This window comes from Notechis scutatus, chromosome 1 (assembly GCF_049901735.1).
Source record: "Notechis scutatus isolate UNSWTSFEM ecotype Mainland chromosome 1, rNotScu1.2, whole genome shotgun sequence".
Classification (NCBI taxonomy): domain Eukaryota; kingdom Metazoa; phylum Chordata; class Lepidosauria; order Squamata; family Elapidae; genus Notechis; species Notechis scutatus.
This window is the reverse complement of record NC_142009.1, coordinates 231,931,754-232,053,649: the sequence shown is the minus strand read 5'-3', so window position 1 is coordinate 232,053,649 and position 121,896 is coordinate 231,931,754. Positions and strand designations below refer to the sequence as shown.

General features: G+C 37.5%; 1 protein-coding gene across 8 annotated transcripts; it reads right to left on the bottom strand.

Moving 5' to 3' along the window:
• Positions 1-2,932: 2,932 nt before the first annotated feature.
• Positions 2,933-96,890, bottom strand: DAGLA (diacylglycerol lipase alpha). Of its 8 annotated transcripts, XM_087950632.1 has the most exons (23): positions 96,344-96,556; positions 85,886-86,163; positions 51,361-51,490; positions 42,856-42,906; positions 42,296-42,434; positions 40,827-41,038; positions 39,500-39,601; positions 36,189-36,327; positions 34,038-34,125; positions 32,424-32,558; positions 31,279-31,356; positions 24,932-25,056; positions 23,133-23,289; positions 20,092-20,175; positions 19,878-19,955; positions 16,221-16,301; positions 14,967-15,109; positions 11,335-11,403; positions 9,834-9,906; positions 7,609-7,805; positions 6,551-6,680; positions 5,676-5,857; positions 2,933-5,479 (listed from the first exon to the last, which is right to left on the bottom strand). In XM_087950632.1, the coding sequence occupies exons 5-23, from the start codon at positions 42,388-42,390 to the stop codon at positions 4,555-4,557; spliced, it is 3,093 nt and encodes a 1,030-aa protein (XP_087806758.1). In that variant the 5' UTR covers positions 42,391-42,434; positions 42,856-42,906; positions 51,361-51,490; positions 85,886-86,163; positions 96,344-96,556; the 3' UTR covers positions 2,933-4,554. The 8 variants fall into 8 exon arrangements, with proteins under 8 accessions (XP_087806758.1, XP_026538387.1, XP_087806757.1 ...); XM_026682602.2 differs by lacking the exons at positions 85,886-86,163; positions 96,344-96,556 and adding an exon at positions 96,759-96,875; XM_087950631.1 differs by lacking the exon at positions 85,886-86,163 and having other exon boundaries at positions 96,344-96,602.
• Positions 96,891-121,896: the final 25,006 nt, after the last annotated feature.

The window sequence follows — 121,896 nt, the reverse complement described above, 5'->3', positions numbered from 1 at the left end:
TTGATCTGGGTAAATTTTAAGAACACCCTCTTTCAGTTATTTATAATGGAAACAACCTTCCACTAATTCATCTGAACAGCAATAAATTATTTTAAACTGTGCAAATAATTAAACAAAATGCAAGTTTATGTACTTGTTTCCAATTATATTTGATGATGGTTAACCAGTCATTGAAATTTTATTGTAAATATGTTTTGTTATACACTTATATTTAAGCACAATAAAAGACCTATTGATAAAAATGTGTCACATATATTCTTTAGCCACATTCAGAGACTGACAGTTTGGAGCCCCCACTTACTTTATTTTTTGTTTTTGTTTTGAATCTCTGTCCATTAGGTATAATCCTAACCCACATTGCTGTGCAAAAGATCCAGATTGCCTAGCTGTGCTAATTTATAACATGTCAGCTGAAAGATTTTGAGGGCATCTTTGGCAAAGTAGCATCAGCATATTTAAGAACTTTTGCATTTAACATTTGTTAAAGTGCACAAATCCAACTTGCTAGTGTAAATCAGATGGCCAACTCTGCTTCAAACATTCATTCGAGTGGTATAATTTCCATTCAAGATCTATTAACTACTAATGTAGAACAATAATAGATTATAACTAAATGGAGTGGCATTTTTCAGACCTGGGGGCGGGGGGGCAGGGAGATGATGAAAACCAATTCAGCAAGGTAGAGGGAGCATACATGTGAACAGTAGCATTTTCTAGGAATGAAAGAGGTAGTACCACATTTAGGCATGAAACTCAACAGGCCACTGAATTTATGTCAGTTGTAGATCATTTCCAGTTGAAATGAATATTAATATTGCTGGATATGTTCATATACTACTTAGATTTATATTAAAATAGTCAACTAGCGCTAAAATAATATGATAAATAAGAATATAATAGGCAAATGGAATGTTGTAAACTGACACAACTAAATGTTCCCAGTCAACTCCCATTTTACTATAGCCACTCAAGCTTAGTTGAAGAATATGAGTCACTGCAATGTGTTTTTTCTTTTTGAACAAAACCCCCCCAAATTATACAAATAATCTGGGACACAGATAAATTCTTCCCGCCCCAAGCAAGAAAGTGAGCAAGAAAAATCTTAAGGATACTATCAAACAACTTTAAAATAAAAATAATAACAACCTCTAAGAAATAACAATAAAGTTGCCTTCAGGTCAGACGTGACATTGTAGTGCAATAGCTTGATCTACCATCAGGAAAATAAATTAAATTCTTCTTCAAGCAAAGCTGCATCAGCTACCTCATCGTTTTCAATATTCTCTAACTCTAAAATAATTCTTTTAAGCAAGAAAGCCTATATGATATAACATCTGTATTTTTTTTAACAACGCTATCTCAAATAATAGATCAGATAGGCTTCTTTCAATTACAAACATAAACCCTTTTTCCCATCTGATGTTCTCATGACCTAGCTTGGGAAGATTATTTAATTTGTAAAGTGCTTTGATGTTTAAAGAATTCTCTAGGTGCTAATTATTAGCTAGGGCTATCATTAGATAACCATTCGATATTAGCAAAAACAGAAACATCAACTCTGGATTTTGCAAATCAGACATTATAGCCCTAACATAATAACTGAATATACCGTATTTTTCGCTCCATAAGACACACTCTCCCCGCTCCTCAAAGTGGGTGGAAATGTCTGTGCATTGGTGTCAGTCCTTTGGTGAATAGCAGTTGGGCCGTCACAGCAGGGTCCTTTTATAGTGCTGAACCTCATCTCTTCTGTCTCTTCCGCAATGCAGGAGTCAATAGGCAGAGCTGGCACATGAGAGCACACCTATTGTGATCCTCTTAGGCTTCACCTGATTTTTTTTCTTGTTTTCCTCCTCTAAAGCTAGGTGCGTCTTATGGTCAGGTGCATCTTATAGTGCAAAAAATATGGTAGTTCAATTTACAAAACATTGCTTTTATGTGATTGATTGAAACCATCCAATTTAGATTGTTTACCTCAGATCCTTAAGCCACTCAATCTGGAATGTCTAACTCATTATAAGGACCTGCACCTTAAACTTACCAATATCTCTTCTTTTCCAAATTTCATTAAAGTATTTGTTATGTGCTTTCATCACAAAAAATATCCAAATGTTTGAAAATCTGAATTTACCTTAAATAGCTCAATGTTATTTCTATTTATGATTTATTTTATTTTATTATTTATTTATTATTCTTATTATTTCTTTAGTGAAGAACAACATTTTGTTAGCCTAGGGTAGCACATATTTATGATAATCTAAATGAGTGACAACAACTACTATTGTGTTGTACTATGTACAAAAGACAGATTTTTTTTCTTGAAGATGGGCAGAATTGTTCTTGACTGATACAAGAACTCTTGGAAAAAGAGGAACATTTGAAAACAAAGCTATAAAACGAACTGGAATAACCCTAAATCATTAAATTAATACTATGTTAAGTGTAGAAATTTATAATTCCAAAGCATAATCACTTTAGAGTTAACCTGTCTCACTTAAGAGCACATAAATACCAAAGGCCGCAGTTTCAACAGTATCCTTCATGTTGTAAAATAAGTTACACTAATGCAATGTAAGTATACTATTTTATAACCAAATTTTGCAGCCCAATTCAATGCATTTTCTCAAATGGGAGTCACATGAGTTTACTGCAGACCTATTTCAAGTAAATTGCACTTATTTCAAATAAATGCAGTGTTAAAAGTATAGAAGGCAGCAATTTGAATATAGACAGTCTCCTAGAACTAAAGACTGCAATTCTAAGCACACTTACCTGTGAAAAAGTCTCACTGAGCCTACTGAGACTGTTTACAAGTAGATATGCAGGGTTACATTATCTGTTACCACAAAGTGTAGTTCTTCTCAATCTTCTTCACAATGTACAACTTCTAAGCATAACATAGCATACTAATCATTCATGGGAGCTTAAAAAATTCCTCAAAACCACTTTATTTTAACAGCCTACTTGGAGGCTTACAGCTGCAAACTTAAGGGATTTACTAAGGACATACTTCATGACCTGTAAGATGAGTCTAGCGTACTTTGTAGAACCCAGACACAGTATATTGAACTAGTCTGAAGGTAAAAATTTGCTGTGGCATTAAAGTCATATTCAGTTATATTTTAGCACAATACAAGATTATTGTATGCATGTAGATCAAGTGTTTAACTTCTACATAAATGTTATTTCATCCCCAATTTCTCCATTGGAAAATCCCTGCAATTTTACACAGTGTCACCCTGTTGTCATAAGCATAATTGTGAGCACCAAACTGCAGATTAATAGCTGAGATGCGATTTCAGGAGCTGCTGTTGTGCAGTTACCTCATATTCATAAGCCCGTAATATTCAGTTGGGTGTTAGGATGCACTACACAGAGGGTTAATGCCAACATTCCAGTCTTTCTTTCTAGTAAGGATATGTAATAGCAATTATTCTTACTTTTTCCATGGCTGAGTTAGGGCCCCTTGTCAATAGAGAAATGGGAAGGGCAGAGAGCACATTTTCCCCACAAAAGTAGACATTTCCTGATTACCTCCCAAATGTTTAGTAGATCTGTAAACATACATGAGATTTCAATATGCAGTAAAAGCCCCTTTTTTCCTGAATTCAGAGACAGACAATATTATACTGCAATTATAAATGGGAACAAAATAGTTCCATACTCAAGGACTTGGGGAATAATGCAGGGCATAGGCAAGCTTCTTGAAGAACAAAAGCTAGTTTAGACCAATTAATCCATGCAAATAAAGATGACAATTATACTAGAGAGCAAGATTGTCTCTATTTCATAGTGGTTTGGGGAGCTGTGTAACAATGTGAGACCCAAGAGACTGTTCACCCCTCCAGTGGGTGATGAAAGATGGAAATGGCCTTCAACTCTCCAGCACACGTATTTTCTTTCTTCTTAGAAGAAGAGCAGATATCACTGAACACAGAGCTAATCGGAGGAGCACAGGTTGCCCCATCCCAATTCTCACTGCACCCAGTTAGGGTTTAAAGCGGGAGGCTGCATTCCTCTGGAACGCAGTCAATGGCTATAAAACGGGAGAGCATGTCATTAAAAAAAATCATGGTGACAACAATAAACAGGTACTTGGATCAAACATCACACACTAGTGCAATAAAGCCCAATGTCAGAATTTCCTTGATTTTGACATGACAATTGGGCATTATCAGACCTCAGTTACTCTAATTATGTAGCCCATGGACAGTACGTTCATAATTTCAGCAGGAAAGGCAATGAGTCTGCCTTCTTGTTAAAGAAATATGCTGAGGTAGGGAAACCAATCATCTAACTTCAGTGAACAAGACCCTGAAAAGCAGCAAGCTGCATTAGGCAGTGATTTTCTCCCTAACTAAAGAACATGACCCATGATGTGGCATCTTTCATGCTGAAATCCTTTGCAGTGCCATTAGTGTAGCACCCAGAAAGGGAAACTATACTTCCCCATGCATTTTCACCCATTCTCACTTGCCAAGAGACCAGCTCCTCCAAGTGCTGTCCCAAGATTCACTATTATAGGATTAGGTATTCTGCACCTTCTCTCCTATATTAGAGGGCTGAGATCACAAGGTCTTCTTGTTTGGCAGGACTGGTCATATTTCCAGTGGGAGTGGAAGTCCGGATTTTGTTAGTGGTGAGGCATTCCTGGCTACTCATGCCTGTAGGAGTGAGGTCCATAAGCTCTCCAGAAGAACTCAGAGGGAAAGAAGGGGAAACAGATATGCCTGAGGAAGGATCTGTTGAGCCTGCAAATAACCTGGGGGGCTTTGGGACTAAATTAGGTTCATACTGTGCTCTTAGCAAGATCTCCTGGTCACTGACTGACTTGGGAATCTCAGCAAAATCACTGGTGCTGTCCGATACCATCATGCAGTAAATGTCCTGAAAGGAACTGCTTTTGCTGTCCAGGTTAAAGAGACTATCTATAAACTCTGCAAACTCCAACACTTGTGGGCTGGGGGCATCACTTAGCCTCCCATTTTGGAGGGTCAATTCTTCTGGAGTAAAAGAAATATGATCTGTATCACTACCCGCGCCTTCATCGCTGCATCGCCGCTGAGGAGTGGTGTCTCCACTGTTCTGCAGGCCCTCAGGAGGTTGAGTTTCCTGGGAGTGTTTGGAGAGGCTGTCAGCAGCAAGCAGTTCTGTCCGTGAGCTCAGAGAGGGGTTCTCCTCAGGAATTGCTGGATCAATATAAAAACAATGAGTTTCATCTTTTTCCATGACTGCATGGAGACTGGGTGAGCCACGGATGCTACGGAAACCAGAGGAACGCCTTGAATCAAAGCTATAGATGGATTCATTATCAGATAGGCTCTCCATTGTAGCAAGAGGAGCACGCCGGTCCTGCAGTTCTACAGACAGGCGTTCCTTGGTATCTAGTAGCAGGACCTCCACAGGATCCTTCTGCACTGGTGACAGAAGCTTGGTTTCATAAAACCCTTCCAAACTGATTTCAGTGTGAGCCTTAGTCCTGCAAAAAGAGAGTACAAATTATATGAGACTAAGGTAAGACTAGTACTATAATTTTCTGGAACAAGCTACAGAAGTGCATACAGAAGGCATGATTCTTTATGAAATTATGATATTCACCAACAGGATATCAGGGAGGAATAAGATCACCAGCAGCCCTCGTAAGCCCTTCTAGAAAATCAGAGCCATATCCTTACTTAGTACTGCTGTTCCTTCTGTCCACTGTTATGTCTCCAATTCCAATCTGTACAGAAGGTCTACTAGGCAGGGGTTGATTCAGGAAGATTAATTCCGGGTTGAGGTCCACTTCTGTAGGACTCACCATCACTTTGGCTGCAGAAAGCAAAGCTGTTTTGCCCTTGTTGTAATTTTCCAGGACCTATGTAAAATAAATTAGTAAATAATAACTTTCCTGTATTTTCATTTCTGTTGAGTACTGTTAAATAAATGCTAAGACAAATGTAGATCATGTTAAAGTAGCCTATAACAGATCATGTGATTTGTAGTATAATTAAGATCTTACCAATGGTAAGATGGATAAGAAACTATTATACTCAGGGAAAGTACCAGCTCAATATAATCAACAGACATCCAACTTGTTGCTCAAATGACATTTGCTCTCCCTTTCAAAAATCTCCTTGCCAATTACAGTAAACAATGGCATTCCAAGGTAATTTTCAGCAAGATATTATAGCAGATGTAAGTAAGTAAATGTAAGCACAGACCACTTTATCTTAGTCTGGTTTTACAAAAGTAATGCATTTGCATTTCTCAGAACATGAGTTAAACTGAATGATTGTGTATATGGTGGGTCCTTGATGCTCTCTGAGCTTGTTTTCTTGCAGACATTTTATTACCCAAACTAGGTAACATCATCAGTGCATTGTGTACATGTGTCTGTTTTGCAGTATATAAATGTAGAAGCATTCATTAAAACTTTGTTACATTATGTTCTACTCATTCCATATCTGTGAATCATAGAATCTACATTAGTTCTCCTCATCAAGACACTCAGCATGGTGTCTAATTGTTCACTCATCATTCAATCCCAAAACCATTGAATGATTATTACCTTGTTAAGACCCTCCATTACTACGTATGGCAGATGTTCATGTAGCATTGCTGGAGAAATTATCACTTCATTAAATGCCTTGTTGTCTCCCCAAATGGCAAAGTACGTAGGTTCATCCTGATCACAGCAGCTGTAAAAGATATCAGATGAGGCAGTCATTAACCATCACTTCTAATTTATCTTTTTATGAGGCTACTGTGTGATTTAAGCAGAGTAAACACAAAGAATTTATTCAAATCTTCTGCCTTGCAACTGCAGCATTTTCCTTACATAACTTTTTAATTCAAGAATCAGGATAATTAATAAACCATTTCATTGCATAACACTGCATTTTATTGTATAAGTATATACCAATATTATACAATGTATTTCCTTAGACACATGATTGTCAGTAGACATTAAGCATAACTGTACTGCAAACCTAAAAAAACCAATGAAAAAACATCAGGAACATGTCCATATTGTACTTCTTAGCTGAACTATAATTACTTCTAATTCAGAAATTCAACTTTGTAGCTTATCTTTCAACTAATAAAGCAGATACTCAGCTGGCTTTGTATTGTGAATAGATAGTGAATTGCCTTTGTTTCAGGACCTTTAAGTTCCGGTTAATTGAAATGACTAGTACCATTACCTGCAAACAATTTGGGTGGGTGTTATCTTTATTCAGCTTTACATTTTTTGGTTACATTTGGGGTAGGAGAAGAGGAGAGATAATTATTTAATTTTGTGGTATGTGTAGAACAGGGGTGTCAAACTCACATTGTCACAGCAGCGTCACGTGACATATCAGGACTTTTTCCCCCTTCCCTAAACTGGGCGTGGGCATGGCCAGTATGTGACGCATCCAGCCCACAGGCTGCGAGTTTGATAGCCCTGGTGTAGAACATGTAAAACAAAACCACAATTCCCTGGGAAGTAATAATGAAAATATATACAGCATCATCAATAAGCATCACTAATATTAAAAGTTCTAAGAGATATTTTGAAAAAACAGACCTAGATTTTTCATCCTAAAAACCTCCGATAACTTTGCTAGTCATTATTCCTCCACTTACCAGCACTGTTCAACAGGATGATTATGAACCACATGGATAATGTGCCCAGGAGGATAGAGAGGTGTGCTGGCTGACAGGGCAATAGTTAAGTCACTAGGATGAGTCCAGAGGCGGTTACTGGTTATTGAGTTCCCTTCAGGCTCTTCAGGGAGCTCAGACTTGGGTATGCATTTGGTTGCACCAACTATGATTCTCCACTATCCAAGGGGAAAAAAAGTAATGAAGGAATATGAATTGTCCATTATTAAAAGCTAGCATATGAAAGAAAACAGCAATCATTTTTTCTCATGGTTTTAATCTTTAAAGTTAGTGGGTGTGGGTGTGTTTGTGTGTATCAGAAGCCACAGTATCTCAGCTTGACAGACTGAACATTTTTGTCCATTTAGACTTAACACTGTGCCTTCATTCAACTATAATATGTTAATCAATACAATAGCAGAAATCCATCAATACAGTATACTACAGCTGAAACCACCTTTTGTGTAATTCATATGTTCTGTTACTCTTTCATCTATATTTATTGATTTATTCCAGAGAAACTGTGCTATGGTAGTTAAAATAATGAATAAGGATTATAGAGACCTAGGTTCAAGTCTACCATTAATCACAGAATTCATTAGATAATTTTGGGCCAGTCACTTTCTCTCTGTCCAATGTAACCTCAGAGTTGTTGTGAAAAATACTGGAAGAGAGGGTGCTATATAGAGTCTTGTGAACTCCTGGAGAAAAAAACAGGATATACATCTAATAAATACATATGTACATATACTGTATACTGTATACATATAATGTATACTGTGCTAAGATGTGCATACATATTCTTTATTTCCTTAATCTTTAAAAAACATCCTGACCCTTGTTGTTGTTGTTAGTTGTAAAGTCGCGTCTGACCCATTGCGACCCCATGGCCAATGTTCCTCCAGGCGTTCCTGTCCTCTACCATCTTCTGGAGTCCATTTAAGCTCACGCCTACTGCTTCAGTGACTCCATCCAGCCACCTCATTCTCCATCGTGCCCTTCTTCTATTCCCCTCAATCTTTCCCAGCATTAGGCTCTTCTCCAGTGAGTCCTTCCTTCTCATTAGGTGGCCAAAGTATTTGAGTTTCATCTTCAGGATCTGGCCTTCTAAAGAGCAGTCAGGGTTGATCTCCTCTAGGACTGACCGGTTTGATCGCCTTGCAGGAAATGACCCTTAAGTAGGTTTAATGGTAAACTATCTTTCTTCAATGATGTATTAATACAACTGAAGTATTATGCAAGAAACACATCTTTAAATAATGTGTCAGTTTGAGAATAGGTCCAGTTAACAATTCCAATACTTTTAAAACTAGAAAAGCAACAATAGGAATTCAATGGAAAATAAATGTGAAATGTACTGTACATGTTTAGAGAAAATTGACACAATGTTTGTTGATTGTCAAAATAAATAATTCATACCTGCTAGAAATACAATAATTCATAGAATGAAAAGATTTTAAATATCATTTTTTCTTTTCCAGCTGCTTCCTGTTAACTAAGTTAAGTACTTCTGTTAAGTAATTAGGTATTACTAAGCCTCATATTCCTGTAAAGTATATAAAGTTGGCTTTACACATGGTTACGGCTACTAGGACACTTTATATTTCTCACTTGGAATTATACATAAATCTCTTTAGAAGAAACACAGACTAAGCTATTGGAGTATGCATTGTACAGTTTCAAAAAGGCCTTACATCTTACACTGACCAAAGTTATGAAGGTCTTGGGCAGCCTATACATTTAATAAATAAATGAATAAACAAAAATGAAAGCAGTATCAACTCTGTATTTTTTAAAAATAGTCCAATAATTTAACATGAAAACAATTTATGGATTAGAATTCTACAGCTGGATATGTACCATATCCAAAGTGTGGGGTTCTCTTAACAGGAAACTGCCAGCTAGGTTGGAAGGGGGGAGATCAAGCTGAGGCTTAGCTTTTGCATAGTCACAAAAGGCAAAAATGTGTCTGCCCCCAAGATCCATGAAACCTTATCAGGTTGTTTCCAGGGAAAGGCAAGCGAGTCTGGGGAGATTCTTGTAATTTAGGTAGAAAGCAATAAAGTTCCTTGCTTCAGCCATTTATGAGCAGCTCTGGTTGCTTGCACCTGACAATTACAACCTACATAAATCCTAAACAAAAAAAAAATTAAAGAACAGTTTTATAACAATTACTTTCATTTCAGATAGATTTGAAATTTGTTTACCTTTGGTTTATTACTTCTCTGCAAAACATCAAGAAGTTGCCGGCGAAATCCTTCCAATTGTGAGAGGCCAATCCTGAATGATAAAGAGTATCAGATGCAATGATGCAGGTTTAACTATTATGAGAATCATAAATAGAAAAGCAAAGAGATATTTAATCAGATATAACTTACCCATGATAAGGACAAAGTATATAAACACCCTGGATTTCATCCATTATCATAAGATTTAGATAATACATACAGTATATTTAGATACTGTACGCTACTAATAACCAAACAAGAGTTCAAGCACTTAGCAAATAACACTTGCTTACTATTCAAAACGTACAGTTGACCAAACATACAGTTGACCAAACATATGCAGGAAGAGTTACTATGCTCTCTAGGACATGAGTGACATTTTAGAGCTCACATTATAGGTGAACTAAGTAATAGTGATCTGAAACAGATCACTATTGATACTAGAAGATATAGACAGATTTTCCTTTATGAGATTATGAACATATGCATCAGTATTTTTAATTCACAGATTTCAGATGTTACACAAATCAAATATAGGTATTAATATTTTTGCCTCTATTGGGAAAATGAAGTATGTTAAATGTGATTATTACTGATAGTCAGTTGAATCTTCTTTTCTGTAGCCATTCCTTCCTTCCTATATCCTGCATTTTTTGTAAGAGTCAAAAATAGCAATGTGGTGTTTGCCAATTTTTTGCTGGGAAGATTTGCTATACAATTTTCCCTTTGCATGGAGACTATCTTGTCTTCACTACAACTTCCATTACAGTGCTTGCTCATTGTCTTTAGCTGTCAACATTCCTAAAATAACTATGTGAGAATGATTGCTTCTGTGACTTAAAAAAAGTACTGTGCAAAGATTCATAACTGCATTCTAGCTACAATGACAAGGAAACTGAAAAAATAGAAAGTAACAATGCACACATCTGAAATGAAACAACATTCAGGTAAGCAAGGAATGATAATATACATAAAACAATAAATTGTACACAACTATAAGATGACACAGCTCACATAATACAGAGATGCTAGACAGAAGGAAGATGACAACACTCAGAGATCAAGATAAAGTGCATAGATGGGAGATGGCACGGAAGATATAGCCAGGAGATAATTCACAGATGTAAGATGGCTCAGGAGAAGTGACCTGGGAGAAAGTACAAATGTATAAATGACAGCATAAATAACTAAGGCGGTGCTACATATTTGTGCATATTTCACCTTTTTCAGTAATAGAGACAGCTGAGAGATTAAGAAGTGTTATGTCAATATCCAGTATGTGGTAAAGTACAATATATGTTTATGGAAAAGATACAGTAAAATGGGTAGATAGCTGGAAAAAAAATGTCAAGGAAGAAGTATAAGAATGGTTGTTAAGTGGTAAAATGAAACTGATTTTAAGTGGAATTGAGACAAGGCATTATAGCTTAGTATAAATACAAGAAAAATGAAATAAGGAATTCCAAATGAACTGACTTGCCTGGGAACAAGGTCTTTGCCTAGCACAACTGCAGTCACAAATTCTTTGGAGTACTCCATAGCATCTTCGCTGTAAGAAAAGGATACAAGAAAATGATACTAATATTTAACTATGTAAAAAAAAGTAAGTATAACAAGTAAGAAATCAATGCTCCAGATCAAGAGGCATGGTGGCTCAGTGGCTTAATGAAGCTGGAGATGGTCTCTGCTCCAATGGTTTCAGTCCTAGCACTGTGTAGCGGGGTAAGCTCTTGTCACTTGCCTCAGCTTCTGTACACCTAACATTTATGAGGCGATTCTAGGGAGAGGAGGGAGCTTAGGATACTGCTGCAGGAAAAGTAGCTCCCTTTCTTACTGATGCTAAACCAGCTCGCCCTTCTGAGGTGCACCTTGGGAAGCACATGAGTGTAGCCTACAACAGAGCTGGTAAACTGGCAGCCAAACTACTACTCTGCAATAGCATTGTGGTCTCCTGGCTACTGTTACTATGCCATATAACAACAACAACACAACAACAACAACACATTGGAATCTTTGCCAGAAGTTTAGATTCAAATGCAGAAAAAATTCCTGGAAACACCAAGTTGACAAAGTTCTTAAAAATGAACAGGTTAAGATCTTATGGAACTTTTGGATCCAAACAATCAGATATTTGGCACACAACATGTGTGATGTCACTATTATGGGAGAGGGGAATTAATATTGCACTACCAGGTGATGCATGACTTGAAGAGAAACAGCTAGAAAAAAAATCAAAATATTGTGAATTGTGAATTGAACAATTGTGGAGGAAGAAATCAGTGGTTGTACTAATAGTAATAGGAGTCCTTGGAGTAATACCCAAAGGGCTACCTAGATACATGGAAATTTTGAATTTATTAGACCTGAATATTCCGACTTTGCAAAAACACCACCTTACTCAAAACTGTCCATCTGCTCAGATGTTATTCTAACAGCATTTAGGTCCTTGGTTAGAATTTGAACTGTTTAGTTTTTACCAATCCCAGACTGTGAATCAAATTGAAGATTAAGTCAATAACGATGATGATGATTCAGGTCTGCATAATGTACTTCGATATCAGGAGAAAAGCAATTTGCAGAGAATTAATGTTATAGATAAAATTTACTCCTGGGAATCCCAGTAGATCACCCATTTGCCAGTACACAGAAATGTATACTAAGATAGATACCTAGTAGAAATCACAAAAGAGAACTAATGAAACATACGAGGTTACAGGAAAATGGAAAGTCAATGTTGAAATACTTTACACATAAGATTTTAGTTTGACAGAAGATTTGTAGAGGGAGAATATATATTCAGGAACCAAATCCATTAAAAAATTTAACTATCAAAGACATTAGACTGCCTGATAAATAGGAAAGTACCAAGACCTAGTTGAAACACCAGCTGAACTGTTTAATATTGCAGAGGAGGCAATTCAAGTGCTAACATCTCTATGATAATAAATGTGAAACAAATAGAGATTGGAGAAGATCAATGTACACCAAAAAGAAAAAGAAAAGAAAAGAAAAAGGGAAATGGAAGAAGATCCACATATTACCAAACCCTCGAAACTAATTCTTCACACAAGCAAAGTTTTGCTTAAGAACTTACAGAAAAGAATAGTGCCAAATATAAAAAGAAAAATACCAGATGAAGAGGAAGATTTTAAGAAAGATAGGGATATAAGCTCAACAGCTAACATAAAAAAATAAGGGACAGAGAAAGGAAATAAATGAAAGATGTTTATTTTGCTTCATTGATCACATTATGCCAAATTGTGAGTTGCACTAAGAATATCATGTATGCCAGAACACCTGATTATTCTTCTGAGGAATATTTCTAAAGAATAAAAAATTATTGCAACCATACAGCGTGGAGAAACAGTGTTTCAGAATAAAGGAAAATAAGGTTTTGTTGTGTTCCCATACTATTTAATTTGTACAACAAATATACAAATGGCAGGTCTGGAAGAGATGACGAATTCAAAATTGGAGGATGAAACACTAATAAGTTGGGGTGAAAGTGAAAGGCTGAAAGACGAAAAAAGATGAAAAAAGAAAAATAAGGGATAATGTCAAATATTAAGAACACATATAGAATTTTAATTTTCTTGGGCTCAAAAATAAAGTTGGATTGTAAGGAAAATAAAGAAGAGATTACTCCTAGGGAAGAAGATATGGATGGATACACTTAAAACAAAATCAAGAGTAATTCTATTTTGGTTATCTTCTCCCCGCCCCTCCCCCAATCTAAATAGAACACTTAACACACTGAAAGAGTAACAACATATTTGAATGATGGCTCTGGAGATCATTAGTATGGATACTCTAGACAGCAAAAAGAATCCATCAATGGTCATGAAAAAAGAATGACTGACTGTTCTGTTAAAGTGATAATCATACTCTGGCTTATATTCAAGTCATAAATTACTGCTACACATGCAGAATCAAAAGAGAATATCTGAAATGTAAGCAAGGTCAGTAGTTGGAAAATTAGCACATCACAGCAAAGACTGATCACAAGTAACTGAAGCCTAATCTACAGTTGCTGGAATCACTGAACAGATGGCCAGGCATAGATTTAAATTACATAGTATGGCCATCTCCTTTGAGTGCAGTTTTGCTAACTGTTTAAGAATGTTTGTTTGTTTATATGCCTGTGCATCTCTCAAATTCAATTCTGGGTGGTTAATAACTTGTTAAACTATAGAACCAAACAATCAGCAAAGACAAGGACAAATTGGCAGCCAAGGAAACCAGCAACAAACCCATCTGGGCTCCTCTAACTGGAAAAAGAATCAGGTCTTTTAAGGCTTTCAAAAAGGTCAATAGGGTCAGGATTCACGTAATGTTATGCAATATGGTATTCCAGAAGGCATCTGCTATGATACAGTCTCACAATTTGTGAACTATGTGTGTGTCATACACACACACACACACATATTTCCTTTATTCTTGGGGGCTGGAATTTCTTAGGAATGAGGGGAAAGGGCAGAATAACAGAGTTGGGAATAAGCTTGGAGGTCTTCTAGTCCCGTTAATTCCATTTCCAGGAGGACTGATGGTCCAATCTCAATTTCATCTGTTGGCTGTGCCTTGTCCATTTGTTCTGAGCCATGTTATCTTTCTTTTCATTTTAGGATTTAACCAGAAGTAGGTATGACACATTAGTTAGCGTATGATACAACTTCATGATGGATGAGAAAAATCAACTGTGCTTGGCAAGGCTGTGGCAAATAGAAATGGAAGGTAATGGATAAGGTGAATGAACAGAATCAAAGAGAATTCTGCTACAATGACTTTGCAAGAGCAGGGGATTATCAGCAGAGACAGGTTGCTGGGTTAGGATAATTGAGGGTATGATAATACCTAATGAAGAAATTGACATGGAATGTAAAAATCCTCCTACTAACAGGGGAGTTTAAAAAGTTGGTATCTATTCTTAAAATGGTAAATAAAACCCTGAAACTATTTGCCAAAGTTTGGTGAGATCTCAGAGGTATTATCACTTCTTGTGATCTTGATGTATCCTAGGAATGCACTGCCTTTTTCGGCAGCTGCAGCTCATTGCTGACTCATAAATTAGAGCTCCTTATTCTCTTATTGTCTAAATATACTGTAGATACCTACCTTAAAAGCCCACCTGGTGGAGAATAAGCAAAGCACTTTAGAGTTGGATACTGTGGACGTAGTAGAAAGGACAAAATGGCTGCTGTGCCTGCTCCTAAGGAATGGCCCACTACAATTAGGCCATAATGTTTTGTTCCTCTGCCCTACAAAACAAAAGCCTTTTAGATATTTGAAGGATTAAGGTATTTCCATCTATTTATGCAGTTATCTACCATATCTTTTTAAACTAATTGTCTCAAACCACAGTGTAAAATGTATGTTTTAATTAGTATTGAAACAAGCATTTTTCTTAAAACACTATTTAAACATGCCATTTTGATAGTAACAAATTGCAATGTAACATTTAAAGAATGAAAAAGTGGGGAACAAAAGAAAAAAAGTGGCACTCAGGCTGATATTTTTAAAAAATAAATAGAATACCAAATAAAACAATACATAATTTCTTGCAATAACCAATGAGAAACTTCCAAAACATTCACAAATAATACCTTTTTAATCTTAGCAAACATAATCTGTAATCTTCTAAAAAAATTGCTACAATTTGCTCATGGTTTTTTTTTTTTAAAAAAAAAAATACATAAATCAATTCCAAATGTTTTAACTTTAATTTAATTAAATTTAAATTAACTTAAATTAAGTTAAATTAATTAAATTAAATTACTCTGAATTAAAATGATCTTTTCAATAACTATCACTCAGCTTTATAAAGGAAAAAACTCTTGTTTTCAGATGATGTTTTTGAATTTTAGTGGCAAATGTTTTCTAATAGCAAATGAAAAAGGAGTGTTCAGGGTTGCACAAAAGCCACCTGCAGGCAATTGATCATTTTCTCATATTCTAAACAGCATAGTTAGCATGAATGAGAAATCACATTATTTGTGTGATGGATACTTGTGAAGGCTTCTTAATCAGTAACATTTTAATAAGTGATGAATACATTTTACTTTATTTTTAGCATTTGTAATAAGGGACCTTTTCATCACATTGTAGTGGTTTCAATTAATTCATTTGAAAAGGTGTGTATAGTTAATGAATGTCAGTAATATTTTAAAATTATAAATTGTTTTTAAATGAATTTTTAAATTTTTTAAAAAATTATTTCAAGTAATTGTTCTTAGAGTAGTGGAAAGTGCTGGACATTTTTAAATTGTAGCAGTATTTCAAATACTTTGGACATAGTGTTCAATAGTTAGTAGCAAAACATGGAGGTATAACTCTAGTTTATGAACATATTGCAATAAAACAAAAACTTACTAAATCACGGCCAAAAGCCTGAGACAACACCATCTCTTGCTCCAGTTTCTTTTTTATATACTCAGCAGATAGCACCATCCCCTAAAAAGAAACAACAAAGAAAACAGAAAATGTGAGTTTTAACATTAATTCAAGTGACTGAGGCAATGTGACTCTTTCCTTCTTCGGTAAAATGGGAAATCCAATGTTAATAAAGGATCAAAGGGACAGATTACATTGAGCACCACTTCTAAAGCTTAGTAGCTCATATTAGTTTGAGTAAGGGAAATCAAGATTTCTTGGACTTCCCTAGAGTTTGAATCAATGGGAAAAGAACCTGGGAGATCTCTAAAGGAAACAGAGAGACTTTGATGAAATAGTTTCAGTTCCAACCCAAACCCTAGCCTGTTATAATTTTGTCACTCATCGCCACTGTGTTCATGTTTTCTACATTTTAATTTATATTCTTTTTTAATTATTCTACATTTATGGTATAAAATTTGTTCAGTACTATACGCTGCCAGGTGAAGCATAGTATGACAGGTAATATATATATGCTTAAATAAATGATAAGATATCCCTGGCAGAACTATAGCTAAAGCGTTTTTTGTCGGTAAGCAGAGCAACTTAGAGACAAACTCCTATACCCAGATAGAGAAGCACTCTGCCTCATCCTAACCCTCTCTGACACCTTTCTATATGGCACAATGTTGCACTGCAACATTACAGTTTATTACAGTATGCTTGTATAGTATGCTACTGAGTCTGTCAGGCACTCCAGATAACTTGCAACAATCTAGAACAATTAAAAATCTACAGTTGTGTATCAACAAAATATTCACAGTAAGAATTGCAGTAATTTAAGATACTCAAACACAATTCTGGTAATGTTACAAGCTAAATTAAAATATAACCATTTTCAGTAAACCATCTGAATGATCAGAAAAAAAATCCTAATCCCAATAATTGTTCTATTTATAACTGAGTTCCACCATTATCTGGGGCCAGTTCAATTAATGAGAAGCAGTTCCATAGGTCTAGGGTGGTGGTAAAAGAAACAGCAACACAAGCATTGGCCTAGGATGAAAGTGAACCCAGCAAATGTAAATGGACAATCAGTGAGATGCAGAACTGTGATGGGATATGATTTTGTTGTAAGGTTTGTGGGTTACATTTATTTTGTTTATACGGAATATTACTGTAAGCTGGTTAGGAATATTGTGCATAATACGGGTATCTACATTTGCTAGATAAAAAGCCTCAGTGCTTTCACTTCTTGAAAGTGGGAGACAATATATCTCTTATATGGCATGAATATATTAGTTCAATAGATTATGGCTGGTAAGGCAGTCCTCCATAATGTTAAGCCATAGAAGGCTTTTTCAATTTAAATCAGTGCTACTGATGATACCCAGAAATCTGTTAACAACTAAAACAGATCTTGAAGATATGTACAGCATGTCAAGACCTATACCTGGACCGTTGCATTCAAGACCGTTTGAAGTTTTTGAGTGCTAATCGAAATTGTCTCAGCTCTATGCCGATAGATGAGACATGCTGCAGATCTCTGATCTCATCAGTCAAGAAATTCTTATTAGCAGGGTCCAGGAGAAGAGCCTTCTCTGTTGTGGCCCCAGTCCTTTGGAACACCTTGTCCCCTGAGATTGGCTCCTGCCCTCTTGACCTTCCGTAAGTCCCTGAAGACCTGGTTCTGTAGTTGGCTGGGGGGGGGGGGCTAATGGGGGAGTATCACACTGCAGGTGGTTGGTCGACTAATAGCAGCTCCCATGTGCCTTTCCTTCCCATCTTTTAGTTTTAGTTGTATAGTATCTGTCTTTCATTGTGATTTTATACACTGGTATATATATTTATGGTTTAGATGTTGTATTGCTGCCCAGATCTGCCTTGCAGAGAGATGGGCAGCAAACACATTTAGTAAATAAATAAACAAAATGCATTGAGTCATTTATTTTCAGTGTGTTTTAGGAATATTAGGAATGGTATTTAAAACTGGGAAGTTAGGTACTTAACTGGGAAACCATCTGCTAATAATGGGAAGAATCAGAAAGAATGGGTATACTCTGATATATGAATTGACTATTATAATTCAGATCATAAATGTTACTTTTTACATCTATAAAATGGCAACTCATTTAAAAAAAATATAAATCCATTCTGTATCTTTCAAAAGGATTTATGAAGTGATAACAAGGCCTTCTACAGGATAAGGATAAGGATTGGAGAAAGCTATAATAGAATATGCTTACCAGATGGGATCAATTATCAAGACACAAGAATGCACTGGCTGGCATAAGAATGTCAAATTCCAAAGATGGAAAATGTAATTTAAGATTTGTGTGAGTGCATTCAGCAGATGTCACTTGAAATGGTGATTTGTAATTGCTTATACATAATCTTTTCAGATTTACTGACTATAGAGCAGAGGTCAGCAGATCTGCAAAATCTTTATTATTTTTTAAAAGAACCTGGTTATCGGTACTGGTAACCTATTGGCATCTGAAGATTCCTAGCTTTTTAAAAAAAATCTGCATGATGTTAAAATATTTCAACTTAATGAAACTCAAAGCTCTTCCACTCATAATCTATTTTTAGAATCTCTCCCCTTGCTTCCAGCACTGTCATTCAAGATGGGGGGAAACTTCTTCGGTAGTAAAAAGTTCTTGCTGAGCCACCACAAATCATCCAGAGAAAGAAAGCAGTTCCTGACTTACACTTGCACCGTAATACTGTCAAATGTTTTATCATTTGTAAACTATTGTACATATGTTTGCTTTTCTTACCTCAGGCTTTTATAATTTTTGGCTTAGTTTTTCCTACTTTTTTAACGCAACAAAGCTTTCTCCAAAAGCAAACAGAGTAATGGATAGGTAGGTTTGCATGCAGATGCATCTTCAGATGATGTACAGTGACATCTTTGGCATCCTGGTGTCATAAATGCTTTTATAGCAATAGCACTTAGACTTATATACCGCTTTACAATGCTTTATAGCCTTCTCTAGGCAGTTTATAGTATATTGTCCCCAACAATCTGGGTTCTCATTTTACCCACCTCGGAAAGATGGAAAGCTGAGTCAACCTTGAGCCTGGTGAGATTTGAACTGCCAAATTGCAGTCAGCTGGCAGTCAGCAGAAGTAGCCTGCAGTACTGCATTCTAACCATTGCACCAACATGGCTCTAAATTCTGTTCTTACCATATTTGTTAGATATACAGACTCATTACATTCAACTTTTATTACATATTTCAAAACACAGTATATTCAAACAAAATAAATGAAACATTGATCAGCAGTATATCCACACATTCATTTTCCATAATCCAATGTAATAAAGGTATTTCTAATTATTAAGCATATCAATATATAATAAAATATTCTGCACTCCTTGGAACTTTAAAATTGTCTTCATTACAGAATTACATTTCATGTTCCATCAGTCTTTAACTGCCAGTTGTTTTGGGGGAAGACACCAATTTGAATGAAAGTAACTTTCAACAGCTTTTTATACCTTTTTCAGTACTAACAGATTGCATGCTGTGGCTTTCATACAAGGGTTAAAAATAATCTTAAATTATATATTCCAAGAGAAATTTTAAAGGAATGATTTGAAATTATAGTGCATATATTAACCAATTAAAATCAAAAGCATTCTATAAATACCTTGTGTCCAAGCCATGTTCCGTGATGACCCTCCACAGGGAGGCGCTCAGCATCTCCAGTCAAATCAGTCAAAGCATCCTTCGGGGTGAAGAAAAAAAGACTTGCCCATTATGAGGCTTAGACATTGTTACAAATCTTATTAATGCACTTGCACATTAGCAGATTTCTAGGATCAGAGCATGAAAGTGAGTGAAAAAAACAGGAAAAAAATTACCTTTGGTGATAAAGTTCCTCGAATGCTGATGACTACTTTCTTCTTTTCGTGATCTACAGCCACATAGAAGGGGGTTTCATAAACCTAAAAGTAATAAAGTATATTACAATATTTAGTGCCCAATGTTATCTAGCTTTCTTTGTTCCTAAGGTGGAACTAGAACTCATGGTCTCCCAGTTTCTAGCCCAGTGCCTTAATGACTACACCAAACTTGTTCTTTCTATTTAGTCTTACCTAAATACCATGCATTTTCTTTCCTAATTAATTCCTGGTAGAGAAGCGACGTTTTTGAGCTAATTCTGTCAGGAATTTATAATTTTACACCTGATAAGAGAATTCAGATTTGTCAGCTCCATTATTTTACCCCATGTAGAAAAGTCAAACACATATTCTTATACTGATATTTGTTGGGGATGAAATGGGAAGGAAAGTAGGACTGAAAGAAACAATGGTAGGGCCAGAATCAAAGCCATAGGACTACTTAAGATTGTTTGAGGCCTCCCTTTTTCACTTTTTGGCATCTGTTTTTTCTCTCCAAGACATTAAACATAGAAAAGCAATCAACAATGCTTATCAAATCTGTGAAATGATCTCTTACATAAAGGGTTTGAAAGCTGCTTTCCTATTCCTACCTTAGCACATTTCTCTGAAACACTTTAGCAGTGTTCTCCAGCACAAGTTATTTCTCATACAGCCCTTGTTAAGCCTGGATTCCCCAACGGGTGTTAAGGAAAACAAACTAAACAGAACGTGCAGCGAAGTCAGATAGGAAGACAGGTAAATGTGTGAGATAAGCCTTCTCGTTAACACGCAGTAAAAATGCAGATACGCTTGTGCTATCAAAATTATAATTTATTCCATTTAAGAATTATAGCATAGTCATGTAAACAGTCCAGTAGTCATATATCAATTTCAGTCAAGTCTTGTCAGGGATACTCTATTTGCAAAGTCCGTGTTGAATAGCCAATGTCAGTACACTTACAATAAATCAGTCCAATCTTCTCTCCGTTGAGAAATATCAACACACTTCTCCACTCCCCGTTTCAGCAAGAACGCAGTCTTCAATAAGCCAGCCAGTAAGAGCCAGAGAGTGCCTTGCTGCTTATATAGTACTTTTACAGCTGCACCCTTAATTACATTCCTTTAGCTTAAAGTCACATACACTTTATCTGACAAACTTTATCTGATTCATCATTTTATTATCTTTACCCAAAACAGTTAGGGTAAAACAATGTTATCCCTAACATTCTCCCCTTTTGGGTAATAATAATAAATATTACAATAATATATCCATTTACACCTTTAAATCATAATTGTTACAACTCTCTTTAAATTTTACAACACCTTGAGCTTTTGTAAACTGGTCTGCAATATTTTCTTCCGTCATGCAGTACTCAAGTTTAATTAGACCATTTTTTACAGATTCTCTAACATTTAAGTATCTTAAATCAGTATGCTTTGATCTAGTCTTTACAGCAATATTAGTAGTTAATTGTATAGCTGCCTGGTTGTCTTCGTACACAATAATAGAATCTTTAACAGTTATACCCATGTCTAATAATAACTGTTTGTACAGAATTAAGTCAGTGCATAGTAATGACAGACATGAAAATTCTGCTTCCATCGTTGACAAGCTAATATGCTGTTGCCTGATTGACCTCCACCCTATTAAAGTCTTACCAAATAATATAGCCATCCCAGATGTTGATTTTCTAGTGTTTATGTCAGTTGCAAAACTTGCATCTGCATAGGCACTAAGATTCAAATCACCTTTTGGCTCTAGATACAATGCATGATGCATTGTTCCTTTAAGATATCTTAAAATTCTCTTTAATGCTTGCCAATGACATTGATGTGGATCATTATTAAATCGTGCCAGCTGATTTACACTATAAGCAATATCTGGCCTTGACCAATTGCTTATATATGATAAGCTACCAATCAAAGATTGATATATGGTCTTATCAAATTTGGGACTTTGAGCATCAATTTTGCAAATTTCCTGACTCATTGGAGTCTTTGCAGGCTTACAAAGTTCCATTTTATACAATTTAATCAATTGGCAAATTTTATCCTCTTGAGATATCTTAAATCCTTTCGTGGTTTTATTAATTGTCAATCCTAGATACTTTTTAATTTCACCTAAATGTTTTAATTTTATCCTTTTGGCTAATAATGAAATAATCTCAGTAGCTTCATTATTGGTCTTAGTAATCAAAGCAATATCATCTGTAAATAATAACAATGACACCGTTCCATTATTTTCTCTTTTAAACATACATGGTTCTGCTAAACCAGATTTAAACCCTATATTGTTTAATTCTTTCACAATATATTGGTTCCATTCATAGCCAGATTGTTTCAATCCATATAAACTCTTCTTGAGTTTCCAACAATCATTGCTATTTACTTTATTATCACTTATACCAACTGGTTTTTTCAAATATATCGTATGATGCAATGGTGCATGTAGATATGCAGTTTCTACGTCTAAATGGTTAACAATATAATTCTTAGCTGCCCATACTAAAGCTGCTCTTAAAGTTGTAGCCTTAAGATTTGATGCAAATACCTCATCATAATCATATACATTTTGGTTAAATCCTTGTGCTACTAATCTAGCCTTATAAGTTACTTTCCCATTATTTCCAGTCTTTACTTTAAATATCCATTTGCATCCAATTGATTTTTCTCCTGGAGGTAATTTGGTTTCTTCATAAACCTTCATTTCCTTTAATGAATTTAACTCTTTTTCCATTGCCTTTTGCCAATTCTCTTGATCCTTAGCAGGATACATCTTAAGTTCATCTATGCTAGTAGGAACCTTATTTACTTGGCAAACAATACTTGCCTGATATCTTTCAGGTGGTTTAGTTATACGTGTTGTGCGTCTAGGTATAACAGGACTTACAGGTGGACTTTCCTTTATTTCCTGTTCTTGACTATCTATCTCTTCTTGATCAATTATTTCCTCTTACAATAAATCAGTTAATAAATCAAAACAGTTAGGGTAAAACAATGTTATCCCTAACAGCCCTTACCGCATCATGACATGAAGTGTACACAATGTCCACAGAAGTCATGTTTTCATCAAGGAAATGGCGTCGAATGGCAATAGTATTGCAGCCACAGCAATTATCTTCCTCAATGGTGACACCAGGTGCATAACGGGGCCGAGTAGTGCAGAGGCAACAGCAACTTTAAAAGAAAGCATCAATCATGGAAAGAAAAAAGAAAACAATTCACACTACTTCTTTTTACACAAAATTCCACTTTAGTGTTTCATAAGAAAGCTCTAAAACTATTAGACTTCAACTGTCCAAAATTGTCATCTTTTTCTCATTACCCTGGAAATCAGCTTTAATGGCAAAATGCTTCTAATACTATCAACATTTTTAGTTTGAACACATGAATAAATAAATGCTCATCTCAGCTATTAGTATGCTAAGGGTCAAGATTCCGCTTGTGTGTATTAAAAAAAAGAGACAAAGGATTTCTACTGCAGATAGCAAAACAAAACTTTAAATGAATAGCTTGCCTTTTAGGGATTTTATGTAGGGAGTTTATATTATGTTATGAATATTTATTAACTTAATTTATAGCCCTTCTTTATGCTCTGATATGTACCTAAGATCCAAAGTAAAATTAGTACAATTAGAAATGAAATACAGTTTATATTAATTTCTAAACAATTGCCAGTAGTTAATATATAATTGAGCACTGATTCATGTGATGATGGTTACTAATTTGAATGACTTTATCAGATATATTCATGTAGGACGGGCTATCAAGGGCATGTGACTTGAAAACCTAATGTTAGGGTTACAATAGGAGCAATATCCTGCCAAATAGATCAGTGGTGCGAGAAAGATGTATTCATGTTCGTTGTTTGTGAGCTCATCAGGAATATTTGTGGTGAGAGAGAAAAACTAAATGCTGGCTCAATTCAGAACTCTATTCTTCAGTTTTAAAAAATAAATCAAGTCTTCACAAATTTTCTGTATGCCAAGGGTATTTATTGTCCAAACATGCTTCCATTCTAAAGCTGGGAGCAAATATAAATAATTTTTTTTTAAAAAAAATGAATGAATGAATGAATGAACAGATAAAAATAACAGATAACAGATAATCAGAGTTGGAAGGGACCTTGTATGTCATCTAGTCCAAGCCTCCGCCTAAGCAGGAGACCCTACACCATTTCTGACAAATGGCTGTCCAATTTCTTCTTGAAAGTCTCAAGTGATGGCGCTCCCACAACTTCCGAGGGCAACCTGTTCCATTGGTTGATTATTCTCACTGTCAGAAAGTTTCTCCTTATTTCCAGGTTAAATCTCTCCTTGTTCAGTTTCCATCCATTATTCCTTGTCTGGTGTACAGGTGCTTTAGAAAACAGTTTGACCCCTTCCTCTCTGTGGCAGCCCCTCAAATATTGGAAGACTGTTATCATGTCTCCCCTGGTCCTTCTCTTCACTAGACTAGTCATGCCCAGTTCCTGTAACCATTCTTCATATGTTTTAGTCTCCAGTCCCCTAATCATTCTGGTTGGTCTTCTTTGTACTTTTTCTAGAGTCTCAACATCTTTTTTATAATGTGGGTACCAAAACTGGATGCAGTACTCTAGGTGTGGTCTTACTAAGGCTTTATAGAATGGTATTAGTACCTCACTTGATCTTGACTGTATCCCTCTATTAATGCAACTTAGGAATGGCAGATCCAAGAAGCACAACAAAACACACACACAAACTTCAATAAAGGAGTGCATGAGGAGACAGAGGAAGAAAAAAAAATAAAGGAGATAATAAAGTAAAAGACATTTAAAACAATCTGGATCAATACTTACGAGCAGGATCTGGCCAAGCGACAGAGTCCACAGGTAGGCTTCCTCATCAAATACATGGGCCAACCATAAGCAGCCAAAGCAAAGAGCATATAATAGCATACTTCTTTATATCGCAGCATCTCTTGCTGAAGGGAATAAAAGAAATATGGCATGATGCCATAATTAGAAATAACTTCCTCTCATTTAGTTATCAAGAAATTATAATTTCTGATTAGGTTTTCATAGTCTATTTGATCTTTCAATTAAGCTCCAAATAGCCACTTCCAGGCACTGTTTGATGGAAGAAGCCTGAGATTAGCACTCTGGGATAGCTGCTGAGTGGATGAGAAATTCTGACTTCCATGACTTCCAGCTGGAGAACCTTATTATTGCATACCCTAGCTAAGAAAACTGATTTGTAACATGTGATCTACTAATAAGCCAAGTTCCTAACCCTTAACTTGATTCTGGCTTGTTTGAACAACTAAACGAAGTTCATGCATTTTTACAAAATGAAGCCCTCTGATTAGTTAAACGTGGAAGCAAAACCTAAATAGTAATAATAATAAGATGCAGTGCAGTCAAAACTAGATTGGGCAAAGATATTTCCCCTACTGCTAAAATATTATTGAATGAACATGTGTAATTCCAAATATTTTTAGAGACAGATAATTTGTAAGAATTGGAATCAAAAGTTGGAATACCCTGTTTTAACAAATGAATGGTTAAAAGAATATTAAGATATCATGATCTTAAAATTTTATTTATTTATTTATTTATTTGATTTGCCAATTGTTTACAAATGAGACTAATTCAATGACAGTTTTTTCTATATTTATTAGATACTTCATAAAGCTTTTCAAAAGAGTTGGCTATCAACTTCATTATGCTGTAAGTGTAAAATAATGGAAGAGACACTTATGTATTCATGCCACACTTATACAATTTGGGTTTGTTTGTTGATGATTTTGAGAAGAGTGCTGTATAGTTTACACGTGCAAGTTGAAATTACGTACAATTTTTATTTATTTATCACCAAATGAAGAACTCCTGATTTATGAAGTGTGGAATTTACCAGAACATAACATTCTTATATGATAAAAAGACAGTGCTACACAGAATCCTGGATTGACGATGTGGATTTGCTCACTGATCATAAATTAGTTCTGTGTTGATGTAATGGAAAGAGATACCATTATTTTGAGTTTAGGTAAAGCTTCATGAAATGTTTAAAAACAGCTGTTTTCAAAATATGCATTCTATGTCTTTTTTCTTAATTTTCTTCACTTATGTATCTTTTTTGTATACTACAGCAATAAAAATGTCTACATTTGAGGTTTATAGCTTTAATTCAAAAGTATTACTTATTTAATAGTGTAAGACTCACGAAAGTCCCAGAAAATTTCAAATGGTTTTATTATCCAGGTATAAACAGTGCTATAAGAAAACAGACTTCAGTGGTTGATTCATTTGTATAAATAACTCATTTGTACAAATAACTGTTTACAAAAAATGGTTTACCTATTCTCAAAATGTGGCCCATTTTCGCGCCCTGAGACCCTTTCAGGGCCCCCGAAAAACAAAGAAATAATTTAAAATTTCTCAATTTTAAATTCTAGTACAGTAAATATAATTAAAAATAACCCACATAGATCAAAACTCTTTGGGGCCTTTTTACTTCTTGTCTATATTTTCAGGTACTGTGGAGAATAGGTATATGGAGAATAACCCCCTCTTCTCTGTGATAGCCCATCAAGTACTGGAAGGTAACTATCATGTCATCCCTATTCCTTCTCTTCAATAATTTGACAGACCTAGTTACCTTAACCATTCATCATACGGTTTTACCCTCCAGACCCTTTATCACCTTTGTTGCTCTTCTTTGCAGTCTTTCTAGGGCCTCAGGATCTTTTTTGTATCATGATAACCAGAACTGGATGTAGTATTCCAAGTCTGGCCTCACTAGTGCAGAATAGAGCAGTGCTATCACTTCTGTATTCTTGATGCTATCCCTCTGCTGATGCATCCTAGGTCTGCAGTGCTTTTGTTTTGCAGCTGCAGCACAGTGCTGACTCATACTTTAGTGGTGGTCCACTAGGATACATGGATCTCTCACACAGTCACTACTGCTGAGCCAGATACCACCTATTCTTAACTTGTGCATTTCATTTTTTCTGCCTAGGTGCAAGGCCTTACTTTTCTCACCACTGAACTGCATCTTGTTGGATAGGGCCCTATGCTCAAGTCTGTCAAGATCCTTCTGACTCTTCAGTCTGTCTTCTAAAGTTTTGGCAATTGCCCCCAGCATGGTGTAGTATGTAAATCTGATAAAGTCCCCTTCTGTCCCCTCACCTAAATCATTTATGAAGATGTTGAAGGGGTATCCTACTACATGCCTACCACATAACCCGAACCCATCACCCAAGACTAGGCACACACGCCCCCAACTATTCAAACTACAACTGGCCTTAAATGCAAGCTATTCAATGCAAGAAGCCTTATAAATAAAATACCTGAATTTCTCCTCTTACTAAATACGGCTAAATTCGACTTCATATTTGTCTGTGAACCATGGCTCAATGCATCTCTCCCTGACTCCATTACCTCAGTAAGAGACTATCATGTTTACCGATCTGATCGTGAAATCCGTAGAGGAGGTGGTATTTCTATCTTCTATAAAAAGTCCTTACATCTAAAAAACATCCAAGTTACCCAAGAGCTTTCTCTTCCTGAGACCATTATCTGTGAACTGACTTTAAATATCACATTTTGGTTCTTACTATGTTACAGAGCCCCTGATTATGACATCGAACATATAAACAAGCTAAATACACTACTAACATGGGCAGCATCCTGCCCACACACTTTTATCTTTCTTGGTGACTTCAATTTACCTCATATTAACTGGACCCTAAACGAATGTACAACTGAACCCACACATGCAACCTTCTACTATGCTGCAACAAATCTGGGACTGGAACAACTACTAACCAACAATACTAGGCTTAACAACTGCCTCAATCTCATCTTCTGCAATAGTTTGAATTCAATTTACAGAATACAAATTAAAGAACCCTTTTCCAACAGTGACCACAACATGATTGACTTTTGTCTCAACATACGTCCACACAAAAATCATCACAATGACAAAATCCCCAATTATAACTTCAAAAAAGGCAACTATTATCTTATAATCAACAATCTCTCTTCCCTTGATTGGCAATTTCTATTCACTGGATGCAATACTGTTGAAGACCATTACAACATATTCTTACTAGAAATCAAAAGAGCCATCAAACTATATGTACCAATAACAACTCCCAAAACCAGGAAAAACAGATTACCCATAACAATAAGGAAGTTTCAATCCAAAAAGAGATCACTTTGGTGAAAAAACAAATCTGGTCACGTTGCCAACTTCAAAAGCTGATGAAAACATCTATGCCACCAGATAAAAACTGAATGCACTAATTATCACATTAAACAAGAGGAAAACCTTCTACGCACAAATTCCACCCGTGCTTTCTACAATTTTATAAACAACAAACTAAAAGACTCAAGGTCCATCCCACCCCTGAAAGGACCTAATGGTAAAGACTGCAACGACGACACCATCAAAGCAAACCTCTTTAACACATTCTTTGGCTCAGTATTTGTAAACAGCAATGGATCAAGCCCAGTACTTCCTAGTTGAACCACAGACCACCACAATGATCTAATACATATCGATTTTACAGAAGACATTGTTGAAAAAGCACTGCGCAATCTAAAACCATCCCTATCTGTTGGACCAGACGGAATATGTGCCTACTTCTTAAAAAAGCTATCCACTGACATAGCCGAACCTCTAAGCATAATCTTTGGAAAATCTTTCAGGACCAGCTCCTTGCCAAAACTATGGTCACAAGCCACAGTCATCCCCATCTTCAAAAAGGGAGACCCCAGCCTAGTTGAAAATTACAGACCAATCTCCTTATGCTGCGTCACCTGTAAAGTCATGGAATCAATTATTAACCAATCCATTATCCTCCACTTAGAGACAAACAACCTACTCTCTAACAAACAATTTGGTTTCAGAAAAAAACTATCCTATAATCTGCAACTCTTACACTGCAAAACATATGGACTACACAACTCTGTCAGGGCAAAGCAATAGACGCAATCTACATAGACTTCTGTAAAGCCTTTGATTCAGTGGTACACGACAAACTACTACTAAAACTAAAATCTTATGGTATCTCTGGACACCTACAGAACTGGATAGAAGCATTCCTGTCAAACAGACAACAAATGGTCAAAATTGGGAGCGTCCTATCAAATTCTGTAGCTGTCAACAATGGTGTCCCCCAAGGCAGTGTTTTAGGACCAACTCTCTTCATACTCTGCATAAATGACCTCTGTGGTCATATTAACTGCTTTCTCTTCGCTGATGATGTAAAGCTATTCAACACCACAGACAATACTACTACCCTCCAAAAAGACCTTGACTATGTATCAGAATGGTCAATCAAATGGCAACTTCAAATCTCAACGAATAAATGCTCTGTCTTACATACTGGCAAAAAAAATATCAGAAAATAAAATACAAACTGAATAGTCAAGACCTTGTTGAGGATCCAAACTCTGTCAAGGACCTTGGAGTACTCATCTCTAATGATTTAAGTGCTAGAGCCCACTGTAACTACATAGCCAAAAAGGTATTAAGAGTTGTTAATCTAATCCTACATAGCTTCTTCTCTGGTAATATCACACTACTAACTAGAGCATACAAAACATTTGCTAGACCTATACTTGAATACAGCTCATCAGTCTGGAACCCATATCATGTATCTGATATTAACACAATTGAAAAAGTCCAGAAATATTTCACAAGAAGAGTTCTCCGCTCCTCTACTCATTGCAGAATACCTTATACCACCAGACTTGAAACTCTAGACCTAGAAAACCTAGAACTACACTGCCTTCGATCCGATCTAAATATAGCATATAAAATCATACATTGCAATGTCCTACCTGCAAATGAATACTTCAGCTTCAATCATAACAATACAAGAGCACAGAATTCTTAACCACACCGAACTTGACTGCAGAAAATACGACTTCAGCAACAGAGTGGTCAATGTTTGGAATACTCTACCTGACTCTGTGGTTTCTTCCCCAAACCCCAAAAACTTTAACCTTAGACTGTCTACTATTGACCTCACCCCCTTCCTAAAAGGCCTGTAGGGGGCGTGCATAAGCACACCAATAGTGCCTACCGTCCCTGTCCTATTGTTTCTTTTTATTTTTCTTATAAATAGGGGGTATTCAAAACTATGTTTATTCTTATGGCTGTATCTTGTAAGCGATTGACAAATCAAATAAATAAATAAACAAATGCTTTCCTCCGTGTAGATGTAGCGTCATTGAGGACTACACACTGAATGTGATTGATCAGCCAGTTGCGAATCCATCTAGCGATGATGCTATCTATCCCACATTTTTATACCTTATTAACAAGTAGGCTGTGATCTACTTTGTCAAATGCCTTCCTGAAGTGTAAATAAACTATATTCCGATATCTCTCCAATCCATTCATTTAGTCACTTTGTCAAAGAAGTCAGTAAGGTTTGTCTATCATGATCTTTGTTAACAAACCCATGTTGGCTTCCAATAATCACCTTGCTCATTTCAAGATGGTTGCAAATCCACTACTTATCTTTTTAAGTATTTTCCCAGGTATTGATGTCCACCTGATTGGTCTGTAATTTCCTGGGTATATTTCCTCCCTTTTTGAAAATTGGAACCTTATCAAGTCTTTTGTAGCACTCTGGCAGTTCTGTGGAACTCCAGGAGCTTTGCATTGTATGTAGGAGCTTTCTACAGAGTATTTATTTCAGGTTAGAAGATTTCAATCTTTCAAGAGTTACACAGTACCTCTTTTAAAGAACTGACCAGCATTAGAAGGAAATTTCAAAACACAATTAGGGTATAGCGATAACTCTCTGATACATCAAAGAAACTGAAAAGAGAATCACAGAAAACTGATGTGGTCCATCGAGTCTGCTCTTTAAGTGTTTCGTTTGTTTGCATTTTCTTTTTAATTTATTAATTATTTTAATTATTAATTATATTTATTTTTGTTTGATTTTATTAATTAGATTTACTTACACTTTGATAGTACTTTACTTGTGAAATAACATCTGTTGTTTGCTTTGGCAAGACACATTCATGGGGGTTGTTATGAACTAATAGATTTCTACCTTATCTAATCGATCTCTTAATGTCTAAGATTAGAACAAGAGTTTATCCAGGGAAAGACAGAACAACTAATTCCTTTGATCCACTGAGTTTGTATATTTTTTGTAATAAACAATCTGATAACTTACTGAGTTTTTCAGGTCCAAATATTTTGTGTTCCTGGTAACTGGCATTCCCGACAAGAAAGCTAGTATATCATTGTTTGCCTGTAAATCATATAGGTTGGAAAAAAATGTAATTAAAATATTCAGCATGTACTTAAGAAGTAAACACTTCTTCGTTTGAATTAACGCAATTGGAAAATATATTATTCTCAGTGTGTGTTATCAGTTTCTTTCCTTTGTTTTTCTGTCTTCTCTGAATGTTGTAGGCTGAATTCTTTTTTCTTTTTTTTTAACTGAATCTGAAGCCTAGGAATGTATAAAACCGTCAGTTTTGTAACATCTTATAGGCAATCTTATTTATTTTTCACATGTTTGAACCACCCATCTTCTTCAAAGAAAGCAATACATTTATGGCTTGGCTTTTGTGGACTAGAATACAAGTCCGATAATCTGATTAAGTGGATTCTAATCCACAAAAATTAGGCTTAATTAAAATAATTATCAGCCTTGAAATTGTTAAAAAAAAATTGTTTGGCTGAAACTAAATTGTTGTATAATTGATGATCACTCATTGTCATTGAACCTTCTTATGGCAATAGCTGTTTTGTCTCTCTTGTCATATTCCCACTACTTTCACACAGTTTTAGTTGTGACCTATATTGCTCAGCTGAGATGCTTGGCCAACATTAAGGTATTTTCTGTCTTCTGGATGGAAAGAGGAAAAGAATGTTTAATAGGATATTTGCAACTACCTCTCATAATAAGCAATTTCTTCATTATTCAAATCACAGTATTTGCCACTACTCAATTGATCCTAGATGTTCTCTATATATATTCCTAGAATTAGTACTCAGACCAAATTAAAGTGTTAATTGGTTAATTTAAAAAAATCAGACAGAAAGAATTGGTGCTTTATGGTATATTTTCTCTCATAACTAACATGATATTTGAAAGGCATTTAAAACCGTAATTTCCTCTATTTCAGTACACAAATATTAATTCAATCTTGTCAATAAGAAACAGTGAAATTGTAAGTAGCTGGGAAGTGAATTATGATGAAGTGTTAGGTAGTTTTCAAAACTGAAATGTATCACAGAAGGTGATTTTAAGTAATGTTAAGCCTATTTCGTCCACTTTTCATTGTTAAAATGAAAATTCTTCACACTCACTTCATCCAATACCGCACTGCGTTTTGCCCTTTGTCGTTGACGTAGTAGAACGAGGCCTGCTATAATATCAGACGGGACTATGTCAAGATCTCGGAAAAATTCAGCAAAGAGATATGCAATTTCAGAGTAAGCATCCTGAAAAATCCAAAGAAGAAAAGATGAAAAATTAATCTGCAACGAGCAAGAGTCAAGAGCTTGAAATAGTTGTTAGCTTGTTGGATTGCTAAAGGCATCATATTAAACCACAATGGAGTTTGCTTTTTTAAAAAAATACAGTATGTAAATAATCTTTTATAACTTAGTTTATGTGTGAATTAGGCAATCATTATTGAGTAAACAGTAATCCTACCTTGGTATTATGTATAAATACAGCCATTTCTGGATTACCAGTTTCTGCACTTGGCTGAATGTATTGATTTTTATTTGCATTAAACTTTTCTTCTAAGACAGTTAAAATAACATTCATAGCATTTCTTCAATTTTTCTTCACTGTGGTAGTCAAGAAACAATACTTGAATTCATATATCATATGTCAAAAACAAGCCAATAAGATAAACTAATATGAAATACTATGGCCAGATAGATAAACATATAATGTGGTTTGCTTAAGTTTGGCTTAGCATGATATTACCACTCTCTCATCACGAAAGTGTTATGTGAATCATGCCTTTATGACTTGTTCAACAAACCATGTTATATACTAATGTTATTATGTAAATCAGGCCTGTGACACAATTTGTTGAAGGGCAGGCTTTAAGCAAAATAATTGAGCACGTATTTGAGTTAGGCCTCTCACTTTCTATCCAATACATTATCTACTGTATTACATTTGTCAAAATAACAATAACTGATCTAGGGTAGGATCCCCCCTCCAACCCTTAAGGCAACCAACCCTAAACCTGAAAAACTGACAGGCAAGGTATAATAGAGACCAACATTTCTTGTCTCTAGTGTCTGGAATTCGGAGAGAAAAAAGATATTTTTGTGGTAGATCAGATAGTTTCATTTTACATAGTAGTATTTGCTATTAGTGCACCAATGTCTTCTTTAGCAAATACACTGTGGGTGAACAAACCTGCACAATTCAATATCATATATCAGATACTATCTATTAAGTAAGATGTCTGACAGCTGCAAACAGGCCAGATGGCTCTGGGGAATGTTATTAATACTTTTACTTTTACCTAATGTAAAATGTAGAATCCCTTTCAAAACTTTCATGATTGAAAATAATCTAAATATTTGATTACTTCATTTTAATCACATTTTTGGTAATAAAAGATAATGAAAGATTACTATATATTTTAAAATTAGCCAACTCAACAGTTTTAGGCCCTTTGGCAAGCTTAGTATTTCTCTTAAATTAAAAATTATTTCTTTTCTTGCAACTAAGCAAGCATGAACAGCTTACCAATAAAGGTTTATTTGTATCAATTATGAAAAGCTTTTCTATTCTTACAAAAGAGAATCACTCATTGGGTCAACATATATGTGTGGAATATCCCAATAGGATACTAGTTCCATATTTCCTCTCATCATCAGCTACAGTTTTACTATAATACTATCAAAATCACGAATTATATTTGTTTTTTAATGAAGACAGTAGTTGCTTACTGATTGTGAATCTTTTGTTCGTGTACAGCAGAGGAAAACTTTCAGACGGCGGGTCCAGCTGCTAGCCTGGCCTTCTTCCAAGCGATGTCTTAAAAAAAAGTTACAGTCAAATGCATTCATCAGATCAAAAAGACATCAAGAGCTTAACATCAAGAATATATAAACACTGGAATAACATGGAAAGAAAATGTGAACAGTTCTGAATGTCATCTGTCTTAAAGCTTCCACATAATTTTCTGAATAGTGGCAGATTTAGAACTCTTCATAATCTATAGTTACTTTATAAGGTAAAAGTAAAGTCTCCCTCAAATACAGCTTAGCTCCTAGTAATTAACATGATGTTCTTTTGCAACAGAAGAGAAATGGTTTCCCACTGTCTTCTTCCAAAGCTTTCTTTCTTTTTTACTTCCTACTCCAGTTTACAGCTCTGGGATTTCCCAGTGGTCTCCCATCCAAATAGTAGATGAGCCAACTTTGCATAATTCAGTCAAAGTAGGCTATATGCTGCCACCTGCTGGAATACAGTTGCATTACAGAGATACATAAGTCGCCCTAGAAAAAGAACGTCAGGAATTACTCAGATCAGAAAAAGGTGTTTACAAAGCCTCCTCACTTAATACATTGTTGATTAAATAAGTCCTTATGATTAAGAGATAATGGAAACTTTTTCCTTTTGTACCTTCCTCTCTTCAAGTTCTTCAAGGTTTCTGTCTTTGTGGATTTTTCAAAATATGTAGCTCTTACTTCAAATACAATCAGTGTCAGTTAGCATTTAAAAACAAATGGACTGACCCCTTACTCTGCATCTCAGTTAATACATTATGAGCATTTTTAAATTGGGAGGTTCTGCTACTTAATTACTCAGTATTTTTTAGCACTCTGTTTAGGTTCTGAACCATATTCTCCAATAAGGACTTCTGCTCAATTCAAATCTCCAATACAACCTAGGCAATATTACAGAAGTATTAAATCCATGGATTGTGAAGGAAAACAAAATGATGGAAAATGTTAATATTATATGTTTGATCAAAAATCCTACACCTTTCCAAGTGGGGGATCATACTGACTAAATTAAATTAATTATAAAAGTTTTACATATCTATTTTAACTTTTTTATTTTAAAAAATAGAAAATTGCAGAGTTGAAAATCCAATTTTATTGTCAAATAGTCTTGGCTCATTCAGTTATGACAAACCAAATATAATTATTTTGTAGCTTTGGGTGAATGACATCTAATGTGTCATGCCCTTGGTAGAGTCGGACTCTGAGGGAGAGGAGGAACAGCTGACAGGGAGTGGAGGTGTGACTCTGGAGGTTGTGGAGGAGGCTGGGGAAGGGCAGAGGCTGGCTGAGCAGTCAGAGGAAGAACCAGGCCCATCCCCTCTTCATCCTAGGACATGCAGGGAGGAACAGAGAAGGAAACAACTTGGCTTATGAGAGAGGAAGTGGCCATGATCCCCCTCATTAGTTGCAGCTCGGAAGAATAGTATATAAAAGAGACGGTTACAACACAGCGTTGCCAGAAGCAAAATGTGTTTTATTTTGGGCTGAAGTTATCTTGGTTGGTGTCCTTCCAATAGACTGTGCCTTGTTATCTCCTTGAATTTGGTAATTACTTATTACTTATTATCCTGGTCCATTGTGGAAATTTCTTCATTGTAGTTTGTTTGGTTTTTTATTTCACCTCTATCTGCTCATTAAGTTCGGACTGTATTGCTTTCTTTTGAAGACTATTTTTGAGTAAGTTTTATCTCCAATTGAGAATTATTGAACAGTGGGGCCAAATTGGAAGCATTAAAGGACATTTATTTACGTTTTGGATTTTGTTATGTTTGTGTTACCCTCTGGGTCATCACATAATGTATTCCATTTATACTTGGATGATCTTGGCTAAACCATTACCTTTTACTCTTAATGTACATGATAGTATCAATGAGAAGAAAAAAATGAAACCAACATTGACTAATGTATGTTACAAGACCTTTATTATTTATAATTTTTAAAAAGTATCCCTAGCACATAAACTGCACTATTTGCTGCCACACTAATTTGTGCTCATCTACATTGAAGACGATAGATTTGTATTTATCTAAATTGAAAATCTATTTTATACAAATTCTGAGTCAACCTCTACAATTACAATTTTCTTACCTCAGGTTATATGTTCTTAGATTACGCTGTCTCCTCTTTGTGGCTCGCAATTTAACAAAAGTCCGTCCTGTTGGGTCAAAGACGCAAAGGACAGTGATGCAGACGCTCAAAATGACCACCCAGTTACAGACCACCATTCCTAGTGAAACAGAAGAGGCAGAGGATAAAGTCCAGCTGGTAAGTGGCAGATCTCATTTGCACACTTTGCTTGAAGTTCATGTTTTCTTTTTCATGGAGTAATATTCCCTGTTTCATTTTTTTTGACAAGGTAAAGATAATTCTTGTATAAAACTTCTGATACTCTTGGAGATTCTTGTTAGGAATAACATTGGTTACCTAACTTAGTTTGGGTAAAATAATATATATAGACCAGGGTCCCCAATCACGGTCCATGCGGACCGTACGGGCCGCGGAACAAGCCTTACCGGGCCGCTGGTTGCTGGGCGCCGCCATCTTTTTGGTAAAAAAGCAATTTTTAAATCCAAAAAGATGGCGGCGCTTCAGCGCTTGGTGAGCTTTTCCGGTAGAAAGCCATTTCTACCCGAAAAGCTCACCAAGCGCTATGCGCCATTTTTTGAGCGAAAAATCACTTCCGTGACGCCACCGGAAGTGATTTTTCGTCAAAAAGATGGCGGCGCCAGCTGGACGCCGGAACCGGGCGCTGGCGCCCAGCTGACGCCGGAACCGGGCCGCGGCGTCGAAAAGGTTGGGGATCCCTGATATAGACTATAATAGTGTTTGTTACTTTAAATGCAAAGTATGTAATTTTGGGTGCGGTTGTAAAATCACCATAAGAGGGAGCAAGAGAAGCTCACTGATTGCTGGTTTACTGTTTTGCTTGCTGACGATGATGGATTGCTAACTGCGTGTTATTTACTGTTGCTGAAAGAAGAAAAGAGTTTTTACTTCTTCTTATCTCATACTGCGAAGAGATAAAATACTGGACTGATATTTAGTAAGTTTAATTAACTCTTTTTCGACACTGGATTTAGCAACTGATTAATCCCCGGTCGGACTGAACTTAGTGTATGATATATGGACTGTTTGACTATGCTAATAATCTTACTGGAATAAACTATTTAACTAGCACTGTGTATCTGTTTTACTGAGTGTAAACTACAACAACGTTTATCTCATATATTTTGCCTGCCTCCCTGACTACCGTTGCACATTCTGCTAGGGTGTATATCCCTAACAATTCTGTAGCATCATAATATATCATAAAATACACTGCTCAAAAAAATAAAGGGAACACAAAAATAAGACACCCTAGATCTGAATGAATGAAATATTCTTATTAAATACTTTGTTCATTACATAGTTGAATGTGCTGACAAAAAAATCACACAAAAATTATCAATGGAAATCAAATTTAGCAACCCATGGAGGTCTGGATTTGGAGTTACACTCAAAATTAAAGTGGAAAAAAACACTATAGCTGATCCAACTTTGATGTAATGTCCTTAAAACAAGTCAAAATGAGGCTCAGTAGTGTGTGTGGCCTCCAAGTGCCTGTATGACCTCCCTACAATGCCTGGGCATGCTCCTGATGAGGTGGCGGATGGTCTCCTGAGGGATCTCCTCCCACACCTGGGCTAAAGCATCCCCCAACTCCTGGACAGTCTGTGGTGCAATGTGGCGTTGGTGGATGGAGCTAGACATGATGTCCCAGATGTGCTCAATTGGATTCAGGTCTGGGGAACGGGCGGGCAAGTCCATAGCATCAATGCCTTCATCTTGTAGGAACTGCTGACACACTCCAGCCACATGAGGTCTAGCATTGTCTTGCATTAGGAGGAACCCAGGGCCAACCGCACCAGCATATGGTCTCACAATGGGTCTGAGGATCTCATCTTGGTACCTAATGGCAGCCAGGCTACCTCTGGTGAGCACATGGAGGGCTGTGCGGCCCACTAAAGAAATGCCACCCCACACCATTACTGACCCACTGCCAAACCGGTCATGCTGGAGGATGTTGCAGGCAGCAGAACGTTCTCCACAGCGTCTCCAGACCCTGTCATGTCTGTCACATGTGCTCAGTGTGAACCTGCTTTCATCTGTGAAGAGCACAGTGGTGAATTTGCCAATCTTGGTGTTCTCTGGCAAATGCCAAACGTCCTGCATGGTGTTGGGCTGTAAGCACAACCCCCACCTGTGGACGTCGGGCCCTCATACCACCCCCATGGAGTCTGTTCCTGACCATTTGAGCAGCCACATGCACATTTGTGGCCCGCTGGAGGTCATTTTGCAGTGCTCCGGCAGTGCTCTTCCTGTCCCTCCTTGCACAATGGCGGAGGTAGCGGTCCTGATGCTGGGTTGCTGCCCTCCTACGGCCTCCTCCACGTCTCCTGATGTACTGGCCTGTCTCCTGGTAGCGCCTCCATGCTCTGGACACTACGCTGACAGACACAGCAAACCTTCTTGCCACAGCTTGCATTGATGTGCCATCCTGGATGAGCTGCATTACCTGAGCCACTTGTGTGGGTTGTAGACTTCGTCTCATGCTACCACTAGAGTGAAAGCACCACCAGCATTCAAAAGTGACCAAACCATCAGCCAGAAAGCATAGGAATTGAGAAGTGGTCTGTGGTCACCACCTGGAGAACCACTCCTTTATTGGGGATGTCTTGCTAACTGTCTATGCTTTCCACCTGTTGTCTATTCCATTTGCACAACAGCATGTGAAGTTGATTGTCAATCAGTGTTGCTACCTAAGTGGACAGTTTGATTTCACAGAAGTGTGATTGACTTGGAGTTACATTGTGTTGTTTAAGTGTTCCCTTTATTTTTTTTGAGCAGTGTATATTTAATAAGGGTTATCAAGCAAGCCTCAATGAGTATTGTTGGATAACAATAGTGACCCCAAATAGTTGCATTACCACTTTGTTCATTCTACATCTTCAGTCCTTCACAGGATCATGGCATAAATGTATAAAGAATACTTTTTTATAGCACAGCCTAGTTAGATTTCAATAGTTACTTCCTTTCTAGTTGTAATACTATTGTTATCCTATGAATAAATGTATATGAATGGTTTTAGCAAAACCAAATTACAACAGTAAAACAGCAAAACCTTAAAAATTATGCTTGTTCAGCTTTATGAACAGGTTAAATCTCAACACACTGTGGTGAGTATACGTCAGGGGTGTCAAACTTGCAGTGTCATGGTGGTGTCACGTAACATTGGGACTTCCCCGCCATTGCTAAACTGGGCATGGGCGTGGCCAGCGCATGACACATCCTGACCGCAGCCAGGAGCCTGACAGCCCTGGAATATGTGATTTTAAATACTTATACTTTTAAAGACATACCCAAAGTAACACTCTTGGCAGTAACATCATTGCAGGAACTGTAGTACTGGGTTAACCAAACAATGCCCACAATAGCGTAGACAAATTCAATCACCAAGATTGCTGGAACAATAAGAACAGAATGCACAATGATATAGCAACAAAAACAGAAACAACAACTGATTTCACCATATTTCTTAGCAGCAATTCTTAGGCAATGAGAAAAATATCCATTCTGATGTGACATTCTAAATAGGATGATCTCATTGCAACAGCCAAATCAGAAGAGGTTAGGTGATTAGCTTGCTTAGATATCGAATTATAACAAATTATAACATCTATCTTATTCTATAGTGCCATTTTATAGTGATTTTATGGTTTTATCTTGAATATTGTATTGCCCACATATATATTTGCTGATGTTTTATTTAAACTTATATTTTTAAACTTATATTTGTGTTTCTATGTACAGTATAATGTGTTTTGTTAGTGTTGTATATCAGTGATTGTATAACCTTTGTAGATGCCATACACTAAATAAAAATAAATGTCATTATTTTCACTTTACCTAGGCGCACATGCAATGTAGTTGTCTAGGGAAAAAATATTAAAGAATGATAATGGGGAACCTTAACTATAAAAATGAACAAGGAAAGAATTCAAAATGTCTTATCTCCTACCTCTCTATAGCACATGTATCTGTATGTAGCCATTTTTTGGGAGGGTTGAAGTGAATTGCATAATATATTCCATACACACTTTGGGGAGGGGTAGATAGGCATCAGATTTTTTACAAATGAAAGCTCATGGTAAGCGAACAAAGGAAATAATGTTGAGTTTGAGAAAGATAATTATAGTATGTGTTTCTCTTCACAGAATAGTAAACTATATTTACTTATCCTTAAAAGTATCATGGTAACTTGTTTGTCTTTTCTGAATACAAAAAACAGCACACATGCAACGTTATCAAGGCATTAGACAAAGTATATGTATTTCATTAATGAGGTTGTGATTTTTTTAACAATAAAAAATCATAAATGTGCATTCACCCAATAAAAATTGATACAGATTTTATGGAGTCATAAATAGGCATATTTTCCTATTTAGGGGAAAATAGGAGTTTGTTTTCCCACATCTGCAAAAGTAGTGAAACAGTCACTAAACTTGCAAATAATATTTAACTTGTATAGGCATATAACCAGTTGCAGACGTCTTTCGGAGCCACAAATGCCTCTGGATCACTCAATGTTTGTCAATATTATGAATGGAGAACCCTTTGAGAGCACGACAGCCAGCTGCATCAAGACTAAACATTAATAAAAAAAAAACCTTGGCTGCTGCCTCTTACCTAGTCTGACGTATAGCACATATTGCATGGAATCCCGGGGTTCTGTGTACAAAATGCTGCCACGCATGCTGAGCCAGATGATTGCAACTTCAGCGATCAGGCAGCTGAGCAAAATACCCAGATAACCTCTGCCATGGTCCACCAGATTGAGAGAGCAGGTCTCATTGGGATTGTATGCCAGTCCAAAGAGCACCACAGAAAGGATGATGAACCTGCCGTACACAAGCCACATTCTTTTGACAAAGCTTGGGACAATATATACATGACGAAAGACTTTTAGCCATATAAGGAACAAGAAGCCTAATGTTTATTAGTTGTTGTTTTTTTAAAAAAAAACCTGTTGTGATTTGTTTTGCTTTTATATAAGCTGAGAAAGGAAGTATCTTGTTTGCAATTTATGAAATTAACTGCTGCCAAAAAAAGCTTATTCCACAATAAATTACTATTGTATCTCTAAGATAATGTAGTATGTGTAATATTATATTCACAGAAAAATTATTTTTATATTATTCATAAAGTAAACATGTCAAAATTTCAGTTCCTGTATAGATTATCACATTGATTTTAGTTGATTTTAGATATGGGGGTTATGGGATTCTCAGATAATAGAATATATCAGTTCAGCCAACAGCAGGTTTGTATTTCGTGAATATCATATACTTATGGGTGTTATTCATCGTTGTGCTGCTGCAATAGTAAAGTGCTGGTGGTTAGCTAACAAAGTTAACCCCCCCCCCGCCACCCACATACTGATTTCTGGATTGTGTCCCAGAACACACTCTGTGTTCCTCTGCAATACAAAGGGAAAAAAGGCTGCATCAATCTCCTTGAGATTTACTTGTCTCTCCATCATGTAAAGAGGCCTAGAAATGAGAACAGTAAAAACCTGCACATACTTCAACAGTCAAATTTTATGTGACAGACTCAGGTAGCCAGTGGCAGATAGATAGATCTCTAAGTGAATCTGTGATTCTGTGAGCAACTCAGCCTGCCAGCCTGCCTGCTTTGCCTGATTTTGGGTTGCTTTTTAAAAAATAAAAAATTCAATATTTACATAAATATGTACAATATTTATATAGAAGCCATGCCCAGCCAGTCACATGACCACTAAGACACACCCACAATTTAGGCCTTGCCCACAAAACCGGTTAAGAAATTTGAATTCTACCCCTGCTTCTGTGTGTTTGTGTGTGTGTATGTAAGAGAGAGAGAAAGAGAGGGAGAGAGCACGGTTAGACCAGATCTTTCTCTCTCTCTCTTTCTCTCTCTCAAAAATTTAAAAATAATTATTTGAGCCTGAACTTAGCTACATGCATAGATTCACTTCCATACTTTGTATATATGAACTTTAGCAGAATATTTTAAATAGCACCGTAATATTAATACCTGGACATGAAAATTACAAAACAAATATCAATGGCTTATGACCTAACAACAGAAGTCTTCTTCTCAAGTATATTTTCACTTACCAAGTTGTATGAAGAACAAAGAGAAAAATGGCGGGCAAAACAAGATCATCACTTCCCACAGACCAGCGACGACGGAACACCACAATGCCAGGCATGGCTAGTGGGCCTGAAAAGGGTCACCGGGCACAATATTAACTTTCTGTAATAGAAATACAAAGAACAGAAACATAAATTATTTCCATATATGACAAAATCAATATTGTTGCTACAAATTTACTACAAAATATAATGTCTAGACTCATTGCTTTTAAAATTCTATGTTTGTTAAGTCTTCGAAGAATCAGTTGCAGCTCATTTTTATCAGAAGTTAGAATATTTAAGTTAAATTAATACTATTTATGTTACTTCTAGAATAATGAGTGGATCATGAAAATGGAACCTTACATCACAAGCGTAAACTTGGTTTCTTTTTATTTTAAAATATGCTAACGTTACAGAAAATGTGGGTTTTAATATATATGATCTTTCAGAGAACATTTAGTAGATGTTGGGTGCATCTCCTTGCTTTTGGAGATCCGCAAAATATAAATCAACAAAAAAAATTTGTTGGTTATATTCACCTATTTTGAAATTCAGTGTTTGAATTAGGTTTTGTTTTGGGGCTTTGGTTTCTGTAAAAAAAGAAAGGAATGGGACTATTAATAATTTACTTTGTTTTGGTTTCTTTCTTTTTAAAAAACAACAACTCACATTGTTATCACCATTTATAGACACAAGGAAAGACAGAAACACACACACATACATATACAATCACACTTTCATTTGATTGGCTTGATTTAATACAATATGAAAATTATATTAGATCTAGGGTTGTAACAAAGTGAATTAATATCTACAGTAATCTACAAACTCACGCAGTTATCAATACAAGGGGAGATGTACAAAAATTGCCACAACCTCTACTTTGTACAATGTATAATTGCATAAAAATTGTTTGCAGCTTTATAATATCATTTCTGTTATTCCTTAAAACTCTGGGGGATAGGTATCTGATCTTTCCATTAAGCATTTTTCTGATTACTAGATGATAAAGCTGAAAAAAAAAAAAACTCCTGTTCAAATAAGAAGGCAGAGCCTAACAGAACTGTATTCCCGATTCTAGAGGAAATTCCCTTAAGTCAGGGGTGTCAAACTCAAGACCCGAGGGCCAGATCTGGCCTGCAGGGCCACCCTAGAAACAGCAAAGGACTAGCTCCGTTTTTGCTGGCAGACGGTTGCAGGAGGCTGTTGCAGCCGAAAATGGAGCTCACGAAGACTGCATGCAGCTCTCCCGAGCTCCATTTTCGCTGGCAGAGAGTTGCAGGAGGCCATCACCGTTGAAAACAGAGCTTGTGAGGGCTGCGGGCAGTCCTCTAGAGCTCCGTTTTCACTGGCAGAGAGTTGTAGGAGGCCGTCACAGCCAAAAATGGAGCTTGGGAGCCCATTTTTGCTCAAGCACTTGGGCCATCACAGGCGCTCCTGACACGAATGATGTTGAGCTGGCCATGCCCACCCTAGCTATGCCTGCCCCTGGCCCTTCAAGATCAAACACAATCCTGATGCAGCCCTCAATGAAATAGAGTTTGACATCCCTGCCTTAAGTCATAGGAATTAACTTAGGCTATATAGACTATATTTTATTTCTTATAACCAATAAATAAATCAATATAATGAAACATAAATGAAAAGGATTACACATATGTTATTTCACTGGACACTGTTGTGTTATCTGTCCAGACAAAAATATTTCATGGTTCATTTCAACCTGATCACCAGAAAAAGGGAGCCTACAGAAAGTAGCTACTGGCGTTAACATCTTCAGCCTAGAGCACTCTGCAGATTGTGCAGCACATCTGCAGATGCAAATTGTGTATCTTGTAATGTCAATAAATGTGGAAAAGCTAATTTAATTATCTACATGCAGCTATTGCTACTTTGAGGTTTGCTCATGTTACTATTCCTCTGAAAGGTCATGATCCCCCTAGGGATCAGATAGTACATTCAGAGCAAGGCAAAAGATACACTATCTAGCCACCAATTTTCTAGATTTTCACAAGAGGCCAATTATTGAAATTCCAATGTATAGTTCAGACAAATTGGAAGTCATTGGCACACCTCCAGTTTATGCCATGTATACATTCCCTGGATTTAGAATGGGCTTGGGAGCAGGTATAAACATAATTTCTTATGGCCACTAAAAGGTCAGATTTATCTGAGATATAAAGTAGGATACATCTTCAATTTTTTTGCCTTGGTGGATGACATAAAAATCTTCCCTTATACACTTCTATGTACTTTCGAACAAATCTAACATTAGAAAAACAATTTTGTTCCTTGTATGTACACTGAGACTTTATGCACCAGAGACAAATTTCTTGTGTGTCCAATCACAATTGGCCAATGAAGAATATTCTATGCTGTGCTCTGCTCTGCTATGTTATTCTATCCCTACCACATCCTCTTTCTTCAACCTTCATTCATTCTGAAAGTTTTTCATCCTACAGTCATTCTACTTTCATTCCTGTTTCTTTCACTTTTTGTCCATTTTCTTGGACTGATATAATACATTGTTTTCTATGCAGTCTACACAAAGCTAGCAAAGATATCTATTCGGTTTCAGTATTTAGTGGATCTATTTTTAATATCTTTAAACAAATGGCAACTGTGATTTTTAGTCATTCCTTGCTTACTATTTGTACAACAGCTAGAGGAATATAAACTACCTACACAAATGCAAAGCAAGTTGTGCAACTATGGCTGAAAATCTGATAACAGTTAATAATCTATAGTAAGCCTCAACAAGGAACAAAGTTATTGCAAATTTTAAGATATCAATTGCCTTTTCCTATATTTTAAATTTCTAGCAGTTTAAGCGTGAAGCTACCAGTAGCACTCTCAGTACTGCTTCAATGCATCTTAGTTCTAATCCCTATTTGCCTCCATTGTTTTTTCAAGTATTAAACAAGCATTGTTTTCTTAAGCAAGGACAAAACCTAAATCATCTAGTTTCTATTATGCATTATAACTAGGACTTCTTTTACAAAACACTGTTTTGATCATTCACAATGTATACTTCTAATATTATCAAAAGTTATTGTTTTATATTAAATGCAAATTCCATTTTAAGTACCATCACTGGATCTGTAATCTTCCACCATGAGCTCTAAGTATGAAGCTGCATCAGAATCCCAAAGTGCCATTACTGTTTCTCTCTTCGTTTTAATCTGAACTTTCTTCATAAAAATAGATTCATTACTTTCCAATTTCATATCTTTACTGTCATGTGTTCCTATAGGGTTGAAGTTGGTCAAGTCTGTACTTTTGGTTCATATTCCAGAAAAAGAGATTTTGTAAGCAAAGGATGGACAGCAAAAACTTTCAACACAGGAACCCATATGGACATTGACTCAAAAATGAAGAAAGAAACCTAGGTTTCAAACTGTGTGACTAACATACAGTAAGCACATGATTCCTGGATAAGTTCTTGAATGTATTACTTGATTCTCTATAAGAAATCTATTTATCTAACCTTCTTAAGTTTGCTTTGGTAATGCAGATCAGGGAGATAGTTTTAACTATATCTAATATAGCATCTTGATCATTTCCAAACTGTACCAAAAAGATTTGATCTCTTACATAAAGAGTGGGGTCTTTTTTGTTCCTTTAGTTAGTGTTGATCAAGGTCTCCCAGCTGGCTTTATGCCTAAATAGAACTAGAACTCAGTCTCCAGATTTCTAGCCTGATGGCTTAAGCACTATGCCAAACACCTTTTCTTTGCAAAGGTTATCTACAAGAAAATAAAGGAAATAAACATTTATCCAAAACCCTTGAATTAGTAAAATCACCCCATTTTAGTTACTCATTTCAAAAAGTGATGTGACACATTCAACCAACATAATACATGTAGTCCTTTATCAACTACAATTGGGACTGGCAACTTGGTAGTTAAGAGAAACAATTGCTAAGCAAAAAAAATCACATGACATGACTGTGCTAATGATTATACTTCAGCTTTGCTTTGCTTTGCAATGTCAAAAAGATATGGACCTAAACAGCTGAGGGAGTGCAAATAGTGGGGAAGATTTCTGGGACTTAATTCACAAAGAAGTCTGGATAAAAATTGTATAGTCCTTTTCTTCCATTTCCCTGCACTTTGGAATGATCACCCAAAGATTAATTAGAAAGACAAGAATTGATTTTGTATTTATATTCATTGGAGAGGAAGGGACTACAAGAGAATAAGCAAGCATACAAAGGTAAAAATACATAGAAAGGGATATGTTAGCATCAGCTCTTTGCCTAACACACAGAGGCTGTATTCGCAAGCTACTTAGGAACAGGGGTGGGCTTTAAAAATTTTAGCAATGGGTTCTCTGTTGGTTGTTGGATGGGCGTGGCCCTTGTGGGCGTGGCCTAGTCGGCCTCCTGCACCATGGCAGGGGGGAGCATTTTTGCCCTCCCTGGGCTCTGGAGGCTTTCCTTGAGCCTCTGGGAGGGCAAAAATGGCCTCCCCGGGCTCTGGAAGCTCTCTGGAAGCCAGGAATGGGCCGATTTCTGGCCTTCCTGAACTTCCAGGAGGCCCGTTTTTCACCCTGCCCGAGCCTCTGTGCGTGCCCTGCACTTACCTGCATCCAAACAGGATGTGTGGGGGCTCCTGGGAGGGTGGGGTAGGATGGGCGGGGCCAGCCAGGAGTGAAATTCGGTTCTCCAAACTGCACAGAATCTTAGCTAGACTGAACCCCTGCGAACCTCCAGCATGCCCACTGCTTAGGAGGCAAAAAAAGCCTTTAGTCTGAAACTGATTAGGGTCTTGTCAGTTAAAGGTAGCAGTTGTAGCTGGTGCAGGGTTCTAATCAACTAATTAAGGTCACAGAGCACAGCTTGTTACCTTGTGGTTAGCACTTTTTAGCGATGTACTGTTCTGTAGGGAAAAAAATATCTCAAGAAAAGGAAGAGAGGAAAAAAAAGACAAAAACAGGTCAGGCATAGGACAACATGTACTAACTGAGAGTAATGGTGAACTCGTAATTGAGAGTGAGACATGGCCAAGATAGCAAATGTGGGCATTAGTCACAAATTTACTTTTTCATCACCATTGTAATTGCAACTACACACTGTCCAAAGCACTAACTTATAGACCACTACCTGTATCTATTTAACTAGTAACAAGTCCCAAACTTAATTAACTGCATTTTGGATTCTGATGGAGTCTGAATCTAATCCACAAATCCAACAATATCATATATCATCTTATTGTTGTACAGGATACAATTTGTCAGTGAATGTTACGTATGAAAGACCAGGACCACATGTGAAGTCCCAATTAAACTGATTTATTACTAAATGTGCTTATGCACATCAATTTACTCCATTAACCATTAATGCTATCTTGACCTAAGATAAGAGTCAACGGAATTCAAGAGGGGTCACAGTCCATTTGTGGCTATGTAGAGATTTTAGGCAGATTCGTCTTTTGACTCCACCCCCGGATTCTGCCACTCCTTCCCCTACAGTAGATAAAATGTCCCATTTTTCAGCTATGAGTTGTGCTTACCTATAAAAATGCAAACTATTGCTAGAGAAGGTACAATTTTTAACTAATGCATATATTCCTTTTGATTTCACAAAGACTTCCATTCACTGAATATACAAATCATGTCTGAGAACTTAAAATAACCTCAGTAAATCATTATGTTTCCCTTTTTATAGTAACAATAAATGATATATAGTTAAACTTTAGCTATGCATGGAATGTCTCAAACCATTTATATTCACTCATATTCCTTCCTTCCTTTTTTAAAAATGGTTTTTATTAAAAGATTTTTCATGTATAACTACGTTCAAAGAAAAAATATATAGCAAATGTGGAAAGGGGAAAAAAGAAAGGAAAGGAAAAAAGAAAATAAACAATAAAAAAATAGAAAAAAATAAAAAGACAAAATAGGAAAAGAAATATTAAGAAATTGGTTTATGATTTGGCAGTTAAGAGATGAAATTCTAATCAAACTTCTCTAAGATTATATCATACTTCCTTTCTTTCTATAACCTATTCTTTTTAATCATCACAACCATAAGTCATGAAGTTATTTTCTTTTTTTACACAAAAGTCCATAAGGGGTTCATATTTTCCTCCTTTCAGATAACTAAACGTGCCCCAGCAATTTCCACAGGACCCAACCAACCAGATTTAACTTCAAACTAAGTTGTTCAAATGATCACTAGAATAATTCTCATAGCAATCCTGCAATAGCTCACCCCGTCTCACCTTACCTAGGAGAGCCCAAGTCACTTGACAAAGAACCATTGGCTGGCTTTCTATGGATGCTCTTATTGTATCCAATAAGAGCACAGAAGTGAGAATGCTTTGCTGCTCTTACAAGTTACAACTTCTAATAAGTTCTTATCTGTGTCTAGTTGGTTTTATTCTTTGTCTTTCTCTGGCATTACTCTAGGCATCACTTGCATTGCTACAAGGACTCTATGGAATCCATGATCACAGAAAATCTGCATGGGTGCTAATGGATCCAAATCTCTCATCATGTGTTCATTTCTAAGCTATGACTAACATCTCAGTTGAATTGTGGATCTTCAGGAAAAATCCAAAATGCTCTCTGAACATCTCTACAAGGTCCATCAATTACCTGGGGCAGGCTGACTGAGTAGGCAGCCCTGCAGTAAGATTTGGCTATAAACTCCAGACACAAAAGAGAGTAAATTGTCAATGGCAAGGAACTAATGTAACATCTACTAGTCTTAACTTACTTTTCCACTGCCCTGAGACAAAAGCCAAGCCCAATGTGTGATTATGATGTAGGCCATCAATAAGTTCAATGGATCAAGTCAATGGTTGCCATGGTGGCCATGAACTTCCAATTCATGGGGCCAAAGAATGAGATGGAAATCCTCAAACACCATTAAGTCTGGTTAGGTCCAATGGCAACTTAGCCACAGAGTCAAGGAGCTCAAACAGAGCCGCTGCTAGGTTTGGAGGAAGGCAAGCAAATGATCCCTATAGTCCAATTCCACAAAAAGGCTCTCCCATTTGGCTGTGTCTGGCCACCAAACATTTTCAGATAACAGCAGCCACACCCACCTCTGCCCTGGAATTGCAGCTGATACAACACTTAAAACTCAAAAGGATACATTTTTGAGAAAGATCTCCCCCTCTGCATCAAATCAAATCCCATATGCCCCAAGCTGCCCCCCTTGTCCATGATCAGATTATGGATGAGGTACGCTTTGTTGGAGGCTGACTTGACATTAAGGAACAGCAGCTCTGAAGATATCAAACATTCAGCCCCACCATTCTTACATATCTCAAATGAGAGCAAGAAGCCAGTACAGCTTCACCATATACCCAATTTCAAAAGAGTCTCTCAACCGGCAAATCTCCCAGAAGTTCTTTCTTTTCTGTCTTTAAACTTTATTGCTCCAATTCCCACCAAGGAAGATAGCATATATTAACTTTTTCCCCTTTCTATTACGCTAAAAATCAAGATGTTGATTTTTAGTGCTCCTTGCTTTACAAGCATACAAGGTATTCTTTTTTATTGATAATTACTAGAAATAAGTAGTTGTAATATTTCACTTGTCTTGCATTTTGACATCACACACCATTTGTAGCAGTGACAACACATGGTGATTAAAAGAGCCAAGAATAATTCATTTTAACAGCTAAACTGATATAGAATATTCTTTCCTCCTTACAGAAATTGTGTTCTCTATGTCAGTGATCCCCAACCTTTTTTACGCCGCGGCCCGGTACCGGCATCAGCTGGGCGCCGCCATCTTTTTTTGATGAAAAAGTGCTTCCGGTGACCTCACGGAAGCACGTTTCATCAAAAGATAAGCGGCATGCGCTCGTGAGCTTTTCGGGTAGAAATGGCTTTCTACCTGGAAAAGCTCACCGAAGCGCTAACGCCGCCATCTTTTTGATGAAACGTGCTTCCGGTGAGCTTCTACCCGGAAAAGCTCACGGAAGCACTGGCGCCACCATCTTTTTGATGAAAGCGTGCTTCCGGTGAGCTTTCTACCCGGAAAAGCTCACGGAAGCACTTTTTCGTCAAAAAAAGATGGCGGCTCCCAGCAAGCCAGCGGCCCGGTAGGACTTGTTCCGCGGCCCGGTACCGGTCCACGGACCGGTGGTTGGGGACCCCTGCTCTATGTGACTAACTTTTGGATCTACTTATGCCCAAGCTAGTACTTCCACTAGTCAAGAATAAGAATAATTCCATATGCAAATGATTATGAAGAAGTATCTGATTTTCTTATACAGGTACTCCTTGTTTAATGACCACAGTTGGGACCAGCAACAATTATTAAGCAAAGCAGTTGCTAAGTGTGAAATCACATGACTGCAACTGTGCTTTTCAGCTTAAAACTGGTAAGATTAATCAGTTTCATACCCATGGCTTTTGTTTGCTTCCTAACCAATCCAATACATTTTGGAACGCACACACCAGTGCTGGTATAATTAACAAGGGATTTACTGTTTGTATTTACATTCATGAAGGGGGAGGGGGAAAAGAAACAAATCAGACACAGAAGGGACCGTCTGCAGAAATTGCTTGTTCCCCTCTCACATTCTTGCAGAATGGAGAGATTGGACTGCTGGCATGGTACACATTGCTTTTTATGTGTATTCTCCACTGTATGCCTGCTTACTTTCTTGTAATCCCTTCCTTTCCAATCCCTCTGCTCTGCAAGGAGGGAAAAGAGAAAAACAAGTCAGGCACAGGACAATGCATATTGATGAGTGTAATAGAGATAACATGACTGAGAACAGCAACATTGTAACTTCAAATGGGCACTATATGAGGTAATTGGTAAGTGAGAATTACTTGTAAAAGCAAGGTAAATGTTAAATGAAAGGAACACACAATTAAAAGGAATAAATCATTCATATTTTGTATATGAGAAGACCTACAATTATGAACACAGTAAAAAGGGTTAAGTTAGATAACTAATCTTTCACCGTCAGTCTCCATGAACAAGATTATGAAAATTCTATCTTAAGTTGTGGAACAGAAAACCATGCAGCTTTAGACAAAAGAAAGAAAAATAACTGAGATCAAGATATGCTTACATAGCATGCAGAGCATGTAATCCAGTAGAAGCACATTCTTCTGTCACAAGAAGCTTTATTGGGAAAGTCTGTATCCATGGATGTAGACTTTGTGAATGAAGGAGGAACCAGCATAGTCACCCTGTAGTCACTGAAAATCCCAGGGAGAAGAAAAAAGCAGCTCAGTGAATATTTGTTAATACACTGTTATTACCATCATCGATACCATCCCTCTGTTTAACAATGCAATTTTTTTTCCAAGCATGTGAAATTGGGGAGGGGGGGAGGCATAAGATGATATAGTGTTATCATATTGAGAAAAATACCAAAAGAGAAAGAACAGCACTGAAGCAATTTTGCCTCTTCCACAGGAAATCTAGAAAGTGATGGTCATGGCTAGGAGAGCCTTTGGACAACTTTGGACAACTCTATGCACTCAGTCACTCAAGCCCTAGTCATCTCTCATTTGGATTATTGCATGGAGCTACCCTTGAAATGCATTAGTCTTTGGGGCCCATAGAATGACCCATGCTACAGCACTGTCTCATGAGCTGCACTGGCTGATGGTTTGCTTATGGGTGCAGTTCAAGGTGTTGGTTATGACCTTTAAAGTTTTCCATGGCAGGGTTCATGTCCAGGTTACTTGATGAGTCATCTCATCTGGTTAAGACAAGCCCACCCTACTCATGCTGGCAGAGGAGGCTGGCTATGGATCCAGTCATTTAAGGAACTCTTGGCTGATGGGAACTAGAAGAAGAGCCTTCTCTGCTGTAGCATCAAGCCTCTGGAACATCCTGCCCACCAGGGGTAAGGTGGGAGCAAATCTCACCCCTGGGGGCAGGATGTTCCAGAGAATAAACGCTACAGAAGAGAGGCTCTTCTTCTGGATCCCATCAGCAGTAGGAATTAACAAAATGAACCAATGGTTTGGGTAAAATAAGAATTCCAATATAAGGGAATATATATATATATATATATAGCTCAGGACTGAATTACAAAGTTATTGAGGCTCTTGGAGCTTGGTACAAGTGAGTACAGGGTTTGCTGCCTGTTTGTGTATAGTAGTTTGACTTGCCAGTTTTGATGGAGATGCAATTTCCTCTTTGATGATACCTTGATTGGAATATTGATTTCTGCCTGAATGTTTAGTATTGATCCTTGTTTATTCAAGTTTTCACTACTGGAGAGGACCAAGTCCTCCTGAAAAATCTACAAAATTCTTCTTCAATACTCTATTAAAACATTAGAAACTTGCATAGTTCATATAATTTCATAATGAGCAAGAGAATAATGCATTTTAAAAAACTGTAGAACTGTATATGTGTAAGTATACCCACATTTTTAGAAATAAGAGAGATGAGGACAAATGTATGCCTTCTGGGAGGAATTTTTTTATACTTAATTGCTTTTAAAACACAAATAGTATATGCTTTATTTTAACAGGTGATCAAACTATGGGGAAAATGCAATCTAAATAAATTCTGTAGTAAATAAGTATCAGAAATATAACAAAAAGCAGTATTCCTGCTTTTCTGGGTTGCTTAACTTATTTTTAACCACCGAAGCCAAATCATAACAAACAAATATACAAACAAACAAAAGACAACAGTTCTACTAACTCAATTCTTATGAAATAGATAGCTATATAAATTTGATTTATTCATTTATTCAATTAATTTTGATGGAATTTGATTTATTCAATCCATTTATATCTTCCCATTTCACATATATGGCAATGGGTGGTTTACAATGGATGAAGAATTATTAAAATTATTCACTTACTATGTTGATAGAAACACATAGCATATGCGTATATTTCATATAATTTCTATTTCTCTCTGAAGAAAATTTCAGTCAGGATCAGTAAAGTTATTACTCAACTTGTATGTTCAAATAATAAAATAATACCCCGGCTTAACCCAATATGTGTACCCTGCCTCTATAACAAATTTATTCCAGATAATGAGCAGAGACAAAGAACAATGCAATCTGTATTAGAGTTGATTAATGATAATTTTATCTAAAGTAGAGGTTTTCAAACATTTTCAGGTATGGAACCTTTAAAAATGCCCAGAACCCTGATCAAGAGGCAAAAATCTTTGACAGAAAACTGACTGCATGCAAGTATTATTTATATACTGTTTGCTTCTAGGCCCATTTCACCATAAAAGAGACTGCATATAACTAAATCAAATACTTTAACAAATCCTTTATTTGTGGTGTTAATTGCCACAGAAGGATTAGGAAATGCCAGCATGTTACTGATATTCGTTGTTCCAATGATATGCTATACTGTAGAAGTTGCTATTTTCATACAGAATATCACATTATTTTAAGTATTATAGCTGAAAACTGAGTCCATTTGAGGTTTAGACAAAACCCTCACCTGACGTGACTCCCCATCACAAAATCTACTAACCACACTGCCTTTACAAAAGAGGAACACTGACACTGACATCACCTAAACTCTGCTGAAAATGTTACCTAGCCTGGTAACAAAATTTTAGAAATCAACCCACAAGCTCAGAAAATGAACCTCCACCCTCACACAAAAAGTGGTATTACATGCCTGCTGCTATCATCTTTCACACATGGGCATAGCTAAGAAACTACAGAAAATTCTGCCTATAGATTATTTAACATGTTAAGCATACTTCTCTGGCTGGCCCATATGACATCCTAAACCAAGTATGGATGGAACCACATTCACTTATGGAAGGAGCTTGTAGATACAACCAGACCAGTTTGTAGAAGCATGGCTCTTACCAGATATCTGAACTGGTAAGTTATACAATAGGCCACAGATCTAGTTAATCAGGTTGGGCAATCACTTTTCTGCAATATTGCACAACAGCCGGGGATGGTAAACAAAGTAACTAGAAAGGGCTAGATATGCATGAGCAGCTCTTTCTCACATGGTTATTTTGCTATGTTGTTAACTGATTTTTAAGTTAATGGTACAACTTACTGCATAAACTTTTACAACTTAGAGATATTATGTAGTAGTGTTTAAAATGAGATAGGAGATCAAGTTCACATTCCATCCAACGGTGACATGGCATCAGTCATTACCTTTCAGCAGAAGTTAGCTAATTAGTTATTGCTGTGGCCATAAAATGAGTGGACATTCTCCATTAGATGTGTTACTTTTTGCTCCAAGAGGAAAAATGGAATATACATATTATAGATACAAAAATTAATTATAAACAATCCCAAAAATGAAGATTGGAAATGGAAGAATATGGCAATTGTGGAAACAAAAAATGGGGTATTAGAGAGAAAAGGATGGAGACAGAATGATTGAATGAATTATTACTCAGATACTATACAGCCATAAATATATTCCTAAAAAGATGATAAAGAAGGATTGATTTTTTTTTTCAGGACTAAACTACTAATATATACTTTTTTCCAGAATGAAGAGAGTGAGTGAATGAGTAAGTGTCTGTCTGTCTGTCCATCCTTTATATGAATGAGTCTAAGACATAAAAAGAAACAGAGGGATCATGACTATATTTAGTTTGGCAAGGAATATTTGCTATTGTTACTTGTATCCAGAAAAATCTAGTCTCAGATGGAACATATTCTACGGTCAATAGTAGTGTACCCTTTGAGTGACAGCTGTTGCAGGATGGAAGCAGAAAATACTATGGCAATCATATTATGTGAGCTTTCCTTATTGTTTCCTGCATTGTTTAAGCAGCAGGAGATACAATGTTGTGTGACAAAGAGCTTTGGTCTAATTTAACGCAGCACTTTTTAATGGATACCACCCCACACCTAGGATTGAGTAAAGTAGTTTAAACCTGTATATACTTCATTAAAAGAAGTAATTTAAGAAACAATTTCATAGCTATGAGAAGCTGTTATTCTCAGGAATCTTTCCAGTATGGGTATTTTGTGGTACACATTTCAAACATATGATTATAAAACGTATTTATTTCTTAGCATCAGAAAACCATTGGACCTAATTTCTGCCAAAAAAACTCTATGCCCTGCTTACTGTCTTACTTGAAAGACATGAAAACAAGAAATACTGAATACCCCAATCTATATTATATTTATTACAGCTACTCATATCACTAATCTCTATATTCAGAAGAACACCAGATGGCATACTCTTACCATAAGCAATTCAAACGGAAATCTGCAATTAGGATATGTATAAAACATCAGTCTTCAGGCTGCTATTTTAAAGCTCATGAATAGAATTCTTTCTGCCTCACAACATGCATTTTCACAATCTGAAGATTGTTCTGCTTTCAAGGATATGATTTCATCTTTCACAAATGTTTTTTGGTTATTGGGGAGGGGCATTTTAGCTCAGCCTTACTAAAAAAAACCATTCTCTTTCTGAACTTGGATGTAATTTTTAATGGCATATAGTTAAGGGATGCTAATGTGATATTTCAAATAATTCCCTCAAATCTGCCTGCCACAACCAGTGTTGTATCTTCAGAAGGGACTAAGCTAAAGTGCCTGAAACTGCATTACAAACTACCACCAGGAAACATGCAGATTGACTTATATATTTCTGCTGAAGCTTCTCCAAGTGGATGTTTTCTAAACTTTATAAAAAGATAGCAGAAAATGAGTAATTAAAACCCACTTCCCTCATTTGCTAAAGACTGTAACATCCTGAGCCTTAACTAAAGTGACAAAGTGCCAGCAGCACCAGAAGCAAAGTTAGCTACTGCAGTTAGCATTTACATACTGTAAAACCAGGGGTGTCAAACACATGTCATCAAGGCGGCATCATGTGATGTATTGGGACTTCCCCCCCTTCGCTAAACTGGGCATGGACATGGCCCATGGGCCATGAGTTTGACAGCCTGAGTAAATCCTGAGCTGAAGAAACAAACTCTCAATAGCCTTCTCATCTGCTAAAATCTTCCCTCTTATTGTAGTTGTTCAGAGGCAAAAAATGTTAAATCTTTTCAATTCCAATAAATGCAAAGGAAATTAAAACTGAAAGACAGCTTTCTACTTTGGACAATAATTTCTGATTTGGGGAATTTTCTCTTATTGTTTGTTTCAAACAGAGATATGCAAACTGTTTCAAGTTAAAACACTATATGCTCAAAAAAGCATTTTAAAAATACACCGTTCAAAACAAAGCATTTTGTGTTTTGAAAATTTTGTTCTCTATTCAGAGCAAAATTCAATGGTTTTATACCAATACTATTTCTACTGTAGCATGATGTTTTGAGCATCATGATTGATTTTATGTTTTTTACATTGCACATGGCTTTTTAAAGTCCAATTAGCCTAGGTTCAAAAGATTTTTATTATTTTATGCATATTTCTAAATTTTAAATAGAAGGGACATTTCAACATTCCATTCTCCAATCAATGGAGTACAGAGCTTCTTTGCTACAGAAAAAGCTATATATATATTCAACAATATAACAGTTGTAGGTAGATAGGTAGGTAGGAAGGAAGGAAGGAAAATAAAAAAATATATAGAGCCTTTGGCTTTTTATTTCTATCGAGTCCTGCTTCTACAAATTAGGTAAGGCAGAGTTTTTCAAATTGCATTTTACAAAACTCTATGGTTCCACAGTAACTTGATAGGATTCCATGAGAAGCTAAGGGGGGAAAATTACTTGAATTCAGCCAGGTTATCCAGAGCAGCTTTCTAAAGTGCAGCTGAAAGAGTGAAGCATGTTCTCCTGTGAAAAAATGCTGTAGCAATCATTCTGCAGATCAGGGGTTTCAGAAAACAAATTCCTATCTGTTTGAAAAAACTCTGAACAAACTGAATATAATGCATATATGAAAACTAAAATCCAAGACAGAGGTTTGTTTTAATTTTGCACAGCTCTCACCATCCTACTATTATAATATCTTTCCAAAATTAATGGCCTTGAAAAATTCCTTCAGGAGAAAAGATTTCACTGATTTAAGGGATGCAGCATAATAAACATGTGCAAAATACTGCATGTAGAAAGCATACATGTTCTCTTCCCACCAGGTTTTTTTCCCAAGTCTCCAAGTATTTGTTTCTTGGAAAACTAGCTACAAGCAAAAGACAGTTCATATTTCTAATGCATAAGATTATGCAAACATGTTTATCTATAGAGCTAGTTTCTTCATTCATTTTTAATATTTTCCCACTATCAGTTACAAAACAGAAGGCATACCCTATCTAATCATCACAAACATAAATTCATGAAAGTACTAGAAAAATGAAGGAAGATTAGGATTGTAGAACTGTGGCTTTCTACAATCATAGAACCTAACTTTTTAGGTTTCTGTCTGGCCTATGATGAATGTTTAGCCAAAATTAAATAAGTAAAATTGTTAATAATAAAAATTGTTAATAATAAAACAGAAAATCAAGCAAAAATACATTATTGGCTGAGCAAAACACTAGAACTCTTCAGTGTTCCTAAAATATGGTTTCAAAGGTTTTATATAATACTTAATATAGCCTTATTATCCAGCAGTATACTTTTACTTACAGCCAATGTTTTCTGGCAGGTCCCATTAAATTAGGTTATTCTAATATCAATTAGAATTTTCTTTTCCTCTTAATAGCTTTTCTTAATTTCCCAAATGTAAAGAAGGATTACATGAAATGGATTTATGTTCACCTGTCCCTTTTAAGAGGGGGGAGGGAGGAAGGGAGGGAGATCTCCTAGACAGAATAATTCCATATAGAACTGAATAACAAGAATATAGAGAATAAGGAAGATGACTTTGCAAAAGCTGTTATACAAGTGGCTGAATTTTTGAAAAATATAGAACCTCTAGATCAGATATCCCCAACCTTTATGGCTTGGCAGCCTGGGTGGGGAGGCAAGTGGTAGGCCGATGCCAGCCCGCAGCTTGTGTGAGTTGAACTGTGTACATGGGCACGTGATGGCCCACCAATAATGGGTTGTGGCCTGCTCTAGATAACATTAGAAAGCAGCTAATTTCAATTAAAGTAATTTTAATTAACTTTAATTTTCCTGTGGAGTTGATTTTTACCTATCTTTCTACCTATCTAGTGGGGCTAACAAAACTACAAGTCTTATGTTTCCTGTTTTTACACTAGGTTTTCCTTAGTGTAATACAGCACATTAGTCAGAAGTATGAAAATTCTTGAGTATTAACTAATCAATTCAGTGTACTGCTTTCTCAAGGAATCATGTTACATGGCCTGTGACTGTTTTATTATGGCCAAACAGAGAAGTGCCAGAGAAAGGGTGGGGAGGGGAATTCTTCATTAAGAAGTATTTTCTTCACTTCTTAGTTTTGAAGGAAATAGGGGCTGGAAGAAGTATTAGATATGTTTATCACTTTGTGTTATTTATAAATATAAATATTTATAAATTTAATTTTAAAAATACTTTAAAAAGAAGCAAATCTGGATTAATTTAAACATCTGCTCACCATAGCTTAAATTGGCAGCTGAATAAAGTTGTCTTGCCTGCTTGTAATAGCTGCCAATTTTCAGACATCATGTCCACTTGCTTTCCTGCTACACATATCCCTCTTCCCATTCCGTCTTACAATTTGCTTTTGTAAGCTTAAATGACTGGGCAGATAAGGCTATGTCTGGACACCAGTACATCCTTAAAAACACTAGCGTGTGGCTCAAATAGCAGGGCAGCTGGGTTATTGGCTTGAATGCCTATCAGTATAATTCTGAGGGAATGGATGAATGCCTAAGGGAAGTGGGAGTGGGGGAAGCTTGTCTGTACAACTTCAGCTACTTTTGAAAAGAGCAGACAGTAACACCATTTTTACTCTCTCACATGCAGAGGCAGCAAATTTCATGGTTTGTTGCAACTTGCAGCATAGATCCTCAAAGCTAGGATTCAACAATGATAGCGTAATTCTTCAACTTAGAGCATAAATATGTCAGAAAGAGTCTGCCTACTAGGCCATCTCTTTTGTCAAAATAATGACTCACAAACCCCAATTTATTTGGAGATTAGGCACTGAGATGGAAATTGTTACACTTGCTACATGAAGTTCATTTGCGCAGCTACCTATTGATATGGAGGAAAATGTAGTTAATTGATAAGATCAGGTGGTTGAGCCATTATAAAGTGGGATATAAAAAACCTATTAAAGGAATAAAAGGGCTGCATAAGTGTTATAAGTAGGGATGTGAAAATGTTCAGAAATAACCAATCCCATTCAACCTGATGTTAAATACTAGTCAGTACATGAATTAAAGTGACTCTGATAGCAATAGCATTTAGACTTATATATCGCTTCACAGTGCTTTACAGCCCTCTTTAAGTGGTTTACAGAGTCAGCCTATTGCCCCCAACAATCTGGATCCTCATTTTACTGACCTTGGAAAGGAGGGAGGCTGAGTCAATCTTGAGCCTGGTGAGATTCAAACAGCCGGCAATCGGGAATCAACAGGATTCGCCTGCAATACTGCATTCTAACATCCGATTTAACATAAACTTCACATAAACGTAAACAGCAACTTCAACTAACTTTTCCTGTTCAGTTCCACAACTATTAAATATAGCATGTACTTGAGGCTGGAATACAGCAGCTCATTCTTTTGTGAGAACCCTTTACAGAAAGTGTACAAAGTTATCTTATATCAAGTCAGACAATATCATAACACTTCTCCTTTGGTAAAAGCTTGCTAGGGTATAAGTCCATCTTATTACCTACTACCACAGCCTTTAACAGAAAACATTAGATTCTTGGATCTTCTGCATGTGAACCACATGCTTTTCTGTTGAGCATCTATTCCCTAAATGATGAGTTAAAGTAAAATCTGAATCTATACTTTTCCTTATGTTACCTTCCAAATAAGTACATAATATTGCCTATATTAAGAAGTTTCACCATTCTACAAACCAGAAAGTTTCTCTCTGTAGAATATTACTTTTCACTTACCACTCTGCTAATTGATCACCTTAGTTTGTCTCCTAATTTCAGTCTTCTGTTCTTTTAGCTTGTTATTGCTTCCAAAACATATCCATCCTGAAGATTTAAACTATCTCAGCAATCTTTAGTTTAAGCTTCCCAATCATGAAATATATTGGAAACATTCTGCCTTCATATCACATATTGGAGATAAGATAGTAAACTCAGACTATGAAAACAGTTCGCGTTGGCTGCACATTTTGCATCTCTCTTACAGCATTAACTAATTTCTACATAAAAAGTAATTTATGGCTATTATTGCCCTACAAATTTGTTTCTAGGGAACTGAAGCCAAACTGAGTACAAGCTGAATTCTGTTTCAAAGGACTTCCATCTTACTGCTAAAACCACTCAAATTCCTTTAATGTTAACATTTGACATTTTGTATGGCAATACCTGTGTTCACGTAGAACTATCCTTGGTGCTGAAAAAATGCTCTCTGACTTTTTACAGTTTACTGATGATTTCCATGCTACTGAATTTCCAAATTATTTTTCTAGGCCTTTGGATGTATCCAGACCTTGGAAAAAGGCAGATATTTTACAACAATAGTTTTCTCCCCTTGCAAATAGATGTAAGATTGTGTGTGTGTGTGTGTGTGTGTGTGTGTGTGTGCGCGCACGCGCGCGCACGCACACACACACACACACACTAATCAACAACAAAGCTCTCTCTTCAGAGCTCTCTTTTAACAATCTGTTATAATTAACTCATAGAAAGTCTACCACAAATCACTCCATCATTATCTCTGATCTATCCAGGATTAAATATCCTCATCTGACACTTAATAATAAAACCATTCCTTAGAATACTCTTAATAACAATGCCATTAATTAGGGACTTTCCCAACAATTACATCTCATCCACTAGAAGTATAAATCTCTGGTATAGGTGTTTCTTCAGCATCCATTGTTCAAAAGGTCTCTCTGAAAATACAGCAGTCATCTTGCCAAGAGGATCCAGCCCATCACATATCAGTTCCATTATCTTATTTGTGGAAACAAAACTATCTTCAACATTCTAAGGAAGATCAGTAAAGAAGAATAATGTTCCACATTCTGATGCTACTTTTCCTCTATGGTAATCTACTGAATTTCGGATAGCTGGTAGGAAACAAAAATCACCCTGTCCCGTTGGATAGGATTGCCACTGGAGGAATAGAAAAACACACTCCTTTAAGTATCTTGGTCTCCAGTATTTTACAAGAAAAGGCAGAAGCAGTAAAACTTATGCTGTTTGAATTATACAAGTGAATTATACAATTATTGAATTATACAAGGCCCATCAACCACAATCCCAAAGATAGCATTTAAAACAGGCATCCTATAACCAATCAACTCACTAGAAATCGACCATGCCTCAGTAACAACAAACAGCCAATCAAACAGTCCGAAACCAGACCATGACTCAGAAGTATCCAAACAACAACACTAATGCTAATTTGCATCACATAAAAAGCTATTTAACGGCCAGTGTTCTGAAGATGAGCACAATTCAAAGAGCACTGACAATGTCTCCTCGAATGGTAATGAAACGCTTGCAACCAAATTGCCAGGCTCGGAACTCAAACCAACAGCCCAACTACCAACCCAAGCTAGTAATAATCAAATACATTTCAACTAAAATTCAATCACATTTCAACAAGTGATTCTAGTGAATTTTACAAGCTTAAAGTTTAAATATAGTAGAACTCTTTAAACATAATACCAAAATATAGGTAGTCCTCAACTTATGACCACAATTGAGTCCAAAATTTGTTGCTAAGTGAGACAGTTGTTAAGTGAATTTTGTCCCATTTTACAACCTTTCTTGCCACAGTTGTTAAGTGAATCACTATAGTTGTTAAATTAGTGACAAAGTTGTTAACTGAATCTGACTTCCCCATTAACTTTGCTGATCAGAAGATTGCAAAAGGCGATCCCATGACCCTGGGACACAGCATCATCAATATGAACCAGTTACCAAGTGTCTGAATTTTGATCATGTGACCATGGGGATACTGCAGTGGTCATAAGTGTGAAAAATGGTCATGTCACTTTTTTCAGTGCTGTTGTAACTTTGAGCAGTCACTAAAGGAACTGTTGTAAGTCAAGGATTACCTGTATCCAAAATATTATTTCATTAAATTTCAATCTTTTTGATAATTGAAAACCAAATAGATATCCTGAGTCAGATGCCAGTGATCAGTTATATTAATACATGGGAGGGTACTATGCTTAGGCAATTACACTTAAACCATTTAACTAATATAAAATATATAAACTTTCCCACTTTAATGACTGAATTTAAATGTAAATTAAAATTTGGATTAAATATTGACTATTTCTAGTTATATAATCAAAATCAGAACACATAACAGCAAAATATATTTCTGTCCTTATTATAGCCAGCTTATTGCAATCTGCTGTGTACTTTCCTAATCAATTCTGGCCTGCAAGCTAGGACTTGCAAGACAAACAGAAAACCTGATGATAGAAAATGCAACATTATTGGGACTTCCGGTTTGAGCTTCTTCAGCGACAGACCGAAACCTCGTCTCTGCGAGGCTTCGATACGTGCGCGCCGCTGGAACGCCCCGAGCCGGCTGGTTTTGGGGCTAAACCACCCCGTAGAAGTGGTGAAGAGGGGGGAGACTGCCAGCAGGGTTGAGGAGAGCCGCATCTCTCCTCCCCAGCTGGCCCTTACTCCCTTTCCCAAAGGCGGTTGAAGCGATGGTCAGAAATGGCCACCACAAAGAAGAACTCGACCGGAAAAGAATGTGCAGGAGGAAGATAAGAAGAGAAAGTTTTGGTTGACCGGGTCAAACAGCAAAAGCAATAAATAAGGTACCCTGAAATTGAAACTGTTAAAAAACGATAACATTGTTCCCTAAGAAGATTTTTAAGCTGTGAAGGAGAGAGAAAAGAGAAAAGATTTGGTTTTCTCCTTTTCCTATACTGACAGCTAAGAGACTTAAGCAAGAAATTGGAAAAAAAACCACTTTGACATCAATAGGCATTTAATGCTGAAAATACAAAGTCAAAGGGATAATAAAGATTTCTGGATAATTAAAAGCTTTTGAAAACAGGAAAGGAGAGAAAAAGAATAAAAGGGTAGGATTAAAAAAGAACTTACAGCAAAATCTCAACAAGATTTCCAAAAGATACATTCTAACTGAAATATCGCAACAAAAACCCCAGGAAGAGAAAGTCGAAAAAGAAATAAGAAGATATAACTCGGGACTATCTGGATTACTTGATGATTTCTGGATTCTTGGTTATTGTTTTGAATGACTAAAATCAATCGGGTGGTTGTTTAAAACTGTTTAAAATGGCTCCACTTTTAGAAGAACTGAAAATGGAACTTAAAAAGTACAAAGAAGATGCACAAGAAGGGAGAGATTCTTTTGGCTTCATATTTCAGTTTTTAGAAATGGAGATTTGGAATTATGAGAAACAACAAGAAATGCCTGCAGAACAAGAAGATTGCGACAAAGAAGAAGCCACCTTTAATGAACAAGTAATCTTAGATGGGGGGGGGGAAGGAAAGGGGGGAAAGAGAATGGAAAGTTTAAGGTTGGGAAAAACAACTCCAAAAAAAAAAAAATAGAGTGAAAAATAAGTATAAAATCAGAAAGCAACAGAAGAGGGAAATGCAGAAGAGAGAATTAGAACTAGAGAGACAAGGGGGTAAAAAGGGGAGGGAGAAGATGAGAGGGAAGAAAGAAAGGAAAAGAAGTTATAAAGGACAGAAGCAAAATATAGAGAAACAGGGCTTATTTAGAGATAATGGGTGAAAACTTAATGGAAAAAGGGATTCTGCAAAGGTACATAAGATAGTATGGTTATATTAGAAGCAGAAATAATTTTAGAAAATATGAAACAATGTATGATTAAAATGTCTGATAAAATAGCTATTGTAATTCAGTGGAATGCTTGTCAATAAATAAATGTAACAAAAGGTATATTTAATGATTTATAAAACATATGTGAAGAGAAATAAGGGAAAATTAATTATGGAGATTATATGTGTTTTTAAGGAAGTATGATATTTAATTGAAAAGAAGTGTTAAAGATGTTAAGATTTTAATTATTATTAATAATAGAACTGAACTGGAATGGAATGAGGGTTTATAATTACATATATTTACAATCTCTTTTTTTTTTTAAAGAATATAGTGTGTATTATAAGAATGTACCAAGCAGAATTAGATTGGAAGTTATGTATTATGTATTATGTTGAAGGTCATAAACTTAAGGTATATATTGAAGTTTAAATAAGAATTGAATGGATGTAATTAAAAGGTATAAAGGTGTCATACTCCAATTAGTAACTACAGGAGAAAATTTGTTTAATGAGAAAAGATAATATGAAATTGAAACAGAACAGACAAAAGTATAAATATAACGATTTGAATTGAGATGAGATAATCAAAATAAAATTGAGAAAATTAAAAGAGGGGAAAAACTATATAGAAAATGTAAAATAGTATAAGATATGGAATAGAATACAAAAAGGAGCATGAAATTGAGTTTTGTGTCTGTATAAAGAAATTCAACCCGGGACCATGCTATTTTCAAAAAAGATGTTTTACTTGTATTTTGTGTGTGAAAACCCAAATAAAACTTTATTAAAAAAAGAAAAGAAAATGCAACATTATTTATTTTTGTTCTAAGACCAGAGAAAATATTAATATGTCTGTAATTCTGTGTCATTTAAATTGTACATGTATTCCTTCAGCAACTCAGAGCTAAATGGCTTCTCTTTTTGCACAGACTGTCTAATGACTACGCTTTCACATACCCAGCATATACTCCTCCTACTCAACACCCACACACAGTACAATCTGCACAAATGTACACCAAGCACATAATCTTTATGCTCTTACTTTCTTCCTCAGCCATACAACAGGGACCTCGGTGTAACTGTGACTTGTCTTTCTATCATACAGAATGTGTTTTTCAAATCAACCCTTATGTTCGCTCCATAAGGAAGGTTATGAGAAATTTTTTTTGAAGACATTTGTACTGTAAGTATTTAATTGGATAACCTCATTTTTAAAAATAGTCTGCAATTCCCAGATTCTCTAATTCAGGGCAATCAAATATCTGGTGCAGTTAATAGAACTTTTTAAAAATATCTTCACCTCTTATAGCAAAAGCCATACATCAAGGATTGCCAATTAATCCACTTAATGCTTCACTTTCTCTCCTTTTTCAGGAGAGTTTCAGATCTTAAGTCTTAAAAACAAGATCTTAATAACCAACATTTTCTTCTAACAGCCAATAAGATGACACATTTATTTGTTCCATATAATAAAATGAAACTGCTCTCCCTTTTTAAAATAAACTGGAAACAGTATTTGTGTACATAAGCATAAGTGTATAGAAGGAGGAGTATAGACACTTAGCAAACTATATGTCTGGAACTGACATCTTTACTCACTAACTGTACTGCACCAAGAACAGTGGAGCATGACTGTAAACTACATCTTATCTTTCATCAAATCCTGTTGGGGCAATTCCAACTACAATCCAATAGTCAATGTCCCTTTTTCTGGAGATGAGATCTCCATTTTACATGTTTCTCTTTGTCCTCCTTTTGTCTTAATGAAATCTGGGCAAAAACCATCAGGGATTTCATCACTTTTCTTCCTGTCTTGGTATTGGCAGCCAGGATTTATCCCACAACTCTGTCTTGCCTGGTTGGAGGATCTGTTTCTTTATCAAAATGGTTAAATGTGAAATTAGTAGCAGAGATATTTGATTAAAAAAACAAAGGAAAAAAATTCAGCCTGTTATGATTGTCCTTCCTTTTGATATTTTATTCCTTGAGTTAAAGCATACTCACTGCCATCACCAAAAAAAGTTATTGATGAGGAATTTTTGTTTCTTCATTAAATAATCAAATTATTATATAAAAATAAACATTTTTATATAATAATTTGATTATTTAATGAAGAAACAAAAAAATAAATCCTTAGGTCTGTAACCTTGGTTAAACTTTTTCAGAACATTTTCCTAGCTTTCACAAAAGATGACAAAGTACCTTTTATTACACAAAGAATCTGTTAATGCTAATAAATGGCAATAAGTATTTATTCTTAAATCTGTTACTTTGAGAGTTGGAGAATTCCCTGATCTTCTCTGAGGCATGTCCTTTTATCCACATCTCTTATGTCATATTCTTCTCATTTCCTATCTTCCAGAATTTAAGCTGAAAAGAGGGTTCCTATCTTGAGTAACAGTTCTAACACACAATCATGATAGTAGGATCTTTATGTAAATAAGAAAATAATCACCATGCACTTTAGAAATGCAAGCTATATTCCATTCTGTAATAGAAGTAGCTTGGAAGCAACTGATACCATCATAAAGCAAGAGCATCTCAAAAAGTAGTTAATGTGATAGAAGTCCAATATCCTTCTAAGGCAGGGTAAAGAACTTGAAAAAGAAGCCAGGATTGCTTCCTCCTGGAAGAGTACTTTTCATTGCTAACTTTTAAAAGACAAACATAGGATGAGCAGACGCAGCAGGGGCAAGCAGAGAGAAAACAATGTCTCTTGAGTGGGGGGCCATGCCATGCCAAGCCCAAGTGGAATATCTTTCACAAGGAATGCTCAGAGTAACCTGGAACAACACCAGCAACAAACCCAATGCTTCCAACTGCTGCTTGTCCTGAGAATATCCAAAATATGATTAAGAGATAGAATCCAACACAAATATGCAGTTAGAGACCAGTATATAAAATGATTCACTTCATTATATTTCAGGCTCTTCCAAAAAAGATAAATCTGTTGACGAGGCTTTCAAAACTCTGGTGAGCTTTCCTAGAAGAGCAAAACACCATGGAATTATCAGAAATTGGAGATAAATGCTTTGCAGAACCACAGTAGGCAGAAACAAGGATGAACAACAGTAAAATAGAGTAATTAAAATAAATAATTTTAATGCTGCAAAAATTTCAAAGATGAATGTGCTATCACTGTGGCTGTCAAAAATAAACTGAAGCGATTCAGCAAGAGCTGTACCAAACCATGATACCAGCCTGATATTTCTGTAAACCAGAGAGGTTCTGAAAGAGGCTGTGTACCATGGTGTACCATACCATGACCATATCATTGACATCACAATAAGGAATATTTACATATGAAAATTTCCAAAAGCAGCAATGATACTGTAAGGTAGATTAGATAATTTGATTTTCAACAACAATACTGCACAAATTATTGAATTTGTTTCTTAACAATTTAAAAGCCTCTGACTTTTACACAGATATGAAAGCAGACATTGCATTTAGTGCATTCCTTTCCCCAGTTGTGTTTTTCTTCCAGTTGTGGCTATGTTTTGATGAAAAGGCTACATCAATATTCAAAGTGCTGCTTTGATTGAGAAGAGAGTCACACTAACTGGCTAAAATAGAAGCTTTGCTGAGGGAAAACAGAAAAGCTAATGGAATGAAGTTATCAATAATTCATAAGTTGATGGACAGCTGCTTTTAACAGCCTTAAAAACATTTCATACACTTCAAAAAAGGAATTAAGAAAAAAAGAATAATAAATGGTTTTAAGCAATCCATAAGAAGGATTTTATAATTAAAATCCAGTACTTTTGGAATTTTGAGACACCAATCTGTTTGCCAATTCTTTGTTCTGCCAGTCATGAGTCTCCCATTACTTTCCTGGAAGTTCATCACAAATATATTGTATACAGAAGGTTCTTAAGATTTCATGAAATAGAAGACTAGCATTGGAATCACTTAAGCAATAAATACAATACAACCTTTAAAAAGTGATCTCCTTTCAACTCTTGACACTGGGAATAAAACTCCATCACTATTCTACACTGTGCTTGCAAAGTGATAGTAATGATGAGTTTTAAAGTACAGGATTTTCTACTGAAAAAAAACAAAAGAAAAAGACCAGTATTGATTTACCTCTTGCAACAAGAAAAGCTAAAAAGGCATTTTAGTGGCAGGATTTTATACTTTGACACTTTATCTTTTGGCATGGCACAGAATAAATGTGTGAAATAATGTGTTTCATAAGTTGACAACCCATTTTTGGTATTCTATAGATGTCCTAGGCATTCCATAAAATGCCTGATTTCACACATTAACAGTAACATATATACTACCTTACAATCTTAGCATGTTTAGATCAGGGCTGTCAAAATTGCAACCTGTGGGCTGGATGCGTCATATGCTGGCCAAGCCCATGCCCGGTTTAGCGAAGGGGAAAAAAGTCGTGATATGTCATGTGATGCTGCCATGATGCTGCAGTTTTGACACCTCTGGTTTAGTTCAAGACTTCTGGGTGGAAAGGTAAGCCACAAATACAATATATCTTAAACGTATTAGGAAAGTTAAGTCAAAATTATCAGGCTTTAGTGAAGGGTTTGGTTAGTTCATCTGTGACCTTATAATTTATTATTTTAAGATCTTTCCCAATTGCTTACTGCTTGAAGATTTTGAGCAAGCCAATTTTTAAGAAACTGAATAGCGCTTCTGTAAGGCATAATCTGCTCTAACACTGAAAGGCAAAAAGCACAAAAAGACTTCAGAATCAGCATGAGAATAGTAATTCTTTTAGGAAACTGGAGTTTTCTAAATGTTAGTGTCCCAACTACCCTCTTGGTCATTGACCAAAGGGGTTATTAAGAGAAACACAATTGGCACTCCTATTAAGCAATCTTGCAGATCATTAAGTAGACAGTCCCAGGTAAGAAACGCATGATACCTCAGGGGAGTTGAGGAGACCCTGGGAGGTTCTGCTCAAGAACTGAAAATCCTCCCTGCTGAAATCCAAGGAGGATTTCCAAACTTTGTGTTCAGCCTGCAGCAGGCTTTCCAGGGTCACCCCAACCTGCCTGAGGCCACCCACACTACTTACCTTACCCTGCTGACTCTCTGTCCTCTGCTTGGATTTAGATTCTCTCTGTTCGGGTTGGCTGAAAGAGCTGCCTGCCCAAGGATTTTAGCTCCCCTCTGTGCAAGGAAGGGCACTCCCTCCCAGAGTGCATGGGTTAATCTTCAGGATTTCAGTTCTCTTTCTGCACCACACTGAAGGAATTGTTAATTTTATCAGTAAAATGTTCCATTACAAAGCTTTCTATTCAAGTATTTCCTGACCTATGAAATAGTCTTTAATTAAGCATCTGTAAGATACCTAATAGCTGCTTGGCTATTGAATGTCAGCCACAGTAAATACCATGCATTTCAAACTTTTGTTCAAAACATTACTTAAAAGGTGTATTCAAGTATTGTATTTTCCTCAGTTTCTATCCCATTTATGTGTTGAAAATTTTGGCCTAAATTAAAATACCACTCTCAGTGTTATGTAATGTTGGCTCCTTAGTTCCACCAATGCTTCAAGAATCCAATTGGAATTTTTGATGATTTTCTTCATAAGAAGAGTTTTCATTCTGGGTACTGACATATAGTATGGCTTAAACTCTTGACTAATGCACAGTAATGCACTTTACATGAGGCTGCCCATGAAGAGTATCCAAAATGTGTAACTGGTGATGTGATAAGGGCAGTTATATGCTCTCCTAGATCAGTGATCACTCTGTAAGCTGCACTGGTTGCCAGCACTAGATCCCAAAGTTCTGGTAATGACTTATAAAGGTAAAGGTTTCCCCTGTGCAGTCATGCACAATTCCAGGGGACAGTGCTCATCTCTGTTTCTTAGTCAAGGGAGCCAGCATTGACCAAAGATATTTCCTTTGTCATGTGGCCAGCATGACTATACGGCAAGTGCATGGAACACTATGTTGTGCATAACATGGGGCCTGCTTATTTGAGTGATGGCATCTTTTAGTTATATCTACCTGTCCCTTCATGTCTGGCAGAAGGGACGTGTTACACATCCTGTCTACTAATGACTGTCATCTGACAAACACTTTTTTTGCCACTGCACTCACTCTTTGGATCATAATCCCCCGAGGTTAGATTTGCCCCAATCCTCTTGGCCTTTTGTAGGGCCCTGAAGATAGGGCTTTGTTATTGTGCCTGGGGATCTGGTGGCAGCATACTGTAGAGCCTGTAAAATAACTACACCGTAAAATGGATGCAATCTCTTGTAGACTATGCTTTTCCTGGTTTTCCTGGTTTTATGTTGTTATTGTCTGATTATATATTTTGGGTGCTTGGGTTTTTGTGTGTGTGTGAATCGTCCAGAATCATATATGTGAAGGGGGAAGGGAACTATACAAATTGAATAAATAAATACATAAGAAAACACACTCAACTGAAGCATTACTATAGCTCAGGCAAAAAGCAAGTGGAAATAGGAGACACAGTATAAATATTTTTAATAGCCTTAGTCATACCGTTTATCAGTATTTCAGCTACCCAATCCAATTTCAGAGAGGTTAATTTCTGATACAATGTTCCCTATTGCTGAGACTCTGAAAATAAGAATAAGAATATTTTCAGGAACTTATTTTCCTTCACTGATAATGTTCAGCATTTGCACTCTGATTGTACAACTTCACGGCTCCCCATACCAAGAGATACTTGGGAATAATAGATATCAGTGGCCCTTCTCTTATTTCACCACAAGATAAGCATTCTGATAATTTTATATGTCATGTCAAAATCCCAGAGTGCCTGAAATGTATTGTTTGTTGCTTTAATAGCAGCATGCCAGGCAGATTCTGGGCAGGAACAGAGGTGAAATGCTGCTGGTTTAGCCTGGTTCAGCTGAACCGGTAGTAAAAAAGGCTACCGGTTCAGCTGAACTGGTATTTCTGACGATCAGCTAGGTGACAATCAGCTGTGCCGCGCAATTTAGATTAGCTAGAAAGCAGGAAATAGTCAGATTTCTTGATTTCTAGCTAATCTAAATCACACGGCACAGCTGATCCCTCCCTTGCTGTTGTACCTACCTTGGAAGGCTTCAAAACACTTCTTTTTTCAGCGCCCAGGAGGCTTCCCTGAGGCCCAGTAGCCAAAAATGGGGCACAAGGGGTGCTGCATGCCCCCCATGCCCCATTTTTGCTCCCAGGAAGCTTCCCTGAGGCCCACCAGGCCAAATACGGGGCACAGGGAAGGTATTGCGAAAGAAAAAAGGACTTTTGACCCCCCAGTCACATGATCACAAAGCCACACCCACCCAGTCACATGACCACCTGGCCAGCCCACTTAGCCATGCCCACAGAATCGGCAGGAACATAATAGTAAGACTTAGTAATTATCTTTTTTCTCTGTATCATTTTTCTAATTAAAATTTGCTTGAAGACATTGCTATCTGCCCCACAGCAAAAACCTAAAAAATAAATATGCCAGCCTCTGAGTCTGATTGATTTCTAAATTTAGTTGCCTTAAATTTTGAGCTGAACTGCTATTAAAATTAGCTTCAGATTTAATTTTTGTTCTTAGCAATGATAATGCACAATTATTTCAAATTCCAGAAGAATTTTAAGATTTGTCTTAAGTTAACAGTTCTTGTTAAACAAACAACAGTTTGTTTAACAGGGATAAGGGTCCTATGACTTTTTTGTCCAATTTGATTACCTCTTTTTTTGGATAAAGTTTACACATATTGATACAGGATCTTTGGGTAAGAAACGTATAAGAGAAATTAAGCGATACACTGGTTGGCTTTTTTTTTAATAAACTAAGATGCATTTTGAACAATACAGGCCCTGGTCAAAAAAATGTAACCATAGCACTCTTAGCCCTGTGATTATTCAAAAACATAGAAGGAAGTTATAATGGATGAAGAACACAATCTGAAAATAATTGTTCTGTACTAAAAGTTGATTAAAAGGGTAGACAAACAGCAAAACAAGGAAGAATGCTTAAAATAAGCATGTAACAAAGGTGGAACTTGGACATCTAGCACTTCCAATAAGCCCCAAGCCTCGATTTTATATTTTCTTCTATTATAATGTTGTATTCTTTCAGACTTGGGATAAGAGGCAAATATATTCCAAATAATAAGGCACATATTAATCATGCTCCTAACCAATAGAAGGCATTGTCTTATTAGAGAAGCAATAAAGAAATGGGTGAGAATTCCTGAAGACAAGAAAGAGGCAACGTTGGGAGTTTGTGTGTGTGTTGAAACTGCAAGCTCAGGAATAAGTCAGACACATCAAACAGAATACTGAGTACTTAGCAAAAAGCATCATGTTGTTGAAGCCTACTCATTGCTTTTTAGGCAAAGACATATAGAGATAGCATTGAGAATACATTAATATATACCTTACACCAGAGGTGTCAAACTCGCGTCTCACAGCAGCATCAGGTAACATATTGGGACTTTCCCCCCATTCGCTAAACCGAGTGGGGGCAGGGCCAGCACATGATGCATCCAGCCCGCAGGCCATGAATTTGACACCCCTGCCTTATACCATTGGCCTTAGAGCAGTAAGTCATCAAACTCTAGCTATGAATCCTTGCACAAGACTAGAAATCACGGAACAGAAGTACAAGCAACAACAGGCAGCATCGTGTAAAAATGAGAAATGCACATCAGTCTTACACTCAGGACTCAGGACACACAACATCACAGGAAGTTCAGTTCTAGCAATCTGAAAAGCCAAAAAGTGACAAGAAAGAACAACTGAGCACAGAAGAGAACCTGAAACATGTTTTTTTTTTTTTGATAGGTAGAGTTTCTTGGTCACAACTATGTTGTGTTGAAACGTCAAGGTGTTCCAATGGCCAAAGTGAAGAAAAAAAAACCAGATAGTAAGCAATTGCAAGAAAACAGAAATAGGAGTGACTACTTTAATTTTTGAGTGCTAGATATGTTTATGTAGACCAGGGGTGTCCAACCTTGGCAACTTTAAGACTTGTGGACTTCAACTCCCAGAATTCCTCAGCCAGCTTTGCTGGTCCACAAGTCTTAAAGTTGCCAAGGTTGGACACCCCTGATGTAGACCATCGTATCTAATTACTTAGTTTCTGTTCAGATGCTGCTTTTATTATGTGTCCAAAACAGAACTATTTAATCCTTCCTTTCCCCATTTTAATCCATCAATTTATATTGAGTTATTTCTGTACCATTATATATGTATCATATGCTTACAGCATGCTCAAAGAAAAGACATCCATTTTTGAGGATAGAAAGTTCTTATCTTTACTACTTAAAGTTATATATTTGTCTATGTAAGCTATCTTGAATTTGCAAAATTCCTTTATAATACTTCATACAAATCATATGATTATACCACATATTTTAGATAAATGTTACATTTGTTCTTGTATTCCAAACTGCTTTATTGCCCAGACTGTGAATACTGCCCAGTATCATGGCAATTCTATTTCAGAGCACTGAAGGAGAAAGGGAGGTCAGTTTCCTGCTCTCATTTACCTCAAGAATTAAATTACTTCAAAATTGTTCTTTGTTTTAAAAATGCAAGTTTCTTTCTTCCTTTCTCTTTTTCACATTTGATTAGATGCCATGAAGTTGGTGCTGTCTCTTAGCAACCAAATAGAACCTTTCCAGCATGATTATCCCTTCAGGTCTTCCAATGATGTATCCATCAATGTTGTAATCAAGTCTATCCACTTTGTTCTTGATCATCCTCTTCTTTTTCTTTCCCTCTTTACTATATATATTTCCAATGAGAAAGAGCATCAATAGTACCATAAGTGAAAGTTGCAATATTGCAACTGCAATTTAATATACAAATAATGTTTCTTCAAAAATGTTTTCATGATGGCATAAGCATTTGCGTATTGTATGTTATATCTGAGAATACCTCTATTAAATAGTTGTTCAGAACTTATTATAATAAGAATTTGGTTCATGCTGAGATTTATCAGCTATTAAATACATAAGATAATATGGATGTCAATGCTGAGTTTTCTGTTGAAGGATTCAATTTCTACTATTTTAGTGATTTGCAAATTGAGGTTTAAGTGCCTTTTCTGCAATCATGCTACTTAGGCTGTGAGACATTAAAAAACATTAGTGTTTTTGGGGACTTCCGGTTTGTAGGCTTCGCGAGCGGCAGGGATTTGCGAAGTTGCGCGATCCCTGCTGCGCTAGCCGCTTTTGGGGCTCCGATCCGGACGGGTACGGAGCTAGGCTGCCCTGCAGGGGCAGCTGAAGGTAGGGGGATCCGGAGAGGGGTTTGGGGGTGTTGCAGACCCCTCCCCGGCCGGCAGAACCCCCTTTTCCCAAGACGGTGCAGCGGCGGTCCGTAATGGCCGCCACAAAGAAGCTGGCAGCCGGGTAAGAATGCGCAGGAGGAAGTGGAGAAAGTTTTTCAAAGGAGAAAGTTTTTCTTGGTTCCTAGGACTCTAAGACATATTTAACAAAATTCCTGAAAAGTATGACTTTCTGAATGATACCTTCTAGAAGAGGAAAAAAGCGGCAGTTTGGTGGTGCTGAAAGGAAAGCTTACCCTCCTTTCCTACGGAATAAATAAGTGGATATTAAGAAACCTATTTTTTTTAGGGTGAAAACTGGCTTTAAGCGATGAGTGGGAAGGGAGAGGACTAAAAAAAATATTGGTATGCTAAGACTGTTGGAGGAGATGCCTTAAGGATTTGAAGACTAAAATATATTGCAATAAGACTTTAAGAAACAGATTTGGACTTTCTTTGTCTCTGATTGATACTACCCCAGAAGGAGAAAGTGAGAACTCTGCCTTGGTTTGGACTGATTGATAACTTTGGGACTGTTTTATTTTTCTTTGGAATATTCTGGTTGTTGTAAGAAGAAAGAAGGGGAAAAGAAAAGAAAAGATTTATAATGGCTCTTTCTATTGAGGAACTGAGAAAAGATTATGAACAAGCAAAAAAAAAAAAAAAATGGTAAAGCTGGTTTGAAAGAAGCCTTCCTTTTTTTTAGAAATGGCGCTTATTAACTATCAACAAACATTACAACAGATGAAGACAGCAGAAGAAGAAGAAGGAAAGGAAGCCATTTTTAATAAATCTCAGAACTCGACCAAGAAAGAAGTAAGAGGGAAAGGAAGAGAAATAAAGGACTTAAGATTTAAAAAAACACTTAAGAAAGGGAAAAATAAGGTGCAAAATCAATATAATGATAGTAAACAAAAGGGAAAAGGAACACGACAGAGAAGGGAAGCCAGTAAGGCAGAGGCTAGAAGAAGGGGGGTAGAAAGGTTTGTTGGGAGAAGAAAGGAAGGGAAAAGGTGGAGAAAAGCTACAAAGTTTTGAAATTAAATGGGAAAAAGGAATCTTTTTAGGGATAAAGGATAAAGTATAATTTCTTCAAAAGATTTTGCAAGGTACATAAGATGATATTGTAGTATTGTATTAGAAATAGAAAACTTAAATGGTTTAAGAGTTGATAAGAGATTAAAATGGTGAAATGTTTAATAATGATTGGTTTTAAAATTTAATAATATGAGGGGAGGTTTAGAATATTGAGTTTTAATTAAAGAGTTTAATAAGATTATGGTATTGATGTTATTATAAAATTTCTATTATAGTATTTGTTTTTAATATTTAGATTTATTGTTTAACTATGTATTTAATTATTCTGGATGTACTATTTAGATAGAATGTACCAAGCAAAATCGGATTGGGTATTGGGCGTTATTTTAAAGGTTAATTTGATTAATTTAGGGGGGAGATAGAAAGGCATCATACTCTGATTAGTGATTTCAGGAGAAACTTCTTTTTTTTTAAAAGGAACGAGACAAAGGGACAATAAAGAATGGACAAAAGATACTAATATAATGACTCAAATTAAGATGATTAATTAAGATAGAATTAAGAAGAGTGAAATATGTGGAGAAGTTAATATAAAAGACTTAGAATGGTAAATAAAATAAGTAATGATATGTAAGATGAGCATGAATATAATTGAAGTCCATGAAGAGAGAGATACCTGGGTCCAAGTTACTTTCCAAAAAGATTTTTTTTTATGTTTTGTGTGTTGTGTGTATATGGTGTTTTTTTTTGGGAGAATTAATAAAACCTTGCAGAAATATAGAATGAGAATAATGGTAACTAAGTCAGAAAGAAATAGATGAAATAATAATAATGAAATTGAATAAGAGTAAAGAGAAGTAAAGAGAAATTGGATAAGAGGTTTTTGTATGTTTATATGGAAATGGTTTAAAAGAATTATAGTTTATCTGACTTGTTAAATTTATAATGGAAAAAGGTTTAAACATGTAATGGATAATGATGATTTGTGTGTTTTGAAAATTAATAAAACTTGTTTAAAAAAAAAACATTAGTGTTTTTTCTTTTAATTTGTTTCAACATTCAATCACTTAAAGGTAACTAAATTAACCTGATTTGTTATTAATTTAATATGGATCTGAGTTAGTTACTGTTACTTCTCCCCCCCCCCCCCCCAATGGCTTATTTATTTAGTTTTATTTATGTCCCCCAGATTTGGTTATGTAACTTTTCAGTGTGGCCTGCATCAATAAAATACAAAATATGAAACATAAAAGTAAAATAAAGATAATTAAACATAGTTTAGCTATTAATAATTTGACAAAACTGGTCCCCTCAGATATCTAATCAGGCCTTCCTTAAACTCTTTAGAGCAGGGGTGTCAAACTTACGTTGTCACGGCAGCGTCACGTGACATGTTGGGACTTTTTCCCCCTTCACTAAACCGGGCATGGGTGTGACCAGCATGTGACACATCTGGCCCATGGGCCAGGAATTTGACAGCCCTGCTTTAGAGATTTAAAGATCAATAGCAAAACTTTAAATTCCGCTTGGTAAACAATTAGCAGCCAACACAGATCTTTCAGTGTAGCATCATATGTTTCCTGTATTTTGCACTGGTTAGCAACTAGAGCCCACATTGGTACCAATTACAATTTCCAGACATTTTTCAAGGATAGCTCCACACAGCATTCATTACAGAAGTCAATACAGGTCACAATCATGATATGGATAACTGTTGCTAAATCCAGTTACCTCAGCAAAAGTTGGTGTTTACTATTCCTAATGGTATAAACAGGTTCTTTAATATACAACTATCAAATTCAGCAATAGCTGGGGGTCATGAAGCACTCTCAAACTACTCTTTCCTAGGGAGTGTAATCCTCTTCAGAACAAAGTTCACTTCAATGCCTGAGTAGTTTTCTCTTTCTCTCTTTGTCTCAATGTAATTCTCACTTATTTTCTCTCATCCAGTCGTTATAAGATTAGGTAATGCTCAAGGGTATTAATTATTTCCTTGGAGTTATGGGGTAGGAAGCAGTAGATGCTATCATTTGTGCTAATGGCATCTCATTGCAAAACTCTGAATGACTTAGAGCAATATCAAACAATATCAGAGTCAACAACCTAGATAATAGCCATATGGATGTGTCCCAATAGAACAGACTGGAAATACTACAAAGAATAAGAGGATGGTAAAAGAAAAGAGCACAAAGAAAAAGGAAGGAAATCCAATTCTTAATACTATATTTCAGACAATACTGTATTTCAGAAATAGATTACAGATTAGAGATTAACAGAGTTGGAAGGGACCTTGTAGGTCATCTCGTGATTCTAGTCCAATTCAAGCAGGAGATCCTACTACACCATTTCTGACAAATGGCACTCCAATCTCTTATTTAAAGCCTCCAGTGATGAATCTCCCACAACTTCCAAAGGCAAGTTGTTCCATTGGTTGATTGTTCTGTCAGAAAATTTCTCATTTCTAGGTGGACTCTCTCCTTGTTCAGTTTCCATCCATTATTCCTGTCTGGCCTTTGAGTGCCTTGGAAAATTGCTTGACCTCTTATTCTCTGTGGTAACCCCTCAAATATTGGAACACTCCTATCATGTCTCCCTTGGTCCTTTTCTTCACTAGACTAGCAACGGCCAATTCCTGTAACCATTCTTCATATGTTTTAGTCCCCAGTCCCCTAATCACCCTGGTTGCTCTCCTCTGCACTTTTTCTAGAATCTCAACATACTTTTAATAGTGTGGGGACCAAAACTGGATGCAATATTCTAGGTGTTGTCTTACTAAGGCTTTATAGAGTAGCATTAGTACCTCATTTGATCTTGATTGTATTCCCGTTAATGCAATTTAGGATTGCGTTGGCTTTTTTGGCTGCCACCACAAACTGCTGGCTCATATTTAACTGGTTGTCCACTAAGACTCCAAGATCCCTCTCACAATTACTGATATTAAAGCCTGGTTTCATCCAGTCTATATGTGTACTTTTGGTTTTTCTTGCCTAAGTGTAAGCCTTTACTTTCCTCTACCTTGAATTTCATTTTGTTAGATAGGGCCCAGTCAGTGTTCAAGTTTGTCAAGATCCATCTGGATCTTGAGCCTATCTTCTAGGGTGTTAGCTATTCCTGCCAGCTTAGTATCATCTGTAAATTTGTTAAGTTCCCCTTCTATTCCCTCATCTACATTGTTTATGAAGATATTGAAGAGTACTGGACCTAAGACGGAGCCTTGTGATACCTCACTGCTTACTTCCCTCCATGTAGACATAGACCCATTAAGGACTACTCATTGAGTACTGTTTGTCTGCCAGTTATGAATCCATGTGGTGGTGGTGCTATCTATCCCACTTTTTTCTAGCTTACCAAGAAGTAGGTCTACTTTGTTGAATGCCTTGCTGAAATCTAAGTATATTATGTCCACAATATTTCTCTGGTCTACTAATTTAGTCACTATGGTGAAGAATGAAATAAGATTGGTTTGGCATAATCTGTTTTTTAAAAACTCATGCTGACTGCTAGTTATTTACTGCTGTCTAGATGTTGGCAGATCTGTTTTTTTTTTTTAATTATCTTTTCCAGTATCTTCCTGGGTATTGATGTTAGGCTGATTGGTCTGTAGTTTCCTGGATCTGGTTTTTTTCCTCCTTTTTTGAAGATGGGAACCACATCAGTTTTTTTCCAGTCCTCTGTTAGTTCCCCAGTGCGCCAGGCTTTTTGAAATATGTGGTACAGTGGTTGTTCTGAAATGATATCCGCCAGCTCCTTTAGAACTCTGGGATGTAATCTGTCAGGTCGCAGTGATGGCTTCAGCCAAATGCATGTAGAACTACAAGGACACAATTTTTCAATCATCTTACAGTATTCAAGAATGGAATACTGTATTTAAGATCAATGAATATTTACTGAGTTCTTTCAGTAAGGACAACTTATTTAGTAAAGATCCTGAAACCACCTGCTTTAAGCAGGCAGGGATACTCCCCACACTTACAGAGACATTAATCACCTCCCTTAACTACGGGGCAGATCCCAACCTGGCTGACTGAATAAAGTAGGAGAAACGAACATACTCCATAGAAATGAGAGACACTACCTGTTTGTTTGGCTCTTGCTTCTCCTACTTTATTCAGGACATACTGTAGGTTGAACAGTTTATTCCAGGAGAAAACTATTCTGAAGATAAAAGAGTCCAAGTAATACAATATAAGGCTTTATAGGTAATAATAAAGTAGTCACTGTGTATGAGTTGGGCAGCCATATAAATCTATTTAGTAAATAAATAATAAGCAACATCTTGGATTGGGGCCAGAAGCAATGCAGCTGTCACTGTTATTTTGCTTGATCTGGCAAGCACCAGTCTGTTACATTCTGGCACATTCAGTTTTTCTGGGTCAGAAACAACTTCCAGGTCATCTTCAAGGGCAACCGCATATAAAGTGAATTATAATAGGCTGTTAGATGACTGGTGCCTTTGGGTCCAGGAACAGGAACAAATGGCAGAGTTGCAAAACTTAGTCAAAGGCTTTCCTGGCAATGGCTTCTATCTACTGTTCCAGCAGGAGCCATGAATCCAGGAAAATTCCGATATTTTGCACCAGCTCTTTCAGGGGAAATGTAACTCAGCTTGTTAGAACAAACATTGCATATTACTGTATTTGCAGTTTCTGGGAGGTTTTACACCAGCATACAACTCCAGCTTGCCTTGAATTCAACTAGTAATCGTGGTTACACACCCGATTTGGTGTTCTTGTCGGAGCAGTCCCAATGTGACCTGAAATTGGTGGTTCCCTTGTCATGGTTAGATCACAGTCTGGTGGCAATTAGTTTTTCAAGGGCTGTACCCCCCCTCCCCCTCAGGGAGGCAGGACCTATTACACTGGTCTGCCCCCATTGACTAATGGACCCAGATCCAAAAAGAGCTGGGGGTTATAAGTGCAGATCTACTGTACAGTCCAGCCAAGCACTTAGTCACTGTTTGGAATAGGAAGGTGACTGAGACTCTGGATAGGATTGCACCCATGTGACCTCTCCTCACCCTTAGACCTCTCAGTGCCCCATGGTATATAGAGGATCTGAAAGGGATTAAATACTTGAGGAGAGTCTAGAGCAGGGGTCCCCAACCACCGGTCCCCGGACCGGTACCGTTCCGTGGATCATTTTTTACCGGGCCGCAAAACTTGGGCGCTGCCATCTTGTTTCGACAGCGCTTCCGGGTTTTTGGTTGGAAAGCGGCGTTTGGGTGCTCGCGCCTTAGTTTCGTCGAAGGGGGGGGCGGCTTCAAACGAAGAGCCGTCCCGATGGCGGTGGAGTCTCACGTTACTCAGGTACCAGTCCGTGGAAGAATAATTGTGAAACCGGTCCCTGGTTCGAAAAAGGTTGGAGGCCACTGGTTTAGAGCACCCCTGGCAGAAGACAGGGGATGAACTCGATCGAACACAGGTAAAATCTGCTACTAAGGCCTACCTCGTGGCGATTTGTGCGGCAAAGTATAAATACTTCTAAACACTAATTGCATCTGCAGATAATCGTGCAGTGACCCTCTTTAAGGACCCTCCTCCTGGGTAAGGAGGAGATGGAGGTCCACTTGAAGGGGCGTGCTGAGAAATTTGTGGATTTTCTGTAAGATATTAGCTCAACTTCATTCCCAGTCAGTTGCCGGCGTGGTTGCTGGTCCAGTGGAAGCCCCTTAGGCAGGTTTTTGCCCTGTTATCTGGGAACAGTTTGACCCTGTTGTTCCCGAGGAAGTGGACAGGATCCTAGGGAGTATGCATGCAAGCACCTGTGTTTTAGACCCATGTCCCTCCTGGCTAGTGAAAACTTCCCAGGAGGTGATAGGCAGGTGGACTCTGGTGGTGATTAATGCTTCCCTACAGGAGTGAGCAGTGCCCTGGTACTTTAAGGAGGCTGTGGTCCGCCCTCTTCTTAAGAAGCCATCGCTGGATTCCACCGTGTTGAATAATTTCTGACTTTTGGGGGAAGGTTGTTGAGAAAGTGGTTGTGCGGCAGCTCCAGAGGTTTCTGGATGAAACAGATTATCTTGACCACTAAGAGTCAGGATTCAGGCCTGGATTTGGGACAGAAACGACATTGGTCGCACTTTTGGATGATCTCTGGCAGGAGCGAGATGGGGGTAATGCATCCATCCTTGCTCTACTTGACTTCTCAGAGGCTTTCAAGACCATCAATCATGGTATTATCTTGGAGCGGCTTCGAGGGATGGGAGTGGGAGGCCTTGTGCTATTGTGGTTCGCTTCTTTCCTCTGCAGCTGCTCTCAGTCAGTGGTGATAGGAGGGGGGAGATCCAGCCCTTGCCCACTGCTTTGTGGGGTTCCGCAGAGCTTGATACTCTCTTCGCTCTTTTTCAACATTTTTATGAAGCCACTGGGTGAAATCACCATCACCATGGACTGAGGTATCACCAGTATGCTGATGATACTAAAGCTGTATGTCTCGGCCCGTGATGAGTTAAGTGATGCCATGTCCTCCCACTCTCAGTGCCTGGAGGCTGTTAGGGGCTGGATGGGGAGCAACGGGTTGAAACTAAACCCTTGCAAGACTGAGTGGCTCTGGGTTTGGGGTTCGTTGGCTCAGAGAGAATTGCCACCTTTGGTCTTGGATGGGGTGGCACTACCCCAAACAGACCCTGTGCATAATCTAAGCATTTTCCTGGACTCATGACTCCTGCTCAAAGAGCAGATGGCAGTCATGGCCAGGAGGATCTTTGCGCAACTGCGGATGGTGCACGAGTTATGTCCTTTCCTGGACCAACAGTCCCTACTCAGTCACTCATGCCCTAGTCACTTCCTGTCTTGACTATTGCAACATGCTCTACCTGAAGCTGCCCTTGAAGAGCATCCGGAAGCTCCAGTTAGTGCAAAATGCAGTGCCCCACATGGTTTTGTGCAGACCTCAGTGTGCACAATATATCACCTCTCCTGTGGGAGCTGCACTGCTTGCCGATTTGCTTCCGGGTGCAATTCAAGGTGCTGGTTGTCACCCTTTATGGCTTGGGACCAGATTATCAGAGGGACCGTCTCTTGCCGCTCACATCTACCCGACACATCAGAGCGGGGAGGCAGGGAATGTTGCGGGTCCCATCCCCAAGGGAGATACACCTAGTGGGACCCAGAAGAAGGGCCTTCTCTGTGGTGGCTCCCTCTCTCTGGAAGATCATTCCCCTAGAGATTAGATTGGCCCCCACTCTAATACTCTTCCAGAAGGCGCTGAAGACCTGGTTCTGCCAGTGGGCCTGAAAAAATCCGAAGTGGGATGGAGTCCATTAAATGGCTCATGTGATCTGCTGTCGCTGGGGTGGGGGGTGGGAGTTGGGGAGTGATTTTGTTATATTATATTACATTAATTTATTTGCTTCTTTTTGTTGTTCTTATTGTTTTAAATGTGTTTTTATGTTCTGTAAGTCGCCTTGAGTCGCCATGGGCGAATAGGCGGCAATATAAATTCAATTTATATATAATCATGTGTGTGTGTGTGTGTGTGCACTAAGTCAGGATTTCCACTGGATTTTCCACTTAGCCTATGGCAAAGATGTAAAGCTAAGTATCATCAATACATAGATTATATTAAATACAAACCTGACAGATCATCTCCCCCAGAGTCTACAACAAAAACACTTTGCGAAAAGTACAGGACTCAAAAAAGTTAGAATGTAGGTTGTGCAGAAAGAGTGAATATGTTAAACACATATCCTTCAGAAGTGTGTGTGTGTGTGTGTGTGTGTGTGTGTGTATATTCTTAAGTTTTCGCGGGTACTTACATGTATGGCATTCGGCTTTGTTCGGGTATTTTCCCACGTCATTGTAGTTGTTCTTTTAAAGTTGTAGCAACGTTTCAGCAGAATCTCACCTGCCATCATCGGGCTTCTGTATAGTGTTCGTCTGTGAGTCAGACTTTTACAGTGGTTTCAGATTTAAATTTGGGGCAGCCTATTGCTGTGCCAGAATGGTTTTTTCTTCATCCTGATTGGTTGGGAGTCTTGGTCTGTGTTTATTGGTCTCGGAGTTTGCTGTGTTCTGCTTGATTGGTGTCTCTAATATCTTCTGTCTGTTTTTTGGCTCTTTTTGTATCTTGATTGGCTGGCAGCATTGTGTTACTTTATTGGAGGCCTTTAGTGCAGCTTGGCTTCGGGTAAATGGACGGCTATCATTAGTTAGGAAGCTGGGTTTCATCTGGGTGCCTGGTTGGCGTGTGTTTGAGCTGGAGGTATCAGGGGGGATCTGTTTGTGCCCAGGTGTTTGCCTGGCTTGTGGTGTGGATATTTTTTTGTTTGTGAGTGCAGGCTTCCAAATGATTGACAGCCTGGTGGAATCATCTCTTCTATTCATGCTTTCTGGTCTCTTTTCAATCTCTATGGCTTCTCTGATGATTCTGTGGCTAGGGTTTTTATAGTGGCTAGGGTTTTGGTGCCATTGAAGTTGATGCTATGACCTGTGGCTTCCATGTGTTGGACAAAGCCGAATGCCACATATATATATATGATTTCTGAGGTTTTCACGGGTATTTGTATGTGGATCTTTGGTTATTCGGGTTTTCTCCCGTGTAAAATTGGAAGTATTTTGGTGACATTTCGACGAAATCTCATTCATCATCTTCAGGCTTGTGTCTTCGGCTTTGTGCTTCTTGGAGTAATGTGAGCTTGCAGCTGTTTTTTCTTTTAACTGCCAGTGGGAGTGCGCCCTCATTAACAAACGACCAGACCCACACCCACGAAGGCCACACAAGATGCTACCACCACACTTCCACGTAGAAAGCAGATTCACACCCACACAAATGATGAGACACGACCACGGACCAGAAGCCGTACTGCAGCTGCATCACTACCCGGTTCAAACCCCTCCAACCCATACATGAAGCAAACTGACGCCCAACATAAAGATGTGGCACGACCACAAACGCGAAGCCAAACAACAGGATCACAGCTCACCAACTCAAATCCCCCGACAACTAAGACTAACCTGAACACAGCCAACCCCCCACCTGAACAGAACACCCCCCCAGCCAATCAGAACACAGCCAACCCCCTAACCAATCAGATCACAACCAGGTCCCCAACCAATGAGAACACACCCCCAGCCAATCAGAACACACCCAGTCAAGTCGTACTCCCACTGGCAGTTAAAAGAAAAAACAGCTACAAGCTCACATTACTCCAAGAAGCACAAAGCCAAAGACACAAGCCTGAAGATGACGAATGAGATTTCGTCAAAACATCGACAAAATGCTTCCAATTTTACACGGGAGAAACCAAAGATACACACACACACACACACACACACACACATATATTTCTGAGGTTCTCGCGGGTATTTGTATGTGGATCTTTGGTTATTCGGGTTTTCTCCCACGTAAGATTGGAAGTATCTAGGCAACGTTTCGATGAAGTCTCATTCATCATCTTCAGGCTTGTGTCTTCGGCTCTGTGCTTCTCTGAGTAATGTGAGCTTGCAAGATTCTGCTGAAACGTTGCTACAACTTTAAAAGCACCACTACTATGACGTGGGAAAATACCCGAACAAAGCTGAATGCCATACATGTAAGTACCCACGAAAACTTAAGAAAAAAAAAAATATATATATATATATATATATATATATATATATATATATATATATATATATATATATATATATACACACATTTTCTGCAGAATTAACACTCCTACAACAATTCATGTAATTCTTTACCCTTTAATCCTCACTTTTCATGTCTAAAATGCCAGTTTTTCCTTTCCTTTCCTTTCTTCCACACAAAAGGAAATAAAAAGGATTAACTAAACCTGTATGTAAAGACAGTACTGCCTAATTATATTTGAAATGGAACATTATTATTTCATTTATTTTATTTATTTGCTGCCTATCTCACCATGGGGCTATTCTAAGCAGCTTACAACGCTTTGATTGAAACCAATCCAATACTCCATTCTGTGAACTCACAAGTATAAATAAGACTCTAGGTTTGCATAAAGAAAAAAAACCTTATTTTTAATAATATTACTGGGTAGTGGTCGTGGTAGTAGAACATTAATAGGTTTGAATAAGGAAGATTGCAACTTAGTGGACACTGCATTCACAGTTTATAACTAGATCTAAATGCCAATGGGTGCAAGTGATTCCTATTATAAAATCAAATCAATATTTTTAAAAGCAATGAAACATCAACTTAAAATCTTAAAAATATTATTTTATACCACGAGATGTGTATGCTGTTATGAAAATCAGGCATTAATGTACAGTACTCTCATGTCTTCACTCAGGTCAAATTTATATACCGCTCATGAATAACTGTGATCTACATTAATATTGTTAAGATAAAAAAGCAGCTACTGATACTTCCAAAGAATATTACCCAAACCATATATATTCCAGAACTTACATATTTTTCCTTGAAAATCAGAACAAAACGTACCAAAAACATAAGCGCATTAGGATAAATATCTGAGATTGAATAGAATAGAAATGAGATTGAAATCCAAAAGCAACAATTCCTTACACACAAAATTTAAAGAATATTCCATTTCCTCGTATGTAATACGCACTTTTTTTCAGTAGAGATGTGATTCAGAAATACTGCAATGGAATGAAAACTTAAGCTTAAATCAGAATGAAAATGTAGGAGATGACCAGGATGAGCCTGAGGGCAGGGTCAAATGCATCATTAGTTTAAGCGCCCCGTAAGAGATCCAAGTCTAGCCTCCACTTCTCATCTGTTGCCAATTTGCCTTGACCATCAGTCATTCAGATTCTTGTTATAGGTAGCATGAAACAAACTTGTAATACTTTTTGAATTCTATCTTGCTCTTCTGACTTTTTGTACCTGACAGAAAATTTTAGAAAGTTATTATTCCTTAATTAAGAAGTAAAAATTTCTTTCCCCCGCAGAAGTCTTCTCCAAACTCTCCATTTATTCTTTCTTGACATAAATGCTTCCTGATTAAAAATGAATAATTATAATCCTACATACAAAATATAGAAAGGGAGTGTACTGAATAAATGCTCCATAGTATCTATGATACCATCTATGTACACTATATTATAATAAGTTTTTGTAAATTAGAATGATAAAAATGCCAACTATGCACAAAGTACTTTCAATGACCAACATATATAATTATATGGGTGTATAATGTTATAGAATGCATAAGCATTATTAACATACCTAAGGAATCACAATTAATAAAGGGGATTCAAATTCATGGTATCATAACCAAATCAAGTAATCTACTTCTTGAAGATAAAGGTGTGTGTTGTTCTGCTTTTATTAAACAAGATGTTGTTCTGCTTTTAATAAATAAGATGTTGATTATTAACACTTCCTGTAACTACCCAAAATAAAAAGCTAAAATTCACAATTTCACTAAAGAAGAACCATTGCTCAAAGCACATACAGGAAGCCATTTAAAACTACTCCATTGATCATTGTTAGTCTGTTTCCTGAAAAGCAGGGCACTGTAAAAATCTTGTGGGTTCAAATAGTCACAACTTCCTAGCTTCCAGCTAGAACCAGTTTCGCACACTAAAAAAAAATCCTTGTCCAACTTAAAATAGAAAGAAGACAGTTTTAATTGTCCAAAGTCCCTTCACTCATTCATATAAGTCTTCCAGAACAGTTTAAGATATAGAACAAATTTTCTTCCTTCTCAGCTTAAAGAAGAAAATTATTCTTGAATGAGCCAATTTGGTACAGTGGTTTAAGGCTGCAGGCTACAAACCAGAAGATCATGAATTCTAGTTCTGTCTTAGGCACAAAGCCAGCTAGGTGACCTTGGACCAATCACTGTGTCTTGGTTCTAGAAAGGAGGCAATGGAAAATCACTTCCAAAAAAGTGCAGGGATCATAGTGTCCAGGAAATTGCTAGGAATGTTTTTTTTTAAAAAAAAAAAAAAAACCTTCTGACTTAGAAGTATGTACTTCACACACACACACACATACACACACACACACACACACACACACAAACACACTTCTTTAAAGGCACATCAAGCCAATTTGGAACTTGATGTGTTTTCAAAGTGCCCCAAAATAGCAATATGGAAGATTACTCGCCACTTGTCTATATGCCCTTCAGTTTCAAACTGGAAAGAAAAGTTGGAGCTCATTTTATTTTATGTAAATGAATATTCTGGTGGTGAAAGATTACTATTTTACTTAATGCTTTTAACTACCTATCTTTTGATTTCACACAACAGAATTATGCTGATCAGGAGATAGTTTGAAAAAATTTGGGTGTGTGTGTGTGTGTGTGTGTGAGTGAGAGGGGGGGGGGAGGGAGGGAGAGAGGGAGGGAGGGAGAGAGAGAGAGAGAGAGAGAGAGAGAGTCACATGTACTGTATGCTAAGAATTTCTAGCTTGCTGGCAGCCATTCCAGGTATCAAGGCAAAACCCTAGAGCATTAAGAGTCAATCCAGAACACACTATTCTTTGAGTGCATTAGTGCTAGGCTCCCAAGTAGCAAAACAGGTTAGACCAGGAGGTTTCAACTCATTCAGGCACAGAAACTAGTAGCATAAATATTGCTCTCTCTTTCCTCAAATATAGTCTTTTATAAAAGCTCATCAAGTTTTCCTGGAACCCTAGATTTCCACTGAATACAGTTTGAGAAACAGGAAGGAAGGAAGGAAGGAAGGAAGGAAGGAAGGAAGGAAGGAAGGAAGGAAGGAAGGAAGGAAGGAAGGAAGGAAGGAAGGAAGGGACTCTTTATTCAAATTCAGCGTATTTTTTATTCCACAAAGCTTTCTTTTGATACAACGTACAAGGTGCTATTCAATCTATTGCTCTTTTCCAAGCAATTCAAATAAATGATCGTGTCATAAGGTTGTGAATCACACTAAACAAAGCAGATTTCCCTATAAGATTTATATTCTTGCTAACAAATGATTTCATGGATTGCTTACTTCTGAAAAATATTGATATGTTGACACTAATCTTACTTAGAGGATTTACCGATTCTCACAGAATGACCTCTTTGACACACACATATTGCAAAATATGGTAAATGCCTCTATATAAGCAAGCAAAACAAAAAGTTACTTTTCCCAAAATGGAGTATTGTTATAAATACTGCTATCATATGCAGTTATTGATTTAAATAGTTTTATCACATTTATATCCCTATTATTTTTTACAAATCATTATGTTGTGGCTCCTTCCTATTTTCCCCACAACTATCACTTGTGGGGAAGTATGTTGAGTTGAGAGAGAGTGACTCCTGCCTTGGGCTGGGATTTAGACTAGAAGACCTCCAAGATCCCTTTTAGCCCTATGATTCTATGACAGAGTCATCCAGCTGGCTTCCATGTCAAGGAATAGACTAGAAATCAGTGTCTCATCCAGTATCTTAACCACTTCACTGAACTAGTAGTTGCTATAATTGATAATAAAGATAATAACTGAGAGCTAACTAGAAGCTGGAGCAGTATCTGTCACTATGGCACAACTCTTCTGGATTCAGAGTAAGGAATGTATTGAAAGGAGAGCTAAATGGGGCTGAATCTGTAACACATTAATGAGAGAAATTAATTAGTACATGCAATATACTAAATCAAAACTTTTCAAAGTTTCAGTGCTTCTTGAAGCTTAGTACCTTCACCTCAGTGTACTGAATTAGAAACTGGTAACTGTTTTTTTCTCTTCTCACTTCTCTATGTCATGAAGAAAATAGTATCCAATCCACATTATTTTTGCATATCACCAATGAATATATATGCTAAGATTTAATCTTATATTATAAACTGAGGTTACAGTACAAGCAGTCTGTACTAGCAGTCCGCGAGAAGGCTGAAGTAAAGTAAGAGGCAAAATTTGCTTAATGGTTATGCAATTGCACAATTGTAACTGGTTTTTGTTATGTTTGCAGATATCTTTCTCTGGACAGGGTGCAGGAGAGGATTTTTGTGTGCTTATAAAAAGCTTTCATTTAAAGTTCTACATTTTTTGTGCTTTGTTCTATACTGTGCTATATAGAAGCAAGTATATGCTCTGACATTTGGAGACTTTTACCTTCTAGTCAAAGAAGGTTGGGGCATGGAAGCATTAATTATACCCTAAGGAAGTGAGGAGTTGGGAGAAAGTAAAAGAACACAATTTAATCACAAAATAAACATTATTATTTTTTTGCTGTTTGGCATCCTGTTAATCAAAAACTTACATTGGTTTGGGCACAAAAACAAAAAAAAATTAGGCTTTGGTGTTCAAACATAAGCAATGATTAAAAGAAGCCAGGATTCCTAAGTAACGACACCATCTAAATGTGGTTTGTTGTCACCCCCCTCTAAATTTGTACCTTGTAATGTGTTTGGATTTCAAACAATGAGGCTTAAACAATTATTTAGCAGCATGAAGGACCAGATCGTACTTTTAAAAGGAAGATTTAGATTGTTAGGGGTGGAAAACCAAGAAGGAAGCAATAAAAGTTACAACTTCCCCAAAGCTACTTATAACTCAGTTTTGAAGATACGGTGCTGCACCACTACCACCCGCAGTCATGTCATTATTATTTTGGCTTCCCTCTTACCTTTATAGCCATTTGCAGCATTCAGTGATTACATGACTACAATTATGGTGACTTTTTTGCCCATTTTGGAGGGAAAAATTCATTGGTGGAAATTAATTTGCTTAACGACTGTGGTGCTTGCTTAGCAGCTGACACAAAAATGTCAAAAAAATTGTCTTGGTCATGTAATGCCTCAACTTATGACCACAACAACTTACAACCATAATTCTGGGTTCAATTATGGTTATAAGTAAAAGACTACCTGTGTGGTCTAAAATGTGATCTGTTATCTGTTAACTTTGGATAATTTTCCTCAGTGAATAAACAAGTATATTTTTACTCATTTACTTAACTGGGTCCTTTTCATGTAGATTTAGGACTTGGGTGTGGAACATGTTTTAAGTCATATTTATACAAAGAATTCAAAAGATTTCCCAAATTTTTAAGCCCCATTGTAGCTCTTCTATTATAAAACAGCATATTTATTTATTCATTTTATTTTATTTCTATAGCCAAACACCTCAACAAGTGACTGGGTGGTATATATCATAAAGATACTTTAAAAATATTATTTAACACTCTTTAACACTTTAATACTCTTGGGCCCCTGGGCCTGGGCACATAACCAGGTTTTCACGGCCTTAGGAAAGCAAACCTAATCCCTGAAGGGAATTTATTCCAGAAGACAGGGGCTGTGGCAAAGAAGGCAGATCTCCTAGTCCCTGCCAGTCAGCATTCCATGGCTGACAGCACCCATAACATACCCAACCTACTGGATTTGGTTGGTTACCGAATTGGATGGCTAGAAATGACTGGGAGAAGCCAGTCCATTAAGTAACCTGGCTCCAAGCCATGATAATCTTGAAAATTAAAATATGAAACTAGTGTTTGCAGTTAATCTGTTGGTTACATTATTACTCTTTCCCAGCTTTGTTATCAGTAATCCTTTAACCTGAACTGAAGTCTTTTACATATTAAATATTTGCTCTGTTACTGCACTATGATCTTCATAAAATCAAGAACAGTTGGTCCAGCATTTAAATCGCTATCTGTGAACCTAAGCATTTTTAAAATGAAGTTTGTACCCCTGCAAGTATAGTTTTCTCCTATGGTTTCAATCTATCCATAAGATCAAGCAAAGTTTATGTACTTCAATTCAACAATCTATCAGACCCAGGAAACATATCTTTTTTGTTATGAACCTACCCTCGGAAATATCTCCCCACAAATCCAGATGGCTCCCATTCTAATTATGTTCTTTAGAAATGTGGCTATTCTCTCAGATTTTCAAATACAATGGATATGAAGCTCTGTTGGTGGTTTTTTAATATTGTTATTTCAAAATGTTACAATTTTTATTTATTGTTCATCTTTATTGTTTTTCTGTTTTTAAATTGGAAGCTGCTTGGTGTCATTTTACTATTAAACAGCATCCAAATCAAATAAAAAACAAATAAATTTCCAAGCTGACTTGATTATGCTCAGATTTTTAGCCTCACATTTTGGAATATCAATGCAACAACAAATCACACATTAAGAATGTAATATTACATGGATGATCAACAATCCATTAACATTTTCACAATGACTCACAATACATTTTGGAGAAGAATGTTAGCATATTCTGTCTCTACCATACTTTGCTGAAAATAAATTATAAGTGCTAGAATGAACAGAGTTTCCATATTTATATTTTCAATTTTCAATAAGAATATTTGCAATATTAATGAACAATGAAGAATGTATTACAAAATTTTGTTGAGCTCAATTCCTTAACAAGTGCAACAATTATATACGTTTTAAAATTAACAGACCTTCTCAAACTTTCACTAACTTTGTAAGATGTTTGTGTATAAAGAATGATGTATAAATATCTATATCTGTCTTTACTGAAAAAATATTTTTGAAGCAGGTAGGCAAAGCGAATCATATCTCTATTTACTTAGCAATGTTTATAATTTATTATTTAATATCCAAAAGTAATATATATGCTAACATTTCCCCTCGTTAAAGAGATTTTTCAAGTCATTTTAAAATAAAACTTTAACATTTGAGGAATTATCTTTCAGTTTAGTGTCAGATTCCACCTATCACATTAGTTGTACAACTATTCCAATTTACATTCCACTGTGAACTACATCAGTAGTTTCTTTAATAAGAATGTGACTGTTGAAATATAAGATTGCAAAAATACATTATAACTTACAAGACAGTAACACTTTTCAGATGCCAACTTTATGAAATGATTGATGGCACCTAATTTATAGGAAACAGATCTCCTGCAAAATCTTAAAAATTCATTTTTGAATGCAGCAGAGCGCTATATTATCAGACTATCGGCACTTAAATTTTCTAACTAAACTAAGTTAATTTGGAACATGAAGACCTATATTCAAATCCATTCTTAACCATGGGAATTTATGAGACAATGTTTGCATAGTTACTATTCTTTCACTCCAATATGCTTCACAGGGCTACTGTTATACATAAAAATTGAAAACAAGAACATGCCATCTTTTATGAATTCTATATTAAATGCAGAGATAGTACCACAATAATGCTGAAAATAAATGAACAGAGTCTGTAAGAGAATACTGGTATGGCATAAAGTATAACAACACAACACAAATTCTTGCATGATAAAAAGGTTTAAAAGTCTCATCTTTCCATCAATGACCCATAATGTCATTTTTCCAACTGATCAGGCCTATAAAACCCAAGATAACGTCATCTTCAAGTTTGACTTCTGATGACTCCAATGATACATTTCTGTTACTTCTTCGCCAACAATAGAGAGGTGATTTTATGCTGTTTTTTCCCCAGAAAGTTTTGTCATTCTAGCTTTCCAGGTGGCCTCACCTTCATGTATTAGCTAAGTCTGACCATGCTAAGCTTTCTGAAATCAACTAAACTGGAGCAAATGTTCAGGGGAACATTGAAAAAAAAATCCAGGAAAATTTTTCTTTTTCAAACAATCTTTCTATGGAGTTATGCATCTTTACACAAAATATAGTCATTTTGTGATTTAAGTTTAACATAGCATCTGAATCCAGGGGGAGGATTAGAATAATTCAATTTAACCAAAGTATTTTCTATCATTTTCAAGCAAATCAAGGTTTTAACCATTGAGTCATATCACATGCTAACGTGCAGAATTGAAGCCTCCTAGCAGAAATGAGAGAGAGGGTAAGAGTGCCTCTGCTACAGTACTAGTTTCTTTTTCATATGTACAGGGCAATACTACTGTACTTAGAAGCAAAGAAGCTGGAGAAAGAATTATTGCTTCTACTTTACATGTACTACAGTATGTGAACCATGCAATGTAGTCAGTAAATATGGCTCATGACTTTGTGTAACTTAATTTGGCTTACTGAATGAACCAGTCATGGTTTTACATGTTATGTGAATATATAACCACAGTAACTGGGAGAGAGGAAATAATTTGGTGGTAGTTTGCCTAAAAGATAACTTTAAGCTACAGTTAATGAACCTGATTTGTTTGGATATAAATCACACTTGATAATTACTGTAGTTCTCAGTTTGGATGTCATAACAAACAGCAGTTGAAAACAGAAGTAAATACTGTCACGTTCCTCCTCCAAGCCAGCCAGGGAAAGGGTAACAGTTTAGCAACCTATACAAACCAAAGAGGTACACTTATGTCTCCATAACACATATTGTGGGAGTCCTTCTATTTGAATCCCAAACAGAAGCCATTAATATTTAAGACAGGAAATGACATTGCCATAGTTGTACTGAAATAAACAGATTTTACATGCTGTTATGGTATTTAATTTTTGTTTTATGAAAGTGAGATTGCAAAAAAAAAAGTTTCTCTGTGGAGGTCAGGAATGCTAAAAGTTAATAATATAATATTTCGAAGGAAAACCCTTTTAATGGAAAAATATTTCCTAGAAAATATACTGTGTTTTAAAATCAATACAGAATTAGTATAAAAATCTTTACACAAAAAGCTGTCTCAAATTTCCTCTTCTATAAGGCATAATAGCTTAAAATTCTTTTAAACTATCAGATTTTAGTCTCATTAAAATATTATCTATTTATCTCATTAAAATAGTTACACCATTGTCATAATTTTCTAATGCAGATTTCACCAATGTGATGGACCCAATATATGAACTGAGAATTTGGAGGACTGCTGTCTCAACATTTCTGGAGAACCTCAGATTGGGAAAGTAGCTCTAATTAATTGACTAAGTGACTGGCTTTTGTTGCTGAAACCTACCTGTATAAGAATCTTGTGGGTACAGATTTAGTTTTAATATAGATCAAAAGGTAAATATTTAAAAGTACTTTTATTCCAGAGCTCTAGAACAATTGTTTCCTTTATGAGTCCATTTTGATGAATATATAATGTCATTTGTTAATTTGTTTTTGGAGTTACTGTCTTTAGAAAAAGACATGATCACAGATATGGAAGTATTGCTAATACACTTAAAAAGGGAGATAAAGTTAGTTTTCAACCATTTTTAAAAATGATTACATGCTAATTAACAGAAATAGATGTACTGTGCCCTTCTTATTGATAAAAGACTTATTCTTCAATATTTAAAAGATAATTATACTGCATTTTCTATCAGTGGACTGAAAATCTGATGTTACTTGCAACTAATGAACAGGTATAGATTATGCATGTATACTTAAAATGAATATTGTAATCCTTTACTGAAAGGATTGTGTAAAGTATTATTTACATATATACATGCATGAGAAGCCCTATATATGTATGAATTTATCCTTGTCTTTGATCTTTTTCATATTTTTAATTTAAACTCCTGTTCAGTATAATACAGTAATAAAACACTCCAGGTAAGCTTTGAACTACAGCTGAAAATGTCAACTCATCATTTTATTATTCATAGGATTCTAAATTTCAAAACATGGGAAGCCTATAAATGAGTGCCAATATACAATATATTAGTTAGCTCTAATTTTGCCATCAGTTCTGAAAGCAATTTCATTCAGGAATAAGAATTGTAAAGAATGGTAGAAATCTGATTACCCAGCTCCTTTAACAAAAGCCCCACACAATTTTTTGATTCTATTGACAATGACAACACAAAACTGACTTTTGTTAGAGACAAAAGCAATACAATATTTTCAAGCCTTGGAAAAAAGTACCTAATGCTCTTTTTCACTTGCATTCACATAGTATTTATTATGGGTAGTAAGGAGGCATCTGTTCATGAAGATATAACTGTACAATGAATACAACTATAGGAACCTTGTTCTAAAATTGATCATTAGTTTTAAATCATTAACCCAAGAGAGGAGGCCACACCTGAGCCTAGCTTCATGCAAACAGTACTTGTTTACACCTTTAAAGAAATTAGCTATCTCCACAATGCTTTTCTGTAGAACTATTACTAATCAAAGAAATTGCATAATTTAGTATGCTGAACTCCACCCATTTAAACTATGTTCTAAGTTTGAATTATAGCCATGAAGTGATTATCCTTTTTAAAAGCTCTTCATTGATCCATAATTTTTATATGTCCTTTTAACCCATAACTTTATCTATCCTTTTAATAAACATATAAACCTTTAATAAACCTTAATCACTCAAATAATAAATTACTTTTTAAAATTAGAAATCTTTGGAGGCAATTTATTTCTCATTTTGTCTTTTTCCACTTTTGTTCCATTCTAATACGGTAGTGGGACCCTGGGCAATAATCAAAATACAAGTACTTATCTTACTCAAACCAACATGGCTACAATCTCTTGAGCAATTCCAAATCATAAGGCAAGATGTCCTTTATTTCAATGTACATTTACACACACACACACACACACACAACTTTTAATGGACACTATATCGCCTGACAAAAATTACATGATAGAAGCATCTCCTTGCAGAAACAACCTTCAAAGATGATAGATCCATTATTTTCCCAGCTAGGTTCATAGAAAGATTTTCAGTTTTTCTGCAAAGTAAATGTTTATATATACATATCCAGCCCAAAGGCATTTGATTATGAATCTAGACTCTTTATTTTCCACAAAAGGCACCATCATGCACAGATTCAACAGGGGGGGGGGGCAGACCTCTCCACTTTAAATCCACCCCCCATGCCCCATGGTATTAGGAACACTTCTTAACCTTTTGTCATCTCCCTTTTCCACAAGCATTGGAAGCACATACAAGAACCAATTTCAGCTTGCTACACTGCAGTTCCATGCTGCATCCGTCCTTCCTTACCCAACATTTTCAACTCCCCGGCAGATTAATCCCCTCCACAGGCCACACCACCCTGATTCTACCGATTTCTTGGGGAAAGGGTGAGAGACCGTGAGGAGGAGGGGGGGAACGACCCAAGGCCACATAGGAAAAGCCTCCGCTTCCCGGGAAAGCAACGCTTCCTTCCTTCCAACCCCACCTCTTCCACCACATACCCGGGTTTGGCAAGGGGAGAGGCGGGGAGGGGAGCAGCAGAAGCACCTGCTTGGGCACGAGAGCGACAGGATCGCTTGCCTGCTTACCGTCCAGCTCCCACGCTGCTGGTGCCGGGGGAGGAGGGATGCTTCTCCGTTCCCCTTGGCAACCAGGCCCTCCACCTCTGGCGGCGGAGTTGCCGGTTGGCGGGGCGGGGGGGGAGATGTGAGGGAGGGGCGCGCGCTCTTCCCCCTCCTGCCCTCCCTGCGCGCGCTCCCGTGCTGCCATATGCCAAGGCACAGACGCCTCTGCACTCGCTCGCTCCCGCGCCAGAGCGGCCTCGGCCTCGCGGCTTTCTCCGTCTCCAGCCCCGCCCGCCCTGCCTCCTCCTCCTCCTCCTCCCGCCAAGAGGTGCGCCGCGGCTCCTTCACCCGCAGCGAGAAGTGGGCATCCGCCCTCCATGGACCGCCACCACCTCTCCCGTCCCCCTCCCGGCCGTCCTCCAATCGCTCATCCGCTCACCTTTTTGCCGCCGCCTGCGGCGCCGCCGCCACCGGGCCAGAGCCACTGCTGCTGCCGCCTCCATGCCGGGGCTTCTCAGCCCCGCAACTCTTCAACGCCGCCTCCGCCTATGCCAGGGCCGCCTCCGCCTGTGCCGGGCCGCCCACTGCGTCAGCTTCGTAAACCCCACTACGCACCCAGCGGTAACTATGGCTACGGTGGGTGTGCGCGCGCCCCCTCTGGTGGCCAGTGTTGCAACCTGGCAGGGACGGTTGATCACAGATGCCCCAAGCGTGGCCAAGAGGATTTCCCCCTGCCCCTCTGGGCTGAGGAAGACACTGCTGAAATATGGGGAAAAGACATTGCTTGCTTTTTATTAATCTTTCAAAAGAGGATTTGCGAGAGTCTATTTATGAAATACCTCACTTCTCCATAAAGGGAACCCTGCTTTTTGATCCACCCTTCACTTGAATGGACAAAAGCAGTGACTTCAAGGCATTCACAGATGGAAGAGCTGCGCTCTTTAATCCTAAATACACAGGGAATAAAGTGCTGTATTACACAATCAAAGGAAGCTATGAAGCAGTATTTAAAATGAATACATTGCTTTTTAAATGTTTTATCTGCGATATGGAAATAAGGTTCTGTAGCTGTTGAGCCTTAACAAATAGCATTATTTTCTCAAGAGCCAGGTATAAATAAATATGAAAGGGACATTGGAAGGGTGGAGAAAGCTGTAGCAAGGAAACTAATTTAGATAAGAGCAAAAGCGGTAGGTAGAAACTGCTGAAATTTTCTATAACATTAATTGTAATAAATGAAAGCTTTTTTTGCACTATGAAGATGTTTTGTGTGCCTCTAAGACATAAAAAGATAAAACACATTAGTTCATCTATTGCTTCTGTGAAGTAAGGAACGCAGGGCTGACTACACAGTCTTCCTTTATATAGTGCCTGTGGATGTCCTTCCATTTCAGTCATTCCTAGTGTGCATGATAAATAGAAGATTACTACTACATGAACAAAACTATTGAAAAAAGATTTCATCTGCTTCTTCAAAAGCTTTGCTTTGATCACAGCTCCCAATGGTATCAAGTAACTCAAGATAATTGAGAATAGTAGTCAACCAATATTGTGCAAGAAGTTGTATTGGAGAAAAAGAAAAATCCAATTGATTGTTTTTCAAAATAATTTGCAACTTACTTTTATAAGATTCAGATCTCTCAAACTGGCTCATAATACCGACCACCATAAAATTATCTATAAGAATAAATCACATAAATTAGCAACAGAGACTATAAATAACAGCATTAAATTCAGCATCGGCATTCATATTGAATTTTTGATTTTCATCTTCAGCTCTTAGCAACCATTTTCACAGCTTCCTCCAAACCCCCAATGTTGGAATAATTAATGGTGGACTGTTTGTAAAGATCACTCTGATCTAATCACAAATAACACTCTGATTTGAAGATAGATTTTAGTCTGATAGCATTTGATATACGAATTAAAAATTATTTTCCCTTTTCTAATTGTGCAATGCCACATTTGCAGTATAAAATATATTGGGGCCAAAGCTTCTTTCATTTTTTTCCCCCAAGAAAAAGGTGAATTAGAAACACCTATCACAGGTGTATGATGTTCTCTTTGGAATAACTCTAATCAACTTGAATATTTGCACAGATTTGAAGAATAGCCCCAGCATATTTTATTTTTTTATATAAAGTATTTTCTTTAAAAAAAAACCCACCACCCTTACCATTATCTTTTTAAGGTAGTCAGGATACATCTTCTGTCAAGGAGCCTATATGATACAAGTATGATAACCTTATGGTGCAAAATTTCAGAGCAGCAGGAGCTAATTTAACTAATCAAGAAAGATATAGTTATAAAATGCAAATAACAGCTCTCAACCTTTCACTACATTTATTTACAATTTCAAATTGCCCAAGCTAAATGTATCCTAATATCATTTATCACTGACAGTCAAAAATATTGAGTCAACTTGGTAAGAATATTTTATCCATTAAAATGTCCAGCAAATCGGCTACAATAAGCAAAGATACCAGATCTTGTACCCTCAGATTGTCCATTACTTTAAAAAAGCTCTCCACTAAATGACATTGCAAAGATAAGTGTTGACAGAAAAATAAACATTGAGCTGTAATCATTGCTAAAGTTCTAATAAATTAGTAGAGATTGGCTGTCATCTGTGTTGGAATGTATTCATTGTAAAGTCTCCTAAGGCTTTATTCAGTAATCCAGTCAATTGTCTTCACATCCTCAAAGTATCAACATGTTCATTTTTGGCCAATGTCACCCCTATCCCTGTTCTTTAAATTAAAACTGTAAACATTTTCCAGCCTAGGGAATATATGACTCTTGAAGGTATGCTAGTGACTACATTCTGGAGAGAGACAAGATGAAGAAGTAGGTGGGTAAGTCAAAAACTAAATTAATTGATCCCTGTGATAACATTCCATGTATTTAATAATTTCCCCATTTCATCACATTAAAAATTACAGTTTGGCTGGAAGGCATTCCCTAAACTTCAGAAGGCCTTATGTAACCTTGGGGCTATACTGTAGGTTTGCATTGTTGTCTCAACTTATGTTCAGTGTTACATCTGGTAATTTATGTACACATTTGGGAAATATTCACACCTCCCTTGCATTATTCAGATCTTGATAATAAGAAACAAGCCTGCACAGTGTTAAAATGATTTATAATACCCCAACCCATAGATTAAAATTATACTGTCTGCATGGAGAGAAGCACTGAGACTTTTCTTATTCTTTCTAGGATGAATAGTACTTTGCAACCAATACAGATGCGTACATATATTTTTTCTCAAGTGCCATGTTCTTTTACCAGGATTAAATAAAATGCGTTCTTTCTAACCACCACCATAAGCATCAATTGCTATGCTGACCACTCATATGCATTGTAATAGGCTAATTATACTGAATAATGCTGTAAGTTGAAACTAATCCATAAGTACAATATTTCTGCCTTGGAATATTATAATGATTAAATATATATTAAGTTATATTCATTTATGTGGAACATTTAAGTGTGAGCCCCTTGGGCTGAATAATAAGGTAAAAAAAAGGGTTTCATAAATAAACAACTAGATATTTTGGAAGGCTTTTACAAATTCTGAAACCTTTAAAGAAAGTATAAAATAATACATTGCAATTTTCTATAAGAGGGTTTTGATATAGCTAATACTTCAGAATTCAAAATGCTCATACTAGTCTACAATAAATAAATTATTTGTAAACCTAACCCTAACTCTAATTATTTGTGCAGCAGTAAAATGCCTAAAAAACATACACAGGCAAGAATGGTTTATTTATGTAGTTTTGAGCACTCCAATACCTATATTATAATTCATTTACTGATTAATAAAGGCATTTCGATTCTGCCAAATTTCAGCTTGCTATTAGTGTGATCCCATATACATTTACTCAAAAATTTCAATGAGTTCAATGTAGCTTACTCGCATGGATAGAGCATAGCTTGTTCAAAAGTTTTTATTGATTAAAAATACTATATTCCTGATGAAAAGCATTATATTATATTGTGGATGCACGTACATCAAAAAGACCCAATATTAATGACTATAAATATTTAAGGTATTTTCATTTTCATTTCATCTGTATCAGCTCAATGGTCTAAAAATATTTGACCCAATTACCGACTTTCCAGGTCACAAATAATATCATTACCCATCTTCCCCACTCCTAAAGGACTCTGTTGTTTTACATAAGCCTTTTGGCAGCAGCAGCAGCAGTTCTAAACTAGATCATCAACTCATAAATAAGAATTACAGAGATAAATAAGATAAATTTCAATAAATACCGCAAATATTGCAAATTCTATTGGCATTACAAATCAAGGATTTTGTGAAACAAGCAGGCTATTGCATGTATATAGTTGTCTTCCATCAGTGTCATCAGTTTGGCAAAAATGAAAAACAAACAATGACCACAAAACATCTAAAATGTAAAGTTGTTATAAGTTATTGAAGTTATTTGTCAACTGGCTTTCAGGTTGACCAATAAAAGGAAAAATAGGGATCTGTCGCAGTAGTTGGATTCAATTTTTTTTATTACCGGTTTTGTGGGCGTGGCTTGGTGGGCGTGGCAGGGGAAGGATACTGTAAAATCTCCAGTCAGAGGTGGTATTTGCCGGTTCTCCAAACTACTCAAAATTTCTGCTACCGGTTCTCTAGAACTGGTCAGTACCTACTGAATACCACCTCTCGATCTGTGTCAACAAAACATGCTGGCAATTGACATTAGGGAAGGAATCTAAGTATTGCCCTATCACCCTTGTGGTAAAGCAGTTCAAGTCCCAAGATATATTGCACCAGATAGAAAAAGAAAAGACTTCAGGGAAGGCAAAAGGGGGAAGTGTGTCAGTATCCTGACTAAAAATACTATGTTATAAAGTTTTAAGTTACAACTTATTATAAGAACCTTATAGGAAAGATTACAACCTTCTTAATTTTGGATTGATCACTGAGAAAAATACAGTAGTTGCTGTTCAAACTCAAACTTCACTGTCTCGTAAATGAATTCATGAGACTTTTGCAAGCAAAATTCCATAGGTAACAGACAATTGATATCAGACAAGGAAAATATTTACTTAGTTCTAATTTCTCATGGGAACTGGTATAACTTCCTTGTCAATGTTAATATTAATGCCAAAACCATTCTACAAACTAAAAACCAGGTGTTGGAAGTTTTTAAGAAGCAGTACATTTTAACTTCAAAGACATACATTCTTATTCACCGCCAAATAGAGCAGTAAAAATGGTAGGTTGCTTTTTCTTACTATTGTACAGGTGCGTTTGTCATTCTTGGCTGTTGTGAATCACCCTTTCATGATATTTTTGCCTGATTAATGAATTTAATTAATTTAAAGTGGCTTAACAAATGTTACTTGTATTAATATCATAGAAGCTTCTCCTATGAAATGTAAAACTAAAGAGAGTCAGTTCGGTCTAGGGGTTAAGGCACCAGGCTAGAAAGTAGGAGGCTGTGAATTCAAATCCCGTCTTATCTATGAAAGCCACAAGACTACTTTAGGCCAGTGGTCCCCAACCTTTTTTGTACCAGGGACCAGTTTCAAGCAGAAACACTTTTTCAAGGACCGGGAGGGGGGGAATCTATTTTCCATTCCCAAAACTTTATGTTTACCCTACAACTAGCATTAAAGACACCTGACTGCAGTCTCTCTAGTTCTAGGTCTTGCCCAGCTGTGTAGCTACAAAATTTCATGCAGATGTTTCTCTTATCTCTGTTTGGTGAAAACAGGAATTGAATGAGGAGCATTTAGTCAGTGTGTTTTCCCTAGGAAGCTCCTGTAGTCCTTGTTTAGGGATCATTCAGAGCTACGATGGACCTCTAACATCCAGCCCAGGATGGATGCTTCAAAAAAGCCGGGGGTGGCTTTTCCTGTCTGCACCTCCTCCGAAGCGCCCGTTCACCCCCACCCCGCCCGCCCGCGCGCGGTTCAATCCAGTGCTCCGTTCTGCCTGCCTGCCTGCGTTTCTGGTTGTTTCGGAGCAGCTTCGGCTGATAAAAAGAGGCGAATAGTTATTATTCTCAGCCGAAGCTGCTCCGAATCAATCAGAAACGAAGGCAGGCAGGCAGGCAGAACGGAGCACTGGATTGAACCGCGGGCGGGCGGGCGGGGTGGGGGTGAACGGGCACTTCGGAGGAGCTGCGGCGACAGGAAAAGCCACCACCCCCCCCGGCTTCTTTGAAGCAGTTTCTTCCTGGGCTGGTGGAGGAGCGAGAGAGCGACTGAGAGAGGAATGAGGAGGGAGGAAACCGAAGCCGCTGAGCCGGAGAGCAGGACAGGCTTTGGTTGCTTCCTCCCTCCCCTTCTTTCATTTGTGTCCTTGATCCCTGATCCCAGCAGCATTCACCAAAGGCGAAGAAAGCTGCCAATTTTTTTTAATTTTTTTTTCTTTGCGGCCCGGTACAGAGTGCTCCACGGACCGGGACCAGTCCGCGGCCCGGTGGTTGGGGACCCCTGCTTTAGGCTACTCAACCTGTCTTTCAGCCCAGCTTGCTTCACAGAAATGTTGTGAGGAAAATAGGAGGAGGGAGTATTAGGTTTGTTTGCCACCTTGAGTTACTTATAAAAATAATAAAGGAAGGTTTTTTTTAAAAAAAATCTAAATAAAACTAGCAGAGTTTGGAGAGTTAAGATTTGTCAACCTGAAATTGGATAAACATGATAGAGGACTATAAACTGTCTGAAAGTAAGACCCATTAGGCCACAGTTACTGTAATGGGAAACTTAAAATAAGTTTAACAAGTTCCCTTGTTTATCTTAAACTGTTTAATTCAAGGAGCATTCCTTATATGTTTGTAAATCTATTACTTCAAAAATAGGTAGTAAAGTTTTCCCCTTGTATTGCTGATGAGAGATATTCCCCGTGTTTCGCCGAAAATACAACCTACAGAAAACAAGCTCTAGCCCAATTTTCACACCAGCACCTAATGTAAGCCCTAGTTAAGCACCGCCCACCATCTGGTTGTATGAGCTGGGGCAAGGCACAGGTATAAAAATCAAGCTAGGGCAGGGGTAGGGGGTGGGAGGTGGGTGAAGCTACCCCACATGCCCTACACCCGCGTACCTTAGGACTGTCACAGCCAGGCCTCCCACACCTCGACACCTGTTGTACCACTGCCTAACTTCTTCTGCAGCCACTTGCAGCTGGACACCGCGAAGCCCATCGCACTGGTGCCGCAGCCAGACACCACAAGATTTGTCGTGCCGGTGACACCACTCAGGGCAAATGCCATGAAGCTAGTCATGCTGGTGGAGCCGCTTGCATATACAGTAATGTCATTTCTCTATTCTAGTGCCTACCTTCCTTACATAATTGCAATTCAAAGAGCATAATTCATCATTAAAACATTGTCTTTATGTTCAGAAATCTCTCAAGACTTTTTCATTCATTAATCCTTATCCCATATGTAAAGCTTATGGTGTTGAGAAGGTTGTTTTTTCTGTTATGGCTTGATAAAGGTGCATACGGTAGACATTGCTCAGATCTTTTATATATGATTTGCCAAAAGGCTGAGACTTCAGTAATTTTAATGATAATAGTTTATTGCAATTTTCTACTTGAAATATACTTTACTCCTAGTATTTCCTTTGTTTGAATTGGTAAGAACTGAATCTGATGTTTGCCTCTGCCAGGGTCTAATTCAGGAGGTTGTTGTAGAGAAGTTAAGGCAACCAGACCTGGGCTGCAAAAATCCAGATGATGGCAGCCATGCAGAAAATGTGAACTCTGTGATGATCATCTGGATTTTTCCAGGCCAGATTTGGTCACTTTAATAGAAGCTACATTTTTGTTAAGGTTTATTATGTTTGTTTGTTGGCTGTGCTTGCATAAAGTTTATCTAAAAATCTTGCAAAATATTGGGAATTTCATGTAGGGAACATAGTGAACCATAAATGCTTGTACAGAAATACTTCAAGGAAAAATTATTTGCCAGTGCCATCTTCTGGTGAACCAAGATATGTTCCATTTGAAAAGGTTTTTTTTTCCTTTTTCTGCTACCCCCCAAATTAGAAAGAATTATACGTAGATTGTAAGTGAGATCTCAATGGTATTCAAGCCTATTCCTGGCTGCTGTTCCATAACTCTGCTTATAGTTGGAGAAATTCGAATTGCAGATTTATAACATAAACAATAAATTCATAAGTTGTATAAAATCTTTTTTTAAATCATCCCCTGTTCTTTCCATTCACAATTTCTTGATTAATAAGCAACATTCAGACTACATAGGACAATTGGAGGAAACCTTGGAGATACTTCCATTTCAAACAATTATCTAAAAGCTGCATTACAGATAGTCCTCAACATTTGATCACAATTAAGACCGGAACTTCCATCTGAGCAAGAGGGTCATTAAGTGAGTCATGCTTGATTTTATGACCTTTTTACCATAGATGTTAAGTGAATCACCACAGTCATTAAATGAATCATGCAGTAGTGAATCAAATCCAGCCTGCTCCATTGATTTTTCTTGTTGAAAGCCCCCTGGGAAGGTCACAAATGGCTGTCAAACAATGCTGGGATGCTGCAATTGTCAAAAATGCATGCTGGTTACCAAACATCTGAATTTTCATTATGCTGTGATTATTAGGTGTGAGGACCAGTCATCTTCTTCGGTGCTGTCATAACTTAGAACAGACTGGTCTTAAATAATGGACTACTTGTATTATTAAGAACTTGCCTGTTCTCACACTTAGAACTACTGTTATAGCAAAACAGGTATAATATATATAGTACAATTTTGACCTTATGCACCAAAAGTCAACTATTCTCTGTTTCCGTCCTTCCCAAATGAGTATTCTTATGTATTTTTTCCAAACAATATCAACTGTACCACTTGTTGCCAATAATATGAATTTCCCCTGTGGCTTTGAACTATAATAAGTCTATCTTTCTTGCAGTATAATTTTCAATTTTGTATTTATTTTCTGTACGTGCAACAATTTTCATTGGGTTGTTTATGTTAAATTATGTAGGAATGTAATAACATCAAAGGATATTGAGGTTTGTTGTTTTCTGTTACTATGACTCCTCCTTGGGGAACTACTTGGAAATATTTAGTTTCTAGCAATTCTTCTCCTTTTATGAATCTGAGATGTTTGGAAGAATACGTAAATTATGCCTGTGCAAATCTTTCCAAAGAGGTGCTTCGGCAACCACAGGAGTGTGAAGGAAAAACCTCTTCTGATTGCTATCACTTTTTTTTTTTAGGGTCATGTGTTTACTTTTGCAATGTGCACCCAACTGTCTCCACATACAGGAGGTTCCCCACAGTCAAACATGTCCATGTTATGAATTGTCTACAAATCAGACTGCATCCAGGTACAGTATTCCAATTTTAAGTCAGGCATACAAATTTTTGAAGCTATCCTGTTTCTATTTAAATTTTGGTTACCATTAGTGAATATTCCTAAATTAAACAGATTTGCAGATTTTGCTGCAATAATAGATTAATAAATATTAATACCAATAAAGATTAATACCAGCAGACAGCCAGACCCCATATTAAAAAGCTTTACTTCAGCCCAGAAAGGTTTAGTGGCAGAGAGGAAGGATGGCAGAAATTGTGCCACCCTCATTACTGATTCCTATTCTGCCTCATTAATGAGACTAATGAGTGCTATAGTCCTTACTGTTTTAATGTAGGACATTTTGAGGAACCTAATTAGTGGATTTCCTGGCTTCATTTCCTTTACCACCAAGCATCACTTGCCAGCAAGAAACAAAATTACAACTGTAGTTCATGGTATGCTCTGGGAAGAGATGTGTGGGTGTAAGAATGGCTGGTTTAGCCACCTGTCAAATTGCTTTAAATCTGTTATCTGTCAAGCTACATCTGAAGACAAGACTTGAAGTCTATTGAAACAGCACTAACCCATTTCTCAAAAATAGCCTGGACGACAAAGAGAAGTAGGATAAAGTGGGAGGGGACAACCAGCAGGCTGCCTCCTCAGCTACTGCTGCAAGGGAACGCCTGAGCTAGCAGTAAGCCCTTGCAGGCAGCAGCCCCTAGAAATAGCCTGTGGAGCAAGCAAAATGGTCTTCTATCTCCACAAAATACAGGCAGTAACAAGCCCAGCCAAGCAAAGCACCTTCTCAGCAGAATCAGTGGGAAACCTTTGTTGCCGTCAGTGAAGATAGAAACAGCAACATACTGCTGAGATAAACCTGGTTCACTTTCCCAGTTTAAATCAACTTTCTTACCTTCACAGGGGTGGTGTTCTTTTAAAACAGGCTGGTTCTGTTTTTAAGCACAGATCCAGCCTTCTTTCAAAAGCGCACTAAACCAAGGCATATACATTTGACAACCCTTTCAGAAAAATCTAGTCAGGCTTTACACAGCCAACATTTCTGTGGATGTCTAGTCCAGTGGTGGCTAACCTTTTCGGCACTGAGTGCCAAAAAGGGAGCATGCACATGCACACTGGAAATCAGAAGAGCAGCTCCCCGCATGCATGCGGGAGTACTGGAAACTGGAAGCTTAGCTTCTATTCTATATTAGCATTCTCCAAACACTAAATTCTGATTGGTCCACACGGACCGCAACCCGATTGGTCAACTGAACGGCCATGATTGGCGCGCTAAGAATCAGTCGCGATTGGCCGAGCCGATCGCGGGAGATTCAAAGCGCTGTCATTGGCCGCCGAGCCACGAGCAATCCCTATATGAAGGGCTGCCGTGGCTCCAAGATTTTGTACAAGTCTTAACACTGAAATAAAGAGCTGAATGTACACTTGGTATCGCGTCTCTGTGGGAACCGATCTACCCAATCTAACAGCTTCTCAGTGCATCCATGTGCACCGGCCACCTGGTCTTCCGGTTTCTAACATGCATGTGTGCACGAAGACCAGCTGGCCGGCATGCACATGTGCTCTGGGAGCTGCTCTTCCAGTTTCCAGCACTCCCACGTGCATAAAGACCAGCTGGTTAGCATGCACATGCACATGCCGGAACCCAGAAGTGCAACAGGTGATGGCTGGCATGCCCAGAGAGATGGCTCTGCGTGCCACTTCTGGCACACATGTCATAGGTTTGCCATCATGGATCTAGTCTGTCCTACAGGGGAAGATTCAGGGGCTATAGAGGGCAGGACTCAAGCAGCCTAAAATCACAAATAGGAGCTAGAAAAATCCAGTGTATATATGCCGAAGAAGCTCTAATAATTCTATTCTATCACTGCACCACACCTAACTGATTGATGAACTAATGTTAAGACCCATCATTATAATTATCAACTAGTTCATCAAATTTCAGTAAATTTAACCATTAGTTTTGTGCGCTTGTGAGCTTGTATAAGCTGATTCCAGGACCCCATTGCGAATATCACACATTCTCACCCACGCTGCTTCAACAGCCATATCGTTAATGAAGAATGCTGGATTATATCCAAAGCAAAGATTGTTTGGGGCGAAGAGGCAAAACATTTTTTAAAACTGGAGCATTCCTTTAAGCTGCCTCATCTGGGGCTACAGATGAGGCAAAGACCATGTCATGAAAATACATCACCTCAACACAACTATCAGTGCATTTTCATGCTGTGATTAAGAGGACATAGGACTTTGATGCATTTTTCCCTGCCTTGTATATATTTTTATTCATATATTTTATCTATATACCTCCATCTTTGTAAGTCAAATGACTTGAAGTTAAGTGGGGAGATAGAGTTTAAAAATGTGTTTTTCTGCATTTTCTGCATTTTTCAGCAATTTTTTTGTTCCACTGTGAGTGGTTAAATACAAAATGTCAATTACATATCTGATTTTTATACACATGCACACACACAGAGTCAATTTAATAAAATTCAAATCAATGTAACATATTTTATTCCCATTTTAATTAATTTCTCATATATAGCAAAATGTTTTAATATATGTTAAGATTATTTAATTTAATGGTATTGAAAACAGATTGGCTTTATTATTTTTTAAACCACTATTGGTACATTGATTTAAAACATGATTCTTATACTACTGGTAGTTTCTATACTCATCAACCTAAATGCTTCCTATACGTTAGTCTGAATTAAAATATGTTTACTTTAAAATTAGTATTAAAGGCCATAAATATGGATTCCACCATTTTTTTCATCCCTACCTTTCAAAACAGCATTCATTATAATCTTATAATATCCTAAACTTTTACCTATATTTTACCAGCCTTGTTTTCTCATTAATATTACTGTAGTAAATAGCATAATTTCATATTATCCAATTTACCAATTTGTTCATGTGATGGTATAGTACAACATTCAATTTCAGGTTCTTTTCCCACTGTCCAGTAATAATTTTATGAAACTTTTTGTTATTTTGTATAAATCTGAATGTTACTTCCTGCCACTCAGTTACTACTCCTAAATATATTACAGGAAGAAATACTTCTCAAGAATGTGTTTATTGTTTATTGTTTTATAATAGTTTATTACACTTTATATTTTTATTATTTATTTGTAAACCACTTACTGAGATAGGCAGTGTATATATGTATAAATAAATAGTATATTCTCAAACTTGTATTTATAGTTTGAGACCAGTCCTGTTGTTATTCTTAATGTAAAGCTTGATACAAACTTTAGCTCTTCCTGGCAATTAGCCTTTCCTTACCAAGGACTAATTTCACAATTAACATAAAACAGAACATGAGCAAGCTATATTGGTTATTTTAGGACACCAGGGCTCTTTGGTTATTAGCATATTTACTTCCTTGTAAGGATGCAATACAGATAAAAATTGATACTAGTGAAAATGTACCCTGCTAGTGCTTCTCTGCCAATCAGTAATTGGTTTTGCCTTGCCCTACCCTTGCCATTTCTTTTTTTACTAAACTAAACTAAAAATTTTTTTAAAAAACCACACACCATCCAATGCAATGGTAATTCCTGCTAATAATATGGTATGATCATCACATTTAGATCTACCTCAGATTTGGAAGTAGCCACATATTCATAGTTATGAACCAATGAATGATTTTTTCAGTGTTGAACTTGGCAAGGAGAATAATTCAGCCAGCATTTTTATTATTTTTCTCCTATTAAATTCTACTTCAGCAATAGAAGTTTGGATCTGTTGTTTTTAATATTATGCATAGTTCCCAAGCTTTTTGCCTGTAGCCACAATCTTCCATTGGCTATTTTTGGTAATTGAGTGTGTAGTATTTACTAATAATGCTACTGTATATACAAATAGCTCAACTTAACTATTCTTCAGACTCTGAATCATGCTGAATAGAAGAGTGAGAAAGAGAACCAAAGTTTAAATTTAAAAACCACTAATTTTGCTATTGCCCAACATACTATATCTAAGGCATTGTCTTTAGACAATTAATTTGCTGTAATGAGAATATTAGATCCTACAACTTTTCAGTACCCCAACTTGTCATTCTTCACTATTTATCTACATCACTACTTAGCAACCATAATTTTGTAGGTATGCATGAGTTTGTTGACTTCTTTTTGAATTCTTATAACAATTTAGCCTCAGAACATAATTCCTGGATACCCAAGACTACAATTTCCATTGCCCAAAACTGGAGAATGGCTTGGTAAGATGTAGTTATGCCTTAGTACGTACGCATTTCTGTCATGTTGACAGAATGTTGCCTCTTCCTACTAGATAAGAAAGGTAGTACTGAAATGGACTTATTTCTCTGATGTTAGTGTTTCAGAATGAAATGACTAGTTGTACAATATATATTCCTCGCATTCTAAATTCATATGGCATGATCATTAAATTAAAGAAAGCAACAGGGAAAAATAGACTTCGCTTTGAATAATGAATTGTTGACTTTCATAGTTTTGATTGATCAGTGTCCACTAGAGTAATAAGCATTCTTAACTATATAATGGCTCCTGTTTTTAACTGTTTTAATTTTATTTTGAATGTTCTAAGCTGGTTTAAGGAATAATTTGTCAATCAAAAATACAGTAATCTAGAAAATAAATATGACATATGATATTCAGCATGTAATAATCATGATGGCAGAGTAATTAAGATAATACAGGAAGCTTTCAACTTACAACAGTTCATTTAGTGACCAAAGTTACAATGGCACTGAAAAAAATGACATGATAGTTTTTCACTAGTTAGGACCTTTGCAGCATCTACATGATCATGTGATCAAAATTCAGATGCTTGTTAACTGGTTCATATTTATGATCATTGCTGTCCTGGAGCCATGTGATCCCCTTTTGTGACCTTCTGACAAGCAAAGTCAATGGGGAAGCCAGATTCACTTAACAGCTGGGTTATCAACATATCAACTGCAGTGATTCACTTAACACCCGAGGGAAGAAAAACACGTGAAATGGGACAAAACTCCCATAACAAATGTCTCATTTAACAACAGTAATTTTGTTGGGTTCAATTGTGATCGTAAATCAAGGATTACCTGTACTATGTCACATGTCTGTATATCTTCATATATGGTAAGGGTATGTCATGCCCCTGTTGAGTTTGAGTTCAAGGGAGAGATGGAACAGCTGACAGGGAGTGGGAGTGTGGCTACGGTGGTTGTGGAGGAAACTGGGGAAGGGCACAGGCTGGATGGGCATTCAGAGGAAGACCCAGGCCTATCCTCTCTTCATCCTACGGCATGCATGGAGGAGCGGATAAGGGAGAAATGTGAGTGGTGTGGTCTATGGGGAAGGAAGGGGCTCTGATCCCTTTCATGGGCTGCGGCTAGGAGGACTGGTTAAAAGGACAAACTGCGCATGGTAAAGTTGCTGGAAGCAAAGCATGCATTCTTGTCAGAGGTTATCTGTGTTTTGGCTTTCTCCCAAATGTGGTTGCTGTGTTATCTGGTAGAAGTCTGAAATTAAGCATCCTTGCCTGCTATAGTAATTCCTTCAGTGTGGCGTGTTGGGTTTTTTATTCAGAATTAACTTTACTTTGGGTGCGGACTGCATTTACTCCCTCTGTAAACTGTTTTCTTTAAGAGTTTGATATCCTGCCAAGGATAATTGGACATTGGGGCCAAGTTGGAGGCATTAAAGGGACTTTCTTCTATTTTTGTGACTTGATTATTTTTGTGTCACGCCCTGGGTCATCACAAGGTATCCCTATCTAATATAATGTAGATTTCCAAAGAAATAAGCCAGTGTGTTGAATAGAGACTATTCAATGTCTACAGCAAGGAAATGCAGTTCATTTACCTCTGATGATGCTGAACTCCAATTTCTAACTACCCCAAGGCACCTGGGTCAATGACAAGCATAATCTGGTAGGATGCAAATTCCCTATTAGGATTGCAGCCTAATTGCCATTATCTATTCTTAATGTAGAAATGCTAGAGAACACTGATTATTCAGACAAAAGCAGATGACTGATGATTTGAAAAGAATTTACAATAACAGGATATTGACAGAGATTCCTTTTGAGCTTCTGAAGTTAGTATAAAGAAATATATAATTTAGTAAACACACACAACCTCTAAAATATTTATATCCAGAGTTTGAGCCAGTTTACAATTTCAAAGCAAATTCTTTCATGACAAACAAACAACAAAAAATGGCCTGGTCTTTTACATTTAATTCTTCATGTTCCCTTTCAAAAGGCCTATAAAAATCCACATCACAATGTTCCTTTAAATTGCAATGTCTAACAAAAATGTGCTGTTGTTGGTATTGTCCCAATTGTTTAACTGACTAAAACATTTTGCTAATTAACTCAATACCTCTGTACTTAGTAAATTTTAGATTTTCTATCTTAGAGCACATATTTTGTGTCTCTTTCCCAGATCAGAGCACATTTGTGCAATGAAAATTCACTTTCCGAGTCATATGAGTCAGAAAAAGTCTCAGCCAAGATCAGTAACCAGCATATGGTAAGATTATTTTATATATTATAGATCCCTCCCTCAGACTGCTAATGTACAGTATATGCTATATCACACTCAGGACACCCCCCACCTGCCCAAGCATTGTAGCATATGATATTATCTCAAGAAGTGTTTACAGAAACTAGATATTGCTGGGTTTTTTTACTGTAAAAAGTGAGTGAGCTGGGAGACATTCTAGAGAGAATCAAGCAAGACCAACGGGATGTGGGGAGGGGCAGTGGAGGATGGGCTCTCAGAGATTGCTTCAGAGACTTCATCAAGGAAATGAGAAGGACAAACCCTGTTGCTAAAGGAAATGAGACAGATGGCTCGAGCAAACAACTGCTGACTCCGTAGGGCCCTGGAACTCTCCACAGCTTATCATAAGGGTATTGGGAGGAACTCAGCCGCATGTGCAACATCACACTAAAATCACATTTTATGTTTTCAACCAAGATTAGGACAGGTAGCAAACTGTCATATCTATGGCTTTCATCTTGTAGTATACTTGTTTTTGCATACTTGTAATACTGCATTCCTATTGGACAGATACCACCGCCTAGCGATTGGTAGATAACAACAGTTCTGATTGGCCGCCTAAGTGGCGGGAGTTTTAAATAAATGCCATTGGTTGCGAGCCGCGAGCAGCCGCTATAAAAGGGGCTGCCGCGGCTCGACTTTAGTTACTGAAGTTACTGACAGTTAAATAAAGAGCTGAACTCAACTCCGGTCTCGAGTCTATTTTGTTCTGGCGATAGAACACATCTTTTGTTGCTTGTCCCTTCCTCCTTATTTCTCTTGCCTCCCCCACCCCACCCCAATCCCCATGGGCTCATATTCTGCTGCTCTCTCCACTAGTTTCCTGATCACCTTGGAAGGCAGCAGGGCCTGATTCATTCAAATGGCTGTCTGCAGAGATTTAAACCTGGCTTTTAAATGGCAGTTTTTGAGCTTTGTCTTTCTCCTGGAAATATAAGATATTTAGGGACAAGATAATAATGTTTCTGGATAAAACTGTTCAATTGGGAATAGCAGGTTACTAGTGACGTGGCTCCAGGATATTGCAATCATAAGAGAGGATGAAATGGGGGTTCTGGAACTGAGAATGTCTCTATGTACCCTAGAACATATAATCTTCTTGAGAATACATGTATACTCCATGATATTTAAGGCCATCTGATGCCTTGGTTTCTGCCTTGGGGAGGGAAATATTCCCAAGATTGATTTCACTGGAGTTGGTGGAAGATTTATTTACATTGTAACATTATTATAATTATTAATTATTATTATTATTATTCCAAGGCAGTTATAACCAAATTCTCAGAAGAGCTTTCAATAATGCTAAAATTAAATAGAATAGAAACATTGACGTGGCTTGAATGATTCTATCCAACAAGGCTCATTCACTGAATGGGAAGATGTCGTGCTATTATAGCCAATCGGATATGGCTACATACTGTTGTTAAAATCACTTCTAAGCAGGACTTCCTGAACTGGTGACCTAAAATATCAGCAGCAATGAGAACTTTTTTTTTTTTAATCCTGGTGAAACTACTCCCAAAGAACACGGTGTGCTGTTCATAGCAGCATTTTATCTTGTAGGTTGAATAAATATTGAAAATTGCCTACAGTTAATCAAAATGAAGGTACACAAGACAAATCTCCTGTTGCTCTTTTCAGGCTGGAGTTTCCTTGGCTGTATTTCCAGGAATCCTGGGTATATTAGACCCTACAACTTTTCAGTACCCCAACTTCTCATTCTTCACTATTTATCTATATCACTACTTAGCAACCATCATTTTGTAGGTATGCATGAGTTAGTTGACTTCTTTTTGAATTCTTATAACAATTTAGCCTCAGAATATAATTCCTGGATACCCAAGACTAAAATTTCCATTGCCCAAAACTGGAATCGGGACTCAACTGGGGCTGGCGGCAGCAGCGGCATGTAGGCAACCGGAGCTTGCAGAGCCTCACTCACCTAGAGAGATCAGATGGTGGAAGGCTGACTGCTGCTGGTGGAAGCAATGGCGGCAGGTGGGAAAATGTGGAAAGTGATGTAGCAGACATGCGTTATAAGAAGTGACTGGGCGGGGCGGGCAAGGTGAGAATGCTGTCAGTGATTGTTGCGCATGCGTGCAATGTCATGCATGCACAATAAGGACTGCCTGGGCAGGGAATGGAGGAGCGGGCGGAGAGGGGCAGGGGCAGCCAGGGGCCTGTTTTACCAGTTCTCCAAACTTCCGGGAATTATAACAACCGGTTCTACTGAACCAGTGCAAACTGGTAGAATCCCACCACTGGGGTGGATGTATTACATTTGAAATTTGAAGGGTTATGTATTCTACCCAGGATTCCTAGGCCACCACCGCCACGCCACCGCCGCCCTCGCCCTTGCCACTACTACTGCCACAAGCCCCGGCTGAGTCCTGACTCCTGGGCCGGCCTAGGCTGCCACCACCATGCTGCCGCTGCCCTCAGCACTCATGTCCTAGCAAGCTTCCCCTCCCACTTGCATGGCTTGCTTAGCCACCAGCACTGTGGCTCCATGCAGCACTTGTGGCCTAGCAAGCTTCTCCCCTATTCCACTTGCCTGGCTTACTGGTGACCGAGAGGAAGGCGAGCCAGGGCTGACCCATCACTACTTGTGTCCCACCTGGATTCTGCACAGCTGCTGGGCCTTGCCTGCTAGGAGCGGTGGGGGAGGCGACCAGGGAGCACGATGCTATGTTGCCTGGGCCCGCATCACCCGGGCGGCATAGCATCAGAGAAGGCAAGCCAGGGCTGAGAGCCGCTGGGCTCCCTGCCAGCCTACACCTCCATTCTGCCGTAGCAGGCAATGAGGTCCACCCTGGTGCGAAGAACAGGGTGGCAAGTCCCAGCTGCTGCTTCTTTGCCAGCTGTAACTAAGCCGGTAGCCCATGTGCCATCTCCTTGCAGATGGTCCTGGCCTCACATATGCACACGTATGGCCAGGACCTTCTGCGAGGAGATGGTGCATGGGCAAGTCCCTGTGGCACCATGAGATGCATTGTTCTGTGTATGCCAGAGAAGGAGGAGAAGACTTGGGTGAACTTTTCTGCCTCCCTTCACTTTGCTCCACTGCTGCTTGGAAGGCTGCCGCCCCAGCCTGTCCCTTTAAGGTACTTCGATGTGGAGGGAGGGACCAAAAAGGGACAGGCAGGGCTCAGGAGCTGCCTTCTAAGTCTTGCCATGTCCCCATCCCCCTGCCAAGAAGCCTCCAACAGCCACCTCTTTGCTGGCAGGAGAATCCTTCAGCTGCCACTCCCGGCTCTGTTCCGGCTAGCAATGAAGTGGCAAAAAGACGCAGCGTCTGGAGGCTTCTTGCAGTGAAAATTACCAACCTCTGGCTTTGCTTGCTCTGCTTCTTTAACGTGCCACCTCCGCTTGGCCGAACTCCTGTCCCTGGGAGTCAAAGTGCTGAAGCGCGAGTGGTGCAGGAAACTTTGGCTGGGCTCTCAAGAGATGAGAGTGATTCTGACTGCTTTTCTCCTCTAACAGGCAGCCAAGATATCTGCAAACTGTCGAGCACTCCTCAAGAGAGACGATTTTGCAGATAGCTTGGCCAAACTCTTGTGCAAAGGGGAGCACAAGGTTGTTGCACCATGCTAACATGGGGGGGCTCATCCCCGAAGCGGCAGCATTGCTCCAGTGCGGCCCCAAGGATGCTACCTTTGCCTGCACCCATCACCAAAGCACGGTGGCCAGTGAAGCGCTCCATCCAGCACTCCTTTCAGAAGTGCTGGAAGGGAAGAGGCAATGCCCGAAGGGGCTTCCACAAAGGGGGAAGGAAACCCTCCCTCTGCTGCCACTGATGCTTTCGCCCCTCTCTTAAACCCTGCTGGTTTCCGGGGGTCCTGTTTGCAGTCCTGCCCAAGGACGTGCCCCCTGCCCCCCGTTATGTGTCTATCAGGAGTGCCCAAACCCGGCTTCTGGAGTCCTTCGGGACACCAGGTTTAAAACCACATCTGGCTGGCCATTCCTTTGTCTGAAGGGGAGGTTCCTGGTTCCTTGTGTTGCCATGTTTTTTTTCTCTCCCATGGATGGTGGAAGAAGCGAGAGTTTTACGTATTTGTGGTGTGGGTCCTGCCACAAAATCGGAGCCTTTTGGCAAGGCTTCTTGTATTTTATGTTACCGGCCCATTGCAGGCTGATAAATATAATAGTTAGGGTAGAGAGGTTGTTGAGAGAAAGAGAAATTGTAATATAATGGCAAAATAATTCTGTTTTATTATACTGGTTGGAGAGTGGCTTCTGATAATCAAGAAATGCAAACCAATCAAGGTGGCAGTATTTAATACCTGAGGCAATAAGCAGTAGAAATTCAACAATACAGAATGAACCATTTTATGTGACACCTCACTGATGATACTTAGAGAGAGACAATTTTGCAGATATCTTGGCTGCAGAGAGAAGCAGGTGGAGTCACTCTCATCTCTTGAGAGCCCGGCCAAAGTTTCTTGCACCATTGTCAGTCAAAATTCAAATTAGTGGTCTGCGGGATTTAAAATGATGAGTTTGGTGATCCCTGAGGTCAAAAAGGCTGGTGACCCCTGGGTTAGGGAAGGGATAGAGAGAGAGGGAAAGAGAGAAAGAGTGAGAGAGAGAAAAAAAGAAAGAGAGAGAAAGAGAAAGAAAAGGAAAGAAAGAAAGAAAGAAAGAAAGAAAGAAAGAAAGAAAGAAAGAAAGAAAGAAAAAGAAAGAAAGAAAGAAAGAAAGAAAGAAAGAAAGAAAGAAAGAAAGAAAGAAAGAAAGAAAGAAAAGAAAGAAAGAAAGAAAGAAAGGGAGGGAGGGAGGAAGGGAGGGAGGGAGAAGAAAGTGAATGGGATATGGAGGGAGGAGAGGAGAGAGAGAAAGATAGAGAAAGAGAAAGAGAAGGAAGAGACAAGAAAGAAAAGAAAAAGGGAAAGAAAGAAAAAGGGAGAGAGAAAGAAAGAGAAAGGAAGAAAAGGGATAGACAAAGAAAGAGGGGGGATGGAAGAGACAAAAAGAAAGAGAAAGAAAGGAAGGAAGGAAGGAAGGAAGGAAGGAAGGAAGGAAGAAAGAAAGAAAGAAAGAAAGAAAGAAAGAAAGAAAGAAAGAAAGAAAGAAAGAAAGAAAGAAAGAAAGAAAGAAAGAAAGGGAGGAGAAAGTGAATGAGATATATGGATGGATAGATAGATACATGGATGGAGGGAGGGAAGGAGACAGAAAAAAAGGAAAGGAAGGCAGGACACAAACCCTGGCTTCAGAAGACTCTTTGAAACAGCACAGCAATCTAGGGCTGGCCTGCAAGGGATCTCGGAGGTCATCTTCTAGTCCACCCCACTGCTCCAGCAGGATTAGAAGTGTGTGTGTGTGTGTGTGTGTGTGTGTGTGTGTGTGTGTGTGTGCCTGGCTGTCAAAACTCCAAAAACAGGTCAAGTAGCTCTGGGGAAGTCAGTCATAAATTAGAACACTTGCTAAAGAACCGGCCATTAAACTAGGACCACTTGTATTTGATTTGCCAGTCACATGGCCACCAGGCCACACCCACCCAGTCACATGACCACAAAACCACACCCAACCGGTCATGAGACTACCAATCCACACCTAGCCAGTCATGTGACCACCAAGCCACACCCACAAATTAAGCCACGCCCACAGAACCAGCTGTTAAAAAATTTGAATCCCACCCCTGATCCACCATAGGCCTAGTTTAACCCAGCCCTAAAAATTCCAGACTACCGAGAGAATGAAATCACAGATAATACTCACAGAATTGCCTTTTTCCAAGAGTGGTCACAAGTTAGAGCATGTTTCACAGAAGTATCTCCCCTCCCCCCTCGGTCAAAGAAGATAAAATAATCCAATAGTACCAAGCATACTTGCTCTGGTCAGCTATATACCTAGGAAGAAGTCTCAATATTCTGAACTTGGAATGACTTTTCAGTTCTCAGAAGTCCAGTGCAACAGTTTTACTGCAGGGAGATTACCATAAGGAGTATGGAACCAGAAATTAGTTTCTTAGGTACTGTTCCCGCAGCAAAAGATTGATATGGTCAGCCTGAATGTGTGAAGGACAACAACAGCTGGTGGAAAACAGTATCACAGTCTGCCCTGCTGAAAGAAATGCTATTCCCAGGGTTTGTGTCTGGCTTCATAAACAGCAGACATGTGCTGGCCTTAATGGCAAAAGTTAACTTAAAACTGTCTAACATAGGGCTGTCCCACCTTGGCAACTTTAAACTTGTGGACTTCAACTCCCAGAATTCCATGCTGGCTGGAAAATTCTTGGACTTGAAGTTCTAAACAGTTACCAAGGTTGGACACCCCTTGTCCAACAGATATAAAATCAAGGGAATTATATTGATATAAACCTCATTAAGAATACTCAATTCCACTTCCAAAAAAATCTTGATGACAATATTTATATATTTGTCTGCATGGCTTTTTTTTACCAGTTGGAATTAATTCTTTTACAGGTGCTATTAACATAATAAAGCAGCAAGACAAAAAAATTAAAATCTACCTTTCAAATGGGAAACTCATTTACAATAACTGGGCCATGTGAATCTTGAATTCCTGAAAGCTATTGTCCAATAGGAATCTTTTGATTGAATATATAGACACTTTTTCAAGTCCTATGTGGCTTGGGTATTTGGAATGTTATCCTTTGTTTTTCTGCATGTTGTGTTCAGTGTTTCAGAGCACACTGCAGATTGTTCAACCATATGGGACAGAGCAGGACAGTTGACAGGAGCAGATTTTATTGACTATGTTCTTTATCAAGTTTAAATGCTGGCTGGATTCTAACTTCACGTCAAATCAGTTTGTTTAGCTAATATTTATTCAATAAAACAACTGTACATTTGCATACTATAATAAATTATATATTATAGTTTACAAACAACAATGGTTAAATTTACATGCAAGTTTTGCTTAACTGTGAAATATAAACCCAGTATTTTTAAAAATTGGTTGAAATGTACTTACAGTATTCTTTTCATTTGTTATGGTAATAGATAGAATAGAATAGAATAGAATTCTTTATTGGCCAAGGGTGATTGGACACACAAGGAATTTGTCTTGGTGCAAATGCTTTCAGTATACATAAAAGAAAAGATACATTCATCAAGAGTCAAGAATCATAAGGTACAACACTTAATAATAGTCATAGGGTACAATAAGCAAAGTGTATCTGCAATATGAAAAGTGAGGTGCTCAGAATCCTCCAGGATGACAAATATTTATTTATTATTTATCCTCCTGCCTCTCTGGTATATCTATGTGAATTAGGGGGATGCCCTTTTGAGACATTTTCATAACTCCCACCATCAACTTCACTTCCCAGCCCAGCCTGCTTAAGCAATGTTTATCCACTCGTTCCCTTCATGCAAGATCATCCCTGTTTCCATCAAGGTAATCTTTACTCTGCTTAAGGACAGAGTCCACTGAATTTACACTCCTTCTACTGACCCTAGCTAGCTTAGTGTTGGCAGCTAATTAAATTAAAATCAGCAGGGACAGCCCTAACATTAGATAAAATAAGTGATTGCCTTTGTCAGCAAGCAATGTGGTGGTGTACAGACAATCCCTTGCTGTTTCTTTATGTTACAAATTGGAGATGTGTTTCCATTTGTCTTTTATGCTAGCCATTGCTCCTAGTTATGAAGATGGACATCATCCCATTAATTATGCTGAAATAAGCTCCAGCTGCCAGGCCGGTTGGATTCTGTAGGTGGAATGGTCGAAGTAAAAGGAGAAAAATATCAACCCTTCAAGATAGTGCAGGCCAGAATCACAAACCATTAGTACTAACATGATCTTTTGATAAGGTTACAGTGACAGAAATTTGAAGTCTGAAAGCAATTCTTCTTTTCTTAACTTTTCAGAAAACTGGGAAGGATCTCTTCTGAGATGCTTCCCAGGTTCCCTTTCTTTCTGTGAGCTGAAATATCTTTTGCAAGATGGTTGTCTAGGCTGCGTTTCTTCCTCCTGTCTCCCAAGGTTATTCTTACAGACCAGTGAAAAATGCAGGCTTCATTACACACCTCAGGAAATGTTGGAATATCTGGAAGCCCTTGTTTGTCTTCTATCAGCAGACCCTAACAAATCCTTCCTAAATCTGAGTCCTAAATGAGATGGAGCTCTCATTTAATGGAACTACAATTGGCAAATTATAAATCTTTTAAATGCAATCCGTGCATTCCATTTGACTAAGGCATCCATTTTTAGACTGTATAGAACTGTGTTTTGTTTCTTTCCTGAAGAAGCGATGGAAATACAGTTCTGGTACAACATAATGAATGTGGAATTTTATACAATGCCGATCATTCAAATCCACCAAGTGATGAACAATGGCTGGCTGGCAAAGAGCCCTGGTTGCCAAGGGATCCCGGATGCCTTAAGAACACAAGAGGCTGTTACAAGGGATTGTGCAGTTCTGCTGCAGAACAAGGGCCCTTATTTGAACATGTTTGGAGAAAGGTACCCTGAAAGAGGCATAGAGCTGTCCCAAAAGGCAGTGGCAGCTTGCCAAGCAGGGTCCTGGGGCTATTATCTTCCTTGGAAACCACCATTCTAAGAACTGATCTCTCTTTCCTCTTGTGGGTTGCCCTTTAAGAATAAGAAAGGTCATTCCTGTTTACCAAATACAAAAGGACTCATTCTTGTAAGCTATTTCCTGGATCATTGTCAGCACAGCCTTTACTAAGCATTTTTATAAACAAACCTTCAGGCTTGAGAGGCAGCCAGGATGTAAGAATGTTATAGGGCAGCTTCCCCCAAACTGGGCACTATCCAGATAGGTGGACTTTATTTCCAGAATTATCAGTCAGTAGGGCCAGAGCTGAGCCATCCTCCAAGCTGAAGCTTAGATAAACTGGAGGATGCTCAGTTTAGAGATCACCGAGTTATTTTTTTTTCATTTAAAATCAAATTAGTTTACAAAATATAAAACATGGACAAAATACTTCAATAACTAAAAAAATTAAATTAAATGACCTTGTGATGACCTGGGGCATGGCACAAAGGCAACACAGTCAGATAATCAGTAGGACCCCCTTTATTAGCTCCAACTTTGCCCCCAATGTCCTGGTTACCTTCTGGCTGGAGAAAAACTCTTCCAGGAACAGCCTTTGGCTGCAGAGAATCAAGTGCCAAATATGGTTAACAAAAATTGTAACTATAAGTCCAATCAAGGCAAGATGAGGTAACTAGACTGGCAGGGCAGGAGAAGGAATTCCAGACATGAAGGAACAGCAGTAATTCCCCCCAGTTGGGAGGATACCAGGAGCACAGATAACCAAAATCAACACAAGATAAACTTATGTTTGTTCCCAGCAGACGCCCCACTTAGCTTGCATCTCTTTTAAACTCTCTTCCCAGGTGTGCCTAATGAAGGGAATCAGGGTTCTTTCCTCCCTGTAAGCCACACAACCCACGTTGCTCTCTTCTCTGTTCCTCCCTGCGTGCCCTAGGATGAAGAGGGTTTGGGCCTTGGTCTTCCTCTGAACTCCCTCTCCCTTGTTCTATCTTTTCCCTGCTCTGCCCAGCCGGATTTTGCCCTTTCCCAGTTTCCTCTACAACTAACGGAGCCATACTTCCACTCCCTGTCAGCTGTTCATCTTCCTCCTCAGATTCAGATCCCAACAGGGGCATGACAGACCTCTAAACTGAAAGAAAAACCAATGGAAAATCAAAACTAGTGGAAAAAAGGTATATAAACATCAAACTAAAATATTATAGTAATAAAATATAATCTTTTACTATATAT

Coding starts and splice junctions, on each gene's coding strand:
- DAGLA (XM_026682599.2), bottom strand. CDS start 42,390: ATGCCTGGCATTGTGGTGTTCCGTCGTCGCTGGTCTGTGGGAAGTGAT. Junction 36,328..39,499: donor TGCCAAGAGTGTTACTTTGG/GTATGTCTTTAA, acceptor CTGTTTCACTAG/GAATGGTGGTCTGTAACTGG. Junction 5,858..6,550: donor TAATGGAGGGTCTTAACAAG/GTAATAATCATT, acceptor TATTTTACATAG/GTCCTGGAAAATTACAACAA.